The sequence below is a fragment of the Hyla sarda genome, chromosome 4 (assembly GCF_029499605.1).
Source record: "Hyla sarda isolate aHylSar1 chromosome 4, aHylSar1.hap1, whole genome shotgun sequence".
Taxonomy (NCBI): domain Eukaryota; kingdom Metazoa; phylum Chordata; class Amphibia; order Anura; family Hylidae; genus Hyla; species Hyla sarda.
In genome coordinates, this window is record NC_079192.1 from 44564950 (window position 1) to 44709128 (window position 144179).

At 46.3% G+C, this 144179-nt stretch overlaps 2 protein-coding genes across 4 annotated transcripts in view; one reads left to right on the forward strand and one right to left on the reverse strand.

Moving 5' to 3' along the window:
* LOC130367833 (protein CASC3-like) overlaps positions 1–16085 on the forward strand; it is a 26682-nt gene extending 10597 nt beyond the window's left edge. The window contains exons 2-8 of the mRNA XM_056570684.1: positions 1397–1519; positions 6156–6190; positions 9161–9313; positions 11424–11561; positions 11802–11941; positions 14046–14225; positions 15692–16085. Coding sequence (XP_056426659.1) covers positions 1456–1519; positions 6156–6190; positions 9161–9313; positions 11424–11561; positions 11802–11941; positions 14046–14225; positions 15692–15881 — 900 coding nt within the window. The 5' untranslated portion in view covers positions 1397–1455 and the 3' untranslated portion in view covers positions 15882–16085. The remainder of the gene's footprint in view (positions 1–1396; positions 1520–6155; positions 6191–9160; positions 9314–11423; positions 11562–11801; positions 11942–14045; positions 14226–15691) is intronic.
* Positions 16086–47257: 31172 nt separating this feature from the next.
* On the reverse strand, positions 47258–115890 carry LPAR2 (lysophosphatidic acid receptor 2). Of its 3 annotated transcripts, none has more exons than XM_056570692.1 (3): positions 115546–115890; positions 79767–80519; positions 47258–47556 (listed from the first exon to the last, which is right to left on the reverse strand). In XM_056570692.1, the coding sequence occupies exons 1-3, from the start codon at positions 115559–115561 to the stop codon at positions 47258–47260; spliced, it is 1068 nt and encodes a 355-aa protein (XP_056426667.1). In that variant the 5' UTR covers positions 115562–115890. The 3 variants fall into 3 exon arrangements, with proteins under 3 accessions (XP_056426667.1, XP_056426666.1, XP_056426668.1); XM_056570691.1 differs by lacking the exon at positions 115546–115890 and adding an exon at positions 87747–87877; XM_056570693.1 differs by lacking the exon at positions 115546–115890 and adding an exon at positions 80900–80921.
* Between the last annotated feature and the right edge of the window lie 28289 nt (positions 115891–144179).

Below are 144179 nucleotides of genomic sequence, written 5' to 3' on the forward strand. Positions count from 1 at the left end.
ATGAATTTTTTTTTTTCTCATATCAACTGGCTCCAGAAAGTTAAACACTTAAGAAGTAAAACACTTTAGAAGTAAATTACTTCCAGTACTTATCAGCTGCTGAAGTTGAGTTGTTCTTTTCTGTCTGACAACAGTGCTCTCTGCTGACATCTCTGCTTGTCCCAGGAACTGTCCAGAGTAGAAGAGGTTTGCTATGGGGATTTGCTGCTACTCTGGACAGTTCCTGAGACAGACAGAGGTGTCAGCAGAGAGCACTGTTGTCAGACAGAAAAGAGCAACTCAACTTCAGCAGCTGATAAGTACTGGTAGGATTAAGATTTTTTTTAATAGAAGTAATTTACAAATCTGTATAACTTTCTGGAGCCAGTTGATGTGAAAAAAAATTGTTTTTCACCGGAGTACCCCTTTAAATCACAATTTATACTGAAATCCACTAATAAACAAGGGTGAGTATATAACAGGGGGGCTGTATTCTGCACAGCTTAGAGCACTGACATGCTTACTCACACCTATGCTGGATCCTTCTGGATGAGGGATGTGAACAATAAAGGGGAACCCCTTGTACAACTAAAGGGATTCTCCAACTAATGTATCCCTTTTCTACACGATCACTGGAGACCGCATTCACTACAATAGAGGTTGCAAAACACGATCAAAGTAAGGGAATGGTGATGGAGCTAGTGTTGCCCCCTGGCGGGTATTTTGGCCACCCTGTCAGTTCTTTAATATTAATGATACTGGCAATGCAATGGCCGATATTTATCCAACCAATCTTCCAACTCCTGTAATGTTGCACCAAAACCTATACCAGTGTTTCCCAACCAGACAAAGGCTGTCCGGGCATGCTGGGAATGGTAGTTTTGCAACAGCTGGAGGCACCCCTGGTTGGGAAACACTTACCTATACTATATACTACTATATAGTCCAACATGCTGGGAGTTGTAGTTTTGAACAAGCAGTCATCAGCTGCCCCAAATGAAAACTACAACTCCCAGCATGTTGGACTCTATAGTAGCGTATAGTATAGGTCAGTGTTTTCCGACCAGGGGTGCCTCCAGCTGTTGCAAAACTACAACTCCCAGCATGTAGGACTATATAGTAGTATATAGTATAGGTCCGTGTTTTCCAACCAGGGGTGCCTCCAGCTGTTGCAAAACTACAACTCCCAGTATGTAGGACTATATAGTAGTATATAGTATAGGTCAGTGTTTTCCAACCAGGGGTGCCAACCGTTGGCTGTCCGGGCATGCTGGGAGTTGTAGTTCTGCAACATCTGGAGGTTCGCAGGTTGAAGACCACTGTTATATACTGTTTTAGCATCAGTCACAAATAATATGTCAGCCTCAGGATCTTCGGCACTTTGTGGACTGTCTGTTACACTGTGTTTTATCCACAGCATGAAGCCATCCATGGCCATCCTTTGTCTATAACTGAAGAGCCCCGCTCCTTTTGGAAATGGTTAATAAGTGGTTGATAGCTCGTCCGAGGAACATGCGGCCGGCGGCACCCAGGAAGCACGGTATGACCACACAGAGGGATAGTAATGCACAGTACTCGCCACCATACCCGTCACCACTTTGTAATTGTGCTGCCAACCATGAACCCGGTCTAGACCAAGTCCGTCAAGACGCTTCTACTGTGCAAACACTATTTATGGGCCGTTTAGTAGTAAGGCTGGGCTCACATCACGTTTTTGCCATACTGTTTTCAATCCGTTTTTCTAAAGAAAACCGTATGGCAAAAAAACGGATGGAACAGTATGGGAAAAAGTAAACAGTATGTGTTTTTAAACTGTATACTGTTTTTAAAAGTGTATACAGTTCCGTCCGTTTTTATAGAAAAAAAACCATACGTTTTTGAAAATTTTGTCCATTTTTAATGGGAGGGGTGTTTGGTGATTACTTTAGGATGCAAATGCGCATGTGCAAAGTAAAAACCGTATACGTTTTCCCGTATGGAACCGTATACATGTGCGTTTCCCATTGACGTCCATGTTAAAAAAAAACGTATGGGGTTGCAGTACGGTTTATAAACCGGAGTCAAAACCGCGGTTGACCACGATTTTGTCTCAGGTTTAAAAACCGTACTGCAACCGCATACTTTTTTTTAACATGGACGTCAATGGAAAACGCACATGTATACGGTTCACATCACGTTTTTGCCATACTGTTTTCAATACGTTTTTCTAAAGAAAACCGTATGGCAAAACAAACGGATGGAACAGTATGGAAAAAAGTAAACCGTATGCGTTTTTAAAAAGTATACTGTTTTTAAAAGTGCATACAGTTCCATCCGTTTTTTATAGAAAAAAAAAAACATACGTTTTTGAAAATTTTGTACATTTTTAATGGGAGGGGTCTTGGGTGGGGACTTTAGGATGCAAATGCGCATGTGCAAAGTAAAAATGTATACGTTTTTCCCATATGGAACCGTATACATGTGCGTTTCCATTGTTTCCATTGACGTCCATGTTAAAATAACGCATACGTTTTTTTTAATACATTGTATACGGTTCCATACGGAACAAACTTATACGTTTTTACTTTGCACATGCGCATTTGAATCCTAAAGTCCCCACCCAAGACCCCTCCCATTAAAAATGTACAACATTTTCAAAAACGTATGTTTTTTTTTCTCCATAAAAACGGACGGAACTGTATGCACTTTTAAAAACAGTATACTGTTTAAAAACGCATACGGTTTACTTTTTCCCATACTGTTCCATCCGTTTTTTTGCCATACGATTTTCTTTAGAAAAACGGATTGAAAACAGTATGGCAAAAACGTGATGCAAGTCTATGAGCCGACCGGAGTGAACCGCAGCCTCCGGTCGGCTTAGTTTTCGGCCGTATGCGGTTTCCCGACCGCAGGCAAAAACTTGGTCGACCACGTTTTTGCCTGCGGTCGGGAAACCGCATACGGCCGAAAATGAAGCCGACCGGAGGCTGCGGTTCACTCCGGTCGGCTCATAGACTTGCATTAAATACGGTTCCCGAATACGGCTGAGTGCGGGCGCCGCGATTAAGCCCCGCCCCCCTCCTCCCAACCGTATACGGGAACCGTATTTAAGAAAACGTGGTGTGAACCCAGCCTAATGCAGAATATAACAAATTACATTATATCATAAAGATATAGGAGAAGATTTATCAGAACCTGTGCAAAGGAAAAGTTGCCCAGTTGCCCATAGCAACCAATCAGATCGCTTCTTTCATTTTGCAGAGGCTTTGTTAAAAATGAAAGAAGCGATCTGATTGGTTGCTATGGGTAACTGGGCAATGTTTGCACTGCACAGGTTTTGATAAATCTCCCCCATACTCTCTAGGTTTTAGCATAACTTCTAAGTGACCGGTGTTGCAGCCTTTGGCCCATATACAGTGTCACCACATGCCGCACATAAGGTCCTGTCACATACCCCCATAACAGAGAGTACCACAATATACTAAATGGTCCTTGGAGAGTCGACCAAGCCCTTAAAAGGGGTATTTCAGTGAAAAACATTTTTTTAAATATATTTATACATATCAACTGGTGCCAGAACGTTTAACAGATTTGTAAATTGCTTCTATTAGAAAATCTTAATCCTTCCAGTACTTATTAGCTGCTGAATGCTACAGTGGAAATTGTTTTCTTTTTGGAACACAGAGCTCTCTGCTGAATCATGAGCACAGTGCTCTCTGCTGACATCTCTGTCCATTTTAAGAACTGTCCAGAATAGGAGAAAATCCCCATTGCAAACATATGCTGCTCTGGTCAGTTCCTAAAATGAACAGATATGTCAACAGAGAAGTTCTTTTCTGTCTGACCACAGTACTCTCTGCTGACACCTCTGTCCATGTCAGGAACTGTCCAGAGCAGGATAGGTTTGCTATGGGGATTTTCTCCTGCTCTGGACAGTTCCTGACATGGGCAGAGGTGTCAGCAGAGAGCACTGTGGTCAGACAGAAAATAAATTTAAAAAGAAAAGAACTTCCTCTGGAGCATACAGCAGCTGATAAGTACTGGAAGGATTAAGATTTTTTTTAATAGAAGTAATTTACAAATCTGTTTAACGTTCTAGTACCAGTTGATTAAAAAAAATAATAATAATAATTTCACCAGAGTACCCCTTTAACCCCTTAAGGACGCAGGACGTAAATGTACGTCCTGGTGAGGTGGTACTTAACGCACCAGGACGTACATTTACGTCCTAAGCATAACCGCGGGCATCGGAGCAATGCCCGTGTCATGCGCGGCTGATCCCGGCTGCTAATCGCAGCCAGGGACCCGCCGGCAATGGCCGACGCCCGCGATCTCGCGGGCGTCCGCCATTAACCCCTCAGGTGCCGGGATCAATACAGATCCCGGCATCTGCGTCGGTTCGCGATTTAAATGAACGATCGGATTGCCCGCAGCGCTGCTGCGGGGATCCGATCATTCAGAACGCCGCACGGAGGTTCCCTCTCCTTCCTCCGTGCGGCTCCCGGCGTCTCCTGCTCTGGTCTGTGATCGAGCAGACCAGAGCAGAAGATGACCGATAATACTGATCTGTTCTATGTCCTATACATAGAACAGATCAGTATTAGCAATCATGGTATTGCTATGAATAGTCCCCTATGGGGACTATTCAAGTGTAAAAAAAAATGTAAAAAAATTTAAAAGTAAAAGTAAAAAAAAAGTGAAAAATCCCCTCCCCCAATAAAAAAGTAAAACGTCCGTTTTTTCCTATTTTACCCCCAAAAAGCGTAAAAAACATTTTTTATAGACATATTTGGTATCGCCGCGTGCGTAAATGTCCGAACTATTAAAATAAAATGTTAATGATCCCGTACGGTGAACGGCGTGAACGAAAAAAAATAAAAAAAGTCCAAAATTCCTACTTTTTTAATACATTTTATATGCAAAGTTTTTTATATGCAAATGTGGTATAAAAAAAAAGTACAGATCATGGCGCAAAAAATGAGCCCCCATACCGCCACTTATACGGAAAAATAAAAAAGTTAGAGGTCATCAAAATAAAGGGATTATAAACGTACTAATTTGGTTAAAAAGTTTGTGATTTTTTTTAAGCGCAACAATAATATAAAAGTATATAATAATGGGTATCATTTTAATTGTATTGATCCTCAGAATAAAGAACACATGTCATTTTTACCATAAATTGTACGGCGTGAAAACAAAACCTTCCAAAATTAGCAAAATTGCGTTTTTCGTTTTAATTTCCCCACAAAAATAGTGTTTTTTGGTTGCGCCATACATTTTATGATATAATGAGTTATGTCATTACAAAGGACAACTGGTCGCGCAAAAAACAAGCCCTCATACTAGTCTGTGGATGAAAATATAAAAGAGTTATGATTTTTAGAAGGCGAGGAGGAAAAAATAAAAACGTAAAAATTAAATTGTCTGAGTCCTTAAGGCCAAAATGGGCTGAGTCCTTAAGGGGTTAAAGGGGTACTTCCGTGGAAAACTTTTTTTTTTTTTTTTTTTTTTAAATCAACTGATGCCAGAAAGTTAAACATATTTGTAAATAACTTCTATTAAAAAATCTTAATCCTTCCAGTACTTATTAGCTGCTAAATACTACAGAGGAAATGGTTTTCTTTTTGGAACACAGATCTGTCTGCTGACATCATGACCACAGTGCTCTCTGCTGACATCTCTGTCCATTTTAGGAACTGTCCAGAGTAGGAGAAAATCCCCATAGCAAACATATTCTGCTCTGGACAGTTCCTAAAATGGACAGAGATGTCAGATGAGAGCACTGTGGTCATGATGTCAGCAGAGAGCACTGTGTTCCAAAAAGAAAACCATTTCCTCTGTAGTATTGAGCAGCTAATAAGTACTGGAAAGATTAAGATTTTTTTATAGAAGTCATTTACAAATCTGTTTACCTTTCTGGCACCAGTTGATTTACAAAAAAAAAAAAAAAAAAGTTTTCCACGGAGTACCCCTTTAAGTCCCATCCCTTTTTCTATTTGATGGCATGTACCTGACTGTCTGGACAAACCACATTGTTAGCAAATAAGAAAATGCAGAATGGGTGAAAAGTGGGAAAACAAAACACTGGGCCTTTCAGTCTTGGCTGGTCAGCACTATAAGGGGGTCCAGTATAATCTTGGCTTCTTTGTCTTTGTTACCGCACTTCTTATACTTTTTGTCTGTTTGGCTTTTGACAGTTGTGATTTACTCCACGCCCAAAGAGGAATCTGAGGTAAGTAGTTCTGTAGGATTGGGTGCGTGACTGTACCGGAAAGAAGCCAAATGTCACCCATCGAAGTCTTGTAAGGTCTTCAAGAAGACACTGCATAGTTTTTTAAAGCAAAATTGGCGCTGCCTGGGAATCATAAGCCGTGTGGACATGCCCTTAGATGTAGTGGTCAAGTGTTTTGTTACAGAGGGGGGAACTCCCTTTGGTACCTCCTTGGCGCCTCTGTAATGGAATTACAAAGTGCGGATGGGTTCCCTGAAGGGTGGGCTGTGCTCATTAGAGGGTTCAAATCAATGAACATTGATGATATTTACCGTATTTTTCGCCGTATAAGACGCACTTTTTCTTCCCCAAAACTGGGGGGAAAAAGTCGGTGCGTCTTATACGGCGAATGCACCCCTATCGCGGCGGTCCCTGCGGCCATCAACGGCCGGGACCCACGGCTAATACAGGACATCACCGATCGCGGTGATGCCCTGTATTAACCCTTCAGACGCGGTGATCAAAGCTGACCTCCGCGTCTGAAGGGAAAGTGACACTAACCCGGCTGTTCAGTCGGGCTGTTCGGGACCGCCACGATTTAGCCGAGTTAGTGCTTACAGGACACCGGGAGGGACCTTACCTGCCTCCTCGGTGTCTTCTCCGTTCAGGGATCCCCTGTATGGCCGGCGCACTCCTTCCTCGTCATCACGTGCGTCGGCGTGCGTAACAACGTGATGGCGGCGATGGAGAGCAAGGATACCTGGCCGGCAGCAGAGACGTTCCAGAGTGTTGGGGACACGGCGACAGCGATGGAGCGACATCCAGGGCAGCAGTGACGGGTCCGGAGCGGCGGGGACACGTGAGTATTACCTCCTATGCAGTGGTCTTCAATCTGCGGACCATCAGATGTTGCAAAACTACAACTCCCAGCATGCCCGGACAGCCAACGGCTGTCCGGGCATGCTGGGAGTTGTAGTTTTGCAACATCTGGAGGTCCGCAGGTTGAAGACCACTATTGGGTTCAAAATCTTTATTTTTTTTAGATTTTGCACCTATAAATTGGGTGCGTCTTATACGCCGGTGCGTCCTATAGGGCAAAAAATACTGTATATTTTTAATTTAGTCATCTTATGAGCAAGTTAAAGCATCAGATGATGGCTTCAGTGGACTTCGGTTGCGGAATCCTATTGAAGTCAGTGGGGCTTGAATTTCTGGCAAAATGCGGAATTGGTACAGAAATCGTGTGTAATGCGCGTGGAATACATGCAAAATTTGTTCAGGATTAAAAATTTACTTTAAAAGAAGGCCACCTTTTTAAGGCCGGGTTCACACGGCAGTATTTGTGCACCGAATACTGCACCAAATTCCACATGAAAATTCTGCATGAATTTATAGCCAATACACTTCAATGAAATTCCTGCCGCAGAAATTCTGAAGTGTGAATGGGACAGCGGAATCCCATTGAAGTGTATTGGCTATAAATTCATGCAGAATTCAGTGCAGAAAATCCAGGACCATGGTGGGGGGAGAGTGGGGACATTTGTTGCCCCAAGTTGGATGAATGTAGGGGGAAGCTTCTGTGGTAGAGGGTGTGTGATGTACGGCAGAAGGAATTACCCTAGGGGCAGATGGCATCAACCCCTTATATTCGTGATGCCAGGGCGTGGTTTATCCTCAATACCACCCGAAGGTATACCACTGGATCCTGGGCTAGGCAAGGGGGCAATAATGACTCCGACGCCAAGTTACGGACAACGGTAGCTTTACTGAGTGACAGATGAGACAATCTATACAGTTCAGCCAGGGCCCACGGAGGTGACCGGTGACTTCAGAGACCTTAAGGGCTTGCTGGGACTGGGACAATTTAGTGCAAGCCATGCTGACTTGACAAATGACTTTGACTTGACTGACTTATGACTGACAATGCTGTGACTTTAGCTTACAGTGGTCCCTCAAGTTACAATATTATTGGTTCCAGGACTACCAATGTTTGTTGAAACCATAACTCTATGGAAACCTGGTTAATTGGTTCTGAAGCCACAAAATGTCATCCAAAAATAGGAAAAGGTGAGGAGAAAAAGTGAGGATTAAAGAAAAATAAGTAGATAACTAATAGAGATAAAGTATATAAACGTAAGAAAGATCTGCTGGAAGCTGGAAATCACTGTCAATGTCAGTGTTTCCCAACCAGGGTGCCTCCAGCTGTTGCAAAACTACAACTCCCAGCATGCCCGGACAGCCGTTGGCTGTCCGGGCATGCTGGGAGTTGTAGTTTTGCAACAGCTGGAGGCACCCTGGTTGGGAAACAATGGTTTATGTAGAGGACAGGAGCTTCTTCAGGGTCCTATACAGTACACAGTGTCCCAAATGGAGCCGCTCTTACTTGGTGTCCAAAAAAGCAGCTAACCCTGGCACAGGTAAGGATTAGTACAGAACTTGTAGTTCCTCCCTGTACTGTAGGGGGCGCTACCAGACAGCCAGTCAGTGCATGCACTTCAGTAATACAGGTGATTTACCAGTAAAATGCCCATTCTGATTGGTCAGTTGTGACATGTTTCACAGATCTGGACTGTCCGTACATTGTATGTTGAGTCTGGTTTCAAGTTACAATGGTCCAGAAAAAAACATTGTATGTTGAAACTATTGTATGTTGAGGCCATTGTAAGTTGAGGGATCACTGTACTTGTAGATTTGTAGCTTATGGCTGCAGACTTGACTTGAGGCCTCCTATGACTCCAGACACACTCCTAGACTCAACTGCACTGGACCTCAGATTAGCAGAAAGAGAGAGAAGAGACTCCTCCCAGGACTTTTATTGGGGAGACTCTGGTGGGACCCCATTGGTCACCCTTAAGTCACCTGGTCACTGATACCTCCTGGGTAACAATGACATGATAACTTACATGACAACTGAAGATCACATGGGAACATTTCTTAAAGGTATAGCACTTCTTTACACACTTTATTCTTTATTTGTCTTATTCCGCGCAGGAGGACTGTTATTCTTGTTGCACAAAGAATGAATGCACAGGACTTATTATCCAATTTCAATACAATTCTACTCACATCCCATCTACAGAAGAGGAAATACCTGAAACAGCCCCGAAAGCAGTAAAAGTGGAGCAACAAAGTGGGAAAAGCGAGGTAAAATAAAAATGACACTCATCTATATCGATCAAGAAATACATGGGCCAAACCAAAACTGCCTAAAGTCCACAAGCACTATACAAAACATATAACCTACAGAAAAATGGTGCTGGATACAATATACAGTGGTCCCTCAACATACGATGATAATTGGTTCCAGGCGGCCCATCGTATGTTGAAACAATCTTATGTTGAGGGACCACTTTTAAAACTATACATGGAGGCACGTATGATGCTCAATGATACTCACATATCCCTGCCGCTCCGGCCCACCGCTTAGTCCACCGCTTCAGCCGGTCAGTTTGCCGCTCCGGCCCGTCAGTTCGCCGCTCCTCTGCTGCCGTATCACTACGTTGCTGCTGCCCTGCGCCGTCACTCTCCGTCGCCATCATCACATCGCTGCTCACGCTGCCCCTATTGGACGGTGGGGTGAGCGGCAACATGATGAAGACAACGGAGAGCGATGGGGTAGGGCAGCGGAGACGAAGTGATGCGGCAGCAGAGGAGCGGCAAACTGACGGGCCAGAGCGGCGGGGACATGTGAGTATCATTGAGCGGGGCACATGAGGCACATTAAACGGCTATCCGGCGGCAGGTGAAGCAGTCAGCGCTGCCAGATAGCTGTTTTTGCAATGGCCCCAACACACAGAAGCATCGTATGTTGATGCTGCATTCAACATACGATGTCCTCTGAGATGCCATCGTATGTTGAAACGATAATATGTCGGGGCCATCATATGTCGGGGGACCATTGTATAGCTTAAAGGGGTACTCCACTCCTAGACATCTTATCCCCTATCCTTTGGTGGGGTTTCTGAATGCGGGGGTCCTGCGGCTGGGGACCCCCGCAATCTGTCCTGCAGCACCAACTTGTCATTAGCTGCACAGAGCAAAGATCGCTCTGTGTCTGATGATCGTGATGTCACGGCTCCGCCCCCTTGTGATGTCATGCCCTGGCCCCCTCAATGCAAGTCTATGGGAAGGAGCGTGGTGCGATCTAAAACTTATCCCCTATCCTGCGGAGTATTTTCTGTCCACAATACTTCTTCTTTAATGTTTTTTCCCCGAGTTTTCATGAGTCATTTAGTAGTCTCTTTTTCTTTGTGACATGGTCTCCATCATGCTGTAAAAAACATTGTTCATCCCTCCCTGGATCATTGGGAGAAGTTTCTCTCGGTAGATGTTTCGATACCATTCTTTGTTCATGGGAGTGTTCTTGGGCAAAAGTGTGAGTAAGCCCATTCTCTTAGATGAAAAGCCACCCCACACAGTCTCAGGATACTTTATTGTTGGCATGAATCAATATTGATCAACAATACATGGGTCCGTTTTACAGGTGATGGGACAAAGGTCAGAAAGTGCTGGCAACTCTTATCCCCATGAATATAATGGTTCCGATTGGGGGTAGACTAATTTCGACTTTTATATGGTAGTTTGGCAAAGAGATCCTTGAGATGTTCCATGAAATTCATCAATATTTAGGTCGTGTCCCTCACAGGTTACCATCCTTTACATAACTTTAAAGGGGTACTCCGGTGGAAAACTTTTTTTTTCTAAATCAACTGGTGCCAGAAAGATAAACAGATTTGTAAATTACTTCTATAAAAAAATCTTAATCCTTCCAGTACTTATTAGCTGCGGAATACTACAGAGGAAATGGTTTTCTTTTTGGAACACAGAGCTCTCTGCTGACATCACGAGAACAGTGCTCTCTGCTGACATCTCTGTCCATTTTAGGAACTGTCCAGAGCAGCATATGTTTGCTATGGGGATTTTCTCCTACTCTGGACAGTTCTTAAAATGGACAGAGATGTCAGCAGAGAGCACTGTGCTCGTGATTCAGCAGAGAGCTCTGTGTTCCAAAAAGAAAACAATTCCCACTGTAGTATTCAGCAGCTAATAAGTACTGGAAGGATTAAGATTTTTTAATAGAAGTAATTTACAAATCTGTTTAACTTTCTGGCACCAGTTGATTAAAAAAAAAAAGTTTTCCACCGGAGTAGCCCTTTAGATAATATTGGTGCAGTCCATATTCTTTTCATAGTGGATGAATGTGGGAAATGCTTCTATGCTGTCATCTATTCATTATTCATCTTGTTCCATCCAGGACTGTCAAGCTTGTTGCACAGAGGATGAGTGCACAGAATTTATTATCAACTCACCTGACTCCCCATTATCAGAAGAGAAAAAGCCAGGGACAGCCCCGGAAGCAGTAATATGGGAGCAGCAAAGTAGGGGTAGAAAGGTAAAATATAAATTATACAAATCTACAGTGATCAACAATACATGGGCCATGGAGTCTTATTCCATATATGATAGGACAATGATCAGAAAGTGCTGCCCACGCTCGTCACATACACGATGGATCCTACTGGGGTGGACTCATTTAGACTTTTTATATGGTAGTTTGACAGAGATCCTTGAGATGTTTCATGAAATTACATGACTTTAAATGATATTGGTGAGGTCCATATTCCATTTATAGTGGAGTTCAGAGCCTGAAAAGAAAAAAGCAGAAAAGAAGACATCTCGAAAGCATGTGATTAAGGAAGAGCCACCAACCATCCTTCAGCAGAGTTACTACTTCGAACATGACCTACGATGCACAAATTATGAGGTGCCCAGGTGAGATAGTGAGGGTAAAACAACATGGTATTTGTTTTCAGTCCTCCTCCACCGTAAGCGAGGGCAGAAAAACTAAAGTTTAGGCCCTGCCTCTAGCTCTGTATCTTGGGTTGTTGGTTTTGTTCCCCATACTGGATTATTAACATGTATCTATCGATAGGAGATAAGTTGTCTTTCACTGGAAACCCCTTACTGGGTACTGCTGCTATAATTAACTTATCCCCTATCCACAGGATTAGGGATAAGTAGCTGATTGCGGGGAAAGGGGGGCGGCTAGGGGGGTTCTCCTAAACGGGACCCAGTCCCGCTCAGTCAGGAACAGATGTTGTCTACCTCTAGACGGCACGTGCTTCATTAATTTAAATGGAGCGTGTGCCATCTAGAGGTAGACAACACAAGCTCCTGACTGAGCAGGATTGGGTCTTGTGCAGAAAATTGCGCAGGGGGGGGGGGGGGCAGGGTCAGCGGTCGAACCCCCCACCATCAGCTACTTATTCCTTAACCCGTGGATAGGGGATACGTTAATTCCCCTTTAAATCTTATGAGCAGTAATATGAGCTCCCCCCTTCACATTACTTGTTATTAGCCAGTTATTTGTATTTTGAATTTTCTGCTTTGGGTCCTGTTCAGACATTGTTTGTGTCTGAACAGTTTCTGTCTTAATTCCCCCTGGGATGGGTAGAGTTAACCTTCATGATTTCAGCACTGGGAGAATATAAAAGGCCTCAAGGTGTTGTTCTGTGCTGGTTATTATACCTGTACTCTTACTATGTTGGCATTATGTTTACTATGTCTGTCTGTGCACAAATCCTGAATTTCAACCAAGGTTATTTGTTCTGTCTGATATATAGATTTTAGCCTGCTTTATTTTAGTACATTTGTCGGGTTTTAGTATTTTGTATGTTCATTCTGCATTTGCCTTTTGATGCCTTATTCTGTATTCACACTGTGCGTTTGGTCAGTCTTGTTTATACCTTGTTTGATCCTACATCTCTTAGGATAGAATTCTGTTCTGAGCCTTGGACTAATCCATCTATCTAGGAGTAAGTGAGTCTTGTATCTGTACCCGTGTTTGCTTGTATTTAGGATTTTTATTTCCCCCAAGGCTAGTAATCTGATTACTCTGTGGAGAGTGCCCACTAGCTAGGAGCCTATTTGGCTTTGGTATTGATGTCCCTCCATGCAGTGGGGTGTTTAGTGTGTTCCTTGTTCTGAGTCCAGTGTGAACAGTGCTCTTGATTTCCTGGTTTAGTGTTCTGACATTCAGTTAACCTGTTTATCCCTGCATCTCCTGGTTTTGTCTTCTGTAAACTTATCCTCATATCAAGTCTTCTATTATCATGTCTGCCGTTAATCTTGTTCCCGGTTTCTGAACTGTATGTTAGTATGCTATTTCCTGCCTTGTTTGTATTTATATAACTGTTTGTTGGTTATTGTATTCCTGTTATGTTCCTGATTTGTTTCCCGACATGTACAGTTGGTTTGTTTTGTTTGACTCGTATGCCCATGCTTTTTAGCGCAAGGAAGGGAACGGCTCCAAGTTGTCAATCTGTGGTATAGGGCAGATGGGCAAGTAGGTAGGGAGGGTGGTTTTTAGGGATAGATTTTGGGCTCACTTCTCCCTGCCCCCCTGTTCATGACATTACTGGCCTCTCCCTGAGTAGACGGAAGGGAAGGTGGAGACAGGGATGGAGCTCTGAATGTGACATCACAGCTACAGGGAATGAGCACAGCTGATATGGAGAGATCTGTGCTGAATGGCTAATAACATTATATTAGTAATTATACTAATACTAATTTATTATACTTTTTGACACCACACACATGTTGTTTCTTTCGTTTGACAACCCTTTTAATTGCTTTGTATATTATACTGCAATACTTCTTTTACACTGACCTGCCAGGTGGGGCATATTATAATCACTTACATGGTAGACTTGTTTGCCTTTTTAATAAGCTCTTTCTTGGCTGCCATAACAACCTATTGTCACCCCATGAATGGGTACCAGTGTTGCCGACATGGCATTTGTTACCAGTCCTCCACCATAGACGAGGGCAAAAAATCTACAGTTCAGGCCATGTCTAACTCTGTATCTTGTAACAGGAAAAATAAAGTTTGGACTAAAAAAAATAGTGGCTGCGAGGGGATCTGGAAACATGATAGATTTCGGGAGGATGAACAAGCCCCCAAGTCCCGAGAAGAGCTGATAGCCACATACGGATTTGACATCCGGGCCTGCGAATATCCAGCCAAGATTTTTTCATGTAAACCAACAGAAAAAAGGTATTTTGATCATGTATAAGAAAAACAAATTTTAGGTGCTCTGAGTCCTCCTAATAGCCAGAAACGTATGACACAAGTTATCTTCAGAGGATAAAATATAAGCGCATAGAAAACCTGCAACCACAGACATCTGGGAACAGCCCTGCATCCTCCATACACATTAAAATATTCCTGTCATTTAGAAAAACATTTGATGTGTGACAGAGACATGTCATAATTATTGATCGGACGAGGCCTCAGCACTGAGACCTCCATCGATCATGAGAACAAGCAGAGAGAAGCATGCTGTGGCCCCATTATGAGTCTATTGCTTCAAGCCAGGGAGTGAAGTGTGCAACAACGTGCTTCTCCCTACTCGTTTTCTTGATCAGTGGGGTCTCAGCACTGTGACCCTGTCAGTTGAAAACTTTTGACATGTCTCTGTGAGATTGTGTCACAGTGGTGCCGATGGGGTGGCAAAGGGGGTCCCTTCCTCTTTTTAATCACTCAAGGGGGCAAAACACCATCAAAAGCTATCAGCTGTGTACTGACACCTATCCCTCAAACACATGTACACCCGGTTCGAAGGAGCATACTTGTGTATGTCATGCAGTTAAGACTGCCTACACATGAGGATGCCCCCTCTGTCCAGGCCCAGCAGTCACACCACTTGTAGCAAATTATTTTAATATACAGTGCGTTCAGAAATTCTTCAGACCCTTTCACTTTTTCCACATTTTGTTATGTCCATTAAAAATTAAAGTTTTTAGTTTTTTAGCATTTGAAAAAAAAAAAAAAACAAGTTGTGAAAAGATGAAAGGGTCTAAATATTTTCTAAATGCATTGTACGTAAATGTTTGGGGGGGGGGGGCATATTTTAATGGGCACTGTCATTAAAAATATTTTTTGCTGTTGCACCCCTTCTGGTAAACAAAAAAAAATCTTTCTAATGTACTTTGTTTAAAAAATGGAGATTTCTATGTTTTATTTGTGTTTAAAAAAGTTGCCACTAGGTGTCTCCCCCCATCTCTTGCCCAGACTTTGGACTCCTGCTGGCCTGGCAGAATTCCAAAATCAGGAAATGCAGTCTGGAGTGCTGGGGGTAGGGGGGGGGGGTGCTGCTGCCTTATCCAATCATGGCTCATCTCACACTGAACTCCTCTGGGCTGTGTGTAGTGGAGTGGGGGAGGAAGTTCTCCCCTGTATGGCTTCAGATGATGTCACACTTCCTGGGTAACGCCCCTTCCCAGTCTGTGAATCTGACTAAGACTGAGCAGAAAATTCAGAGCAATATCAAGGTAGAAAACTAAAAAATAATTAAAAAAAGTTATAGGAGGATTATAAAATGTAATGAGATCATGAGAGGTACTCTTTAATGCCCTTCAGTTTGTCTACAGAATCCTCCATTATCTAATGTCAAGTCTGGACATTGATGTGAATTGCTGTTTTTAGCAAAGGTATAAAGTTCCTTCCTCTATTATACACAGAAGCTGTCCTAAGAGAGAAAGACCCCATAGAGACCCCAGAAAAAGACAAGAGAGACCATCTGGTTTACCTTCTCTAAATAGAGCCTACAGGGATCTCCTAGATCTTCACAGCAGACAGTGTCCTTCTAAGTGTACATATTCTGAAGCACATATATACAAAGAAGAGCGGTCATCAAATTCCCCAAAATGAGACATCAGATACTTGGCAATTGGATAAAGGAACAAGCAGACGATCAAAGATAGCCTACTCCAAAATGAGCTGTGGTGGAGATTTCCTATAACAGTGCTCAAAGAAGTCATAAAAGAAATGATAGAACTGCAAATGGATATGAAAACTTCATCGCCACCATATGTCCATTTGTTCTGCTGTTGGGAATTAAAAGTGGTAAACAGACCAATGTCAAGGAGTATTCGTTCATGGTAACTTCTTTAACTAATACACGTACAAAAGATGTAGGAGGCACTCACCAGTGGGGTAACGTGAAAATAATTCTTGACTTTATTTAAGACATACAGGAGCAGGAATGGACAAATATGGACGCAGTCCACCAAGTGCAGGTAATAGCTATTTCACGCTGGCTAACCGCGCTACATCTACCCTGAGGTGCAGGGTAGATGTAGCTGCAGGGCAGATGTTATGGCCCAAGGGGCAGATGGTAATAACCCCTTCTTACCATGACACCATGGTGTGGTTTAGCCTGGGTTAGGCAGGGGCAATGGAGACACCAACGCCAGATTAAGGATAACGGCAGCTTTACTGAGGCAAGACAGGTGATATAGTCTTTGTAGTACAGCCAAATATCCCAGGGAGGTGACCAGTGACACAGGGGGACCTCACAGGCTTGCGGGGACTTGCAGTAGTTAGACTGACTTTAATGCAGGCCACAGTGACTACAGATGGACTTGACAGAGATGATGACTGACAATAAGATGACTTGACTTACTGATGACCGACTTGTGGCTGCAGGACTTTAGGCTTGAGGCCTCCAATGCTCTGGACACAGACACTGGAACAACTTGACTGCACTGGACCTCAGCAGGAAAGAGAGAGGGATTTCAGCCCTTCTCCTGGTTATATAGGGGGGCTGTGCAAGGAGCCCATAGGTCACTTGGGGGGTCACCTGGTCACTGGAGCCTCCTGGGTAACAATCATGTGATCAAAACATTAAAGCAACAGTACATTATATATACAAAACCTATGTACAGCATGGTGAACTGTAAGGGGGGGCCTGGGGACATGCAGGGACTCTGCCTGTCAAGGCCAGAGGACAGTATGGGCCACATCACCCCGTACTGGGACACCGCAAACTCCCCCACTTTAATGAAGTCACCCTCGACGCCCAGTCCTTGAGGGCGGAGGAGCGAAATGACCACAGTGGCCACATGCAGTCCTGGGGCATTTTTAATTAACGTCCATTTCCAGGCTGAACTGACGATAAAGAGTCCTTGTATATATTGCCCATACATGTTCTGAAGACTTACGTAGAAACTTATTAACTGTATGACTACTGAAGAATATGACTATGACATTATACACATAACTACGACATTATATATAACTTTAGACACAATTCTGATGGATTGGGTTGCTGGAGGCTTTTTTGCACAATGCCTTGGCTCCTAGGGTCCCTTGGTATAACACACTTCTCCCCAGAACACTTTGTGGTGTCCCGGTACTGTATTGCATACAGTACCTAGTGTAGAGGTCCCCAAAGTCAGAGTAACTACGTTCAGGTAGGGTTCCTCAGGTGGGACAGCCCCTAGTCACCTCTCCTCAAGTCTATCTCTAATGATAATATATGTATATATTTAATAATTATATATATTTTATAGTAGTGTATAGTACTTACCTTGTTCAGCGTCGCAGGACCTTCGGTCATATGACCATGCTAATAACCTCTATGGTATGTTGGAGGACCTTGGGAGGTCCTTGGGTCACGTGTTACCCACAAATCTTTGTAATGGTGATTGACATCAGTATGGACCAATTAGCATTAGTCCAGCCCCTGCCCACAAAAGGGAGCTGTGTCCAATTATCGCTCTCTTGGGTTGCTGCTCTCGTGGATGCCGGACTAACAGAACGGTTCTGCGCAACTTTCAAAGACACGCTAGGCCTCAAAAACCTGCCGACCTTAGCTGAATCAAAACCGTGAGTTCAAATCTAAATCCCCGATAATGCTAGCGTGACTACTGGACTGCAACTAAATACCCTACCTAAATCCAGTGGAACAACGCACATTACCAAAAGACTCTAAATGCTAAAGTCCCAACCTTTGTCAATCTCCAAGGAAAGCCGTTGTTATGCATAGAGACTGTTACGTTATTGAAGCTTGCAGAAAACCTTCAGTAAAAGTTAATACTGTTTCAGAAAACTATTCTTCTCTACCTCCCTATCGCTCTTGGGAAGGGCGGCGGTAGGACAAGCGTTACTGAGGAGCCCTCACCCTTGCGTCATGAATAGCAAGGGTTAACAAGCACCCTTTAATTCCTGCACAGCTACACTCCCCATACCCTATATCCCCCAGGTTATCACAACTAGATACATAGATTAGACTAGACATTTCTAGAGAAGATTGGATACTTGTTACCTTTGACTTTTTAGATACGTGCATAGCAAGGACAGGAATACCTTCTGGCCAGGAAAGCATCCCTAGCACGTAGACACAAGAGAATATTATACATTAGACTTATGACAATTTATGAAAGACATTTGTGTGGACTGCTATATGGTCAATGCTACAGCCCTAGTGGAGGGATGAATATATGTACTGGACTACAGATGTACTGAGTAACTCTATTTGTAGTACTAGACTTTACTTGATACTTTAATCTTGATATCTTGCTGGCAGTTGGCCCTGTGTAGACCTCTGGGACCTACGCAACACCACTTCTTGTCAGGAATGGCTACCTCTTCAGGAGCTCTTGTCATCACAGGAGTTGCGAGGGATGCGCTCTTGTCAAACTCCAGAATTGGAACTGGTTCTGGATTCTTAGGACTCGGGCTGGTTGGCCAGACACTGGAGAGCTGGAAACCGGGGTGTAGACTGGTGTCAATGGTGACAAAACTGGAGCTGGTGAGGCGACTAGGGTTAGTTGCACCGGCCCCTGGGATGGCTCGACACAGAAGGCTAGCTGGGAGAGAACATGGGGACATCCATGGATGGGTGGATCCCCTCTCCTGGCACGTACTCCCTTGCAGGTCTGGCAGCTGGTGGAGGAGGTACAGGAGGCTCAGGCAGGTCTTCCTTGTGGCATAACTTTATCCGGTTACGGTGGACGACTTGCGGCTCGTCCCCAGGTTTCAGGATCTCGTACACATCAGAGTCTGGGTAGGGTATAGCTGTTACTGTGTATGGCTCCATTTCCCAGATGGAATCCAGCTTGTGGGACCTCGATAATTTCCGCATCCAGACCCTGTCATCTAACTGAAGGGGTTTAGCAGAGGTATGACGGTTATGGTCCTGCTGTTGCCTCTGCTGAGCCTCGCCCATCTTTTTGCTGACAATCTCTTTTGCTTCATGAATTCTTCTTTGATGGTCAGAGACCCACTCCATGGAAGCTTGCGGAGAATTATTGAAGGGAACTTGAAGTCCAAACGTTCGGTCCTTCGGCAGCTGCCCATGCCGCCCCATCATCAGGTAAATATGGGTGTATCCTGTGGAACAATGGACCGTATTGTTATAAATTTCCAGCAATTCGGGCAACAATCGAGGCCACTCTTCGTGTCTTAACACAGACGCTGCTCGCAGCATGTGGATAAAAGCTTGATTGATGTGCTCACAGAGCCCGTTTCCTTGAGGGAGGTAAGCAGTAGTCCGTGCAACTGACACAGCTCCTGGAAGTTGTGCCTTGAATGCCATTCGTTGGTCCATCAGGACAGACTCCGGGCAGCCAAGGGTTTGCACCCAATTGGAATAGAACATCTGAGCCGCTGTTTTGGCTGTAAGGTCTTTGACAGGCACTACAACAACCCACTTAGAGTAGTGATCCACCATGGTAAGAGCATAAGTGTACCTGGACCAGGTAGGAGACAACTTGTCATGGTCTAGCATGACCAACTGGTTAGTCCTTCCACTCTGGATGGAATGGAAGGGTTCTCTTGTGTCCTTGCGCATGTTCTTAGTGACGTTGCACCATTTCTCGATGTTGCTCCGCATCACAATCCAGTAGAACCTTCGTCTGACAGTAGCCTCGGTCTTGTGGATTCCAAAGTGTCCTGACTGATCATGGTATGTGTTGAGGACCATCGCCGCGACTCTTCGGGAAACCAGAAGTCAATCACCAGAGACCGTATCCAAAGAATTTCGGTACAACAGTATCTTTTGCATGAACAGTCGCTTCCTCTGTTGCCATTGACGCTTCAACTCGTAGTCGCACTGGGCCCGGCGTAGACGGGTTGGTACCTTTTTCATCAGAATGTTGTCCAACAGATCCCCCATGACTCGACTTGTAGAGTCCTCCAGGTATATAGGTCTTCTTGGACCTTCTGGGACCTGGTTGCACCGTTCCCAAGGGTGGTCGCAACATTCTGACTCACGAACTTCTGGTAAAATGGAGGCACCTCCACGTCTTCCCACTCATCTTCGATAAGTGGTTCTTCGCAGGGGGTCATCCGAGACAGTACATCAGCGTTGACATTTGACTTGCTGCTTCTGAACTTGATGGTGAAGTTGTAGTTGGCCAATCTGGAGGCCCAACGCTGCTCGATGACACCCAGTTTGGCAGCATTCAGATAGGCCAACAGGTTATTATCCATGTAGACAGTGAATGGCATAGCAGCCAAATAGTCCTTAATTTTTTCAGTCACGGCCCATACAATGGCGAGGAGTTCCAGCTTAAAGGAGCTGTAGTTTGCATCATTCTTCTCTGCTCCTCGCAGGTTATGACTGGCATAGGCTATTACTTGCTCTTGCCCTTCTTGGACTTGGGACAGGACAACTCCCAGACCTTCAAAGCTGGCATCAGTATACAACCGGAATGGCTGACGGTAGTGTGGCTACGCCAGGATGGGTGGTTTTGTCAACAAGTGTTTAAGAGCTCGGAACGCTGTCTCTTGCTCTTTGGCCCATTCAACAGGTACTCTGTCACTGTAGTTCTCCTTCGTCGTATCCCTGAGGAGAGCTGTGAGGGGTTCTGCAATCTGAGCGAAGTGGGGAATGAAGTGGCGGTAGTAGCCGGCAAATCCCAGGAAGCTTCTGACATCACCGTGCATGGGGTAGGCCAGTTTTTTACCATCTCTACCTTCTCAGGATTAAGCTGGACTCCCTCAGCGCTGACAACATGACCTAGGTTGTGTACCTGAAGTTTAACCTCTTAAGGACCATGGACGTACGCGTACATCTAAGCATCCTGGTAGTTAAGGACCAAGGACGTACGCGTACGTCCGTGGGAATTTCGGTCTCTGCCGTGCACCGGGCAGGGACCTAACGGGGGTGACTGCTGATATCAATCAAATGCCCAATGCGCAAATGCCCATGTCGGCGATCGCAGAAAATCGCAAGTGAATTCACACTTGCGATTTACTGCGATTCCGGTGATGCGGGTCACGGGTGACCCGCTGACCTGGAGATACACCCCCAATCCCCTCCTGTATCTATGGGGAGGTGGCTATTTAGTCACCCCCCCCCCCCCCCCCAGGATCGCTGCTATTGGCTGGACGATCTTCCAGCCAATAGCAGCCGGCAGGGGAGGGGTTAACAGCATCCTCCTACAGCTCTCGCGGCTGTCTGAGTTCAGTCAGCGGTCAGAGCTGCAGGAGGAAGCCAGGGACCCCCCCCCGGGACCCCCCCCCCCCCCTCGGCCGAGATCGGAGCCCCCTCAGGAGATCAGAAGCCCCCATAGAACAGGGAAAGAATCCAGCCCAGGGAAAGGTAGGGAAAATAAAGTGAAAGTAAAAAAAAAAAAAAGTCCCCCCCCCCTGACCCCCTAATAGGTCCCCAAAGGTCCTCTGCAGTTTTTTCAGTGTGACCCGGGCCCTATTAGGGGTTCAGGGCGCTGCGATTTGCCCCCCCCCCCCCCTTTTTCTTGGGCCGCAGCAGCTTTTTTTTTTACCCCATATAACTGTGTGTGATTTGTAATCACACACCGTTATATAATACAGTCACACCAAACACACACTACATACTCCCCTGCCCCCCCCCCCCCCACACACACCTCTTACCCCCCCCCCCCCATCCGTAGAAAAAAGGTGATGGCTCGCCAGGCATTTTCGGCAGCGGAGGCATACGCTTTTCTTGCCTCCAACTCCGTGAGGACGATGAAGATCCAACATTCCTGTGTTCTTCATCGTCCTCCTCATCATCTAGTACTGATGATGAGTCACCTGTATGGCGGCGGAGACGCCGCCAGGCGAGGCCATACCAGCCCCATGAAAGTGGCCCAGTGGCCGGCACTAGTGCGAGAGGGGATGCCGCTCGTACTTATAAGTCCGACCCCCCAGACAAGTTTACCGGAGCCCCCTTCCGGTGAACCTGTCTGGAGACCCCCAGAGGCTTATTAGCCACGGATTGCGGAGTTTGTTGGCGACTACGGAATCCGGATTGACAATTCTGGATTCACTGAAATTGACTATTTCAGTTATTTTTTCAATGACAGTTTTGTCAATCACATGGTGGAGCAGATGAATCTGTACGCCAGGCAGTTCATCGCCCACCACCCTGATTCTGTTTTGGCCAGGCCCAGTGAATGGTACGCCATTGATGCAGCAGAAATGAGGACATTTTGGAGCCTCTTGCTGCACATGGGCCTGGTCAAAAAGCCAAGTGTCAGGCAGTACTGGAGCGGGGACATCTTCTACCAGACCGGAAATGCGGAAATGCCTCCATAATGCAGATAATGAGGCATGTCCACCCTGAAGTGATCCCACCTATTACCGGCTTTACAAAGTGAGGCCGGTCAAAGATCATTTTGGTGCCAAATTTTTGGAGGCCTACGTAGCCCTCAGGGAGCTCTCGGTCGATGAGTCTCTTATCAGTTTTAAGGGGAGACTCATCTTCCGCCAGTATATTCCCTCAAAGCGGACGCGGTATGGCGTGAAGCTCTATTAACTTTGTGAGAGTACCTCCGGGTACACTTACAAATTTAGAGTGTATGAGGGACGAGATTCCCGTATTGAACCCCCAGATTGTTCCCCCACTCTGGGTGTTAGCGGGAAAATCGTTTGGGAGCTTGCGCACCCATTGCTGGATAAGGGTTACCACGTGTACGTGGACAACTTTTATACCAGCATCCCTCTGTTCACATCCCTTGCTGCCAGATCCACATCCTCTTGTGGGACCGTGCGGAAAAACCAGAAAGGCCTCCCTTCTAAATTTTCTGCAGACACTTATGCCCAAGGGTGAGTCCCGTGCCCTTACCCATGAAAACCTGTTGCTGGTCAGGTATAAGGATAACAGGGATGTCCTTATGCTGACCACTATTCATGGTAACGGCAGCTCACCTGTCCCTGTGCGAGGTACCACAACAACGGTCCTCAAGCCCGATTGTATTCTGGACTACAATCGGTATATGGGGGAGTTGATCTTTCTGATCAAGTCCTCAAGCCATACAACGCCATGCGGAAAACTCGTGTATGGTACAAAAAAGTTGCGGTCTACTTGGTACAGGTTGCCATTTACAACTTTTTTGTACTGTACCGGAACGCTGGCAACACAGGGACATACTGTTACGCCGAGCGCTCCGGGTCCCCGCTCCTCCCCGGAGCGCTCGCAACATCCTCGCAATCGCAGCGCCCCGGTCAGACCTGCTGACCGGGTGCGCTGCGATACCTCTCCCAGCCGGGATGCGATTCGCGATGCGGGTGGCGCCCGCTCGCGATGCGCACCCCGGCTCCCCTACCTGACTCGCTCTCCGTCGGTCCTGTCCCGGCGCGCGCGGCCCCGCTCCTTAGGGCGCGCGCGCGCCGGGTCTCTACGATTTAAAGGGCCACTGCGCCGCTGATTGGCGCAGTTGGCTTAATCAGACAATTCACCTGTGCACTTCCCTATTTAACCTCACTTCCCCTTCCCTTCCTTGCCGGATCTTGTTGCCATCAAAGCGTTTCCCAGTGTGTTCCTAGCCTGTGTTCTAGACCTCCTGCCGTTGCCCCTGACTACGATCCTTGCTGCCTGCCCCGACCTTCTGCTACGTCCGACCTTGCTCTTGTCTACTCCCTTGTACCGCGCCTATCTTCAGCAGTCAGAGAGGTTGAGCCGTTGCTAGTGGATACGACCTGGTTGCTACCGCCGCTGCAAGACCATCCCGCTTTGCGGCGGGCTCTGGTGAAAACCAGTAGCAGCTTAGAACCGGTCCACTAGCACGGTCCACGCCAATCCCTCTCTGGCACAGAGGATCCACCTCCTGCCAGCCGAATCGTGACAGTAGATCCGGCCATGGATCCCGCTGAAGTTCCACTGCCAGTTGTCGCCGACCTCACCACGGTGGTCGCCCAGCAGTCGCAACAGATAGCGCAACAAGGCCACCAGCTGTCTCAACTGACCGTGATGCTACAGCAGCTACTACCACAGCTTCAGCAATCATCTCCTCCGCCAGCTCCTGCACCTCCTCCGCAGCGAGTGGCCGCTTCCGGCCTACGACTTTCCTTGCCGGATAAATTTGATGGGGACTCTAAGTTTTGCCGTGGCTTTCTTTCACAATGTTCCCTGCACTTGGAGATGATGTCGGACCAGTTTCCTACTGAAAGGTCTAAGGTGGCTTTCGTAGTCAGCCTTCTGTCTGGGAAAGCTCTGTCATGGGCCACACCGCTCTGGGACCGCAATGACCCCGTCACTGCCTCTGTACACTCCTTCTTCTCGGAAATTCGAAGTGTCTTTGAGGAACCTGCCCGAGCCTCTTCTGCTGAGACTGCCCTGCTGAACCTGGTCCAGGGTAATTCTTCCGTTGGCGAGTACGCCATCCAATTCCGTACTCTTGCTTCCGAATTATCCTGGAATAATGAGGCCCTCTGCGCGACCTTTAAAAAAGGCCTATCCAGCAACATTAAAGATGTTCTGGCCGCACGAGAAATTCCTGCTAACCTGCATGAACTCATTCATCTTGCCACTCGCATTGACATGCGTTTTTCCGAAAGGCGTCAGGAGCTCCGCCAGGATATGAACTTTGTTCGCACGAGGCGTTTTTTCTCCCCGGCTCCTCTCTCCTCTGGTCCTCTGCAATCCGTTCCTGTGCCTCCCGCCGTGGAGGCTATGCAAGTTGACCGGTCTCGCTTGACACCTCAAGAGAGGACACGACGCCGCATGGAGAATCTTTGCCTGTACTGTGCCGGTACCGAACACTTCCTGAAGGATTGTCCTATCCGTCCTCCCCGCCTGGAAAGACGTACGCTGACTCCGCACAAAGGTGAGACAGTTCTTGATGTCAACTCTGCTTCTCCACGCCTTACTGTGCCTGTGCGGATATCTGCCTCTACCTTCTCCTTCTCTACTAAGGCCTTCTTGGATTCCGGATCTGCAGGAAATTTTATTTTGGCCTCTCTCATCAACATGTTCAACATCCCAGTGACCAGTCTCGCCAGACCTCTCTACATCAATTGTGTTAACAATGAAAGATTGGACTGTGCCGTGCGTTACCGCACGGAACCCCTCCTAATGTGCATCGGACCTCATCACGAAAAAATTGAGTTTTTGGTCCTCTCCAATTGCACTTCCGAAATTCTCCTTGGACTACCGTGGCTTCAACGCCATTCCCCAACCCTTGATTGGTCCACAGGAGAGATCAAGAGCTGGGGTACTTCTTGTTTCAAGGACTGTCTTAAACCGGTTCCCAGTACTCCCTGCCGTGACCCTGTGGTTCCCCCTGTAACCGGTCTCCCTAAGGCTTATATGGACTATGCTGACGTATTTTGCAAAAAGCAAGCTGAGACTTTACCCCCTCACAGGCCTTTTGACTGTCCTATTGACCTCCTCCCGGGCACTACTCCACCCCGGGGCAGAATTTATCCTCTGTCCGCCCCAGAGACTCTTGCTATGTCTGAATACATCCAGGAAAATTTAAAAAAGGGGTTTATCCGCAAATCCTCCTCTCCTGCCGGAGCTGGATTTTTCTTTGTGTCCAAAAAAGATGGCTCCCTACGTCCTTGCATTGATTACCGCGGACTTAATAAAATCACGGTAAAGAACCGCTACCCCCTACCTCTTATCTCTGAACTCTTTGATCGCCTTCAAGGTGCCCACATCTTTACCAAACTGGACTTAAGAGGTGCATATAATCTCATCCACATCAGGGAGGGGGACGAATGGAAAACTGCATTTAACACCAGAGATGGACACTTTGAGTATCTGGTCATGCCCTTTGGCCTGTGCAACGCCCCTGCCGTCTTCCAAGACTTTGTTAATGAAATTTTTCGTGATCTCTTATATTCCTGTGTTGTTGTGTATCTGGACGATATTCTGATTTTTTCTGCCAACTTAGAAGAACATCGCCAGCATGTCCGCATGGTTCTTCAGAGACTTCGAGACAATCAACTTTATGCCAAAATGGAGAAATGTCTGTTTGAATGTCAATCTCTTCCTTTCCTAGGATACTTGGTCTCTGGCCAGGGACTACAAATGGACCCAGATAAACTCTCTGCCGTCTTAGATTGGCCACGCCCCTCCGGACTCCGTGCTATCCAACGTTTTTTGGGGTTCGCCAATTATTACAGACAATTCATTCCACATTTTTCCACTATTGTGGCTCCTATCGTGGCTTTAACCAAGAAGAATGCCAATCCTAAGTCCTGGTCTCCCCAAGCGGAAGACGCATTTAAACGGCTCAAGTCTGCCTTTTCTTCTGCTCCCGTGCTCTCCAGACCTGACCCATCTAAACCCTTCCTATTGGAGGTTGATGCCTCCTCAGTGGGAGCTGGAGCGGTCCTTCTACAAAAAAATTCTTCCGGGCATGCTGTTACTTGTGGGTTTTTTTCTAGGACCTTCTCTCCGGCGGAGAGGAACTACTCCATCGGGGATCGAGAACTACTGGCCATTAAATTGGCACTTGAGGAATGGAGGCATCTGCTGGAGGGATCAAAATTTCCAGTTATCATTTTCACCGATCACAAGAATCTCTCCTATCTCCAGTCTGCCCAACGGCTGAATCCTCGCCAGGCCAGGTGGTCGTTGTTCTTTGCCCGTTTTAACTTTGAAATTCATTTTCGCCCTGCCGACAAGAACATTAGGGCCGATGCTCTCTCTCGTTCCTCGGATGCCTCGGAAGTAGAGGTCTCTCCGCAACACATCATTCCTCCTGACTGTCTGATCTCCTCTTCTCCAGCCTCCATCAGGCAAACTCCTCCAGGGAAGACCTTCGTTTCTCCACGCCAGCGTCTCGGGATTCTCAAATGGGGTCACTCCTCCCACCTCGCAGGCCATGCGGGCATCAAAAAGTCCTTGCAACTCATCTCTCGTTTCTATTGGTGGCCGACTCTGGAAACAGATGTTGTTGATTTTGTGCGGGCCTGTACTGTCTGTGCCCGGGATAAGACTCCTCGCCAGAAGCCTGCTGGTCTCCTTCACCCTCTGCCTGTCCCCGAACAGCCTTGGTCTCTGATTGGTATGGACTTTATTACAGACCTACCCCCATCCCGTGGCAACACTGTTGTTTGGGTGGTCGTTGATCGATTTTCCAAGATGGCACATTTTATTCCTCTTCCTGGTCTTCCTTCAGCGCCTCAGTTGGCAAAACAATTTTTTGTACACATTTTTCGTCTTCACGGTTTGCCCACGCAGATTGTCTCGGATAGAGGTGTCCAATTCGTGTCAAAATTCTGGAGGGCTCTCTGTAAACAACTCAAGATTAAATTAAACTTCTCTTCTGCTTATCATCCTCAATCCAATGGGCAAGTAGAAAGAATTAACCAGGTCCTGGGTGACTATTTACGGCATTTTGTTTCCTCCCGCCAGGATGACTGGGCAGATCTTCTACCTTGGGCCGAATTCTCGTACAACTTTAGAGTCTCTGAATCTTCTGCTAAATCCCCATTTTTCGTGGTGTACGGCCGTCACCCTCTTCCCCCCCTCCCTATTCCCTTGTCCTCTGGTTTGCCCGCTGTAGATGAAGTGACTCGTGATCTTTCCACCATATGGAAAGAGACCCAAAATTCTCTTTTACAGGCTTCATCTCGCATGAAAAAGTTTGCCGATAAGAAAAGAAGAGCTCCCCCCATCTTTGCTCCCGGAGACAAGGTATGGCTCTCCGCTAAATATGTCCGCTTTCGTGTCCCCAGTTACAAACTGGGACCACGCTATCTTGGTCCTTTCAAAGTCTTGTGCCAGATTAATCCTGTCTCTTACAAACTCCTTCTTCCCCCTTCTCTTCGTATTCCCAATGCCTTCCATGTCTCTCTCCTTAAACCACTCATCATCAACCGTTTCTCTCCCAAACTTGTTTCTCCCACTCCTGTTTCCGGTTCTTCTGACATCTTCTCCGTAAAGGAGATACTGGCCTCCAAGACGGTCAGAGGAAAAAGATTTTTTCTGGTAGATTGGGAGGGCTGTGGTCCTGAAGAGAGATCCTGGGAACCTGAGGACAACATCCTAGACAAAAGTCTGGTCCTCAGGTTCTCAGGCTCCAAGAAGAGGGGGAGACCCAAGGGGGGGGGTACTGTTACGCCGAGCGCTCCGGGTCCCCGCTCCTCCCCGGAGCGCTCGCAACATCCTCGCAATCGCAGCGCCCCGGTCAGACCTGCTGACCGGGTGCGCTGCGATACCTCTCCCAGCCGGGATGCGATTCGCGATGCGGGTGGCGCCCGCTCGCGATGCGCACCCCGGCTCCCGTACCTGACTCGCTCTCCGTCGGTCCTGTCCTGGCGCGCGCGGCCCCGCTCCTTAGGGCGCGCGCGCGCGCCGGGTCTCTACGATTTAAAGGGCCACTGCGCCGCTGATTGGCGCAGTTGGCTTAATCAGACAATTCTCCTGTGCACTTCCCTATTTAACCTCACTTCCCCTTCCCTTCCTTGCCGGATCTTGTTGCCATCGTGCCAGTGAAAGCGTTTCCCAGTGTGTTCCTAGCCTGTGTTCTAGACCTCCTGCCGTTGCCCCTGACTACGATCCTTGCTGCCTGCCCCGACCTTCTGCTACGTCCGACCTTGCTCTTGTCTACTCCCTTGTACCGCGCCTATCTTCAGCAGTCAGAGAGGTTGAGCCGTTGCTAGTGGATACGACCTGGTTGCTACCGCCGCTGCAAGACCATCCCGCTTTGCGGCGGGCTCTGGTGAAAACCAGTAGCAGCTTAGAACCGGTCCACTAGCACGGTCCACGCCAATCCCTCTCTGGCACAGAGGATCCACCTCCTGCCAGCCGAATCGTGACACATACCTTCAGTTCCAAGAAGAAGTCCTAAAGGTCCTGATCTTTGGGGACCGGGAAAGAGCAGGCCGGACTTACCAAGGAACTGAAGTTATAGGTGCCAGGATCGTCCCAGGCCAACACTTTCCAGGTGAAGTCCCCCACACTGGAAAGAAGGGACGAACCCAGAAAAGATGCAGAGTGTGTAACAGGAGGGGGATATGGAAGGACACCACCACTCAATGTGACACTTGCCCCGATCATCCGGGCCTCTGCATTAAAAACTGCTTCAGGGAGTATCACACTTCCATGCAGTACTAAATTTTCCCTTTTCATTTTAATTTTCCATATTTTGACCCCAATGTACCAAGTCCAGAGTACATTGCAAATTTCAACCCCATAAAACCACTAAATTGTCCCAAAAACTCTTTTATAAAAAAAAAAAATAACCTGATAAGACCTCTGGGAGTATTTTTTCCAAAAATGGGTCATGGGTCACTGAGTTACTATCATCGGGGACTTTTTTATGTTGCCTCAAATGCGCAGCGCTCTCTCTCCACCTGAGTGGGGTGCTCATTTGAGGCAACAGGTTAGGGACGGCCACACACATCACATTTCCAGAATGATGATTCAGAGAACAGGGTTTGGGGTGGGCATATTTTTTAGTTTTGGCTATGCTCTGGGTCATCATTCTGTGAACATAATCTGTTTTATAATTTTATGTCCCACTGTACCCTATTTTAGTTTTTAGTGTACCCCAGTTATTTACCCTGTTCTGGCTCCATAGGCAGCAATGCAAAAGCTCAAGGACCCTGAATGCCCTCCTGCTCCTCCAAAACCTGGCGTGCACCCTCAGAGCTGCTTACATCAAGATATGAGGTATGTCCTTACTCCAAATAAATGCATCTACAAATTTACGATGTCATTTTCTTCAAATTTTTCCTTTTCACATCCCACTCAGACTCACTGTACCCCTTGTTATGTTCCTTGAGGGGTGAAGTGTCCAAAATAGTATGCCATGTGTTTTTTTTTTTTGCTGTTCTGGCACCATAGGGGCTTCCTAAATGCGACATGCCCCCCCCCCCCCCCCATTTCAGCAAAATTTGCAAATGTGACTCTTTCTCTTCTGAGCACTGTAGTGCGCCCGCAGTGCACTTGACGTCCACACATGGGGTATTTCCATACTCAGAAGAGATGGGGTTACAAATTTTGGGGGGCATTTTCTCCTATTACCCCTTGTAGTAAAGAAAAATTTGGGGGAAAACCAGCATTTTAGTGAAAAAAAAAATTCATTTACACATCCAACTTTAACGAAAAGTTGTCAAACACCTGTGGAGCGTTAAAGCTCACTGTACCCCTTGTTAGGTTCCTTAAAGGGGTATTCCAGGCAAAAACTTTTTTATATATATCAACTGGCTCCAGAAAGTTAAACAGATTTGTAAATTACTTCTATTAAAAAATATTTATCCTTTCATTACTTATGAGCTTCTGAAGTTAAGGTTGTTCTTTTCTGTCTAAGTCCTCTCTGATGACACCTGTCTCGGGAAACGCCCAGTTTAGAAGCAAATCCCCATAGCAAACCTCTTCTAAACTGGGTGTTTCCCGAGACAGGTGTCATTAGAGAGCACTTAGACAGAAAAGAACAACCTTAACTTCAGAAGCTCATAAGTACTGAAAGGATTAACATTTTCTAATAGAAGTAATTTACAAATCTGTTTAACTTTCTGGAGCCAGTTGATATATATAAAAAAGTTTTTGCCTGGAATACCCCTTTAAGGGGTGTAGTTTCCAAAATAGTATGCCATGTGGGGGGGGGGGGGGGGTTGCTGTCCTGGCACCATAGGGGCTTTCTAAATGTGACAGGCCCCCCAAAAACAATTTCAGAAAAATTTGCTTTCCAAAATCCAAATGTGATTCCTTCTCTTCTGGGCCCTGTAGTGCGCCCGCAGTCTACAAATGACGTCCACACATGGGGTATTTCCATACTAAGAAGAGATGGGGTTACAAATTTTGGGGGGCATTTTCTCCTATTGTAAAAAAGTAAAATTTGTGGGAAAACCAGCATTTTGGTGAAAAAAAAAATAAATTAATTTACACATCCAACTTTAACGAAAAGTCGTCAAACTCCTGTGGGGCGTTAAAGCTCACTGTACCCCTTGTTACATTCCTTAAGGGGTGTAGTTTCCAAAATAGTATGCCATGTTGTTTTTTTTTGCTGTCCTGGCACCAAAAACCATTTCAGAAAAACTCACTCTCCAAAATCCCATTGTTGCTCCTTCCCTTCCCTTTAGTGCACCCACTGAACACTTGACATACACATATGAGGTATTTCCTTACTCAAGAGAAATTGGGTTACAAATTTTGAGACAATTTTTTTCCTTTTACCCCTTGTAAAAATTCAAAAACTGGGTCTACAAGAACATGCGAGTGTAAAAAATGAAGATTTTGAATTTTCTCCTTCACCTTGCATCTATTCCTGTGAAACACCTAAAGGGTTAACACACTTACTGAATGTAATTTTGAATACTTTTAGGGGTGCAGTTTTTATAATGGGGTCATTTGTGGGGTATTTCAAATATGAAGACCTCTCAAATCCACTTCAAACCTGAACTGGTCCCTGAAAAATTCGGATTTTGAAAATTTTGTGAAAAATTGGAAAATTGCTGCTATACTTTGAAGCCCTCTGATGTCTTCCAAAAGTAAAAACATGTCAACTTTATGATGTAAACATAAAGTAGACATATTGTGTTTGTGAATCAAAATATAATTTATTTGGAATATCTATTTTCCTTACAAGCAGAGAGCTTCAAAGTTAGAAAAATGCAAAATTTACAATTTTTTCATCAAATTTTGGAGTTTTTCACCAAGAAATTATGCAAGTATCGACAAAATTTTACCACTAACATAAAGTAGAATATATCACGAAAAAACAATCTCGGAGTCAGAATGAAAGGTAAAAGCATCCCAGAGTTATTACTGCTTAAAGTGAAAGTGGTCAGATGTGCAAAAAAACACTCTGCTCCTACAGTGAAAAATGGCCTGGTCCTTAAGGGGTTAAGCAGACGACACTTTGACAGTTTGATCGTCAGCCCATGCGTGATCAGGATTTGGAAGACGTCTGACAGATGATTGAGGTGCTCCTGGTAGGACTTGGAATACACAATGACATCGTCCAGGTACGACAGGACACTTTGAAAATTCAAATGGCCCAGGCACCGCTCCCTCAAATGCTGGAATGCAGCAGGGGCATTACATAACACAAACGGCAAACTCTTAAACTCAAACAGTCCCATGGGTGTTAAAAAGGGGGTCTTCTCTCGGTCCTCCACGACCATAAGCACTTGCCAACATCCGCTGGTTAAGTCCAGAGTGGAGAAGTAAGCAGCCGACCCGAGGGCTGTGAGTGAATCTTCAATTTTGGGTAGAGGATAAGCGCCTTTATGTGTGACTTTGTTTGACTTTCTGTAGTCAACACAAAAGCGAATAGTTTCATCTTTTTTCTGGACCAACACGAGGGGCGGCGCCTAGGGACTCTGACTCTCTTGAATGACATCCGCCTCTTTAAGATACAGCTGGGCAACTGGTGTGTATTTAAGTAACACAGTAGCAGCATCAGACAGGTTTACTAACCGGATGGGGACTCTCCCGTTGGTAACTGTGACAAGGCTTCTCGCAGCTCGAACAAGGGGATGATCTTTCAACTGGATAGGCTCCAGCAGGGTTTGATAGTCCTTGTTCCTTACTCCAGGACATGCACAGCACCAGATGATGGTCTCTGTGTTGAGCTGTAGGGTCACCGACCTGATATCTTGGACTCGTACTCTGCAGATTTCACCCTGCTTGTTGGCAAACTTCTGCTCCGCCTGTAGAACTTTCAAGTGGTGCTGCGCAACCCGCTGGCCGGAAGGAGACATGTAGGGGAGAGAGGCATGCAAGGAATCTACTTATTCAGCTAAACAGTTTCTCATAATGTTCATCCCCAATATAAACTCAGCAGATCCTTTATCTGACACATTAGTTACAATCACTCCCTGCCCTCTAAGTACATGCTCTCCCAACTGAATGGTTGGTACCCAACATCCATGTCTGGGTATTCGTTTCCTGTTACCCACCACTACTCTGAAGTCAACATCATCAGGCTCACACAATAAACTGGCATCCCAATACTTATAGAAAACATTTTTAGGTATAGCAGATACTTGTGACCCTGTATCTATCAACGCCTCCAACTGTACACCATCTACAACAATTTTTTACATAGGGGCAGGAGGCAACATAAAGTGCGAGTCCTGACTTGTTCGGGTTTGGACCCAGTGACTGTTTTCCTGAGGTCCGGTCCACGACCTCAGGGGAAATCCGTTTAAATCCCAACACTGCATCTTCCAATGTCCTGACTTTTTGCAGACAGTACAAAAGGGCCTTTGAGTCCCCGAGGGCCTATTGGGCAGAGGATTGCTGGGGTTAAAATTGCGGGGAGCAGGAACAGGGACAGGTTTTCTATCTGGTGGCTGTTCACAGTCAGGTGGAGCGGCCTGGGTGGCAAGCTCCTTCACAGCCTCAGTCAACCGGTCCTGCTTAACACTTTGTAGGTCAGAGGCTGTGGTGACTGGCAAAGCAGATAATACTGGGGTGGGGGCCGGTGATGGTGGTGGTATGGGCCTAACTACCGCCCCTAGTGGCTCCTGGACAGGGGTACAAACTTCCTCTAACTCAGTCCTGGACTCAATCACTTGAATAGCCAGTCTCTTAAAAGCGGGGAAGGACAAATTAGGGTTTTGGACTGCTAACATTCTCAACTGGGCTTTGTCCCACTTATTATGAGCCCCATCGATAAATCTGTCCATTAACACCTTGTTGCCCTGCTCAAGACTTGTACCATCTAGTTTTTGGACATTCTCTAGGGCATTCTGTAGGGCTACAGCATAAGCTCTTAAAGTCTCACCTGGCTTCTGTTGCCTTTCATACATGATTCAAATACCTGGTTCACGCCTTCAAAGATTTGCTCTTCAGTTGCCTTCTCGGAAGCTGGCCAGGTGCGGACTTCCTCTAGTGCTGACCCCTGCAGTTGTCCTGTGAGCAATGGCACCTGTAGATTAGGAGGGAAAGAGTAAAAGACAAACACACTCTGGATCCTTTTCTTGAAATCCCTCAGGGTGAAGGGGTCTTCACTGTAGGTAGGGCGAAAACGGTTCCCCATGAATACTGATGCTGACACTGGAACACCCAGGTTGTTGATGGTGACAGCAGGCAGGACTGGCAGTATTCCGGCCGCTGGGACAGCAGCTGATCCAGCTGCTGGAGTTGAAGGGGCACTGTCGCTTGGTTGATCTGGAGAGCTGGGTGCTGACATCTTGTAGACCTTTTGAGTATGCCGTCACTCCAAGAAGAATTGAGCGTGTTGTCACTTTAAGATGAATTGAGTGGGCTGTCGCTTTAAGATGAATTGAGTGTGCTGTCGCTTTAAGATGACTTGAGTGCGCTGTCCCTTGCTTGGTGAGGGGCTGCAGCGGCTTAGTCTTGGCTGATGAGAACACTCTGGATGATTTCCCCACTATGTGGCAGGTACCCAGTAACGCTGCTGGGCACTAGGGGTTAACGCAACTCGCCCCCGATACCGGAGACTTGCTAATGATGATCGTTAGTATATGCTGAGCGGGTGCTTGACTGGGGACAGTGGAGCCAGACGCAGCCACCACCAATATAGCTGCACCCAAGGAACTTCCTGTTGTGGTCCGGTTGGTAAAGTCTTCCCCCGTGCAACACGGGGCAGTGCTGCGACCGCTCACGGGAAACACCAGACTACGTTAACCCTTTCAGGTGCTAACTTCTTACACTCCACAGTGACAATTAACAGTCTTTACTTCACCTCCCCCTCTATTTCACAAGCACTGCTAGTAACACTTTGCAGTCACAACAGTCCCTGTTACGCCGAGCGCTCCGGGTCCCCGCTCCTCCCCGGAGCGCTCGCTTCACTCCCTCCGCTGCAGCGCTCCGGTCACGTCCTCTGACCCGGGGCGCTGCGATCCCGCTGCCAGCCGGGATGCGATTCGCGATGCGGGTAGCGCCCGCTCGCGATGCGCACCCCGGCTCCCCTACCTGACTCGCTCCCCGTCTGTTCTGTCCCGGCGCGCGCGGCCCCGCTCCCTAGGGCGCGCGCGCGCCGGGTCTCTGCGATTTAAAGGGCCACTGCGCCGCTGATTGGCGCAGTGGTTCCAATTAGGGTTTTCACCTGTGCACTTCCCTATATTACCTCACTTCCCTTGCACTCCCTTGCCGGATCTTGTTGCCTTAGTGCCAGTGAAAGCGTTCCTTGTGTGTTCCTTGCCTGTGTTTCCAGACCTTCTGCCGTTGCCCCTGACTACGATCCTTGCTGCCTGCCCCGACCTTCTGCTACGTCCGACCTTGCTTCTGCCTACTCCCTTGTACCGCGCCTATCTTCAGCAGCCAGAGAGGTGAGCCGTTGCTAGTGGATACGACCTGGTCACTACCGCCGCAGCAAGACCATCCCGCTTTGCGGCGGGCTCTGGTGAAAACCAGTAGTGGCTTAGAACCGGTCCACTAGCACGGTCCACGCCAATCCCTCTCTGGCACAGAGGGTCCACTACCTGCCAGCCGGCATCGTGACAGTAGATCCGGCCATGGATCCCGCTGAAGTTCCTCTGCCAGTTGTCGCTGACCTCACCACGGTGGTCGCCCAGCAGTCACAACAGATAGCGCAACAAGGCCAACAGCTGTCTCAACTGACCGTTATGCTACAACAGTTGCTACCACAGCTTCAGCAGTCATCTCCTCCGCCAGCTCCTGCACCTCCTCCGCAGCGAGTGGCCGCTCCTGGGATACGCTTATCCTTGCCGGATAAATTTGATGGGGACTCTAAGTTTTGCCGTGGCTTTCTTTCCCAATGTTCCCTGCATCTGGAGATGATGTCGGACCTGTTTCCCACTGAAAAGTCTAAGGTGGCTTTCGTAGTCAGTCTTCTGTCCGGAAAAGCCCTGTCATGGGCCACACCGCTCTGGGACCGCAATGACCCCGTCACTGCCTCTGTACACTCCTTCTTCTCGGAAATCCGAAGTGTCTTTGAGGAACCTGCCCGAGCCTCTTCTGCTGAGACTGCCCTGTTGAACCTGGTCCAGGGTAATTCTTCCGTTGGCGAGTATGCCGTACAATTCCGTACACTTGCTTCAGAATTGTCCTGGAATAATGAGGCCCTCTGCGCGACCTTCAAAAAAGGCCTATCCAGCAACATTAAAGATGTTCTGGACGCACGAGAAATTCCTGCTAATCTACATGAACTTATTCACCTAGCCACTCGCATTGACATGCGTTTTTCTGAAAGGCGTCAGGAACTCCGCCAAGATATGGACTCTGTTCGCACGAGGCGTTTCGTCTCCTCGGCTCCTCTCTCCTCTGGTCCCCTGCAATCTGTTCCTGTGCCTCCCGCCGTGGAGGCTATGCAGGTCGACCGGTCTCGCCTGACACCTCAAGAGAGGACACGACGCCGTATGGAGAACCTCTGCCTGTACTGTGCTAGTACCGAACACTTCCTGAGGGATTGTCCTATCCGTCCTCCCCGCCTGGAAAGACGTACGCTGACTCCGCACAAAGGTGAGACAGTCCTTGATGTCTACTCTGCTTCTCCACGTCTTACTGTGCCTGTGCGGATGTCTGCCTCTGCCTTCTCCTTCTCTACAGTGGCCTTCTTGGACTCTGGATCTGCAGGAAATTTTATTTTGGCCTCTCTCGTCAACAGGTTCAACATCCCGGTGACCAGTCTCGCCAGACCCCTCTACATCAATTGTGTAAATAATGAAAGATTGGACTGTACCATACGTTTCCGCACGGAGCCCCTTCTTATGAGCATCGGATCTCATCATGAGAGGATTGAACTTTTGGTCCTCCCCAATTGCACCTCGGAGATTCTCCTTGGACTTCCCTGGCTTCAACTTCATTCCCCAACCCTGGATTGGTCCACTGGGGAGATCAAGAGTTGGGGGTCCTCTTGTTCCAAGAACTGTCTAAAACCGGTTCCCAGTAACCCTTGCCGTAACTCTGTGGTTCCTCCAGTAACCGGTCTCCCTAAGGCCTATATGGACTTCGCGGATGTTTTCTGCAAAAAACAAGCTGAGACTCTACCTCCTCACAGGCCTTATGATTGCCCTATCGACCTCCTCCCGGGTACTACTCCACCCCGGGGCAGAATTTATCCTCTCTCTGCCCCAGAGACTCTTGCCATGTCCGAATACGTCCAGGAGAATCTAAAAAAGGGCTTTATCCGTAAATCCTCCTCTCCTGCCGGAGCCGGATTTTTCTTTGTGTCCAAGAAAGATGGCACCCTACGTCCTTGCATTGACTACCGCGGTCTTAATAAAATCACGGTTAAGAACCGCTACCCCTTACCCCTCATCTCTGAACTCTTTGATCGCCTCCAAGGTGCCCACATCTTCACTAAATTGGACTTAAGAGGCGCCTATAACCTCATCCGCATCAGAGAGGGGGACGAGTGGAAAACGGCATTTAACACCAGAGATGGACACTTTGAGTATCTGGTCATGCCCTTTGGACTGTGCAATGCCCCTGCCGTCTTCCAAGACTTTGTCAATGAAATTTTTCGTGATCTGTTATACTCCTGTGTTGTTGTATATCTGGACGATATCCTAATTTTTTCTGCCAATCTAGAAGAACACCGCCAGCATGTCCGTATGGTTCTTCAGAGACTTCGTGACAACCAACTCTATGCCAAAATTGAGAAATGTCTGTTTGAATGCCAATCTCTTCCTTTTCTAGGATATTTGGTCTCTGGCCAGGGACTACAGATGGATCCAGACAAACTCTCTGCCGTCTTAGATTGGCCACGCCCCTCCGGACTCCGTGCTATCCAACGCTTTTTGGGGTTCGCCAATTATTACAGACAATTTATTCCACATTTTTCTACCATTGTGGCTCCTATCGTGGCTTTAACCAAAAAAAATGCTGATCCCAAGTCCTGGCCTCCTCAAGCAGAAGACTCCTTTAAACGACTCAAGTCTGCCTTTTCTTCGGCTCCCGTGCTCTCCAGACCTGACCCTTCCAAACCCTTCCTATTGGAGGTTGATGCCTCCTCAGTGGGAGCTGGAGCTGTTCTTCTACAAAAAAATTCTTCCGGGCATGCTGTCACTTGTGGTTTTTTCTCTAGGACCTTCTCTCCAGCGGAGAGGAACTACTCCATCGGGGATCGAGAGCTTCTAGCCATTAAATTAGCACTTGAGGAATGGAGGCATCTGCTGGAGGGATCAAGATTTCCTGTTATTATCTACACCGACCACAAGAACCTCTCCTACCTCCAGTCTGCCCAACGGCTGAATCCTCACCAGGCCCGGTGGTCTCTGTTCTTTGCCCGATTTAATTTTGAGATTCACTTTCGTCCTGCCGATAAGAACATTAGGGCCGATGCTCTCTCTCGTTCCTCGGATGCCTCAGAAGTTGATCTCCCTCCGCAACACATCATTCCACCTGACTGCCTGATCTCCACTTCTCCTGCCTCCATCAGGCAGACTCCTCCAGGAAAGACCTTTGTTTCTCCACGCCAACGCCTCGGAATCCTCAAATGGGGTCACTCCTCCCATCTCGCAGGTCATGCGGGCATCAAGAAATCTGTGCAACTCATCTCCCGCTTCTATTGGTGGCCGACTCTGGAGACGGATGTTGGGGACTTTGTGCGAGCCTGCACTATCTGTGCCCGGGATAAGACTCCTCGCCAGAAGCCCGCTGGTTTTCTTCATCCTCTGCCTGTCCCCGAACAGCCTTGGTCTCTGATTGGTATGGATTTTATTACTGATTTACCCCCTTCCCGTGGCAACACCGTTATTTGGGTGGTCGTTGATCGATTCTCCAAAATGGCACATTTCATCCCTCTTCCTGGTCTTCCTTCTGCGCCTCAGTTGGCTAAACAATTTTTTGTACACATTTTTCGTCTTCACGGGTTGCCTACGCAGATTGTCTCGGATAGAGGGGTCCAATTCGTGTCTAAATTCTGGAGGGCTCTCTGTAAACAACTCAAGATTAAATTAAATTTTTCCTCTGCATATCATCCCCAGTCCAATGGACAAGTAGAAAGAATTAACCAGATCCTGGGTGATTATTTGTGACATTTTGTTTCCTCCCGCCAGGATGACTGGGCAGATCTCCTTCCATGGGCCGAATTCTCGTATAACTTCAGGGTCTCTGAATCTTCCTCCAAATCCCCATTTTTCGTGGTGTACGGCCGTCACCCTCTTCCCCCCCTCCCTACCCCCTTGCCCTCTGGTCTGCCCGCTGTGGATGAAATTTCTCGTGACCTTTCCATTATATGGAGAGAGACCCAAAATTCTCTCTTACAGGCTTCTTCACGCATGAAGAGGTTCGCGGATAAGAAAAGAAGAGCTCCCCCCGTTTTTTCCCCTGGAGACAAGGTATGGCTCTCCGCTAAATATGTCCGCTTCCGTGTCCCTAGCTACAAGTTGGGACCACGCTATCTTGGTCCTTTCAAAATTTTGTGTCAAATTAATCCTGTCTCTTATAAACTTCTTCTTCCTCCTTCTCTTCGTATCCCTAATGCCTTTCACGTCTCTCTTCTCAAACCACTCATCCTCAACCGTTTTTCTCCCAAATCTGTTCCTCCCACTCCTGTTTCCGGCTCCTCGGACGTCTTCTCGGTCAAGGAAATTTTGGCTGCCAAAAAGGTCAGAGGGAAAAATTTTTTTTTAGTAGACTGGGAGGGTTGTGGTCCTGAAGAGAGATCCTGGGAACCTGAGGACAACATCCTTGACAAAAGTCTGCTCCTCAGGTTCTCAGGCTCCAAGAAGAGGGGGAGACCCAAGGGGGGGGGTACTGTTACGCCGAGCGCTCCGGGTCCCCGCTCCTCCCCGGAGCGCTCGCTTCACTCCCTCCGCTGCAGCGCTCCGGTCACGTCCTCTGACCCGGGGCGCTGCGATCCCGCTGCCAGCCGGGATGCGATTCGCGATGCGGGTAGCGCCCGCTCGCGATGCGCACCCCGGCTCCCCTACCTGACTCGCTCCCCGTCTGTTCTGTCCCGGCGCGCGCGGCCCCGCTCCCTAGGGCGCGCGCGCGCCGGGTCTCTGCGATTTAAAGGGCCACTGCGCCGCTGATTGGCGCAGTGGTTCCAATTAGGGTTTTCACCTGTGCACTTCCCTATATTACCTCACTTCCCTTGCACTCCCTTGCCGGATCTTGTTGCCTTAGTGCCAGTGAAAGCGTTCCTTGTGTGTTCCTTGCCTGTGTTTCCAGACCTTCTGCCGTTGCCCCTGACTACGATCCTTGCTGCCTGCCCCGACCTTCTGCTACGTCCGACCTTGCTTCTGCCTACTCCCTTGTACCGCGCCTATCTTCAGCAGCCAGAGAGGTGAGCCGTTGCTAGTGGATACGACCTGGTCACTACCGCCGCAGCAAGACCATCCCGCTTTGCGGCGGGCTCTGGTGAAAACCAGTAGTGGCTTAGAACCGGTCCACTAGCACGGTCCACGCCAATCCCTCTCTGGCACAGAGGGTCCACTACCTGCCAGCCGGCATCGTGACAGTCCCGTACACTTTTTCTGGCGCAAATTCTGTTGCATCGGGATACGACTTTTACAGACAGTTTCGGACACAGTTCAGACTAGGGGGGAGGACCTGTGGCTTGTGGTAAATGGCACACACCCGAATCCTGTTCGTGATGCCAAAAAGTTGTGGTGTCGGGCTCTAAGGTGCAGGGTAGATGTAGCTGCAGGGCAGATGTTATGGCCCAAGGGGGAGATGGTAATAACCCCTTCTTACCATGACACCAGGGTGTGGTTTAGCCTGGGTTAGGCAGGGGCAATGGAGACACCAACGCCAGATTAAGGATAACAGCAGCTTTACTGAGGCAAGACAGGTGATATAGTCTTTGTAGTACAGCCAAATATCCCAGAGAGGTGACCAGTGACACAGGGGGACCTCACAGGCTTGCGGGGACTTGAAGTAGTTAGACTGACTTTAATGAAGGCCAGAGTGACTACAGATGGACTTGACAGAGATGGTGACTGACAATAAGATGACTTGACTGCTGACCGACTTATGGCTGTAGGACTTTAGGCTTGAGGCCTCCAATGCTCTGGACACATATGCTGGAACAACTTTACTGCACTTGACCTCAGGAACTAAGAGAGAGATTGTAGCCCCTCCCCTGGTTATATTGGGGTGCTGTGCAAGGAGCCCATAGATCACTTGGGGGGGGGGGGGGTCACCTGGTCACTGGAGCCTCCTGGGTAACAATCTTGTGATCAAAACATTAAAGCAACAGAACATTATATATACAAAACCTATGTACAACTTGGTGTCTGAAAGTATTCCTCTGTGCTCTCTCCTGTCTGATAGCACTCCTCTGTGCTCTCTCCTATCCGATACCACTCCTCTGTGCTCTCGCCTGTCTGATAGTACTCCTCTGTGCTCTCTCCTGTCTGATAGGACTCCTCTTTACTCTCTGCTGCCTGATAATACTCCTCTGTGTTCTCACCTGTCTGATAGTACTCCTCTGTGCTCTCTCCTGTCTGATAGCACTCCTCTGTGCTCTCTTCTGTCTGATAGGACTTCTCTGTGCTCTTTCTGTCTGATAGGACTTCTCTGTGCTCTCTCCTATCTGATAACACTCCTCTGTGTTCTCCCCTATCTGATAAAACTTCTCTGTGCTCTCTACTGTCTGACAGGACTCCTCTGTGCTCTCTCCTGTCTGGTAGCACTCCCCTGTGCTCTCTCCTATCTGATTGGACTTCTATGTGCTCACTTCTGTCTGATAGGACTCTTCTGTGCTCTATCCTGTCTGATAGGACTCCTCTGTGCTCTCTCCTGTCTGATAGTACTCCTCTGTGCTATCTCCTGTCTGATAGTACTCCTCTGTGCTCTCTCCTGTCTGGTAGCACACCTCTGTGCTCTCCCCTGTCTGATAGGACTCCTCTGTACTCTCTCATGTCTGATAGTGCTCTGCATAGTATGTGTGAGTAGGTAAGTGTGTTAGGGGGAAAGGTGGATAGCTAGTTCCTCCCTTTAGGTAAAAGCCCCCAGTAGGTAGGAAATGTTACCACTATTAGGTAGAAGCCCAATAAATAGGTAGATAATCCCCCTTCCTCTATTAGGTAGAAGCCCCCCAGTAGGAAGCTAGGGAATCCCTCCCATTGGGTTGATACCTTAGCAAGTAGGTAGGTAATTCTTCCCTCAACCCAGCCCCCCCTTAGGTATCCTCCTAAAAAAAAAAAAAAAACACTCCCACACTAAGGCTGGGTTCTTTTCATCTTCTGCTCTTTCACGTGTAAATGACATCATTGTGCAGCCTGCAGCATAAGGTTACTTCGCTGTACAGCACAGGAGACCCTATATGTAGGAAGCTAAACTATTGGCATAATGTATGTACAGGAGTAGGGGCTACTATTTACAGACAGACTCCTTGCCCCTGGGCAGCGACAAGGGGAAGACTGGCTTATTGGGCATTGCCTCTTTATCTTGGCAGGCAAATTCAGCCCTGGCAGCTGCGCCCCCTGTGCCTGGCAGCTGCGCCCTCTGTGCCTGGCAGCTGCACCCCCTGTGCCTCATGGAAGCTACAGCCCTGGTGGTGCAAATGGTCAAGATCTTATCATCTGTGCCAGACTGTCTCCTGATATAACTAGAGCTAAACAGCCAGGGACTGAAAATCTCATTTGCATTAGGTTGTATACTATTCAAATGTTTATTTCCTGGAGTACACACAGATTGTTCCTCATTTGTGTTTTATGTAAAGGCAACTTAATATTTGAGATTTATATGGTTGTAGCAAATATTGCTTATAATCTGTGCATAGATCTCAACTTGTTTACATCCTGAAACTGATCCCTTACCCTTTTTCTTCCTGGCATTGATCACAGAGTATAGTGCAGGATCAGGAAATTACATGTGATTACCAAATGGTGGTTCACTTATATCTTCTTCTCATCAGGAGTAGATACTTTAGCATGTATGTTATGCACCTCATGGGAGGGGCTCTGTGGAGGGAGTTATGGCGTGAACTTTTATGGGTGCTCAGTGAAGATCAGATTTTTTTTTAGGTGCTCAGTGAAGATTGTTGTAGATGTTTTACATTTGTATGCTTTGTGTCAGTCTTTAAAGGGACTGATACATTTCGTATGTGTAGTATAGGCCCTGAGGGGTGTTGTTTGACACAGAGATACTGGGGGGGGGGGGGGGGGGGGGTTATGGAAACCTTTCCAGGGGAAAAGTTGCTGAGTTGCCAATAGCAACCAATCAGATTGCTTCTTTCATTTTTCAAAGGTTCAGAGGCCTTTTCAAAAATGAAAGAAGAAATCTGATTGGTTGCTATGGACAACTCGGCAACATTTCCTCTAGACAACTTTTTATAAAGCTCCAGCACTATCTTTAGTGTTCTCTTGTGTCACTTCCTGCCACCACAGACCCTGCAGTAGTAATAACAGTGTATAAGAGAATGTAAAGTCCTTTTTCATTCATCATGCATCCAATCTGTAACCAATGTTAAAGAGGACCTGTCATCAAACCATATTTTATAATCTAACTCAGATTATATTCCCTAAATACTCCTAACACCCCTCCTGCCTTTAAAAAGTTTTCAGAGTTTTAAAAAGCTGTGTACATACCTTTCCCCTTGCTCACATTGTGTGAGCTCCCGGCAGGAGAAAGTGGGCGCTCCCCAGCAGGCACAAAGTCACTGAAGTCTAAGAAAGCTGTGCCTCTCCTTGCCCCCCATGCACCTCCTGAGTTTAGCCTCCTGCCAGGCCGGGAGGAGACCAAACTAACTGTTAGACTTGAAGCAAGGAACAGAACAGAGCCACCTAGTGGCCGTTTTATCAATCATATTAAAAACATATAAAGGTTAAGAATTTTAACAGCAAGTAAATAACAAAGTGTCTTATAATTACATAAGGAACAATATATTAAAAGTTTAGTTTGGTGACAGGTACTCTGTCGGGGAGTTGTAGTTTTTCAACAGCTGGAGGCGCATTGGTTGGGAAGCACTGAGCTAGAGGGTTTGATGGACTATGTGCAACCATGACAATCCACTGCAAAGAGCAAAAAGGCAAATTTATAATACTCAAACTAATGTAAAAATAAAAGCGGTTTTATTAAAGCAGATGTGATGGCATTTAAGATACAAGCCAACTAGGCACATGCCTTAGGCAGCATTGCTCTGGAGACAAGCTGTTATCTGATTGGATGACGGGTTCCATTGACACTTTTTCTTGGCCTTGGTTTCTATGAGTGAAACCTTTATATATTTTTTTAAACCTATATCTAGGACTCCATGGCATATTATTGTCATATGTTGCAGTAAAATAACCTGTGCAACTTCAAACTGTTTAAAATGTATTTATTTTGTGCACTCATTTTCATCCATAATTGGCAAAAAAATTGACAGATTTTATGTTTATTTTTTGGTGATTACGGAAGAAAATAAGGGCGTGAAATAAAATACAATAAAGGGGTACTCCACTGCCCCAGCGTTCGGAACGTATTGTTCCAAACGCTGGTTGCGGGCTGCGGGGGTCGTGACGTCATAGCAACACCCCTCGTGGCATCACGCCAACCCCCCCTCAATGCAAGTCTATGGGAGGAGGCCACGCCCCCTCCCATAGACTTGCATTGAGGGTGTGTGACGTCATGGCCATGATGTTACAACCCTCGCAGTCCGCACCCGTGCAGAACAAAATGTTCTGAACGTTGGGGCAGTGGAGTACCCCTTTAATACACGTTACGCATGTGAATTTAGGATCAATGTTTCTATCTAGATTATGGACTAAACAGTGATAAGGAGACCAAGAATAGAATTTTATATGTATTTTTTTTTTTTACTGTGTAAAAAAATAGAGGACATTAAATAACAAAACGATACAAGGAGATTTAACAATAAAAAAAATATATAAAGTTCAGTGACAAAATATATGTTTATATATATATATATATATATATACATTTATGTATATAATTTTTTTTTACATATAATAGAAGGTGCTTGAAGGGAAAATGGATAAAAGGGATTTTTTTCCCCCCCAGAAACAGCAACACTCTTATTCACTTTAAAGGGGTTGTCTAGGAATAGAAAAACACAGGTAATTTCTTTCAAAACCGATCCCTGTCTGTCTCCAGGTTGGGTGTTGTTTTGCAGCTCAGTTCTATTGAAGTGAATGGAGCCAAGTTGTTATACCACACACAATCTGGAGACAGACGGGGAGCTGTTTTGGAAAGAAATGACGTGTTTTTCAATTCCTGGATAACCCCTTTAAAGGTGCTCAGCTGACACCAATAGAAAAGAATCTCAGCACTCACCATTTCTTGAATTAGATTTTCGTGTTTATTCACGATAAGTTGTTCGCAGAAGCGACTCGCAGGATGCATTTCGGCAATAGCCTGTGTCAACTGTAATTGACAATGGCTATTGCCAAAATGTGTCATGTGAGTCGTTTGTGTATACAATTTATGGTGAATAGAAATTAGTTTTCTATTGTGTTTGGGTTTTCTATCTGCAGGCACCAAGTATATACGAAGTGCCGACCCTACTTCAGCAACAGCTGTAACCCCAGACCCAGCCCATGGACAAGAGTGGTGCCATTTCTCATACAACTCCTTAAAGGGGTACTCCGCTGCCCCAGTGTTCGGAACATTTTGTTTTGAATGCTTGGAGCGGGCGGCGGGGGTTGTGACAACGTTACGTCACCTCCAATAGACTTTCATTGAGGGGGCGTGGAGTAATGTAACAAGGGGTGTGGCAGTGACATCACCACCCCACTAAAAGAACGCCAGGTGCTGCACAGAGATTGTGGCGGGACCCCCGTGATCAGACATCTTATCTCCTATCCTTTGGATAAGGTATAAGATGTCTAGGGGCGGAGTACCCCTTTAACGTAGATATGCCGCTTCATATCTTCAGTCACCTAAACATATATTGTCCTCTTCTGACCACTTTTCTTTAAAGGGGTTATCCAGTGTCTAGTTTTAGGGGGTCCCCCCTTGATCTCAAGAACAGGGTCCAACTCCTCCCAGAGTACTCTGCCCCCCACCTTCCAAAGTGTACTAGTCTCTACAGTGAAGGGCCACTCGTCCTGCTTCAGTCGGTGATTGGCTAAGCAACACATCACTGCAGTGACTAGTACACCTTGGAAGGCGGGGGCCATATTGCACGGCAAGGACCCATTCAGGAGACTGCAGGGACCCCCCCACGATCTCCAGACCATTACATGGATAGCCCCTTTAACATGTCAATTTACAGCACATTTTTCTCAGATTTACATAGGTTCTCTGTCTGAAAGTCTGACCTCTGAGACCCCAACAATGATGGGACACTGCTCGGGTGTATGGATGGCTGTATACGCTACTGCTGCTCATCCCACAACGATGGCCTATCCTAGCGTCATCAGTGTTTAAGACCCAGAAAACCCCTTTATGTAGACAGTGTACTTCTTGCTCATAGTCCAGCTTGTACCCTAAACAACTGGAATATTATATAAAAACAAAATCTACATAAAAAAAAATGTCTATAGCAACCAATCTTTTTTGGGTTATTATTTTAGATTCGATTGGTTGCCGGGGGCAACAACAGTGCTTTGAGTTGTTTTGCACTTGTATTTCCAGAAGCTGGATTTGGGGCACCATGACAAAAAGTGTATAGACCACCTGGATCAGTTCCATTAGGGTGTAGCAACCTTTATAAAGAGTCTTGCTACCATGTGTTCTGCAACAATCTGACTCCACAACCATCACCAACATTTTGCCTTGTATGATCTTTGCATGTAGGGTTCATACTCTTTATAAAGCGTCTTCTGCCATGATTCCACCATGGAGGATCAAGGAACTATAAGCCACGTCAACCTTCAGTGGATCATATATTCTACTGAAAAAAGATTCATATCTTTCCAGTTTATTCCCCAAAAATGATATCGCTCACTTTCATTATATTATCTAAAATCTTCTTCTTTCTCCTCTCTTTAAAATAACTTATGTACATGTCCTTAATAGGCATCCTAAGGCCTCACCTAATTCAGAAGACATCAGTGCGCTTTATTGTTCTAGATTCACTGAGCTCAGATGCTGAGGTAAGATGACTTCTCCTTGGATCAGTGACAATAATTCATCCCATCATAAAGGAATTTATGGGGAAAGCCAAGGAAAATTGTTCTGTCCCAGTTATTATCATCTACTCAGTCTAATAGTGATTTCTCCCCATGGGTTATCAATGGTGCCCATTGTACCACAGTAGCACCTTCTCCATGGGATGCAGTCCTGGTGACCAAGGAGTTAATTCAGAGTCGGCACCAAAGTGGTTTTATAGTGTGGAATCCCGAACCATATGTCCATTGTCAGCCAATATTCTCCTCTCCGTATTCGTTGACTTGACGGAAGGTGAGTACTTGGACCCTCGATTGCAGCAGAAGCAAAGGATCTGCTTAAAGGTAGCCCTCATCTCATTGTCTCTGTAGGAGTACACGATGGGATTGATGACGGAGTTGATCTCAGCGAGGAGCAGGAAGTATTTCTCAACAGCCAGGACATTGCAGCTTTTGCACCCCAAGCCGTCCAGAAGGAGAACAATTTGGCCTGGAGTCCAGCAGATCACAAAGGCACCTAGAAGAGATAGTGAAGACAGGTGTAAGAATTGGAGATAATAACAGCAATATAATCAATGTACACACAATATAAACAATGTATGATGTAAGTGTAAAGGTGCCCATACACATTCAATAGTTGTCAACCTAATTCTTGTTAGAATCCTTTGTAAAAAGGAGGCATGAACCAACTACTACCTGCCGGGGTAGGAGTAGGATATTCAGTATACGTGTAAACTAGCAGTTGATGGGGGACTGATTGGAGGTACCCCGCTGTTAGGGGCAGCGCTCCGGATATTCATTCTGGCCGTGAGCGCCCCCTCTCCCGTCATGCTTGGTCCCAGGACTTGCTGTGTGGGACGTTCCCACCAGCGTGTCCCAGGCATTGCTAGGGACAACGCTCTGGCCATTCTATCCAACTGTGAGCGCCCCCCGATCTAGTGCCTGCGGTGGCTCCGGGACTCGCTATGCGGAACACGCCTGCATACGAGTCCTGGATGTCTCCTCACCTCCTGCTGTCCCCGGTCCTTCTGCTTCACCGGCGCACACCGGTGTTGCTAGATTTAAAGGGCCAGTACGCCCATAATTGGTCACCTGCTGGGCGGACTCTATATAAGTCCCGCACCTCCCCATCATGGTGCCGGATCTTCGTGTCTTGTGCCTTAGAGAAATCGTTATGTATAGTGTGCCATATTTGTGTTCCTGACCTCTAGCCTGTGACTTGACCTTGCTCCTTTGCTGCCTGCCTTCTGACCTGTGCTTCTTCCTGACTACGCTAACCATCTGTGCCAAGTTCCATCTGGGCAACCTGTGTGGACGGATCTTACCAGGGGTAGGGATCTGGATGTCAACTGCTGCTGCAAGTCCATCCTGCTTTGCGGCGGGCTCTGGTGAAAACCAGCAGCACCTTATACTCTGCTCCCTCGTGCGGTTCAGCCATTGTTCACACAGGTCAGCGGATCCACTACTCAGCCGTCACAGTAAGATCGTAACATCTGCTTAATAGTAAGTATTGTAGAACCAAGACCACTTCATAAATACTGTAAATAAAATATTAGAAAGCGGCACTCACCAGGGAGGAGAGATAAAATCTTCAACGCTTTATTACAATCATTAAAACATCATGCGGTTTCGGCACTTCAGCAGAGGAAGGAGACAAGATATGGTTAAAGCCTCACAAAGCACATTATGACATGAAGTAGCTACCGCTATCCTTAACCATATCTTCTCTCCTCCCTCTGCTGAAGTGCCAAAGCCGCATGATGTTTTAATGATTGTAATAAAGCATTGAAGATTTTATCTCTCCTACCTGATGAGTGCCACTTTCTAATATCTACTAATTCTTGTTAGGTTGATGGCTCTTTCACCCGTCCTCCCCATATAAATGCACACTCCGTTTGGCTGAGGAGGTATGTGTTTTCAGTGGGAAGGGGGAAATAAACCAAAGCCACCTCTAGTGGTAACTTATCTACCTCTTAAAATTCAACATGTCTTTTGACATCATCTGTCGGGGAAGAGTCAACAAACCCCAATATACATAGTCTGCTGGTCCCACCAAAATCGACAGCTTTGGACAATTTTGCTTTTATGTGTCTGAAAATCTTAATATAGTACAGATGGCAACACCATGAAGGACCCTTCATCCGCAATATGAAGAATACAATCACCTACTTTTGAGCATAGTCAAAGCACATAGTACATTTTTGGGTAATAACTTTGCCATACATTGTCAAAACTCTATGCGCCAATAGGTCTGGATGTGGCTCTGTTTGTTTGTGGGCCCAAAGTGGCACAATTCGGATGTAAATGAAGAAGGTGTGTTCCATACATCACTTTAGGACAGTCAGGCACCATGAGTGCCATTTCATAAGAGGTTGATCCTGTTCTATATTATACGACGACTCAAGGTTATAGCCTATGAAAAGTATTGTTAGCTCCCACCTTTTCCAACCACTACATAGCCCAGTTCTTAGCTCTTTAAGGGGTATTCCGGCCAAATACATCTTATTCCCTATCCAAAGAATAGGGGATAAGATGTCTAATCGCGGGAGGTCCGCCGCTGGGACCCCCGCGATCTCCGTGCAGCACCCGCATTCTATGCGGGGCTGCGTCTCCAGTCTCGGAAACCTCCTTGTTTCCGGGATTGGAGAAGTGACGTCATGAATGGAGGGCGTGTGGCGTGAAGTCCCAGCGGCGAGCCCCCCGCGATCAGACATCTCATCCCCTATCCTTTGGATAGGGGATAACATATATTTGGCCGGAACACCCCTTTAAACAGATATAGAGGTAGACATTTTCTTCTGGATGCCAGGTATTTATGGGAGATCTTGTCTGCTCACTGGATCTGACTGGCTCCAAGGTCCACCCAAGGGTTTATGAAAAAAAGATCCTATTGTACTTGGCACGCTTACATGATCCATAAAAACAAGTCTCTACCCACAATACTTCTCAATATCAGGAAACTTATCGAAAACATCATGATCCCACATCTGCTCCCATAAAAGTCCATGATGACTAGAGCGCTATTCTTATTTAAAGCAGTGCTCCCATGTGGGTGACGCCAAGAGCGTTCCTAATGGTGTTACACCATGTACCGAAAGTTTTTTGCACCACTTAATAATTCTCTATTTTTCCATTGCATAACTCATATGGAAAATATTCAGAATGTGGGTAAGAATGTCTCCAATAAGCCTGAATACATCAAGAGATGAAGAGACTGGGAAGTAATTGGTCACAGAGCCTTTTTCTCCTCTATGGCCTTTGACCTTCATTTCTCCGGCATCTAAACCTGTTTATTGGTCACACCCCAATGACTTGTTCTCGGAAAGTTAACTAGAGTCAACTCTGTCCTATAAAATGGGTGTGTGCCAGAGTCCAGCAAAACCGGAGTTAAATGTAATTAATCCACCCTTGATGCTGAATGTCCTATATATGCTCCAGATTGAGGGCTCCTACACGTCTAGCTGTTGGGCCCTATATGTTGTGTAATGTAGCATTTAATGAGCTTCTTATGACTAACTAAAGCTGGTCATTCACAAAGGAGCACACTGTCAGCAGAAATATTTCTGCTAAACCCTGATGTGCAAGCACACTTTGCTTGGCTGAGCATGCATGTGTACTAAATGGGGAGAAAGCTATTGTCAGACTCCTCCGGCAGCAGCTTAAAAAAAATCTCAATCCTTCTTTGCCATTGTGTTAAAGGGGTATTCCGGGATTTTTTTTTTTATTTGACTATGCTACACGGGCTTTAAAGTTAGTGTAGTTCATAATATAGTGTCTAGAGTTGAGCGAATTTACAGTAAATTGGCTCATAGCGAACCTCGCAGCTCGGCTGTTGATTACTTTAGTCTGCATAAATTAATTCAGCTTTCCAAGGGCTCCAGTTGCCTGAAAAAGGTGGATACAGACCTAGGAGACCTAAGACTGTCATCTCAGACTTTTCCAGGCAACCAGAGTCCTTGGAAAACTGAACTAATTTACGCAGACTAAAGTAATCGACAGCCGAGCTGCGAGGTTCGCTATGAGCCAATTTACTGTAAATTCGCTCAACTCTAATAATGTCTGTACCTGGGGTTTATGGTGGTCTCGCAATTCTTCTGTGATTTTTGCCCCAATGTTTATTTTTAACATAATACAAAATAAGTGACATCTCAAGTTTTGTCAGGTTGGGGTGCGCCCCGAGACACAACATCACTAGTCAGGCGTCCAAAGGGAACCTGTCTGCTTCAATGCGTAGAGCGACCACTGGGTGGGAGGGAGATCATTCTGCAGTGAATTGTAGTTTTGCAACAGCTGGAGGCACCCTGGTTAGAAAACACTAGTCTATTACATGGAAGGGATCATAGGTGTATTTCAATGGGTGGGGTGGCTGATGTGTGGGAGGAGAAATAAAGACCTCAAACCTACAAACAAGATGTCATGGGACTTGTAGTTTGAGGGAACAAACTCCAACAGGAAATAGCCAGTTTACAAAAAGTGCCCTAAGTAAAAACACAGTAAGAAGCAAAAGTAGCAAAATTGCATTTTTTTCCCAATTTCTCCTGATTATTATTATTTTATATTATTATTATTATTATTTTTTTTTGCGGTACATGTTATGGTAAAATGAAAAGCGTCCTTGTAAAGTAGAATTGTACAAAAAGATAAATAAATAAAAAACAAGCCCTACTATGGATCTGTGGATGGAAAAGTAAAAAGAGTAATGTCTCTTAGAAGGCGAGGAGGGGAAAAAAACAAAAAGGGGAAAAAGAAAAAGGAAAATTGGCCCTTGTCCTCAAGGTCAAAATGGGCTGTGTCCTTATTAAGTACGGCCATTGTTCACAGCAAACAAGTGATACATTGTATTCGTTCCCTTTGGATGGCTATGAGAGATACCATGTGAATACAAATTTGCATCTGTTCCAGTGTTTCGCAAGCGGGGTGCCTCCAGCTGTTGCAAAACTACAACTCCCAGCATGCTGGGAGTTGTAGTTTTGCAACAGCTGGAGACACCCTGGTTGGGATACAAAGTACCGGGTGTATGTAGGTGCCCTTGCACCCTCTTAGTGGTTCACGTATATGACGTCAATCTGCCGGGTCATTATTTTGCTGAATATTCCTTTTCTTTCAGTGGATGTACAATTGTTTTTGTTTTTCTAGATTTTGCCTTCGTGTCAGTATCCAGGCCTGGCGTGCCAAGGTTTGTCCGTATGTGTCACCGCGCGGTGACGCTGAGTCACTCCTATATGAAAGCAACATGGGGCGCTGCTTGTCTCCAGCTGTGCAAACATTTCGGTCACTTATTCCCTGTGATGCAGAACCCTGCTCTTAAAATCCAGATGTTTCAACTTATTCTGCCTGGCATCGTCTCATAGCAGGCGCCACATGGTCACGCTGACCAGTGGAGCCATATATACTGTTCCCTATACACAATAGACCAGTGTTTCCCAACCAGGGTGCCTCCAGCTGTTGCAAAACTACAACTCCCAGCATGCCCGGACAGCCAACGGCTGTCCGGGCATGCTGGGAGTGGTAGTTTTGCAACAGCTGGAGGCACCATAGTTGAGAAATACTGCAATAGACATGGTAGGAGAACATGTATGGGGACAGGGGAGATTTATCAAAACCTGTGCAAAGGAAAAGTTGCCCAGTTGCCCATAGCAACCAATCAGATCGCTTCTTTCACTTTGCAGAGGCCTTGTTAAAAATGAAAGAAGCGATCTGATTGGTTGCTATGGGCAACTGGACAACTTTTCCTCTGGATAGGTTTTGATAAATCTCTATTATGGGGGAGATTTATCAAAACTTGTTCAGAGGAAAAGTTGCCCAGTTGCCCATAGCAACCAATCAGATTTCTTCTTTCATTTTGCAGAGGCCTTGTTAAAAATGAAAGAAGAGAGCTGATTGGTTGCTATGGGCAACTGGGCAACTTTTCCTTTGCACAGGTTTTGATAAATCTCCCTATATGTCTACTTGAGGGATAGTGTGGCTGGGTATGCAGCTATGGACTCCAAAGAACACTACACAGAGAAATTTCACCCCCCAAAAAATCCTTTAATGGTCTATTCACACGTACAGTATTCTGCGCAGATTTGATGCGCAGGATTTTCTGCTGCAGTTTTCAATGTAAACTGAATGACGGAACACAGCATGAAATCCTGCGCATCAAATCTGTGCATCAAATCTGCGCAAAATACTGTATGTGTAAATAGACCCTAAAGGGGTGTAAAAAAAAAAACTTTTTTATTTCTATTTAAAAATCTGAATCCTTACAGTACTTATCAGCTGCTGCATGCTCCACAGGAAGTTGTGTAGTACTTTTCTGTCTGACCACAATGCTTGCACAATGCTCTCTGCTGACACCTCTGTCCATGTTAGGAACTGTCCAGAGCAGGAGAGGTTTGCTATGGGAATTTTTTGCTCCTGCCCCAGACCAAGGGAACTGGTACCGTATTTATCGGCGTATAACACGCACTTTTTAGGCTAAAATTTTTAGCCTAAAGTCTGTGTGCGTGTTATACGCCGATACACCCCCAGGAAAGGCAGGGGGAGAGAGGCCGTCGCTGCCCGCTTCTCTCCCCCTGCCTTTCCTGGGGTCTAGAGCGCTGCTGTCGGCCCTTTTCACCCCCTGGTTATCGGTGGCCCGGTGGCATAATTACCTGAGTCCGGTCCGCGCTGCTCCACTGCTCCAGGCCTCCGTCGTGCTTCCCCGGCGTCATTGCTATGCGCTGAACGGCGCGGCGCATGACGTCAGAGCGCCGCGCCGTGCATAGCAACGACGCTGGGGACGCACGACGGAGGCCTGGAGCAGCGCGGACCGGACTCAGGTAATTATGCCACCGGGGATAGGGGGAGGCAACGGGGCAGCAGCGCCGGAAATGGGTGCCGCTGCCCCTTCTCTCCCCCTGGCTGTCGGCGCCGCTTCTCTCCCCCTGGCTATCGGCGCCGGCGCCGATAGTCAGGGGGACAGAACGGGCAGCGGCGCCGATAACCAGGGGGTGAGAAGGGCCGACAGCAGCGCTCTAGACCCCAGGAAAGGCAGGGGGAGAGAAGCGGGCAGCGACGGCCTCTCTCCCCCTGCCTTTCCTGGGGGTATATCGGGGTATACACGTGCACACACGCACCCTCATTTTTTCATGGATATTTGGGTAAAAAACTTTTTTTACCCAAATATCCGTGGTAAAATGAGGGTGCGTGTTATAGGCCGGTGCGTGGTATACCCCGATAAATACGGTAATTATAAAACCCTGAACGGGGGAGGCAATGGGGCAGCGGCGACGGTCTCTGGCCAGGACGGTTCGGTGGGGGTGCCAGAGACCGCCGCCAGCTTCTCTCCACCTGCCTGTCCTGAGTCCTATCACCGCCGCCGCTGCCCCGTTGCCTCCACCATTCCCGGTTTTATAATTACCTGTTCCCGGGGTCCGCTCTACTTCTGTCTCCGCCGCCGTCGTCCTGAGCTGTCACTGTGCCCAATGACGGTGACGTCGCGTTGAGGATGTCACTCGTCATTGCGCTGCGCAGCGCACAGTGTAACACAGGACGGCGCAGGAGCCAGAAATAGCGCGGACCCCGGGCCACGGGAAAAGGTAATTATAAAACCAGGGATGGGGGAGGCAATGGGGCAGCGGCGGCGGTGGTCTCTGGCCGGGGCGGTGTGGTGGGGGGTGCGGCGCAGTGCGGTGGTGAGGGGTGCTGTGCAGCGTGGTGGTGTGGGGTGCGGCGCGGTGCATTATCGGATTATCGGCAAGGTAATTGCCGATAACGTCCCAAATCGTGAATTTCAGCCGATAATATCGGCCAAACCGATAATCGGTCGATCCCTACTACCAACCAAAGTCATGTATAGGCTGGGTTCACACCACATTTTTGTAATACAGTTCCCGTATCAGGTTTTTGATTAAAAAAAACGGATTCCTCAAAACCGGACTAAACTGTATCCAAACGTGTGTACAAATTTTTATCCGCATACAGTTTTTATAAAGTTTTTAACTTTTCATTCCATTATGAATAAAATTTTTGATTGATTGAAATTACAAGAAAAAAACTGTGCAAAGTCAAAAATCGTGTGGTGAAAACCGGATGGAACCGCACATACGCTCTGTATGGTTCCCATTGACTCCCATGTAAAAAAAAAATATATATATACGTTAGTTACGTTTCAATACGGTTTTTCACCCGGACCAAAAACCATGGTAGGCTACGGTTTTGGGTACGGGAAAAAAAACGTACAGGATGCAAAACTGACACAACCGGATGCATCTTTTGGCATACGGTTTTCAATACAGTTCCGTACGGTTTTCAAAGTGAAAACGTATATGAGAACTGTATTGCAAAAACGTGGTGTGAACCCAGCATTACAAAGCAAAAAGCAGCTTTGGTCATTTTGAGGGAGGGCAAAACAAAATTGATAGGGTAAGTACAGTCATGGCCGTAAATGTTTCAAAATGAAATTTTTCAAGAAAATGAAGTATTTCTCACAGAAAAGGATTGCAGTAACACATGTTTTGCTATACACATGTTTATTCCCTTTGTGTGTATTGGAACTAAACCAAAAAAGGGAGGAAAAAAAGGCAAATTGGACACAATGGCCCAGATTTATCAAGCTGTGTGAGAGAAAAAATTGAGTGATTTTCCCACAGCGACCAATCACAGCTCAGGTAACTAGCTGAGGTAAAGTGAAAGCTGAGCTGTGATTGACTGCTGTGAGAAAATCACTCCACTTTTTCTCTCACACAGTTTGATAAATCTGGGTCAATGTCCCAACAAACTCCAAAAATGGGCGGGATAAAATTATTGGCACCCTTAACTTAATATTTGGTCGCACACCCTGTGGAAAAAATAACTGAAATCAGTGGCTTCCTATAACTATCAATAAGCTTCTTACACCTCTCAGTCGGAATGTTGGACCACTCTTCCTTTGCAAACTGCTCCAGGTCTCTCTTATTGGAAGGCGCCTTTTCCCAACAGCAATTTTAAGATCTCTCCACATGTGATCAATGGGATTTAGATCTGGACTCATTGCAGCCACTTCAGAACTCTCCAGCGCTTTGTTGCCATCCATTTCTGGGGGCTTTTTGACGTATGTTTGGGGTCATTGTCCTGCTGGAAGACCCAAGATCTCGGACCCAAACCCAGTTTTATGACACTGGGCTGTACAGTGCGACCCAAAATCCATTGGTAATCCTCAGATTTCATGATGCCTTGTTCACATTCAAGGCACCAAGTGCCAGAGGCAGCAAAACATCTCCAAAATATCATTGACCCTCCACCATATTTCACTGTAGGTACTGTGTTCTTTTCTTTGTAGGCCTCATTCCGTTTTCGGTAAACAGTAGAATGATGTACTTTACCAAAAAGCTCTATCTTGGTCTCATCTGTCCACAAGACGTTTTCCCAGAAGGATTTTGGCTTACTCAAGTTACTCAAGTTCAAACTAAGTGAACTTCTCTCCTTTTTATCTGCTTTTCAGGTGTGATTTATATATTGTCCACACCTGTTACTTGCCCCAGGTGAGTTTAAAGGAACATCACATGCTTGAAACAATCTTATTTTTCCACAATTTTGAAAGGGTGCCAATAATTTTGTGCAGCCCATTTTTGGAGTTTGGTGACATTATGTCCAATTTGCTTTTTTTCCTCCCTTTTTTTGGTTTAGTTCCAATACACAGAAAGGGAATAAACATGTGTATAACAAAACATGTGTTACTGCAATCCTTTTCTGTGAGAAATACTTCATTTTCTTAAAAAATGTCAGGGGTGCCAACATTTACGGCCATGACTGTATATTACAGATTACTGTTGTGCCCCGTCGGAAAAGATCCGCTAGGGCTTTTTTTTTTTCTTTGCCTTTAATGTACGTTATCCGGATGGGGCACAACGGGCAACAACAGGTCCCATTTAATATCATGGGGTCTGTCGGGCGCTGTAGTTTTTTGATGGGAGAGAAAAAGACATTGCATGATGTATTTTTCCCCCGCTATTCTCTCCGCGTTCCTGACGTCAGTGTGAAAGGAGCCTTAGGCTAAGTTAACACTGTGGAGTTTCTGAGCAGAATTTCTGCTGGAGATCGAGCCGGCGGCACTAGGACCGCGCGGACTGCATTGCCATCCCCATTTCTGGGTGGATCTTTTGGGAGATCTGCTCAGAAATGCATTGACATCTATGGGGACGGCAATGCGGTCCTAGTGCCTAGTACAGTGTGAACTCAGCCTTAGGGTCTATTCACACAATCTATTCACGCTAGCAGAATTCTGCCTCAAATTAAAGCCCATAGACTTCTATGGGATTCTGCACTCCCATTCAACCTTCTGAAATTCCGCAAGCGGAATTTCAGAAGGTTGAATGGGAGTGCGGAATCCCATAGAAGTCTATGGGCTTTAATTTAAAGGGGTTATCCAGGAAAAAAACTTTTTATATATATATCAACTGGCTCCAGAAAGTTAAACAGATTTGTAAATTACTTCTATTAAAAAAATCTTAATCCTTTCAGTACTTATGAGCTTCTGAAGTTGAGTTGTTCTTTTCTTTCTAAGTGCTCTCTGATGACACGTGTCTCGGGAACCGCCCAGTTTAGAAGAGGTTTGCTATGGGGATTTGCTTCTAAACTGGGCGGTTCCCAAGACACGCGTGATCAGAGAGCACTTAGAAAGAAAAGAACAACTCACTTTCAGAAGCTCATAAGTACTGAAAGGAGAAGTAATTTACGAATCTGTTTAACTTTCTGGAGCCAGTTTATAATTGAAAAAAAGTTTTTTTCCGGATAAACCCTTTAAGGCGGAATTCTTACTTTGCGATGCTGAGCAAAAATTTTAAAACTTCACAACGCCGGGAAATTTGATGACTTTGGTGACTTTGTTTAGCTATCCCTGCGTTCCCCATAGAAAATGCATACTGGCTGGAATGTACTTGTGTCTATAGGAAGCGGAGCATCTGGGACACGTCTCCAGTGGGACTTATCTCCCAAGGAATCTGATCCCACACGCCCAATCCAAGAGCCGTCCTATCCCCACACACCGGCCCATCTGGTCTTATGCTGTGGAATCTTTTTGACAAACTGAACCCAGGTGACACAAATGAGCGGGAAAACTGCAGGCAGGACCTTGTCTGGCGGGGTCACGGAGGATACCCCAAATGAGAACGTCTGGATGAAAGGAAACAGGAGGGGGACAGACATGAATAGAACATGACGGAAGACATCTGGAGAAATAAATCCCACAAACACAGCTGCTGCGTCTCCTCACACCACTGCCTGCTCCCCAGTGACTCTAGAAAGGAGGATCTCTCCACAATCTCCTCAGATAAGGCAAGAATGCGGCTTGAGGGAAAAGTTCAGGCTTTGTCCATTCAGCAGTATATGAGCTCCAGGCTCCCGAGTCAGCAGAACATGTTACAATCTAGGAAGATCGTATAGGTGCCAATACACCTTAAAGGGGTACTCTGGTGGGAAACTATTTTATTTTATTTTATTTTTTATTTTTTTTAAATAAACTGGTGCCAGAAATTTAAACAGATTTGTTAATTACTTCTATATAAAAATCTTAATCCTTCCAGTACTTATCAGCTGCTGTATGATTCACAGGAAGTTGTCTAGTTCTTTTCTGTCTGACCACAGTGCTCTCTGCTGACACCTCTGTCCATGTCGGGAACTGTCCAGAGCAGGAGAGGTTTGCTATGGAGATTTGCTCCTGCTCTGGACAGTTCCTGACATTGATAGAGAGCACTGTGGTCAGACAGAAAAGAAATTCAAAAAGAAAAGAACTTCCTGTGGAGCATACAGCAGCTGATAAGTACTGGAAGGGTTATGATTTTTAAATAGAAGTCATTTACAAAACTGTTTAACTTTCTGGCACCAGTTGATTTAAAAAAAAAATAATGTTTTTCACCAGAGTACCCCTTTAAACTACCATATACATGCTTGGCTGACCGTGAATGTGTTGTCATTGGGAAGAGGAGAGAAAGGCACTGCCAGACACCACTGCCTGATTTAGGGTGCGTTCACACGCTTTTTGTTTTTGCAGGTTTTCCGCTGCGTATTTGAAAGGGGCTTCTCGGCTGGCCGCAGCAGATTTTTCACGGAGGAATTTCCGTTGCGGAAAATCCGCCGCAAGCCCACGTTGAAGTCAGTAGGGACTGCGGCGGATTTTCCGCAGCGTAAATTCCGCTGCGGAAAATCTGCTTCGGACAGCCGAGAAGAGCCCGCCCCCTTTCAAATACGCAGCGGAAAACCCGCAAAAACTAAAAGCGTGCGAACGCACCCTTAAAGGAGATCTCCGTCAGTGAGGAGCACGTGCTACAGCCGGCACGTGCTCCATTCATTCCTGTCGGAGTGCCGAAAAGACCCGAGTACAGCTCTCGGGCATGACCACCGCTCCCATAGGAATGGAGTGACTGCCGTCTACCGGTAGATGACGCGCGCTCCTCAGTGAGAGCGCCGGGGTCCCGTCCCAGTGATCGGCTACTGATTCACTATACTGTGTATAGGGGATAAGTTAGTTTTCTCTGGAGTACTCCTTTAACAAGCCTGATCGCTCCTAGGCTCCATGTTCACAATGCGGAATTTCTGCAATTCCGATATTCCGCCGTGTAAGCATAGCTTAAGAGAAATTGGGCTTGTTGAATCAGACAGTGCTGTCTGGCCGGAAATTGGGGCGGATATAATAATGGCGGCCTACAGGACTGTTAGGTCATATGGACATTATAGAGGAGTCCAAAATGGAGAGTTCTTATTTATTACAATGGCCAACAGAGACTATGTTTCCCAACCAGGGTGCCTCCAGCTGTTGCAAAAACTACAACTCCCAGCATGCCCGGACAGCCGAAGGCTGTCCGGGCATGCTGGGAGTTGTAGTTTTGCAACAAGACAGTCCCACTTGCCCACTTTTGGGTGGAATTTGTATAAACTCTGCCCTTTTGTAGTCCGGTTTACAGGACTATACCGTCATATAGGGATTTTTGTCAAGTATTATTTATCAGTGGTGTCCCGAGAAATAGTGGGGGGCATATCCAATGGAGACCTGCTGTAAATTAAAGAGGCTTTTTGAAAAGTATTCTAAAAAAAAAAATGAGGCAATACCAGACATGACCTATAGAAAAGAGAGGCGCTGTTTAGCAAAACAGGATTAACCCCTGTACAGTTCTATAACTCTATAAGTACTGAGACTACTGAGGCGCGGCCATGGACGATCCTACGGTAAACAGCAGTATACTGCGCAAATACACCGTACAGAGTTACACATCATAAGACAAGCTGCCCATGGTAGTCATAGTTAACCTAGACAGCGGAACAATTATCACTTCAGATCCCCCATACACATGAATGCTCATCTTGGCTGAGCGTTCATGTGACTGAATGGAAGGGGAGGGGGGTGGGGATAAGACACTTCTTCCTACACCTGGACCGGCTGTCTTCTCAGTCACTTGTGTGCAAAGAAAATAACAGCAAATGTATTGAAGTGGAGGCGGACAATAGATGCCGCCCCGTGCCTGGTGGGGCTGATCGTGTCACCCGTCCCCTCTTTATACTCTATCAGTTTCCTCATACAGAGGTTACAGCTGCCGGCGGCTGCTCACATTTCTCCAAATCAGACGCCTCAAGGCTAAATAACCTGTTCTTCCCTCCAAAAGTCTTCTCTGATCAGAACGGTGACAGGTTATTAATAGGAAATATTTAATGCTGCCATATACTTCTTATATGAATGACACTGTTCCTCCTGATCCCATCCATGCACATGAACGCTCAGCCCATCACTATTCTTCTGAAACCCCTTAATATATATACATGCACGCTCAGCCCATCACTATTCTTTCCGACCCCTCCATATACATGCACACTGAGAGAATAAATATTTTTTTTCGACCGTCTCCGTATATATGTACACTCATCCAGAACTATTCTTCCTGGCCCCCTCCATATACAATCTATTCTTCCTGACCCCCTCCATATACAATCTATTCTTCCTGACCCCCTCCATATACAATCTATTATTCCTGACCCCCTCCATATACAATCTATTCCTCCTGACCCCCTCCATATATAATCTATTCTTCCTGACCCCCTCCATATACAATCTATTCTTCCTGACCCCCTCCATATACAATCTATTATTCCTGACCCCCTCCATATACAATCTATTCCTCCTGACCCCCTCCATATATAATCTATTCTTCCTGACCCCCTCCATATACAATCTATTCTTCCTGACCCCCTCCATATACAATCTATTCTTCCTGACCCCCTCCATATACAATCTATTCCTCCTGACCCCCTCCATATACAATCTATTCCTCCTGACCCCCTCCATATACAATCTATTATTCCTGACCCCCTCCATATATAATCTATTCTTCCTGACCCCCTCCATATATAATCTATTCTTCCTGACCCCCTCCATATATAATCTATTCCTCCTGACCCCTCCATATACAATCTATTCCTCCCGACCCCCTCCATATACAATCTATTCCTCCTGACCCCTCCATATACAATCTATTCCTCCTGACCCCTCCATATACAATCTATTCCTCCTGACCCCCTCCATATACAATCTATTCCTCCTGACCCCCTCCATATATAATCTATTCTTCCTGACCCCTCCATATACAATCTATTCTTCCTGACCCCCTCCATATACAATCTATTCCTCCTGACCCCCTCCATATACAATCTATTCCTCCTGACCCCCTCCATATATAATCTATTCTTCCTGACCCCCTCCATATACAATCTATTCCTCCTGACCCCCTCCATATACAATCTATTCCTCCTGACCCCCTCCATATACAATCTATTCTTCCTGACCCCCTCCATATACAATCTATTCCTCCTGACCCCTCCATATACAATCTATTCCTCCTGGCCCCCTCCATATACAATCTATTCTTCCTGACCCCCTCCATATACAATCTATTCCTCCTGGCCCCCTCCATATACAATCTATTCCTCCTGACCCCCTCCATATACAATCTATTCCTCCTGAGCCCCTCCATATACAATCTATTCCTCCTGACCCCCTCTATATACAATCTATTCTTCCTGACCCCCTCCATATACAATCTATTCCTCCTGACCCCCTCCATATACAATCTATTCCTCCTGACCCCCTCCATATACAATCTATTCCTCCTGACCCCCTCCATATACAATCTATTCCTCCTGACCCCCTCCATATACAATCTATTCTTCCTGACCCCCTCCATATACAATCTATTCTTCCTGACCCCCTCCATATACAATCTATTCTTCCTGACCCCTCCATATATAATCTATTCTTCCTGACCCCCTCCATATACAATCTATTCTTCCTGACCCCCTCCATATACAATCTATTCTTCCAGACCCCCTCCATATACAATCTATTCTTCCTGACCCCCTCCATATACAATCTATTATTCCTGACCCCTCCATATATAATCTATTCTTCCTGACCCCCTCCATATACAACCTATTCCTCCTGACCCCCTCCATGTGTAATCTATTCTTCCTGACCCCCTCCATATATAATCTATTCCTCCTGACCCCCTCCATATACAATCTATTCCTCCTGACCCCTCCATATACAATCTATTATTCCTGACCCCCTCCATATACAATCTATTCCTCCTGACCCCCTCCATATACAATCTATTCCTCCTGACCCCCTCCATATACAATCTATTCTTCCTGACCCCCTTCATATACAATCTATTCCTCCTGACCCCCTCCATGTATAATCTATTCTTCCTGGCCCCCTCCATATACAATCTATTCCTCCTGACCCCTCCATATACAATCTATTCCTCCTGACCCCCTCCATATACAATCTATTCTTCCTGACCCCCTCCATATACAATCTATTCCTCCTGACCCCCTCCATATACAATCTATTCCTCCTGACCCCCTCCATATACAATCTATTCCTCCTGACCCCCTACATATACAATCTATTCTTCCTGAGCCCCTCCATATACAATCTATTATTCCTGACCCCCTCCATATACAATCTATTCCTCCTGACCCCCTCCATATACAATCTATTCTTCCTGACCCCCTCCATATACAAACTATTCTTCCTGACCCCCCATATATAATCTATTCTTCTTGACCCCGTCCATATACAATGTATTCTTCCTGACCCCCTCCATATACAATCTATTCTTCCTGAGCCCCTCCATATACAATCTATTATTCCTGACCCCCTCCATATACAATCTATTCCTCCTGACCCCCTCCATATACAATCTATTCTTCCTGACCCCCTCCATATACAAACTATTCTTCCTGACCCCCCATATATAATCTATTCTTCTTGACCCCGTCCATATACAATGTATTCTTCCTGACCCCCTCCATATACAATCTATTCTTCCTGACCCCCTCCATATACAATCTATTCATCCTGGCACCCACTACTTCTCCCTGCCCCCCCCCCCCATACACATGCACAGTAGGCCACCAACTCTTCTTCCTGAACTTCCCCCCCCCTCTATACATGTGCAGATCAGCTCGGCCAACAACTATTCATCCAACTCCAGCTATTCCTTCTGCACCCTCCCCCCACCCCCCCATATACATGCATGCTCGGCCACAACTATTCTTCCAGACCCTTACCATATATATATATATATATATATATATATATATATATATATACTCACTCAGCCACAACTATTCTTCCAGACCCTTACCATATATATATACTCACTCAGCCACATCTATTCTTACTGACCCCCTCCATATACATGCACGCTCCACCCATAACTATTCCTCTGGACCCCTCAGTATACATGCACGCTCAGCCCATAACTATTCTTTCTGACCCCATCATATACATGCACACTCGGACAATAATTATTCCTTCCGACCCCCTCCATATATACATGCTTCCTGACCCCCATCATGTACAAGCACACCGGCCAATAACTATTCTTCCTGACCTCTTCCATACATGTGCAAACTCAGCCAACAACTATTCTTTCCTAACTGTTCCATATACATGTACACTCAGACAATTACTATTCTTCCTGACTCCCTCTATAGACATGCACACTCATTTTGGCCAATAGCTATTCCTCTGAACTCCTCCATATACATGTACACTTAGCCAACGACTATTGTTCCTGAAATCCCCCCAATACATGTGCATGATCATCTCGGCCAACAACTATTCCTCACGACTACCCTATACACCACATACATGCTTTGCCAACAGCTATTTCTTTTGACTACCCTCCCTCCCATATACATGCACGCTCGTTTGAGTCAACAAATATTTCTTATGACCTACCTTCCCTTACACATACATGCTTGGTTCTAATAAAAGCTATTTCCCCCAATACACACGAATGCTCACCCAACAGCCATTCCTTCTGACCCCAAATACACACACACGTTCACCCAACAGCTATTCCTTCTGACCCCCAATACACACACATGCTCACCCAACAGCTATTCCTTCTGAACCCCAATACAAACGCATGCTCACCCAACAGCTATTCCTTCTGACCCCCAATACACACGCATGCTCACCCAACAGCTATTCCTTCTGACCCCCAATACACACGCATGCTCACCCAACAGCTATTCCTTCTGACCCCCAATACACACGCATGCTCCCCCAACAGCAATTCCTTCTGACCCCCAATACACACGCATGCTCACCCAACAGCTATTCCTTCTGACCCCCAATACACACGCATGCTCCCCCAACAGCAATTCCTTCTGAACCCTAATACACACGCATTCTCACCCAACAGCAATTCCTTCTGACTCCCAATACACACGCATGCTCACCCAACAGCTATTCCTTCTGACCCCTAATACATACGCATGCTCACCCAACAGCAATTCCTTCTGACTCCCAATACACACGCATGCTCACCCAACAGCTATTCCTTCTGACCCCCAATACACACGCATGCCCACCATCTTCGAAACCTCCCATAATAGGTACATAGTCCCATATAAATCGGTGGCTGCCATTTTTCTAATCTGTATGGCCATCTTTAGTATGAAGAAAGAATTTCCGGTGATACAGTAAATGTATAATTTAGGGCTTTGCTATAATAGAATATTATTATTTAGGTCAATCCGGAGTATTTGCACTGACTGCTACAGCCCTGACCCCTATATAAAATGAATCAGTGCCGAATTATTATTATTAAAAGCGTCTCCGACCCAAATCCTTACTTATAGGTATGACTGAGCACCGCCGCGTACAGTAAAGGGTTAAATAATGTGTCATGATGACAGTGATCAGGGCATGCTAAGACTTATAGTTCTATAAAAGGCTCGCTAGAAGTGTTAAAAGTGTGTAATAAAGGAGATGAGACATAGGGTGACACAAGAATGTACCGGGGATTTACATACCACAAGCGCTGGCGCCTGGTTAGTGGAGAAGCATTCAGTTTCCTGTACATTTTGCACCACATTTAAAGGGGACATGTCCTAGCTACAGCTACAGTGGTGTATTATATGAGATTAGTGTGTGGTTTATAAAGTTCTGTCCCAATGAAATGATTGCTGCAATATCGCTAACCCTTGTACCCACTAAAAAGACCATAAACCTCTGGAATAACATGACATTTGGGCAGTGTTTTCAACCAGGGTGCCTCCAGCTGTTGCAAAACTACAACTCCCAGCATGCCCGGACAGCCTTCGGCTGTCCGGGCATGCTGGGAGTTGTAGTTTTGCAACAGCTGGAGGCACCGTGGTTGGGAAACACTGCATTAGGGAATTATTTTCCATGCAAAGTCCTAACCTAACATTTGGCGCATTACAAACTAGTGTAAGATTAGAAGCAGATGACAAGCGCGCTCTTTCTTCTCCCCACAATCTTTTCTGAAATCTGACACCATAATAAAAAGTCAAGCCTGCAGGTACCATGACAAGTCCTGCCATGCAGGAGAAGTGCATGTTTTATTAGTTACTTACCTGGCATAGTACATGGAGCATATATCTTAAGGTCACCATCTTAGTCTATGGTGGCATCCCAACTTTTGGGAGGGGGTAGAGAAGGATTGCACTTTTGGATTTCAACATGCCGGAACCAGAGGAGTCAGAGTCAGCAACCTAAATATAAGTTGGATAAGCTGCCCTGTGTGTGTACATGAGGAGCAGCATTATTTATGTCCATTATATAACTTGTATGGTATTTTTTTTTTTTAGCAGATTACTGCTCTGCAGGCTTTATCTGTAATTTGCAGTTCTCCCAGGGCTGGTGGGTTGAGCTCCCCCTTACATTAAGTTGTATCGCTTGTCTTCAGCTCCCTCCTCCCTAGACTTGTATCGCTTGTCTTCAGCTCCCTCCTCCCTAGACTTGTATCGCTTGTCTTCAGCTCCCTCCTCCCTAGACTTGTATCGCTTGTCTTCAGCTCCCTCCTCCCTAGACTTGTATCGCTTGTCTTCAGCTCCCTCCTCCCTAGACTTGTATCGCTTGTCTTCAGCTCCCTCCTCCCTAGACTTGTATCGCTTGTCTTCAGCTCCCTCCTCCCTAGACTTGTATTGCTTGTCTTCAGCTCCCTCCTCCCTAGACTTGTATTGCTTGTCTTCAGCTCCCTCCTCCCTAGACTTGTATTGCTTGTCTTCAGCTCCCTCCTCCCTAGACTTGTATTGCTTGTCTTCAGCTCCCTCCTCCCTAGACTTGTATAGCTTGTCTTCAGCTCCCTCCTCCCTAGACTTGTATCGCTTGTCTTCAGCTCCCTCCTCCCTAGACTTGTATCGCTTGTCTTCAGCTCCCTCCTCCCTAGACTTGTATTGCTTGTCTTCAGCTCCCTCCTCCCTAGACTTGTATCGCTTGTCTTCAGCTCCCTCCTCCCTAGACTTGTATTGCTTGTCGTCAGCTCTCTCCCCCCCTCCATAGACTTGTATTGCTTGTCTTCAGCTCTCTCCTCCCCCTCCATAGACTTGTATTGCTTGTCTTTAGCTCCCCCCTCCCTAGACTTGTATTGCTTGTCTTCAGCTCTTTCCTCCCCCTCCATAGACTTGTATTGCTTGTCTGCAGCTCCCTCCTCCCCCCTCCATAGACTTGTATTGCTTGTCTTCAGCTCTCTCCTCCCCCTCCATTGACTTGTATTGCTTGTCTTCAGCTCTCTCCTCCCCCCTCCATAGACTTGTATTGCTTGTCTTCAGCTCCCTCCTCCCCCTCCATAGACTTGTATTGCTTGTCTTCAGCTCTCTCCTCCCCCTCCATAGACTTGTATTGCTTGTCTTGCAACCACATGAGAAAGCTGATTTTCAGAGAATGGGCACTGTCCTTTCAGGTGACTTTTCAGGATATGCTGCCCTGTGTGAAGCATTATTTATGTTCATTATATAACTTGTGTATGATATTTTTTAGCAGATTACTGCTCTGCAGGCTTTATCTGTAATTCAGCTCCCTCCTCCCTAGACTCGTATTGCTTGTCTGCAGCTCCCTCCTCCCTAGACTTGTATTGCTTGCCTTTAGCTCCCTCCTCCCCCTCAATAGACTTGTATCGCTTGTCTTCAGCTCTCTCCTCCCCTCTCCATAGACTTGTATTGCTTGTCTTCAGCTCTCTCTTCACCTCTCCTAGACTTGTATTGCTAGTCTTTAGCTCCCTCCTCCCCTCTACATAGACTTGTATTGCTTGTCTTCAGCTCTCTCCTCCCCTCTCCATAGACTTGTATTGCTTGTCTTCAGCTCTCTCCTCCCCCTCCATAGACTTGTATTGCTTGTCTTGCAACCACATGACAAAGCTGATTTCCAGAGAATGGGCACTGACTTTTCAAGATATGCTGCCCTGTGTGTACATGAGGAGCAGCACTATTTCTGGCCATTATATACCATGTATATGACATTTTTCACCAGATTTCTGCTCTGCAGACCTTATCTATTTATGGTCATTATAAAACTTGTATATGGTGTTTTATTTAATTTTTTTGGCAGATTTCTGCTCTGCATGCTTCATCTATAATTTGCAGTTCTCCAAGGGTTAGTGGGCAGAACTACCTCCTCCCCCCCTTCATAGACTTGTATTAATTGTCTTGCAGACACAGGACAAAGTTGAGCTGATCCTCAGGGAATGGGCACTGTCATATAAAAAATTTAGACCCTGACTGATTAGGATAACGAGCTGAGAGAAGTGCGTGCTTAGCACATTCTCTCTTGGCTCTGTCACCTGACCAGGACGGACTCATAATGTAAGTCTATGGGGCCGTCCTGGTCACAGGTCTCATTGTGCGTCTCTCCCCTTTAGTTCTCGTCCTCGGCCAGGGCCTGGCACCACATAACATGATACTATTTCCAGGATTACAGTTATACGGAATTTAAGAGAAACTAAAATATACCGTAAAATATAACATCATATTCAGTCACAGGTACATAGCAGTGCACCACAGAAGAGTACTATGGTCCATCATGACAATCCTCTTGCTAAAGCACCTCCCTGCACACGGAGGGGTTCGCTGCTAGAAATTTGGTATTCCATGACATCCAGTGAAATTATTAGGAGGCCATATCATTTATGGTTGTGCTTATCCTTTTAGAGAGTCCTCATCCGGCTACCAAATCTACATGCCCTAGCAGAATATATTAACAAGGGTTAAGCTAATAGGATAACCTTTTAAAGGGGTACTCCACTGGCCAGCGTTCGGAACTAAATGTTCTGAATGTTTTTTTTTCGCGCTGCGTGGGTCGGCACGTGTCCCTCATGACATCATGACCATGCCCCCTCAATCCAAGTCAATGGGAGGGGGCGTGACTGCCGTCACACCCCCTCCCATTGACTTGCATTGAGGGGGTGTGGCCATGACTTTACAAAAGGGAGTGACCGACCCCCGCAACGTAAAAACAGCGTTCGGAACATTTAGTACCCCTTTAATGACTCTAGAGATGTCATAGTAATATTGACTGTGTTGTCACTGACCTTGGACCCCCATAATCTCTAAAATGAAATGGTCTTCAGGACCCTCCCAGGCCTTGTGTCCATTTGATGATATTCGGAGCTTGGTCATCTTCTGCTGAAATCAGTGAGCCTCTTCACCCCAGAGATCAGCGGAGGCCCGTTTATGAACCACCGGGTCAAACAATGTGGTAAGTGAACCTTCACGCTAATGTGCCTTACCACCTAATGTGCCTTACCACCCGGAATAGGTTTGTAGACCTCTGATACTTCGAGGACGATGACAAAAGCCGTGACCGGCACCCTTCTCATACCTATAGGCTGACAAGTATACGTCCTTCCTTCAAGAAGGGGAAGTCTGAGGTGATATATGGTATATACAATGTTTGTCAAGGAAGAACATAAGGGCCCTCATTTACTATTGCAAACCCAACAGGTTTTGTCGGGTTGTGCGCCAGATTCTGGCACATTGCCCCAGAAATTCTGTCTGTGCCAGAATTTGCACCAGAATTTGTACCAGAATTGAAAAAAATCTAACTAACTGTTACGCCGAGCGCTCCGGGTCCCCGCTCCTCCCCGGAGCGCTCGCTACACTCTCCTCACTGCAGCGCTCCGGTCAGATCCATTGACCCGGGGCGCTGCGATACCGCCTCCAGCCGGGATGCGATTCGCGATGCGGGTAGCGCCCGCTCACGATGCGCACCCCGGCTCCCGTACCTGACTCGCTCCCCGTCGGTCCTGTCCCGGCGCGCGCGGCCCCGCTCCTTAGGGCGCGCGCGCGCCGGGTCTTTGCGATTTAAAGGGCCACTGCGCCGCTGATTGGCGCAGTGGTTCCAATTAGTCTGATCACCTGTGCACTTCCCTATTATACCTCACTTCCCCTTCACTCCCTCGCCGGATCTTGTTGCCATCGTGCCAGTGAAAGCGTTTCCTTGTATGTTCCTAGCCTGTGTTCCAGACCTCCTGCCGTTGCCCCTGACTACGATCCTTGCTGCCTGCCCCGACCTTCTGCTACGTCCGACCTTGCTTCTGTCTACTCCCTTGTACCGCGCCTATCTTCAGCAGCCAGAGAGGTGAGCCGTTGCTAGTGGATACGACCTGGTCACTACCGCCGCAGCAAGACCATCCCGCTTTGCGGCGGGCTCTGGTGAAAACCAGTAGTGACTTAGAACCGGTCCACTAGCACGGTCCTCGCCATCCCTCTCTGGCACAGAGGATCCACCTCCTGCCAGCCGGCATCGTGACAGTAGATCCGGCCATGGATCCCGCTGAAGTTCCTCTGCCAGTTGTCGCTGACCTCACCACGGTGGTCACCCAGCAGTCACAACAGATAGCGCAACAAGGCCAACAGCTGTCTCAACTGACCGTTATGCTACAGCAGTTACTACCACAGCTTCAGCAATCATCTCCTCCGCCAGCTCCTGCACCTCCTCCGCAGCGAGTGGCCGCTTCTGGTTTACGTCTATCCTTGCCGGATAAATTTGATGGGGACTCTAAGTTTTGCCGTGGCTTTCTTTCCCAATGCTCCCTGCACTTGGAGATGATGTCGGACCAGTTTCCCACTGAAAGGTCTAAGGTGGCTTTCGTAGTCAGCCTTCTGTCTGGAAAAGCCCTGTCTTGGGCCACACCGCTCTGGGACCGCAATGACCCCGTCACTGCCTCTGTACACTCCTTCTTCTCGGAAATCCGAAGTGTCTTTGAGGAACCTGCCCGAGCCTCTTCTGCTGAGACTGCCCTGCTGAACCTGGTCCAGGGTAATTCTTCCGTTGGCGAGTACGCCGTACAATTCCGTACTCTTGCTTCAGAATTATCCTGGAATAATGAGGCCCTCTGCGCGACCTTTAAAAAAGGCCTATCCAGCAACATTAAAGATGTTCTGGCCGCACGAGAAATCCCTGCTAATCTACATGAACTCATTCACCTAGCCACTCGCATTGACATGCGTTTTTCCGAAAGGCGTCAGGAGCTCCGCCAGGATATGGACTCTGTTCGCACGAGGCGTTTCTTCTCCTCGGCTCCTCTCTCCTCTGGTCCCCTGCAAGCTGTTCCTGTGCCTCCCGCCGTGGAGGCTATGCAGGTCGACCGGTCTCGCCTGACACCTCAAGAGAGGACACGACGCCGCATGGAGAACCTCTGCCTGTACTGTGCTAGTACCGAACACTTCCTGAAGGATTGTCCTATCCGTCCTCCCCGCCTGGAAAGACGCACGCTGACTCCGCACAAAGGTGAGACAGTCCTTGATGTCTACTCTGCTTCTCCACGTCTTACTGTGCCTGTGCGGATGTCTGCCTCTGCCTTCTCCTTCTCTACTATGGCCTTCTTGGACTCCGGATCTGCAGGAAATTTTATTTTGGCCTCTCTCGTCAACAGGTTCAACATCCCAGTGACCAGTCTCGCCAGACCCCTCTACATCAATTGTGTAAACAATGAAAGATTGGACTGTACCATACGTTTCCGCACGGAGCCCCTTCTAATGTGCATCGGATCTCACCACGAGAGGATTGAACTTTTGGTCCTCCCCAATTGCACTTCTGAAATTCTCCTTGGACTTCCCTGGCTTCAACTTCATTCCCCAACCCTGGATTGGTCCACTGGGGAGATCAAGAGTTGGGGGCCCTCTTGTTCCAAGGACTGCCTAAAACCGGTTCCCAGTAACCCTTGCCGTGACTCTGTGGTTCCTCCTGTGACCGGTCTCCCTAAGGCCTATATGGACTTTGCGGATGTTTTTTGCAAAAAACAAGCTGAGACTCTACCTCCTCACAGGCCTTATGATTGTCCTATCGACCTCCTCCCGGGCACTACTCCACCCCGGGGCAGAATTTATCCTCTATCCGCCCCAGAGACTCTTGCCATGTCTGAATACGTCCAGGAAAATTTAAAAAAGGGCTTTATCCGTAAATCCTCCTCTCCTGCCGGAGCCGGATTTTTCTTTGTGTCCAAAAAAGATGGCTCCCTACGTCCTTGCATTGACTACCGCGGTCTTAATAAAATCACGGTTAAGAACCGCTACCCCCTACCCCTCATCTCTGAACTCTTTGATCGCCTCCAAGGTGCCCACATCTTTACCAAACTGGACTTAAGAGGTGCTTATAATCTCATCCGCATCAGAGAGGGGGATGAGTGGAAAACGGCATTTAACACCAGAGATGGACACTTTGAGTATCTGGTCATGCCCTTTGGCCTGTGCAACGCCCCTGCCGTCTTCCAAGACTTTGTTAATGAAATTTTTCGTGATCTTTTATACTCCTGTGTTGTTGTATATCTGGACGATATCCTGATTTTTTCTGCCAATCTAGAAGAACACCGCCAGCATGTCCGTATGGTTCTTCAGAGACTTCGTGACAATCAACTCTATGCCAAAATAGAGAAATGTCTGTTTGAATGCCAATCTCTTCCTTTCCTAGGATACTTGGTCTCTGGCCAGGGACTACAAATGGATCCAGACAAACTCTCTGCCGTCTTAGATTGGCCACGCCCCTCCGGACTCCGTGCTATTCAACGCTTTTTGGGGTTCGCCAATTATTACAGGCAATTTATTCCACATTTTTCTACCGTTGTGGCTCCTATCGTGGCTTTAACCAAAAAAAATGCCGATCCCAAGTCTTGGCCTCCTCAAGCGGAAGACGCCTTTAAACGGCTCAAGTCTGCCTTTTCTTCGGCTCCCGTGCTCTCCAGACCTGACCCTTCCAAACCCTTCCTATTGGAGGTTGATGCCTCCTCAGTGGGAGCTGGAGCTGTCCTTCTACAAAAAAATTCTTCCGGGCATGCTGTTACTTGTGGTTTTTTTTTCTAGGACCTTCTCTCCGGCGGAGAGGAACTACTCCATCGGGGATCGAGAGCTTCTAGCCATTAAATTAGCACTTGAGGAATGGAGGCATCTGCTGGAGGGATCAAGATTTCCAGTTATTATCTACACCGATCACAAGAACCTCTCCTACCTCCAGTCTGCCCAACGGCTGAATCCTCGCCAGGCCAGGTGGTCTCTGTTCTTTGCCCGATTTAATTTTGAAATTCACTTTCGGCCTGCCGATAAGAACATTAGGGCCGATGCTCTCTCTCGTTCCTCGGATGCTTCTGAAGTTGAACTCTCTCCGCAACACATCATTCCTCCTGACTGCCTGATTTCCACTTCTCCAGCCTCCATCAGGCAAACTCCTCCAGGAAAGACCTTTGTTTCTCCACGCCAACGCCTCGGAATCCTCAAATGGGGTCACTCCTCCCATCTCGCAGGTCATGCAGGCATCAAGAAATCTGTGCAACTCATCTCTCGCTTCTATTGGTGGCCGACTATGGAGACGGATGTTGTGGACTTTGTGCGAGCCTGCACTATCTGTGCCCGGGATAAGACTCCTCGCCAGAAGCCCGCTGGTTTTCTTCATCCTCTGCCTGTCCCCGAACAGCCTTGGTCTCTGATTGGTATGGATTTTATTACTGATTTACCCCCTTCCCGTGGCAACACTGTTATTTGGGTGGTCGTTGATCGATTCTCCAAAATGGCACATTTCATCCCTCTTCCTGGTCTTCCTTCAGCGCCTCAGTTGGCTAAACAATTTTTTGTACACATTTTTCGTCTTCACGGGTTGCCTACGCAGATCGTCTCGGATAGAGGCGTCCAATTCGTGTCTAAATTCTGGAGGGCTCTCTGTAAACAACTCAAGATTAAATTAAATTTTTCTTCTGCATATCATCCTCAATCCAATGGACAAGTAGAAAGAGTTAACCAGGTCTTGGGTGATTATTTACGACATTTTGTTTCCTCCCGCCAGGATGACTGGGCAGATCTTCTTCCATGGGCCGAATTCTCGTATAACTTCAGAGTCTCTGAATCTTCCTCCAAATCCCCATTTTTCGTGGTGTACGGCCGTCACCCTCTTCCCCCCCTCCCTACCCCGTTGCCCTCTGGTCTGCCCGCTGTGGATGAAATTTCTCGTGACCTTTCCATCATATGGAGAGAGACCCAAAATTCCCTCTTACAGGCTTCATCACGCATGAAGAAGTTCGCGGATAAGAAAAGAAGAGCTCCTCCCATTTTTTCCCCTGCAGACAAGGTATGGCTCTCCGCTAAATATGTCCGCTTCCGTGTCCCTAGCTACAAGTTGGGACCACGCTATCTTGGTCCTTTCAAAATTTTGTGCCAGATTAATCCTGTCTCTTACAAACTTCTTCTTCCTCCTTCTCTTCGTATTCCTAATGCCTTTCACGTTTCTCTTCTTAAACCACTTATCATCAACCGTTTCTCTCCCAAATCTGTTCCTCCCACTCCTGTTTCCGGTTACTCGGACATCTTCTCCGTCAAAGAAATTCTGGCATCCAAAAAGGTCAGAGGGAAAACCTTTTTTTTAGTGGATTGGGAGGGTTGTGGTCCAGAAGAGAGATCCTGGGAACCTGAGGACAATATCCTAGACAAAAGTCTGCTCCTCAGGTTCTCAGGCTCTAAGAAGAGGGGGAGACCCAAGGGGGGGGGGTACTGTTACGCCGAGCGCTCCGGGTCCCCGCTCCTCCCCGGAGCGCTCGCTACACTCTCCTCACTGCAGCGCTCCGGTCAGATCCACTGACCCGGGGCGCTGCGATACCGCCTCCAGCCGGGATGCGATTCGCGATGCGGGTAGCGCCCGCTCGCGATGCGCACCCCGGCTCCCGTACCTGACTCGCTCCCCGTCGGTCCTGTCCCGGCGCGCGCGGCCCCGCTCCATAGGGCGCGCGCGCGCCGGGTCTTTGCGATTTAAAGGGCCACTGCGCCGCTGATTGGCGCAGTGGTTCCAATTAGTCTGATCACCTGTGCACTTCCCTATTATACCTCACTTCCCCTTCACTCCCTCGCCGGATCTTGTTGCCATCGTGCCAGTGAAAGCGTTTCCTTGTATGTTCCTAGCCTGTGTTCCAGACCTCCTGCCGTTGCCCCTGACTACGATCCTTGCTGCCTGCCCCGACCTTCTGCTACGTCCGACCTTGCTTCTGTCTACTCCCTTGTACCGCGCCTATCTTCAGCAGCCAGAGAGGTGAGCCGTTGCTAGTGGATACGACCTGGTCACTACCGCCGCAGCAAGACCATCCCGCTTTGCGGCGGGCTCTGGTGAAAACCAGTAGTGACTTAGAACCGGTCCACTAGCACGGTCCTCGCCATCCCTCTCTGGCACAGAGGATCCACCTCCTGCCAGCCGGCATCGTGACACTAACTCTCCATTTTACTAAGAAAACCCAGAAAAGGGGGAGTGACCGTCTGGAAAGGGGGTGTGGTCACCGAAAAGGGGCGTGTCCCCGACATTTTCACAAAAAAACTACATATTTACTAAGGTTTCCACAGTAAATGTGGTGGATTTGAGCTGAGGAAAACCCTACATATCAGAGCATGTGAAAAAAAAGCAAAATGTAGGGAAAAGTGCAAAATATAGGGAAAGCTTAGTAAATACTGTGAAAAAAAAATTGTAGGGAATTAAAACCCACAAAGAAACCTAAACAACACTCTTAGTAAATCAGGGCCAAGGTGCTCTACTATGAGTTCATGTTTACTGATGGTAGATGAAAGAACCCACCTCACCGGTCTTGGATGACAACATCCCGGGGCAACCACCGCACCTTCCATGACTTGTAATGAATCATGACAGCTCTACATATCTGTCATGTGACCACCTATGTTACATCAGTCCAGCAGTTCTTTATGCCCCACTGACATCATGTTTTAGGGGGACGTTTCCAGTATATGTCAAGACTTACAGAACTTTTCTGATGGACTCAATGGAATGGTAGACAGAGCTTTTGAGTCCCTCGAAAAAAATATATACATTCGGGAAACGGACCCAATATAGTCACTAGAAAACTATGATTGATCTATCAAAGGGATTCTCTGGGCAAATCTATTATTGCTGGATGTGCCCCCTGTTACGCCGAGCGCTCCGGGTCCCCGTTCCTCCCCGGAGCGCTCGCCTCATCCTCGTTGCTGCAGCGCCCCGGTCAGATCCACTGACCGGGTGCGCTGCGGTACCGCCTCTAGTCGGGATGCGATTCGCGATGCGGGTGGCGCCCGCTCGCGATGCGCATCCCGGCTCCCGTACCTGACTCGCTCTCCGTCGGTCCTGTCCCGGCGCGCGCGGCCCCGCTCCCTAGGGCGCGCGCGCGCCGGGTCTCTGCGATTTAAAGGGCCACTGCGCCGCTGATTGGCGCAGTGGTTCTAATTAGTGTGTTCACCTGTGCACTCCTTATATATACCTCACTTCCCCTGCACTCCCTTGCCGGATCTTGTTGCCCTTGTGCCTTGTGAAAGCGTTCCCTTGTTTGTTCCTAGCCTGTGTTCCAGACCTCCTGCCGTTGCCCTTGACTACGATCCTTGCTGCCTGCCCCGACCTTCTGCTACGTCCGACCTTGCCTTTGTCTACTCCCTTGTACCGCGCCTATCTTCAGCAGTCAGAGAGGTGGAGCCGTTGCTAGTGGATACGACCTGGTCACTACCGCCGCAGCAAGACCATCCCGCTTTGCGGCGGGCTCTGGTGAACACCAGTAGTGACTTAGAACCGGTCCACTAGCACGGTTCACGCCAATCCCTCTCTGGCACAGAGGATCCACCTCCTGCCAGCCGGCATCGTGACAGTAGATCCGGCCATGGATCCCGCTGAAGTTCCTCTGCCAGTTGTCGCCGACCTCCCCACACTGGTCGCCCAGCAAGCCCTAAAGATCACCCAACGAAATCACCAGCTGGCATACTTGACCACCGTGACACTGCAACTTCAGTCACAGATACAGCAGCTGCTGCCGCAGATACAGCAACTTCAGTCACAGACACAGCAGCTGCAACAACCATCTCCTCCGCCGGCTCCTGCAACTCCTCCGCAGAAACCGGCCGCACCTAACCCCTGCTTGTCCCTGCCGGACAAATTTGATGAGGACTCTAGACTCTGCCGTGGTCTCCTTTCTGGAAAGGCCTTGTCTGGGGCCACACCGCTCTGGGACCGCAATGATCCTGCCACAGCCACAGTCCAGTCCTTCTTCGCTGAGGTCCGTGGTGTCTTCGAGGAGCCTGCCCGAGCTTCTTCTGCCGAGACTGCCCTGCTGAACCTGGCCCAGGGTGTTTCTTCCGTTGGCGAGTACGCCATTCAGTTCCGTGCTCTTGCTTCCGAGTTGTCCTGGAATAGTGAGGCTCTCTGCGCGACCTTTAAAAAAGGCCTATCCAGCAACATTAAAGATGTTCTGGCCGCACGAGAAACTCCTGCTAACCTACATGAACTCATTCATCTTGCCACTCGCATTGACATGCGTTTTTCTGGATGGCGTCTGGAGCTCCGCCTGGATATGGACTTTGTTCGCACGAGGCGTTTTTTCTCCCCGGCTCCTCTCTCCTCTGGTCCTCTGCAATCCGTTCCTGTGCCTCCCGCCGTGGAGGCTATGCAAGTTGACCGGTCTCGCTTGACACCTCAAGAGAGGACACGACGCCGCATGGAGGATCTTTGCCTGTACTATGCCGGTACCGAACACTTCCTGAAGGATTGTCCTATCCGTCCTCCCCGCCTGGAAAGACGTACGCTGACTCCGCACAAAGGTGACACAGTTCTTGATGTCAACTCTGCTTCTCCACGCCTTACTGTGCCTGTGCGGATATCTGCCTCTACCTTCTCCTTCTCTACTATGGCCTTCTTGGATTCCGGATCTGCAGGAAATTTTTTTTTTGGCCTCTCTTATCAACAGGTTCAACATCCCTGTGACCAGTCTCGCCAGACCCCTCTACATCAATTGTGTTAACAATGAAAGATTGGACTGTGCCGTGCGTTACCGCACGGAACCCCTCCTAATGTGCATCGGACCTCATCACGAAAGAATTGAGTTTTTGATCCTCAGGTTCTTTGGACCCAAGAAGAGGGGGAGACCCAAGGGGGGGGTACTGTTACGCCGAGCGCTCCGGGTCCCCGTTCCTCCCCGGAGCGCTCGCCTCATCCTCGTTGCTGCAGCGCCCCGGTCAGATCCACTGACCGGGTGCGCTGCGGTACCGCCTCTAGCCGGGATGCGATTCGCGATGCGGGTGGCGCCCGCTCGCGATGCGCATCCCGGCTCCCGTACCTGACTCGCTCTCCGTCGGTCCTGTCCCGGCGCGCGCGGCCCCGCTCCCTAGGGCGCGCGCGCGCCGGGTCTCTGCGATTTAAAGGGCCACTGCGCCGCTGATTGGCGCAGTGGTTCTAATTAGTGTGTTCACCTGTGCACTCCTTATATATACCTCACTTCCCCTGCACTCCCTTGCCGGATCTTGTTGCCCTTGTGCCTTGTGAAAGCGTTCCCTTGTTTGTTCCTAGCCTGTGTTCCAGACCTCCTGCCGTTGCCCCTGACTACGATCCTTGCTGCCTGCCCCGACCTTCTGCTACGTCCGACCTTGCCTTTGTCTACTCCCTTGTACCGCGCCTATCTTCAGCAGTCAGAGAGGTTGAGCCGTTGCTAGTGGATACGACCTGGTCACTACCGCCGCAGCAAGACCATCCCGCTTTGCGGCGGGCTCTGGTGAACACCAGTAGTGACTTAGAACCGGTCCACTAGCACGGTTCACGCCAATCCCTCTCTGGCACAGAGGATCCACCTCCTGCCAGCCGGCATCGTGACACCCCCCCCCCCCCCTAAGCAGTTAAACAATAAAAGTTGGCATACTTACCTCTCCTGCTGCCCCAATGCTGCCACTGTTAGATATTCGGTCCCTGCTGTTTTTCTCCTTGTGGTGATATTTTGCTCCCTCTTAAAGGGGTATTCCAGGATTTTTAATTTATTTTGACTATTCTGCAGAGGCTGTAAAGTTAGTGTAGTTCATAATATAGTGTCTGTACCTGTGTGTGACATTAGTCTCACAATTCTTCTGTGATTATCGCCCCAATACTTATTTTTAACAGCATACAAAATTACTCATGTCTCGGGATTTCCCAGGTTGCAGTTCGTCAAGACCTGACATCACTAGTCAGGTGATCAGAGGGAGCCTGTCCTGCTTCAATTTTTCAACAGCTGTAGGCCCCCTGGTTAGAAAACACTGTGTTTCAATGGGTGGGGTGGCTGATGTGTGGGAGGAAGGAAAGTGATCTCAAACTTTCAAGCATGGAACTGTGGGATGTGTAGTTTAGAGAACAAAATCCAACAGGAAATACCCAGTTCTGGCAAGCAAGTACTACAGTCAGTCACCTTATGGTGGATAACCCCTTTAACCAGTCACAAAGCTGAGCAGGATGAAGCAGGAAGTACAAGACCACATAAGGAAGCAGAAAGAAGATCTGACAGCAGCAGCAGCGGTGGGGAAGGTGAGTATGCAGGTTCTTACTTATTTGAGAATGGGGCCCAACTCCTGCCTGACAGGTAGCATTTATATCAATCACTTAAAGGAAGTTCTCAATTTTGACCAACCCATACGCCTTAGAATTTTTTTTTTTTTTACAATAAGCACAAACTTTGGGGGGAGATTTATCAAAACCTGTCCAGAGGAAAAGTTGCTGAGTTGCCCATAGCGACCAAACAGATCGCTTCTTTCAGTTTTGAAAAGGCCTGTGAAAAATGAAAGAAGCGATCTGATTGGTTGCTATGGGCAACTCAGCAACTTTTCCACTGGACAGGTTTTGATAAATCTCCCCCAAAGTGTCCTTCTACTGGGACCCCCAGCAATCAGCTATAATCTACAGGGAAACCTGGCAGTAAGTGCTCAGTTTACCTACAGCACCACCACAGGTGAAATTAAGTATTACACAAAACACATTCAAATTAATGGTTTGTCTGCCTAATGCAGGACAGGAAAGGTCCTCCAGAAAAAGAGACTCTCTTTGTAGCAGCTCTCTACTCTGGTGAAGAGATAAGGATCCAAAATAGTGGACACCCTCTCGAATTCCCTAATAGGATATATGAACATTTTCTAAACTGGGAACTCATAGCCAAATTATCTATAGCATAAAACAAATCACATATCACTCACTTAATATGATAAACACGGTCTTCATCAAGTTGATCATGGTCTCCCGGTACTTGGGGTGGAAAGACGTGTGTCTGGACATCCTGGCCATCTTTCTCTTGACGTAGACAAAGATATGCATGTATACCACCATCATGATGAGAAATGCTACCAAGTTGGATACTGCCCAGAAGATAAGATAACTCCGGCTGTAGAGTGGGGCCATGTGCGAACATGTCTCAATGTTACAAATACAATGCCACCCAAAAGATGGGATGAGGCCCAGCAACAAGGCCGCAAGCCAGATGCAGGCAATGAGGATGCAGACGCGTTGGTTGGACATCTTGCTGTGGAGCTGCATGGCAAAGACCGTCTGGTGCCGCTCTACAGCTATGGCCAGTAGGTTGGCCACCGAGGCTGTGAGGCTGGTATCTAGTAGACTCTGTCGGAGGAGCCAGGTTTTCACAGTTAGGCTTTTAGTCCTTGGACCGGTATGGAACATGAGATACATGTAGGCTACTCCAGCAAATAGATCTGCAGCCGCCAGGTTCCCCAAAAGATAGTAGATGGGATAGTGGAATCTCTTGTTTATTACGATGGCCGTGATGACCATGATGTTGGTCAGGAGCACGAAGACGCACACGGTAAGTCCCAGGGCAACCACCAGAATGTCCTTCGGCCTCCATTCCGACGTAAGGTCTTTCCCGCTGTTGTTGTAGAAGAAGCCGATACTTTCATTGAAGTAACAATGCTTCATTTTAAGAGGGTCTGTAAAACCTGGAACAAAAAAAATAAATAAGAATTTAAAATTGTAAAAAAAAAAAAAAAAATTCCATAAATGGACCTGGAGACTTTCCAGGAGAAAACTCTTCCGCAGTCCATATTGTTTATGATGAGGTTTCTGGTGGCCATGGTCTTCACTACAAGTCCCAACAATAACTTACTATATTTTTGGGGCCTGTTAAAAATATTATACCTGGGCCACTAAAAAAAAAAGTCAAAAACAGTCTGACTGGAGCCCAAAGTCCATCAAATGGAACCGTTAATAGTTCAGAAGCAAAGTGATCCAATGATGGCCTTTCCTTCACATAATAACAAACATAGGATAGAAATAAAATCACAAAGTGCCTCCTCTCCCCCTCTTTCTTACTTTATACCTTTCTGAGGAGAACAATAGCACAATTGGGTTTTGCAAGTGAATTAAGTTAAAGACTAAGAGATGCAAATGTGTGAAAACCACAGGACAGAAACAATATGCACACACAGCTAAAAATATCAAACACAGAGAGATAAGACAGATAAAGAAAGATAGTTTTATCAGATGACAGCCTTCGGCTGGACGTTGTAGTTTCGCAACAGCTCGAGGCACATTGCTTGGAAAACACTGGACTAGACAGTCATGAATAGAGCAATAAATACATCCGCCATTATCTTCTTATACTACTATTAAAGGGGTACTCCGGTGGAAAACATTTGTTTTTTTAAATCAACTGGTGCAGAGCCCACCCCCTTTCAAATACGCAGCGGAAAACCTGCAAAAATAAAAAGCGCGTGAACGCACCCTAAATCAGGCAGTGGTGTCTGGCAGTGCCTTTCTCTCCTCTTCCCAATAACAACACATTCACGGTCAGCCAAGCATGTATATGGTAGTTTAAAGGGGTACTCTGGTGAAAAACATTATTTTTTTTTTAAATCAACTGGTGCCAGAAAGTTAAACAGTTTTGTAAATGACTTCTATTTAAAAATCTTAACCCTTCCAGTACTTATTAGCTGCTGTATGCTCCACAGGAAGTTTCAGAATTTTTTTTCAGTCTGACCACACCAGTCCAGTCTGCTGACACCTCTGTCCATGTCAGGAACTGTCCAGAGCAGGAGAGGTTTACTATGGGGATTTGCTTCTACTCTGGACAGTTCCTGAGATGGACAGAGGTGTCAGCAGAAAGCACTGTGGTCAGGCAGAAAGGAAATTCAAAAAGAATAGAACTCCCTCTGTAATATACAGCAGCTGATTAGTGCTGGAAGGATTAAGATTTTTAGATAGAAGTAATTTATAAATCTGTTCTTAAATCCAATGTGCTCCACTGGAGTACCCCTTTAAGTAACTGCATTCTCAGCAATTGGCTGATATCAGATTATTACCATAATCCACAAGCAATAGTGAATCTGAGAAAAGTGTTTAGGCCATGGTTACACGGTGGAAAATTTGAGAACATTTGGAAAATTCCGCAAATTTGAATGTTCCACCGGCACAAGGACCGCTCCCCATAAAAGGCAATGCATTCCCAAGTGGATTCTTCCGAAATAATGGACATTTTCAGTACATTTCCAATTGTGTGAACATGGCCAAGCAGACAGAACTTACGTTGTTTTTTTTTTGTTTGGCCTGAAAAAAACACCACAAAAAATGCCTTGTTATTTTGCCCTCCCAGAATGCAGTTTTTATGGCCTTTTGTTTATTTTGGCTTTTAGTTTTGCCATTTATTTTCCTTGTGTTTCTTACCATGACAAGTCATGTGATTCCTGTCTCATCCTGTGACTCAAGGATTTCTTTTGAATGTGGGGGGGGGGGGGGGGGGCACCAGAAAAAACCCACATGGCATTTTTTTCTTTTCTTTTTTTTTTGCTCCCATAGACTTCTATGTTAGGAATTGTAGTTTTGCAACATCAGGAGGGCCGCTGTTTGGAGACCACTGATATAGGGGTTCTGCAATGGGGAACCCCCTTTATTTAATAACCTGACTGTACAACATGAAATAACTGAGAGTTCTGCTGTTTGTTAGATGGCAGGGACTATTAAGGGACTATTCCAATAACTTATTGACCCCCAAAAGACTGCACAACAGTGAGGGGCTTGCTATACATTGATGGGGGGCTCCCTTGTTGGGAAGTAGCTAAGGGCTGCAAGGAGCCCATATACTGTTTTTGCACAGAAGCCCTGTGTAGGCCATGTCGGGGACACCTATCAGTGTGACAATACCCCCCGCCCTGTGATTGTCTCAGGAGAACTGGCCCCAGATACCCAGGTGCCACCCACACTGTCTATTGTCCTCTAAAGTAGCTTGATGCTTATATTTATTAGGCTACAAAGACAATATAATCCGGACAGGTAACGATGAGTAATGAGAGGACGCTGAACCGATCAGTACACACGAGAGATAAGATAAGTAGTTGTATTGTGTCTCCGCACATTTATCAGCTCCACAGAATTTCCAACAAGATCTGAGAAGACTCTCACAAAGGCCGAGGCACCGTACGCAATTCCCAACTTCTGTCTACGCTAGTGGTTTCCAATCTATGTACCTTTACGCCCATGTTCTTGCAACAAATTCAGTGGAAAAATTCCACTCCGTTCCATCCGTCCAATCGTTTTTAATGGGATTCTGCTGCACACTAAACATGCAAAATTTCCACGGTGGAAACACGAAATTTCTAATTCCGAAAACCACACAAAGAATTGACTTGTTTGCTCGGAAATGTATTGCCGTCTATGGAGAAGGCCCATTTCAGTGCGGTCCTAGCGCCGGCATGTTCTTCCGCCACCTGCAGTCACTCTTTCCAAAATCACTTGAGATACAAAGGTGTTTAAAACGTGCAAAATGTTTGTAAAAAACAACACATGCGAACAAAATAAGCGAAAAATGAAGACAAAATCTAATAAGTTTTCTCCCTAGATCCCATATACAAAAGAGCCAGATTCAAAAATTTGGGGGGACCCGTCAGCCATCTTATACCTATGAGATTTTGACTCTTCACGACAAATTACGTGGGGGGGGGGGGTAAAAAAGGATTCAGCATGTTGAATTTAACTACCCGACCCCTTATTTTCAATGAAGATAAGTCGTTGCCAGTTGTCTACCAGCAACTTTAAGACTATCCTGAATAAAAGCATGTGCACACTCAGCCAAACTAAGCATGCAAGTGTCTGGGGGAGGAAAAGCCGTCAGTCAAATGAGCATTAGGCCGTCAGCTATTGACAGTGTATGAACAGCATTGAGATCTGTTCACATCTGCATCTGAGGTTTATGTTGCGTAGTTTTGCAACAGCTGGAGGCACTGGTTTGGACACACTGGTCTTTAATGCTCCTTTCTTTTTCCCCAGTTATTTAACAGAGCTAATTTCTTTCAAAAACAGCACCACCCCTGTCCTCAGTTTGTGTGTGGTATTGCAGCTCAGTTCCCTAAAAAGTGGTCTTCAAACCAGTGTGTCTCCAGCTGTTGCAAAACTACAACTTTTTGTAGTTTTGCAACAGCTGGAATCACGCTGGTTTGAAAGAACTGCACTAGACAAGCAGACATTATTGTGGGTCAGATACTTATTTCTTCCAAAAACAGCACCACCCCTGTCCTCTGTTTGTGTGTGGTATTGCAGCTCAGTTCCATTAAAGTGAATGGAGCCAAGTTGTTATACCACACACAACCTGAGGACATGGGTGGTGCTGTTTTTGGAAGAAATTAGCTCTGTTAAATAACTGGGCCAAAAAAAGGAACATCGAAGACCAGTGTGTGCAAGCCAGGGTGTCTCCAGCTGTTGCAAAACTACAACTCCCAGCATGCCCGGACAGCCGAAGGCTGTCCGGCCATGCTGGGAGTTGTAGTTTGGCAACAGCTGGAAGCATGCTGGTTTGAAAGAACACTAGACAAGCAGACATGACTACGGGTCAGATATTTATTGAGATGGCTGCTATGCTACATGATATGACATGAAATACAGTACGCAAATTAGCAGCCAGGGCGGCGACATTTAAAGAGTGGGTTGTCTATCCACTACAAGTCTCAGCATGCTTTGCCAAAGAAGGTATATACCTGCCTATATGTAGCTAAATGTGGCTCAGAATTGGCCCTGACGGCCATCTTGAAAGCCATTTTCGGACCTTCAGCTGAACCAAGCATGGATCACCACAGGGTTCTAGGTTCTGCTGAACTACAGGAGGTCCGGGAACTGGACACCAAAATACAAGACCAGAATACAAGTCCAAGACTGATAGAAAAGGGAAGGATTGGGCCACCACATATAGGTGTTGCCATGGGCGATGTATGGGCGGTATATGATCCGCTTGAATGGACCCATACTTCTAGGCCAAACTAAAACAATAACGCGGGTCCTGAGGGAGGAACAGGACAAAAGGGTTCAAAAATCTCGAAAGATATAATGCCGATCATGTTCCGGCCCTAAGGGCCCTGCACTATGTATAACGTGGTGTCTAAAGTTTATTAGAGGTAGACAGTGTAAACTGGAACTAGGCAGTATGAGGCAAATATATCACAGCTGTTTGGTGTTCGGAATGTCCGGAGACCATTTTTCTTAATGACTACGAGTACCGATACTTTGTTTTACTGGAGGTGGTTCTAGACTTAGTGAAGCCTTAGGCAAAACATGAGGACCTCACTGACAGTCAGTTAGGTAGGGAATTCCCCTATAAGGTAGAAGCCCCCAGTAATTAGGTTGGGAATTCCCCTGTTAGGTAGAAGCCCCCAGTAGTTGGGTAGGGAATACTCCTATTAAGTAGAAGCCCCCAGTAGTTAGGTTGGGAATTCCCCTGTTAGGTAGAAACCCCCAGTAGTTAGGTAGGGAATACTCCTATTAGGTAGAAGACCCCAGTAGTTAGATTGGGAATTCCCCTGTTAGGTAGAAGCCCCCAGTAGGTAGGTAAGTAATCCCCCCTATTAAGTAGAAGCCCCCAGAAGTTAGGTAGGGAATCTCCACCATTAGGTAGAAACCTCAAGTTGTTAGGTAGGAAGCCCCAAGTTTTTAGATAGGCAATCCCCCTATTAAGAAGAAGCCCACAAAGGTAGGTAGGTAAGAAGATAGGGAACCTCCTATTAGGTAGAAGTCCCCAGAAGATAGGCAAGTAGGGATTCCCCTTATTAGGTTGAAGCCCCCAGCAGGTAGGTAGGTAGGGAATCATCTGCTTTTAGGTAGAAGCCTCCAGTAGGTAGCTAGGAAATCTTCTCTATTAGGTAGAAGCCCCCAGTGGGTAGGGAATGCTCCTCTTTTAGGTAGAAGCCCCCCAGCAGGTGGGTAGGTAGGGAATCTCCTTTCAGGTAGAAACCTCCAGAGGATTTGTAAATACGGATTTTCCTTTATTAGGTTAAAACCCCAAGTAGGTGGGTAGGAAACCCTCTACTTTTAGATAGAAGCCCCCAGTAAGATAAGTAGTAAGATAGGCAGGGTACCTCCTATTAAGTAGTTGTCTCCAATAAGTCCCCTCGAAAAGAAATGAATTAAAAATAAACATTAACCTTCCCTTTGCTCTCGCAGTAAGACCCCTGCATCCTCCACTCTCTTAGCGGTATAGGACCTTCTTCTGCACCCCACACATTGCGAGGATGGTCCTGCACCACTCCAGATAACAGAGCGAATGATGAAGTGGCCACAGCGTGGGAACGGAGGGAAGGTGAGAGGGATTTTTTATGGTCAGCAGATATCGGGATCGGTATCCAGAACATTTGCATGAGTAAAAGTACTAGTGCAAATGTCCGGTAATGGTAACGGACATCTCTATTCCATATGTTTAGCGCAGCCTTAGAGCATGTTCACACAGGCAAAAAAAAATGGCAAAAATACCGTAACTGCTAAAAACTGTGGTTTTACCTAAAAAAAATATCTCCCACTGATTTCAATCCAAAATGTTAAAAGAAAGAAAAATATGATGACAATAAAAGCAATTGGCAAGTCACCTTTTAGAGCAGTTTAACATGGAAGATCTCATTGAACTCAATGGGAGCTTTAAAAAAAACTCATGAAACCCCAGTTTATCCCGAAAAACCACGTCTAAATCAGCAACTAATTCCACACAGCAGATTCCTCGCTAAGGCAGTCTAGTCTCAAGCGTAGACCTGTCTAATTTTTATTCCATATATAAAAACCATAATGGGTTGTATGAAGGGCGCTAGCTCGTGTTGCTACAACAGGGGCAATAAAAATGACTGCCAAAAATAAACCAATAAAAATAAACCTCACAACTTCTTATTTATTAACGTTTATTCCAACTTGCGGATGTTTGGAGAAAAAAAATCGGTGGCTCGTCTTGTCATGTCCCCTTAACCGCAAAGTCACGGAAGCCCCGCCCTCTCATAAATTGATGCGCAAAATGTCTAAAACACGTGTATTAAATGAAGATCCATCACACAGCCTCAGGAGGTGCTATACTATTCTTCCATGCACAGCCCATAGCGATCCACGCAGTGCCCTCCAAACTGTGGCCCTCCAGATGTTGTAAAACTACAACTCCCAGCATGCCCGGACAGCCGTTGGCTGTCCGGGCATGCTGGGAGTTGTAGTTTTGCAACATCTGGAGGGCCACAGTTTGGAAGCCAATGACTACAGCACAGTTCCATTCAAGTCAATCGGGCCGTGCACATTCCTGTACATCCATAAAGCCCTAGATCCATGCTGCGGGCCCCTTCGTCCTTAGGATCAATGGGAAACCCAGAGGCCGGGCGCCACTGTCATCTTATCTCTTTCTAGAAAAGATGGGTAACGACATGGCTGCATGTTCAGGAATCTAGGAAAGCTGAGTAGGAACCTGTGTGGTGGCCATATTAGTTGTCCTTCAACGTTCCGTGAATGGAGGTGACTGAGGAATGGTTAGAAGGTTATTATCTCCATTAGCCCGACAGAAGACCTAATAGTTATGACCATGAAAAGCACCTTCGTACTTTCCTTCACACGGTCTACAAATATATATATATACAGCTATATATACACCTATAGCCACCCCCATGCAGTTTCGTGTTGTGTTCCTGTCTTGTAAATGCTGTAGGACACCTCCACTCCCACACGTATCCTTGTCTCCAGAACATCCCTAAACCCCTCACGACAACCGTGGCCCAAAAAGACCTCAGTGTAGACCCTCTGAAGTTGGGTTCCCCTCCACCTCTTGTCTCGGTGCCTCTCCCAGTCTACTCCATGTCATACACTGTATAGTATACCTTCCCCCCATGTACTGTCCTCCTTCCCTGTCCACACCAAGGTCTTCTCTGAGCGTCCATTGCTCCTCTTACCACTGCTCATGGTTGGAGTAGTCATCCTGTCGTTGCCCTCAGCTCCTTCAGTCGTTCCATTAGGTCGTGAAAAGCTGCCTTTCCTCCGCCTCTGGGGCGCACAGCATAACTCCCGACATACAAGCCACTGCCTGCCGGTCACAGCCCTGACTATTTCCAAATACCAGCTACCAGCAAGGTGTGACTGAAGGGAGGACCTCACCTTTCTAGAGGAGCACACCTCTCCGCTCCGTGCTCAGGTTACAGTTAACACCCTCCTGCCAGGAGAGGACGACAGCCTGGAGAATACTGTAACCACATTGATAGGATAAGCAACGCTCCGGACAAGCCACAATGGCAACAATCAATAGGGGCAGTGGGGGTTTGAGTAATCTTTGGTTATCTGTGGGTTACAAGACTCACCATCCATGGTCCCTAAGCTCACTGTATGGAAAAAACACAAACGTGTATGGTGCCTAAGCCCACTGCCTGGCAAAAGCCATAATGTAACATAGCACTGGGCTCCAAGACTGCACCATCGATGGTCCCTGCGCTCACAGCATGGCAAAAACCAACATAAAAAATAATACTGGACTATGACACTGCTCCATGTATGGTCCCTAAGCCTACAGCATGGCAAAAGCTACCATGTATAGTTTCTAAACCTACAGCATGGCAAAAGCCACCATGTATGGTCCCTAAGCCCACAGCATGTCAAAAGTCACCTTCTATGGTCCCTAAGCCCTCAGCATGGTAATAGCCACTATTGATGGTACCTAAGACCACAGCATAGAAAAAAACACCATGTATGGTCCTTAAGCCCACTGCATGGCAAAAGCCATAATGTAACATAGCACTGGGCTACACGACTGCACAATCGATGGTCCCTGCTGTTTGGTCCTTACACCCACAGCATGGCAAAAGCCAACATGAAAAATAATACTGGACTATGACACTGCTCCATGTATGGTCTCTAAGCCCACAGCATGGCAAAAGCTACCATGTATAGTCTCTAAACCTACTGTATGGCAAAAGCAACAATGTATGACTAAGCCCACGGTGTGGTAAAAGCAACCATGTATGGTCCCTAAGCCCACAGTGTGGTAAAAGCAACCATGTATGGTCCCTAAGCCCACAGTGTGGTAAAAGCAACCATGTATGGTCCCTAAGCCCACAGTGTGGTAAAAGCAACCATGTATGGTCCCTAAGCCCACAGTGTGGTAAAAGCAACCATGTATGATCCCTAAGCCCACGGTGTGGTAAAAGCAACCATGTATGGTCCCTAAGCCCACAGTGTGGTAAAAGCAACCATGTATGGTCCCTAAGCCCACAGTGTGGTAAAAGCCACCATATAACATAGTACTGGGCTATGAGACTGGACCATGTATGGTCCCTAAGCACACTGCACACTGCAAAAACCACTATGTATGGTTTCTGAGCCCAAAGCATGACAAAATGTACCATTTATGGTCCCTAAACCCACAGCATGGAAAAGCCACCAAGTAATATAGTAGTGCCCTATGAGACTGCACCATGAATGGTCCTTCTGCCCACTGTATGGCAAAAGCATTAAAACCACTGATCATAATGAAACATAAATGATCAATTTCTTTGACATGAAGCCATGAAGAAAGCCGAGAACCTAAGAGACGTTCATTATACTCCAGCCTGCTGGGATCCTAAGATTTCACCAATCTGAGTTCAGGCAGCGATTCCTATCTGCCGCACAAGAGCCTTGGCACCTACCAGTCTCGTCCTGCAGTGGGGCACCTCGGCGTCATTCAGAATTCGTAATTTCCCCATCACTTTGTTCTCGGTCTCTCGTGTTGTGATTCATGTGCAGAGTAATATAGTAAAAATGTCACTTCCCCTATGAACAGGCAGAAAGCGTGCCAATGACACAGTCTCTCCACATTGTGTGGCACTATACATTTCCTCCACAAAGGTTTCCTATCTTAATATCAAGTCCTTAAAGGGGTACTCCACTGGAAAACTTTTTCTTTTAAATCAACTGGTGCCAGAAAGTTAAACAGATTTGCAAATTACTTCTATAAAAAAAAAAAATAAAAAAAAAATCCTTCCAGTACATATCAGCTGCTGTATAATACACAGGAAGTTATTTTCTTTTTTAATTTCCTTTCTGCCTGACCACAAGTGCTCTCTGCTGACACCTCTGTCCACGTCGGGAACTGTCCAGAGCAAAAGAGGTTTGCTATGAAGTAATTTACAAATCTGTTTAACTTTCTGGCAGCAGTTGATTTAAAAGAAAATGTTTTCCAGTGGAGTACCCCTTTAAGGGTGAAGACATCAACATAAGGCTGGGGGCCTGAGTGCTGTGAACCCCAGGGACAGCTAGAAAGAAGGTGCAGGGTCCTCATCTTTTACATTACACTGAACTGTGATCCTGGGTTTTTATAGACATTACATTAAAGGGTTACTATAGTGGAAAACTTTTCTTTTTTTGTTTTTAAATCAACTGGTGCCAGAAAGTTAAACAGATTTATAAATTACTAATATAAAAAAAAAATCTTAATCCGTCCAGTACTTATTAGCTGCTGAATACTACAGATGAAATGGTTTTCTTTTTGGAACACAGAGCTCTCTGCTGACATCACAAGCACAGTGCTCTCTGCTGACATCTCTGTCCATTTTAAGAACTGTCCAGAGTAGGAGAAAATCTCCATAGAAAACATATGCTGTTCTGGACAGTCCCTAAAATGGACAGAGATGTCAGCAGAGAGCACTGTGGTCATGATGTCAGCAGAGAGCTCTGTGTTCCAAAAAGAAAATAATTTCCTCTGTAGTATTCAGCAGCTAATAAGTACTGGAAGGATTAAGATTTTTTAAAGATTTAAATAAGATTTAAAAAAAAAAAGTTTTCCACTGGAGTACCCCTTTAATGTCCTACACTTAGGACAGATCATCGACCAAGTCCCCACCACTGTGACCTCCTTTCCCAGTTCTTGGAGGTCAGTGAGGCCACATATCAAATCCAACCTGGTTCAGTGACTAGACCCAAGGTTGAACTTTTATTTCAAGGTGGAGTAATAATATAATAACAGAGGGAGCGAGATTCCGTCATATAATGAAATATTATCTGCACCTTGATCTCAGTACAAAAGCATTCACATATATAAAGGTAAAAGATGTATAAGGCAGGGCAAAGATCCACACAGGTTATGGGCACACTGTTCTGCCACATGCATGAAGCCTTAAAGGGGTACTCCACTGGGAGAAAAAAAATTGTAAATCAACTGATGACAGAAAGTTAAACAGATTTGTAAATTACTTCTATTAAAAAATCTTAATCCTTCCAGTATTTATCATCTGCTGTATGCTCCACAGGAAGTTCCTTTCTTTTATAATTTCCTTTCTGTCTGACCACGTCAGGAACTGTCCAGAGCAGGATAGGTTTGCTCCTAATCTGGACAGTTCCTAAAATGGACAGAGGTGTCAGCAGAGAGCACTGTGGTCAGACAGAAAGGAAATAATAAAAGAAAAGAACTTCCTGTGGAGCATACAGAAGCTTATAAGTACTGGAAGGATTGAGATTTTTTTTATAGAAGTAATTTACAAATCTGTTCAACATTCTGGCACCAGTTGATTTAAAAAAAAAATGTTTTCCAGAGGAGTACCCCTTTAAAGGGGTATTCCGCTGCCCCAGCGTTCGGAACATTTTGCTCCGAACGATTGGAGCAGGCGGTGGGGGTTGTGACATCACTGCCACTCCCCTCGTGACATCACGTCATGCCCCCTTAATGCAAGTCTATGGGAGGGGGTATGGCAGCTGCCACACCCCCTCCAATAGATTTGCATTGAGGGGGCGTGATGTGATGTCACGAGGGGCGTGGCAGTGATGTCACAACCCCCGCCGCCTGCTCCAAGCGTTCTAAACAAATGATGGGTACTGCACAGAGATCGCTGGGGTCCCAGCAGCGGGGCCCCCTCGATCAGACATCTTATCCCCTATTCTTTAGATAGGGGATAAGATGTCTGTCACGATTCGGCTTGCGGGTTGTGGATCCGCTGTGTCAGCGAGGGATTGGCGTGGACCGTGCTAGTGGACCGGTTCTAAGAGGCTACTGGTTTTCACCAGAGCCCGCCGCAAAGCGGGATGGTCTTGCTGCGGCAGTAGCAACCAGGTCGTATCCACTAGCAACGGCTCAACCTCGCTGACTGCTGAGAAGGCGTGGGACAGAAGGACTAGGCAGAGGCAAGGTCAGACGTAGCAGAAGGTCGGGGGCAGGCGGCAAGGTTCGTAGTCAGGATGGATAGCAGAAGTTCAGGTAACACAGGCTTTGGACACACTAAACGCTTTCACTGGCACAAGGCAACAAGATCCGGCAAGGGAGTGCAAGGGAGGAGATCAGATATAGCCAGGGAACAGGTGGAAGCCAATTAAGCTAATTGGGCCAGGCACCAATCATTGGTGCACTGGCCCTTTAAGTCTCAGAGAGCTGGCGCGCGCTCGCCCTAGAGAGTGGAGCCGCGCGCGCCAGCACATGACAGCAGGGGACCGGGACGGGTAAGTGACCTGGGATGCGATTCGCGAGCGGGCGCGTCCCGCTGTGCGAATCGCATCCCCGACGGCCATGACAGTGCAGCGCTCCCGGTCAGCGGGACTGACCGGGGCGCTGCAGGGAGAGAGACGCCGTGAGCGCTCCGGGGAGGAGCGGGGACCCGGAGCGCTAGGCGTAACAATGTCTAGGGATGGAGTACCGCTTTAAACCCCATATACATGCCAACGTCCTCCGTATATAAGGTATACGATCTAGCAGGACACTACTTTTTTTTGCCATGGTATGAGATCAGCGCCCATGGAATGCGATCAGAGCCCAAGGTATGAGATCAGAGCCCATGGTATGCGATCAGAGCCCATGGTATGATATCAGAGCCCATGGTATGAGATCAGAGCCCATGGTATGAGATGAGAGCCCATGGTATGCGATCAGAGCCCATGGTATGAGATAAGAGCCCATGGTATGCCATCAGAGCCCATGGTATGAGATCAGAGCCCATGGTATGAGATCAGAGCCCATGGTATGAGATCAGAGCCCATGGTATGAGATCAGATCCCATGGTATGAGATCAGAGCCCATGGTATGAGATCAGAGCCCATGGTATGAGATCAGAGCCCATGGTATGAGATCAGAGCCCATGGTATGAGATCAGAGCCCATGGTATGAGATCAGAGCCCATGGTATGAGATCAGAGCCCATGGTATGAGATCAGAGCCCATGGTATGAGATCAGAGCCCATGGTATGAGATCAGAGCCCATGGTATGAGATCAGAGCCCAAGGTATGAGATCAGAGCCCATGGTATGAGATCCGAGCCCATGGTATGAGATCAGAGCCCATGGTATGAGATCAGAGCCCATGGTATGAGATCAGAGGCCATGGTATGAGATCAGAGGCCATGGTATGAGATCAGAGGCCATGGTATGAGATCAGAGGCCATGGTATGAGATCAGAGCCCATGGTATGATATGAGAGCCCATGGTATGAGATCAGAGCCCATGGTATGCGATCAGAGCCCATGGTATGCGATCAGAGCCCATGGTATGAGATAAGAGCCCATGGTATGCCATCAGAGCCCATGGTATTAGATCAGAGCCCATGGTATGAGATCAGAGCCCATGGTATGAGATCAGAGCCCATGGTATGAGATCAGAGCCCATGGTATGAGATCAGAGCCCATGGTATGAGATCCGAGCCCATGGTATGAGATACAAGCCCATGGTATGAGATCAGAGCCCATGGTATGAGATCAGAGCCCATGGTATGAGATCAGAGCCCATGGTATGAGATCAGAGCCCATGGTATGAGATCAGAGCCCATGGTATGAGATCAGAGCCCATGGTATGAGATCAGAGCCCATGGTATGAGATCAGAGCCCAAGGTATGAGATCCGAGCCCATGGTATGAGATCAGAGCCCATGGTATGAGATCAGAGCCCATGGTATGAGATCAGAGCCCATGGCATGAGATCAGAGCCCATGGTATGAGATCAGAGCCCATGGTATGAGATCAGAGCCCATGGTATGAGATCAGAGCCCATGGTATGAGATCAGAGCCCATGGTATGAGATCAGAGCCCATGGTATGAGATCAGAGCCCATGGTATGAGATCAGAGCCCATGGTATGCCATCAGAGCCCATGGTATGAGATCAGAGCCCATGGTATGAGATCAGAGCCCATGGTATGAGATCAGAGCCCATGGTATGAGATCAGAGCCCATGGTATGAGATCAGAGCCCATGGTATGAGATCAGAGCCCATGGTATGCCATCAGAGCCCATGGTATGAGATCAGAGCCCATGGTATGCCATCAGAGCCCATGGTATGAGATCAGAGCCCATGGTATGAGATCAGAGCCCATTGTTACGCCGAGCGCTCCGGGTCCCCGCTCCTCCCCGGAGCGCTCGCTACACTTCCCTCACTGCAGCGCCCCGGTCGGTTCCACGGACCCGGGGCGCTGCGTTACCACCTCCGGCCGGGATGCGATTCGCGATGCGGGTAGCGCCCGCTCGCGATGCGCACCCCGGCTCCCGTACCTTACTCGCTCCCCGTCAGTTCTGTCCCGGCGCGCGCGGCCCCGCTCCCTAGGGCGCGCGCGCGCCGGGTCTTTGCGATTTAAAGGGCCACTGCACCGCTGATTGGTGCAGTGGTTCCAATTAGTGTTTACACCTGTGCACTTCCCTATATCACCTCACTTCCCCTTCACTCCCTCGCCGGATCTTGTTGCCCTAGTGCCAGTGAAAGCGTTCCTTGTGTGTTCCTTGCCTGTGATTCCAGACCTTCTGCCGTTGCCCCTGACTACGATCCTTGCTGCCTGCCCCGACCTTCTGCTACGTCCGACCTTGCTTCTGTCTACTCCCTTGTACCGCGCCTATCTTCAGCAGCCAGAGAGGTTGAGCCGTTGCTAGGGGATACGACCTGGTCACTACCGCCGCAGCAAGACCATCCCGCTTTGCGGCGGGCTCTGGTGAAAACCAGTAGTGACTTAGAACCGATCCTCTAGCACGGTCCACGCCAATCCCTCTCTGGCACAGAGGATCCACTACCTGCCAGCCGGCATCGTGACAGTAGATCCGGCCATGGATCCCGCTGAAGTTCCTCTGCCAGTTGTCGCTGACCTCACCACGGTGGTCGCCCAGCAGTCACAACAGATTGCGCAACAAGGCCAACAGCTGTCTCAACTGACTGTTATGCTACAACAGTTACTACCACAGCTCCAGCAATCATCTCCTCCGCCAGCTCCTGTACCTCCTCCGCAGCGAGTGGCCGCTTCTGGAATACGACTATCCTTGCCGGATAAATTTGATGGGGACTCTAAGTTTTGCCGTGGCTTTCTTTCCCAATGTTCATTACACTTGGAGATGATGTCGGACCAGTTCCCCACTGAAAGGTCTAAGGTGGCTTTCGTAGTCAGCCTGCTGTCTGGAAAAGCCCTGGCTTGGGCCACACCGCTCTGGGACCGCAATGACCCCGTCACTGCCTCTGTACACTCCTTCTTCTCGGAAATTCGAAGTGTCTTTGAGGAACCTGCCCGAGCCTCTTCTGCTGAGACTGCCCTGTTGAACCTGGTCCAGGGTAATTCTTCCGTTGGCGAGTATGCCGTACAGTTCCGTACCCTTGCTTCAGAATTATCCTGGAATAATGAGGCACTCTGCGCGACCTTTAAAAAAGGCCTATCCAGCAACATTAAAGATGTTCTGGCCGCACGAGAAATCCCTGCTAACCTACATGAACTCATCCATCTTGCCACTCGCATTGACATGCGTTTTTCCGAACGGCGTCAGGAGCTCCGCCAGGATATGGACTCTGTTCGCACGAGGCGTTTCTTCTCCCCGGCTCCTCTCTCCTCTGGTCCCCTGCAATCTGTTCCTGTGCCTCCCGCCGTGGAGGCTATGCAGGTCGACCGGTCTCGCCTGACACCCCAAGAGAGGACACGACGCCGCCTGGAGAATCTCTGCCTGTACTGTGCTAGTACCGAACACTTCCTGAAGGATTGTCCTATCCGTCCTCCCCGCCTGGAAAGACGTCCGCTGACTCCGCACAAAGGTGAGACAGTCCTTGATGTCTACTCTGCTTCTCCACGTCTTACTGTGCCTGTGCGGATGTCTGCCTCTGCCTTCTCCTTCTCTGCTGTGGCCTTCTTGGACTCTGGATCTGCAGGAAATTTCATCTTAGCCTCTCTCGTCAACAGGTTCAACATCCCGGTGACCAGTCTCGCCAGACCCCTCTACATCAATTGTGTAAACAATGAAAGATTGGACTGTACTATACGTTTCCGCACGGAGCCCCTTCTAATGTGCATCGGATCTCATCACGAGAGGATTGAACTGTTGGTCCTCCCCAATTGCACTTCTGAAATCCTTCTTGGACTTCCCTGGCTTCAACTCCATTCCCCAATCCTGGATTGGTCCACTGGGGAGATCAAGAGTTGGGGGCCCTCTTGTTCCAAGGACTGCTTAAAACCGGTTCCCAGTAAACCTTGCCGTGTCCCTGTGCTTCCTCATGTAACCGGTCTCCCTAAGGCCTATATGGACTTTGCGGACGTTTTTTGCAAAAAACAAGCTGAGACTCTACCTCCTCACAGGCCTTATGATTGTCCCATTGACCTCCTCCCGGGCACTACTCCACCCCGGGGCAGAATCTATCCTCTGTCCGTCCCAGAGACTCTTGCCATGTCTGAATACGTCCAAGAAAATTTAAAAAAGGGCTTTATCCGTAAATCCTCCTCTCCTGCCGGAGCCGGATTTTTCTTTGTGTCCAAAAAAGATGGCTCTCTACGTCCTTGCATTGACTACCGCGGTCTTAATAAAATCACGGTTAAGAACCGCTACCCCCTACCCCTCATCTCTGAACTCTTTGATCGTCTCCAAGGTGCCCATATTTTTACCAAACTGGACTTAAGAGGTGCTTATAATCTCATCCGCATCAGAGAGGGGGATGAATGGAAAACGGCATTTAACACCAGAGATGGACACTTTGAGTATCTGGTCATGCCCTTTGGTCTATGCAACGCCCCTGCCGTCTTCCAAGACTTTGTTAATGAAATTTTTCGTGATCTACTATACTCCTGTGTTGTTGTATATCTGGACGATATCCTGATTTTTTCTGCCAATCTTGAAGAACACCGCCAGCATGTCCGTATGGTTCTTCAGAGACTTCGTGATAATCAACTCTATGCCAAAATAGAGAAATGTCTGTTTGAATGCCAATCTCTTCCTTTTCTAGGATACTTGGTCTCTGGCCAGGGACTACAAATGGACCCAGATAAACTCTCTGCCGTCTTAGATTGGCCACGCCCCTCCGGACTCCGTGCCATCCAACGTTTTTTGGGGTTCGCCAATTATTACAGGCAATTTATTCCACATTTTTCTACCATTGTGGCTCCTATTGTGGCTTTAACAAAAAAAAATGCCGATCCCAAGTCTTGGCCTCCTCAAGCGGAAGACGCCTTTAAACGACTCAAGTCTGCCTTTTCTTCGGCTCCCGTGCTCTCCAGACCTGACCCATCTAAACCCTTCCTATTGGAGGTTGATGCCTCCTCAGTGGGAGCTGGAGCTGTCCTTCTACAAAAAAACTCTTCCGGGCATGCTGTTACTTGTGGTTTTTTTTCCAGGACCTTCTCTCCGGCGGAGAGGAACTACTCCATCGGGGATCGAGAGCTTCTAGCCATTAAATTAGCACTTGAGGAATGGAGGCATCTGCTGGAGGGATCAAGATTTCCAGTTATTATTTACACCGATCACAAGAACCTCTCCTACCTCCAGTCTGCCCAACGGCTGAATCCTCGTCAGGCCAGGTGGTCTCTGTTCTTTGCCCGATTTAATTTTGAAATTCACTTTCGGCCTGCTGATAAAAACATTAGGGCCGATGCTCTCTCTCGTTCCTCAGATGCCTCTGAAATTGAACTCTCTCCTCAACACATCATTCCTCCTGACTGCCTGATTTCCACTTCTCCAGCCTCCATCAGGCAAACTCCTCCAGGAAAGACCTTTGTTTCTCCACGCCAACGCCTTGGGATCCTCAAATGGGGTCACTCCTCCCATCTCGCAGGTCATGCAGGCATCAAGAAATCTGTGCAACTCATCTCTCGCTTCTATTGGTGGCCGACTCTAGAGACTGATGTGGTGGACTTTGTGCGAGCCTGCACTATCTGTGCCCGGGATAAGACTCCTCGCCAGAAGCCCGCTGGTTTTCTTCATCCTCTACCTGTCCCCGAACAACCTTGGTCTCTGATTGGTATGGATTTTATTACTGACTTACCCCCATCCCATGGCAACACTGTTATTTGGGTGGTCGTTGATCGATTCTCCAAAATGGCACATTTCATCCCTCTTCCTGGTCTTCCTTCAGCGCCTCAGTTGGCTAAACAATTTTTTGTACACATTTTTCGTCTTCACGGGTTGCCTACACAGATCGTCTCGGATAGAGGCGTCCAATTTGTGTCTAAATTCTGGAGGGCTCTCTGTAAACAACTCAAGATTAAATTAAATTTTTCTTCTGCATACCATCCTCAATCCAATGGACAAGTAGAGAGAATTAACCAGATCTTGGGTGACTATTTACGACATTTTGTTTCCTCCCGCCAGGATGACTGGGCAGATCTTCTACCTTGGGCCGAATTCTCGTATAATTTCAGAATCTCTGAATCTTCCTCCAAATCTCCGTTTTTCGTGGTGTACGGCCGTCACCCTCTTCCCCCCCTCCCTACCCCCTTGCCCTCTGGTCTGCCCGCTGTGGATGAAATTTCTCGTGATCTTTCCACCATATGGAAAGAGACCCAAAATTCTCTCTTACAGGCTTCTTCTCGCATGAAGAGATTCGCAGATAAGAAAAGAAGAGCTCCTCCCATTTTTTCCCCTGGAGACAAGGTATGGCTCTCCGCTAAATATGTCCGTTTCCGTGTCCCGAGCTATAAGTTGGGACCACGCTATCTTGGTCCTTTTAAAGTTTTGTGTCAAATTAATCCTGTCTCTTACAAACTTCTTCTTCCTCCTTCTCTTCGTATCCCTAATGCCTTTCACGTCTCTCTTCTTAAACCTCTCATCCTCAACCGTTTTTCTCCTAAATCTGTTCCTCCCACTCCTGTTTCCGGCTCCTCGGACATCTTCTCTGTTAAAGAGATTTTGGCCTCTAAAAAGGTCAGGGGAAGAACTTTTTTTTTAGTGGATTGGGAGGGTTGTGGTCCAGAAGAGAGGTCCTGGGAACCTGAGGACAATATCCTGGACAAAAGTCTGATCCTCAGGTTCTCAGGCCCCAAGAAGAGGGGGAGACCCAAGGGGGGGGGTACTGTTACGCCGAGCGCTCCGGGTCCCCGCTCCTCCCCGGAGCGCTCGCTACACTTCCCTCACTGCAGCGCCCCGGTCGGTTCCACGGACCCGGGGCGCTGCGTTACCACCTCCGGCCGGGATGCGATTCGCGATGCGGGTAGCGCCCGCTCGCGATGCGCACCCCGGCTCCCGTACCTTACTCGCTCCCCGTCAGTTCTGTCCCGGCGCGCGCGGCCCCGCTCCCTAGGGCGCGCGCGCGCCGGGTCTTTGCGATTTAAAGGGCCACTGCACCGCTGATTGGTGCAGTGGTTCCAATTAGTGTTTACACCTGTGCACTTCCCTATATCACCTCACTTCCCCTTCACTCCCTCGCCGGATCTTGTTGCCCTAGTGCCAGTGAAAGCGTTCCTTGTGTGTTCCTTGCCTGTGATTCCAGACCTTCTGCCGTTGCCCCTGACTACGATCCTTGCTGCCTGCCCCGACCTTCTGCTACGTCCGACCTTGCTTCTGTCTACTCCCTTGTACCGCGCCTATCTTCAGCAGCCAGAGAGGTTGAGCCGTTGCTAGGGGATACGACCTGGTCACTACCGCCGCAGCAAGACCATCCCGCTTTGCGGCGGGCTCTGGTGAAAACCAGTAGTGACTTAGAACCGATCCTCTAGCACGGTCCACGCCAATCCCTCTCTGGCACAGAGGATCCACTACCTGCCAGCCGGCATCGTGACACCCATGGTATGAGATCAGAGCCCATGGTATGAGATCAGAGCCCATGGTATGAGATCAGAGCCCATAGTATGAGATCAGAGCCCACATGGTATGAGATCCGAGCCCATGGTATGAGATCCGAGCCCATGGTATGAGATCCGAGCCCATGGTATGAGATCAGAGCCCATGGTATGAGATCAGAGCCCATGGTATGAGATCAGAGCCCATGGTATGAGATAAGAGCCCATGGTATGAGATCAGAGCCCATGGTATGAGATCAGAGCCCATGGTATGAGATCAGAGCCCATGGTATGAGATCAGAGCCCATGGTATGAGATCAGAGCCCATGGTATGAGATCAGAGCCCATGGTATGAGATCAGAGCCCATGGTATGAGATCAGAGCCCATGGTATGAGATCAGAGCCCATGGTATGAGATCAGAGCCCATGGTATGAGATCAGAGCCCATGGTATGAGATCAGAGCCCATGGTATGCCATCAGAGCCCATGGTATGCCATCAGAGCCCATGGTATGAGATCAGAGCCCATGGTATGAGATCAGAGCCCATGGTATGAGATCAGAGCCCATGGTATGAGATCCGAGCCCATGCTATGAGATCCGAGCCCATGCTATGAGATCCGAGCCCATGCTATGAGATCAGAGCCCATGGTATCAGATTAGTCGGCCTACCATAGTCTGTAATGAGCACCAATCTCATGGATCAATGCTCGTTTACTACGTCTATTACAAGGCTCGACTATGGGGCTGGAAGGGCATCACCAATCATAGCTGGGTCATTCCTGCCGCACTAATGAGGAGATGTGCGACAGACAACCAATGATTTGTTTTAGCAAGGCAATACAACGTTCTCTATTAGCTGCTCATTCATCAGCTGATCGCTGGCCCTGCTGTAGTAAGGGCTTGTACCCTCGGTCTGCGCGGATCCAGCCTAGTTTTGGCTTCCCAACATGTAAACAGGAAAAGGGGATCCGACCTCTGTGACCTTCCCGACTTCCATGATCTCAATAACAGAGCCCCATCACTACCGATACATTGAGCAGTGTGTCGGCAAGAGCTCTATGGACTGTCTATGAGAGTCCTGGATATACCCAAGCACTGTATCTTCGGCGCTCCCATTGCCAACACACCGCTCCATGCACAGGGAGGGACGGGGCCCCTGGGGGATGTTTTAAAATAGTGAATTACACCTTTATGGGCCCTAAAAATCATGGTTGATGAGCCACACATCTCCCCATGTACACAGGGCGGTGACAATGATGTAAGTGAAGGGCTTTTATAATGTGACTTACCAGGGGGAATTATGGGTGGGGTTTGACCATGGTTGGCAAGGCAAACAGTTTACACACTTATCTATGATGTGCGACTTTGGCAATAGTCGCACAGTTTTGCACAACGGCCACTCCAATCAGGACCAGGTGCAGATAGCCGCCCCACGCTGACTTACAAGTGCGCGTCACATTAGCGCACCCTTAGTCGCAGGCTTCATGATAATCTCCAACCAGCTGCACTGGGCGCACACTAGTGATCCGCCCAATGGAAAAAGAAAAAAGTGTGAATAAATTACCCCCTATTGTTTAAATCAAGTTATTTCAAGTTTTTATTTTAACCATATTTTTTAAATAATTTTTTGTTATTTTTTTTTTTCATTTTCCATTTTATATTTATATATTAAATCCTGAAATCTTGCAGTTTCTATTCTGGCCACTAGGCTTATAAGGCTGGGTTCACATATGTCTGGGATCCGGCTAGGAGAAGCCAGCCTAAAACTCAACGCAACTGATGACAACGTGGTTGTTTAGCATCCGGCGTCCATTATTTCTGAACAACACAGAGGGGAACGCAGCAAGATGCGTTCCAACCATCCCGCGTGTCCAACCATCCCGCGTGTCCAACCAAACATCCCGCGTCCAAATTGAGATGTCAGATAATTGTCAACTGTCCCATTCAAATGAATAGGATCAGTTTTATCATCAGTTTCTCTACAATGCTTTTTCTATAGCGCCAGAAGGAAACGCCACCTGACGACGGACATATGTGAAGGGGACTTAACTAAGGCTGAGGCTTACTATTCAATACAGATCATTTTCCATCAGTCTCCTCTTTATCATCACAGACAGGATTAGAGTAGAAGCAGACACCAGTATATATAAGAGGTATACACAACAGCTGTTGCTTACAGATCAGCCCCCCCCCCCACTCCTTGTAGACTGACCACTGAAAAAGGTCACCGAGCATGAAAAAGGTCAAAGACAGTTCCTGACACAGACAGAGGTGGCAGCAGAGAGCACTTTGGTCAGACTGGAAAGAACTACACAACTTCCTCTGGAGCATACAGCAGCTGATAAGTACTGGAAGGATTAAGATTGTTACATAGAAGTAATTTATAAATCTGTATATCTTTCTGCCACCAGTTGATCTGAAAACATTTTTTTTTCATCTGGAGTACCCCTTTAAGTTGTAAGTTGGGAGTTGTAGTTATGCCACAGCTGGAGGCACCCTGGTTGGGAAACACTGGTCTAGAAAGTAAATGTTGGACATGGAGCATTTCAGAGTTCCCGTGACTAATCCATGACTCTGACCATTTCCTAATAAAAACAAGGATCTCGTTACTGTAACCAGAGCTCGGACTGGACGGCCCCCGGTGTTTATCTAAGTGACCACCGCTGATCTCCAGAATAACAAAGGCCCCACCGCTGATCTCCAGAATAACCAAGGCCCGGGCTATGACAACAGACTTATCTGATGCTCCTCACACTCACAAAGCCCTTCTCCAAATAATGGGGAGGGCGCAGGCCGGACCCTTTGTATACAGAGGAACTGTCGTGTGGATCAGGGATTGTTGTAAATCTCATCAGTGCGAGGGGGGGAGGGGGCAGACAATGACCCCCACCCAATGTTTACTGCCAATTGGAGAGATATAGATCAGCACAGATTATAGGGACCATCATTATAGGACAAAGCTCTAAGAATAGGAGCAAATAGTAAAGGCCGTATTACACGGGCGGATTATTTGGCCAATCAGCGTTCCAAAGAATAATGGCTTCCAACGCTCATTTATCGTCTGATCGCGTCTTTTGTACGGCCAATATAATCCTGGCTATCAGCCACATATTGCTCGGTGTAAACAGGGGATATGCGAACGATAACGGTTCATTTAAAGGGCCGCACCATTGATCGCCTCTTGTGAAGACATAACAAATTAGCGCCAAATTCTGAGATCGGCGCTCGTCTTCTGCAATCCGACCCATCTAAGACTCAGTTCCTCCCACATGAGAAATCCGAAGCTCACAAATATGAGTCAGGGTTTAATCCATCGAATGAACGTAACCTAAACTCGGTAATATATATTAGATTAATGGTAACCAAATCAGCCGTTTTCCGACAAGACGAACCAACCATCTAAAGTGTATGGGGGTCACCTGACTCCCCCCCTGCAGCAGATGTTCATCCTCAACTGCCCGACTAATCCACCTCTCCCCTCGCTCCTCTGCCTCTCCCCTTTGCCAACCCCTTCGATGGTTACCTGTTGCCCAACAAATTCAGTGTAAACTCTTCACCATGATGTACAAAGCCATCCACAACCTGTCCCTCTGACCTGATCTCCTGATACTGCCTCTCACAGGGACCAGGAACTAGGACTAACCTGGGGATCGGGGACTAGGCCTAAGGTAAGAATCAAGGACTAGGAGACTAAAGTGGGGATTGGGGAATAGGACCAAGATGGGGATTAGGGACTAGGACTAAAGTGGGTTTTGGGAACGAGGACTAAGGTGGGGATTAGGGACTAGGACTAAAGTGGGGATCAGGGACTAGGACTAACATGAGGATCGGGGACTAGGCCTAAGGTAAGGGATCAAGGACTAGGAAACTAAAGTGGGGATTGGGGACTAGGACCAAGATGGGGATTAGGGACTAGGACTAAAGTGGGTTTTGGGAACAAGGACTAAAGTGGGGATTAGGGACTAGGACTAAAGTGGGGATCAGGGACTAGGACTAAAGTGGGTTTTGGGAACGAGGACTAAGGTGGGGATTAGGGACTAGGACTAAAGTGGGGATCAGGGACTAGGACTAACATGAGGATCGGGGACTAGGCCTAAGGTAAGGGATCAAGGACTAGGAAACTAAAGTGGGGATTGGGGACTAGGACCAAGATGGGGATTAGGGACTAGGACTAAAGTGGGTTTTGGGAACAAGAACTAAAGTGGGTGTTAGGGACTAGGACTAAAGTGGGGATCAGGGACTAGGACTAACCTGAGGATCGGGGACTAGGCCTAAGGTAAGGGATCAAGGACGAGGAAACTAAAGTGGGGATTGGGGACTAGGACCAAGATGGGGATTAGGGACTAGGACTAAAGTGGCTTTTGGGAACAAGGACTAAAGTGGGGATTAGGGACTAGGACTAAAGTGGGGATCAGGGACTAGGACTAACCTGGACCTCGGAGACTAGGCCTAAAATAAGAATCAAGGACTAGGACTAAATTGGGGATCAGGGACTAGGACCAAGATGGGGATTAGGGACCAGGACTAAGGTGGGGATTAGGGACTAGGACTAAAGTGGGGATCAGGGATTAGGAATAAATTGGGGATCAGGGACTAGGAATAAAGTGGGGATCAGGATCTAGGAGTAAGGTGAGGATCAGGGACTAGGACTAAAGTGGGGATCAGGGTCTAGGAGTAAGGTGGGGATCAGGGACTAGGACTAAGGTGGGACCCCAAACCCATATTTTCCGCCTGTGTACATTATAATACATCCTATTGTATGAAAATAGATCTTAGTTGTCCAGCTTGTGGCCATCCAGTTGTTTCAAAACTACAACTCTCAGCATGCACGGACAGCCGTTTGCTGTCCGGGCATGCTGAGAGTTGTAGTTTTGCAACATCTGGAGGTCAACAGCTTGGACACCACTGAAATATAGCGGCAAACAGACTGTGGCTCTGTAGTCTGTAGTTGCAGGGATTCAATGTACCGCCATATAAGCTACAATACAGATACTATGTGATCCAAGTCCGCTTCAGCAGAACCCCAGATTGCGGATTCTCCCACCCTAACCCTGCCGTGCCCATATAACCACCATCTAAACCACCCTAACCCTGCCGTGCCCATATAACCACCATCCAAACCACCCTAACCCTGCCGTGCCCATATAACCACCATCTAAACCACCCTAACCCTGTCGTACCCATATAACCACCATCTAAACCACCCTAACCCTGTCGTGCCCATATAACCACCATCTAAACCACCCTAACTCTGCCGTGCCCATATAACCACCATCTAAACCACCCTAACCCTGACGTGCCCATATAACCACCATCTAAACCACCCTAACCCTGCCGTGCCCATATAACCACCATCTAATCCACCCTAACCCTGTCGTGCCCATATAACCACCATCTAAACCACCCTAACCCTGCCGTGCCCATATAACCACCATCTAAACCACCCTAACCCTGCCGTGCCCATATAACCACCATCTAAACCACCCTAACCCTGCCGTGCCCATATAACCACCATCTAAACCACCCTAACCCTGCCGTGCCCATATAACCACCATCCAAACCACCCTAACCCTGCCGTGCCCATATAACCACCATCTAAACCACCCTAACCCTGTCGTACCCATATAACCACCATCTAAACCACCCTAACCCTGTCGTGCCCATATAACCACCATCTAAACCACCCTAACTCTGCCGTGCCCATATAACCACCATCTAAACCACCCTAACCCTGACGTGCCCATATAACCACCATCTAAACCACCCTAACCCTGCCGTGCCCATATAACCACCATCTAAACCACCCTAACCCTGTCGTGCCCATATAACCACCATCTAAACCACCCTAACCCTGCCGTGCCCATATAACCACCATCTAAACCACCCTAACCCTGCCGTGCCCATATAACCACCATCTAAACCACCCTAACCCTGCCGTGCCCATATAACCACCATCTAAACCACCCTAACCCTGCCGTGCCCATATAACAACCATCCAAACCACCCTAACCCTGCCGTGCCCATATAACCACCATCTAAACCACCCTAACCCTGTCGTACCCATATAACCACCATCTAAACCACCCTAACCCTGTCGTGCCCATATAACCACCATCTAAACCACCCTAACTCTGCCGTGCCCATATAACCACCATCTAAACCACCCTAACCCTGCCGTGCCCATATAACCACCATCTAAACTGCCCTGAAGGGGTATTTTTTCTACGCTTCTTAGTAAATGTAAAGTACTTTTCCGATCCACAATAACACAGCAGGAGCGGAGTCCTAGGAAGCTTTGAAGTCCTGACCCCTCACTGTAGCTGCAGACCTTCCCCCAGTGCATCCTGGGATATGGTCAACTAGTAATGAGCCCCCAGGCGCTGATCTGCGGTGGGTAGGGAAATGCGTGAGTGTTCTGTATATCTGCAGATGCTTTACATTCAATCCCTGTTTACATTTTTACACTGATCCAGAGCAGATGTTCCCTCCCAGACAATGGAGCGACACCAACACCTACAGCTGCCTATATGATGTGTCACCCTATACAGCTGGGTCCTGTACAGAACCCCGGGGACCGCTTCACTCCAACTTGGGACTCTGAGTGTACTACAATTCCCAGCATGGCCCAAGAGCCTGCTGCTCTCATGTTATGCTGGGAGTTGTAGTTTTACAACATCTGGAGGTTGCAAGATCTACTGTCATATGGTAGGGTGAAAAGGATGGAAAGACTGGTTCCAACAATCTCCACCTCAGTCCTAGTCCCTACCGACCTTAGTCCCAGTCCCCAATTCCCACCTCAGTCCTAGTCCCCAATCCCCACCTTAGTCCTATTCCTCAATCCCCACCTTAGTCCTATTCCTCAATCCCCACCTTAGTCCTATTCCTCAATCCCCACCTTAGTCCTATCCTTGGTCCCCACTTTAGTGCTAATTCCCAATCCTAAAGTAGGAATCAGGGACTAGGACTAAGGTAGCAATCAAAGACTACGACTAAGGTGGCGATCAGGGACTAGGACTGAGATGGGGATCAGGGACTAGGACTGAGATGGGGATCAGGGACTAGGACTGAGATGGCGATCAGGGACTAGGACTGAGATGGGGATCAGGGACTAGGACTAAGGTGGGGATCAGGGACTAAGACTAAGGTGGCAATCAAAGACTAGGACTAAGGTAGGGATTATGTAGAAGGGCTAAGGTGGGGATCAGGAACTATGACTAAGGTAGTATTAGTCCCCATGACCCACCTTAGTTCTAGTCCCCAATCGCCACCTAAGACCTAGTCCCTTTTTAACACCTAAATCCTTGTCCGTGATCACTCCCTTAGTCCTAGTTCCAGATCACCACCTTAGTCCTAGTTCATGATCCCAACCTTAGTCCAGGTTCATAAAACTGGGAGTTGTAGTTTTGCAACATCTGGAGGGCCAAAGTTTGTAAACCACTGATATAGCAGCAAACTCTGTAGTCTATAGTTGCATTCAATGAACTGCCATACAAGCTATAATACAGATGCTATGTAAGTCCGCTTAGCTCTAGTCCCTGATCACCACTTTAGTCATAATCCCTGATCGCCACCTTAGCCATGGTCCATGATCGTCACCTCAGTCCCAGTCCCTGATCCCTACCTTAGTCCTATCTCACCCCACTGTCCTCTATGACTCCCTATAAACAGTCCACTCAGCACTTTCCTTGCAGTATTTAGGATGTAATAAAGGAATGTGAGGATCTTATCAGTTCTGGATGTGGCGGGCTGCCACCCGGGTGATATCATGCGCCCCCGCTGAAAGCATTTTGGGATTGTGGCGACAGAATATGTTCTTGGCTGCTTCCCGGCTGATGTCATTGGGTTTTGGTCTAGGCGTTCTGAGAGAGCAGATATACAGCGTGTTCTCTGGTTATTGAGCAATGTCACGAACTCCGCAGCCAAGACCCCGTGTACATACACTGAGACAAGACGAGGACCGCGGAGCCGCATCTCCAACATATACAACCGCAATACATGTGACTCACTGCACCACCACAATGGAGACTACACGCCAGGCATTCTGGGATACTCTATACAGTCATGGCCGTAAATGTTGGTGCCCCTGAAATGTTTCTAGAAAATGAAGTATTTCTCACAGAAAAGGATTGCAGTAACACATGTTTTGTTATACACATGTTTATTCCTTTGTGTATATTGGAACTAAACCAAAAAGGGAGGAAATATAAGCAAATTGGACATAATGTCACCAAACTCCAAAAATGGTCTGGACAAAATTATTGGCACCCTTAACTTAATATTTGGTTGCACACCCTTTGGAAAAAAATAACTGAAATCAGTGGCTTCCATAACCATCAATAAGCTTCTTACACCTCTCAGCCGGAATGTTGGACCACTCTTCCTTTGCAAGCTCCTCCAGATCTCTTATTGGAAGTCGCCTTTTCCCAACAGCAATTTTAAGATCTCTCCACAGGTGATCAATGGGATTTAGATCTGGACTCATTGTTGCCACTTCAGAACTCTCCAGCGCTTTGTTGCCATCCATTTCTGGGGGCTTTTTGATGTATGTTTGGGGTCATTGTCCTGCTGGAAGATCCAAGATCTCAGATGCAAACCCAGCTTTCTGACACTGGGCTGTACAGTGCGACCCAAAATCCGTTGGTAATCCTCAGATTTCATGATGCCTGTCACGATGCCGGCTGGCAGGTAGTGGATCCTCTGTGCCAGAGAGGGATTGGCGTGGACCGTGCTAGTGGATCGGTTCTAAGTCACTACTGGTTTTCACCAGAGCCCGCCGCAAAGCGGGATGGTCTTGCTGCGGCGGTAGTGACCAGGTCGTATCCACTAGCAACGGCTCAACCTCTCTGGCTGCTGAAGATAGGCGCGGTACAAGGGAGTAGACAGAAGCAAGGTCGGACGTAGCAGAAGGTCGGGGCAGGCAGCAAGGATCGTAGTCAGGGGCAACGGCAGGAGGTCTGGAACACAGGCTAGGAACACACAAGGAAACGCTTTCACTGGCACAATGGCAACAAGATCCGGCAAGGGAGTGCAGGGGAAGTGAGGTATACATAGGGAGTGCACAGGTGAACACACTGATTGGAACCACTGCGCCAATCAGCGGCGCAGTGGCCCTTTAAATCGCAAAGACCCGGCGCGCGCGCCCTAGGGAGCGGGGCCGCGCGCGCCGGGACAGGACCGACGGAGAGCGAGTCAGGTACGGGAGCCGGGGTGCGCATCGCGAGCGGGCGCTACCCGCATCGCGAATCGCATCCCGGCTGGAAGCGGAATCGCAGCGCCCCGGGTCAGTGGATCTGACCGGAGCGCTGCAGTGAGGAGAGTGTAGCGAGCGCTCCGGGGAGGAGCGGGGACCCGGAGCGCTCGGCGTAACAATGCCTTGTACACATTCAAGGCCCCCAGTGCCAGAGGCAGCAAAACAACCCCAAAATATTATTGAACCTCCACCATATTTCGCTGTAGGTACTGTGTCCTTTTCTTTGTAGGCCTCATTCCGTTTTCGGTAAACAGTAGAATGATGTACTTTACCAAAAAGCTCTATCTTGGTCTCATCTGTCCACAAAACGTTTTCCCAGAAGGATTTTGGCTTACTCAAGTTCATTTTGGCAAAATGTAGTGTTGCTTTTTATGTCTGTGTCAGCAGTTGGGTCCTCCTGGGTCTCCTGCCATAGCATTTCATTTCATTTAAATGTTGACGGATAGTTTGCGCTGACACTGATGCTCCCTGAGTCTGCAGGACAGCTTGAATATCTTTGGAACTTGTTTGGGGCTGCTTATCCACCATCCAGACTATCCTGCGTTAACGCCTTTCAAAAAATTTTCTCTTCCGTCCACGCCCAGGGAGATTAGCTACAGTGCCATGAACTGTAAACTTCTTGATAATGTTGCGCACTGTGGACAAAGGCAAATCTAGATCTCTGGAGTTGGACTTGTAACCTTGAGATTGTTGATATTTTTCCACAATTTTGGTTCTCAAGTCCTCAGACAGTTCTCTTCTCCTCTTTATGTTGTCCGTGCTTAGTATGGCACACACAGACACACAATGCAAAGACTAAGTGAACTTCTCTCCTTTTTATCTGCTTTCAGGTGTGATTTTTATATTGCCCACACCTGTTACTTGCCCCAGGTGAGTTTAAAGGAGCATTACATGCTTGAAACAATCTTATTTTTCCACAATTGTGAAAGGGTGCCAATCATTTTGTTCAGCCCATTTTTGGAGTTTGGTGACATTATGTCCAATTTGCTTTTTCCCTCCCTTTTTTGGTATAGTTCCAATACACACAAAGGGAATAAACATGTGTATAGTAAAACATGTGTTACTGCAATCCTTTTCTGTGAGAAATACTTTCAGGGGTGCCAACATTTACAGCCATAACTTTACATACAAAGATACAAATATACACACACAAACAATATATAGTAAATACATAGTTAATCAGCCAATCACATGACAGCAACTCAATGTATTTAGGCATGTAGACATGGTCAAGACAACTTGATAAAGTTAAAACCAAACATCAGAATGGGGAAGAAACTAAATTTAAAGGGGTACTTTGGGGAAAAGTAACTTAACTGGGGAATAGTAGCTGATCGTGCGGGTCTGACCGGTGAGGCCACCCCGGGATCATCGGGACAGGACCCTGACACTCTCAGTGAGGAGCACGTGTTGTTAACCGGTAGGCGGCACACACTCTATTCATTCCTACGGGAGCGCCAATGATGCCCGAGGGCTGTACTCGGGTCTTATGGGCAATCCAATAGGAATGAATGGAGCACATTCCGGCTGTATCACGCTCTCCCCTAGCTATCCCCTATCCGAAGGATAAGTTAATTTTCAACGGAGATCTCCTTTAAGTGACTGTGAACGTGCCATGGTTGTTGGTGCCAGATGGGCTGGTCTGAGTATTTCAAAAACTGCTGATCTACTGGGATGATCACGCACAACCATCTCTAGGGTTTACAAAGAAAGGTCCAAAACAGAGAGAATATCCAGTAAGCGGCAGTACTGGGACAAAAATGCCTTGTTGGTGTCAGAAGAGAATGGGCAGACTGGTTCGAGATGACAGGAAGTCAATAGTAACTTAAAGGAGATATCCAGTGGTTAAAAACGTATCCCCTATCATAAGGATAGGGGATAAGTTTCAGATCGCGGGGGGGGGGGGGGGTCCGACCGTAGGGGCCCCCCGCGATCTACTGTACGGGGCCCCGACAGCCCGTGGGAAGGGGGCATGTTGAGCACCGCACGAAGCGTCGGCGGCTTACACGCCCCCCAATACAACTCTATGGCAGAACTGGAGCACTGCCTTCGGCAATCTTCGGCCCTGCCATAGAGTTGTATTGAGGGGGCGTGTACAGAGAGATCGCCAGGGGGCCTGAGCTGTCGGAAGCCCCCCCGCAATCTGAAAGTTATCCTTAGAATAGGGGATACGTTTTTCACCACTGGACTACCCCTTTAATAACCACTTGTCACAAACAAGGTATTCAGAATACCATCTCTGATTGCACAACACATCCAACCTTAAAGCAGCTGGGCTACAGTAGCAAAGGACCACGCCTGTTAGCTTAGAAACCTAGGCTACAACTCACAAAGGTCAAGGACTGGAAGAACGTTGTCTGGTCTGATGAGTCTCGATTCCAGCTGCGACATTCAGATGGTAGGGTCAGAATTTGGCGTAAACATGTTGTCCATCCTGCCTTGTATCAGCGGTTCAGGCTGGTGGTGGTATAATGGGGTGGGGGACATTAGAGGGGTGCTCCCCTGGAAAACATTTTCTTTTAAATCAACTGGTGCCAGAAAGTTAAACAGATTTGTAAATCACTTCTATTAAAAATAGATAAAATCTTTATCCTTCCAGTACTTATCAGCTGCTGTATGATCCACAGGAAGTTCTTTTCATTTTGAATTTCTTTTCAGTCTGACCACAGTGAAATGTGAAAAGAACTTCCTGTGGATCATAACAGCAGCTGATAAGTACTGGAAGGATTAAGATTTTTTTAATAGAAGTAATTTACAAATCTGCTTAACTTTCTGGTACCGGTTGATTTAAAAAAAAATTTCCAGTGGAGTACCCCTTTAATTTGGCACACTTTGGGCCCCTTAGTACCAATTGATGCCATTCATGTGGTTCACCTGCCAAAAACTCTATGGCACTGCTTCCCAACCAGGGAGCCTCCACCTGTTGCACAACTACAACTCCCAGCATGCCCGGACAGCCAACAATGATTCACGATGCCGAAATTTTGTTGTGGATGTCGCCAATTGGAATCAATGGTGACAACAAAATCTGCAACAAATCTACCAAAACATCTAGTGTGTGTTTATGCTTCTGGACCACCGATGGGCCAAACCATCTGCATAGGGGTAAAAGTGGTCTCGAACTGTGGCCCTCCAGATGTTGCAAAACTTCAACTCCCAGCATGCCCGGACAGCCGTTGGCTGTCCGGGCATGCTGGGAGTTGAAGTTTTGCAACATCTGGAGGGCCCCGGTTTGAGACCACTGATCTAATGCTTCCCTTTACGTGGCACAAGGTCACCAGTACCCAGCCCTGACCCCGTGTGTCCTCGGGAGGGTCGGACCATTCTTAAGATGTGGGTGGCTGCAATGAAAGAAAATGGATCCAGAGCCAAAGACCACAAACTTCTCTTCCAAGACTGAGGAGGAAAACAAGAATTCCAGAGCGCAGCACAAATCCTAGCAAGACACCTTGGGCTCCCGACGAGGGAAAACACACCGTGTTGTTCTTGGATATTGTATAAGAAATGTAGGGAGTGCGGCTTCCTGCCACAGCGGGAGGGGGTCACCGGCGCACCTCAACGTGACTCTGCACAAGTATGAAGGGGTTAACTACGCCCAAAGGTGGAGGCATGATCGATGGTGGCCGAGCGAATCACCGGGACCATGAGATACAGAGAGAACACCTGACCAGGTAGATATGAGATAGATAGATAGATAGATATGAGATAGATAGATAGATATGAGATAGATATGAGGTAGATAGATAGATATGAGATAGATAGATAGATATGAGATAGATAGATAGATAGATATGAGATAGATAGATATGAGAAAGATAGATAGATAGATTGATAGATAGATATGAGATAGATAGATATGAGATAGATATGAGATAGATAAAAAGATATGAGGTAGATAGATAGATATGAGATAGATAGATATGAGATAGATAGATAGATAGATATGAGATAGATAGATAGATAGATATGAGATAGATAGATAGATAGATATGAGATAGATATGAGATAGATAAAAAGATATGAGGTAGATAGATAGATAGATATGAGATAGATAGATATGAGATAGATAGATAGATAGATATGAGATAGATAGATAGATATGAGATAGATAGATAGATAGATATGAGATAGATAGATAGATAGATAGATATGAGATAGATAGATATGAGATAGATAGATATGAGATAGATATGATATCGATAGATATGAGATAGATAGATAAGAGATAGATAGATAGATATGAGATAGATCGATATAAGATAGATAGATATGAGATAGATAGATATACATGAGATAGACAGATAGATATGAGATAGATAGATAGATAGATAGATAGATATGAGATAGATAGATATGAGATAGATAGATATGAGACAGATAGATAGATATGAGCTAGATAGATAGATAGATAGATAGATATGGGATAGATAGATAGATATGAGATAGATAGATATGAGATAGATAGATATATAGATATGAGAAAGATAGATAGATAGATAGATATGAGATAGATAGATAGATAGATATATATGAGATAAATCGATAGATATGAGATAGATAGATATGAGATAGATAGATAGATAGATAGATAGATAGATATGAGATAGATAGATATGAGATAGATATGAGATAGATAGATATGAGATAGATAGATATGAGATAGATTGATAGATAGATATGAGATAGATAGATAGATATGAGAAAGATAGATAGATAGATAGATTGATAGATAGATATGAGATAGATAGATAGATATGAGATAGATATGAGATAGATAGATATGAGGTAGATAGATATATAGATAGATAGATAGGAGATAGATAGATAGATATGAGAAAGATAGATTGATTGATAGATAGATATGAGATAGATAGATAGATATGAGATAGGTAGATAGATAGATAGATAGATATGAGATAGATAGATAGATATGAGATAGATAGATAGATAGATATGAGATAGGTATGAGATAGATAGATATGAGATAGATATGAGATAGATAGATATGAGATAGATAGATAGATATGAGATAGATCGATGTAAGATAGATAGATATGAGATAGATAGATATGAGCTAGATAGATAGATAGATATGGGATAGATAGATAGATAGATATGAGATAGATAGATAGATATGAGATAGATAGATAGATATGAGATAGATAGATATGAGATAGATAGATATATATGAGATAGATAGATATGAGATAGACAGATAGATATGAGATAGACAGATAGATATGAGATAGATAGATAGATATGAGATAGATAGATATGAGATAGATAGATATGAGATAGATAGATATGAGACAGATAGATAGATATGAGATAGATAGATAGATATGAGATAGATAGATAGATAGATATGAGATAAATAGATAGATATGAGATAGATAGAGATTAGATAGATAGATATGAGATAGATAGATAGATAGATATGAGATAGATATGAGATAGATAGATATGAGATAGATAGATATGAGATAGATAGATATGAGATAGATTGATAGATAGATATGAGATAGATAGATATGAGAAAGATAGATAGATAGTTAGATAGATTGATAGATAGATAGATATGAGATAGATAGATAGATAGATAGATATGAGATAGATAGATAGATATGAGGTAGATAGATAGATAGATAGATAGATAGATAGGAGATAGATAGATAGATAGATATGAGAAAGATAGATAGATAGATTGATAGATAGATATGAGATAGATAGATATGAGATAGATAGATAGATATGAGATAGATAGATATGAGATAGATAGATAGATAGATATGAGATAGATAGATAGATATGAGATAGATATGAGATAGATATGAGATAGATAGATATGAGATAGATAGATATGAGATAGATAGATATGAGATAGATAGATAGATAGATAGATATGAGATAGATAGATAGATATGAGAGATAAATAGATAGATATGAGATAGATAGATAGATATGAGATAGATAGATAGATATGAGATAGATAGATAGATAGATATGAGATAGATAGATATGAGAGATAAATAGATAGATATGAGATAGATAGATATGAGATAGATAGATATGAGATAGATAGATAGATAGATATGAGATAGATAGATATGAGATAGATAGATATGAGATAGATAGATAGATAGATAGATAGATATGAGATAGATAGATAGATAGATAGATAGATATGAGATAGATATGATATAGATAGATAGATATGAGATAGATATGAGATAGATAGATATGAGATAGATAGATATGAGATAGATAGATAGATAGATAGATATGAGATAGATAGATATGAGATAGATAGATATGAGATAGATAGATAGATAGATATGAGATAGATAGATAGATAGATAGATAGATAGATAGATAGCCACATAAAGTAAACTGTAGTACTCCGGGGTAACGAAAAAATACATGTTACATTTATTCCATCAAAGATACAAAGTTTCGGTTCCCTCCTAATTTCTCCCGTCCATCCTGTGATCATTCTCTGCAGTATTGGATCCTTCTGCCTCCACCTGGACTATGTATAGAGGATACACCGGGTACTCACCGAACATTGTGATCATCGTGTGATGGATCCTGGTAGATGGTACAATCCCGGGAGCAGATCGGGGGTGATCAGATCGGGAGGGCTGTATGTAGGTGATCAGATCGGGAGGGCTGTATGTAGGTGATCAGATCGGGAGGGCTGTATGTAGGTGATCAGATCCTGGTTTCTGTACAATCTCGGCGCCGATCAGGTCCCAGTCTCCGCAAGTTCTGTCCGGTATACCTGGGATCTGTCCGCTCTGTCTGTCCGGTATACCTGGGATCTGTCCGCTCTGTCTGTCCGGTATACCTGGGATCTGTCCGCTCTGTCTGTCCGGTATACCTGGGATCTGTCCGCTCTGTCTGTCCGGTATACCTGGGATCTGTCCGCTCTGTCTGTCCGGTATACCTGGGATCTGTCCGCTCTGTCTGTCCGGTATACCTGGGATCTGTCCGCTCTGTCTGTCCGGTATACTTGGGATCTGTCCGCTCTGTCTGTCCGGTATACCTGGGATCTGTCCGCTCTGTCTGTCCGGTATACTTGGGATCTGTCCGCTCTGTCTGTCCGGTATACCTGGGATCTGTCCGCTCTGTCTGTCCGGTATACTTGGGATCTGTCCGCTCTGTCTGTCCGGTATACCTGGGATCTGTCCGCTCTGTCTGTCCGGTATACCGGGGATCTGTCCGCTCTGTCTGTCCGGTATACCTGGGATCTGTCCGCTCTGTCTGTCCGGTATACCTGGGATCTGTCCGCACGTTCTGTCCGGTATACCTGGGATCTGTCCGCTCTGTCTGTCCGGTATACCTGGGATCTGTCCGCTCTGTCTGTCCGGTATACTTGGGATCTGTCCGCTCTGTCTGTCCGGTATACCTGGGATCTGTCCGCTCTGTCTGTCCGGTATACTTGGGATCTGTCCGCTCTGTCTGTCCGGTATACCTGGGATCTGTCCGCACGTTCTGTCCGGTATACCTGGGATCTGTCCGCTCTGTCTGTCCGGTATACCTGGGATCTGTCCGCACGTTCTGTCCGGTATACCTGGGATCTGTCCGCTCTGTCTGTCCGGTATACCTGGGATCTGTCCGCTCTGTCTGTCCGGTATACCTGGGATCTGTCCGCTCTGTCTGTCCGGTATACTTGGGATCTGTCCGCTCTGTCTGTCCGGTATACCTGGGATCTGTCCGCACGTTCTGTCCGGTATACTTGGGATCTGTCCGCTCTGTCTGTCCGGTATACCTGGGATCTGTCCGCACGTTCTGTCCGGTATACTTGGGATCTGTCCGCTCTGTCTGTCCGGTATACCTGGGATCTGTCCGCACGTTCTGTCCGGTATACTTGGGATCTGTCCGCTCTGTCTGTCCGGTATACCTGGGATCTGTCCGCACGTTCTGTCCGGTATACCGGCCGCCGCCTTCCTCCTTTCTGTATCTTGTCCGCCTGTTGCACATAGAGGAGGGGGCGGGGATCACACTCTACAATGGGGGCTGCGGGGAATCCTCTGATCACAGGATCACCTCCCCCGATCCGCCGTACAGTAGGGGGCGCATTCCTTCCCTACATGGCGCTCCCGTGTATCACTCTGTTACCCATAGCAACCAATCAGGGTGGTCGTTATGGGCAACAACCTGCTCTGTGTTCTATTATGAGACATGAAGACCACAGTTATAAGTTTACAGTCTATAGATCTTGTAATATTCTTTTTAGTTTCTTAGTTTTGTCTGGTTCTGGGAAAGCTGGGTGGGCACTTATAAGCAGATATAACCTGTACTGTGATGCACTGCAGTGGCCCCATTCATGTCAAGGGCCTGAAGGGAATGGCCTAGTGACTCCATGCAGCCTTCCTCTAGTATATACTACTTTTACGGGGCACAATATGGTGGGGTCACTTTTTGGGGTGTCTGTATGTTGGGCTTCTCATCTTGTCACAGACTCCAGGAAAAACAGAGCAGCACAACAGACACCAATGGATCCCGGCAGAGGCCTGTGACATTAATGGGGTGTGAATGGTCATTTGGGGTTTGTTCACCTCTCTGTTGGAGCTCTGTCTGCAGATTATGTCCAGAGGAGAGATGAGCGGAGAAGAAAAGGTCATTTATTTTCTCCACTCATCTCCTAAAAAACAATGGACACCAGGCGGAAACCCAACAGACCCCATTTAAAGTCTATGGGACCCTTCAGGACCTGCTGGTGTCTATTTAAAGTCTATGGGGGAGATTTATCAAAATCTGTCCAGAGGAAAAGTTGCCCCGTTGCCCATAGCAACCAATGAGATCGCTACTTTCATTTTTGACAAGGCCTCTGCAAAATGAAAGTAGCGATCTGATTGGTTGCCATGGGCAACTGCACCACTCTTCCTCTGCACAGGTTTTGATAAAACTCCCCCTATGAGACCCTTCAGGACCTGCTGGTGTCCATGAATAGTCTATCTGACCTGTCAGGATTTGTTGGTGTCCATTTAAAGTTCATGGGACCCATTGGGACCTGTTGGTGGCCATTCAAAGTCCATGGGACCTGTTGGTGTCTGTTCAAAGTATATGGGACCCTTCAGGACCTTTTGGTGTCCATTTATAGTTTAAGAGACCCTCCAGGACCTTATGGTATACATTCATAGTCTATGGGACCCTTCACAACCTGCTGGTGTCAATTGATAATCTATGGGACCCGTAGGGACCTGTTGATGTCCATTCAAAGTTTATGGGACCCTTCAGGACCTGCTGGTGTCCATTCAAAGTCTATGGAACCCTTCAGGACCTGCTGGTGTCCATTCGTAGTCTATGGGACCTGTCAGGATTTGTTGGTGTCCATTCAAAGTTCATGGGAACCATTGGGACCTGTTGGTGTCCATTCAAAGTCTATGGGGCCCTTCAGGACCTTCTGGTGTCCATTTATAGTCTATGGGACCCTTCAGGACCTGCTGGTGTCCATTCATAATCTATGGGACCCGTAGGGACCTGTTGGTGTCCATTCATAGTCTATGGGACCCGTAGGGACCTGTTGGTGTCCATTCATAGTCTATGGGACCCGTAGGGACCTGCTGGTGTTCATTCATAATCTATGGGACCCGTAGGGACCTGTTGATGTCCATTCAAAGTCTATGAGACCCTTCAGGACCTTCTGGTGTCCATTCATAGTCTATGGGACCCGTAGGGACCTTTTGGTGTCCATTCATAGTCTATGGGACCCTTAGGGACCTGTTGGTGTCCATTGTATAACAGACTGTCCAGCTTCATTGCTTGTGTCTGGATCTGACTTCCGCGCAGATGTGAACTTGGTTTAATGCTGTCCCTATATGGGGACCTGGTTGTGCAGTGCAGCAGGTAAGTAATACAAGATGTTACAAGCTCAGTATCGTCTGTAAAGACACCATTCATTGTGGTTACCTGACATCATCACATTACAGCATGGCTCATCCTCGCACTAGGTGGGACTCGTGTTGGTACAGCCTGGGGGCATGGGGGATGCCATCACATGTAGGTACTGGACAATGTAGGTGCGCATGAGATTTTATATACATTGGCTTCTTGTGAAATGTCCCTTTTATACACCTGAAATAGGGAACTAACATTCTGAGCCCCAGCGGGGCCGGTGCCATAGGAGGGGACAATCTCTGCACAATGCTGTAAAATCTAGATGATAGATGGATAGATAGATAGATATGAGATAGATAGATAGATATGAGATAGATAGATAGATAGATATGAGATATAGAGATAGATATGAGATAGATAGATAGATAGAGATATAGAGATAGAAATGAGATAGATAGATAGATAGATAGATAGATAGATAGGAGATAGATAGGAGATAGATAGATATGAGATAGATATGAGATATAGAGATAGATATGAGATAGATAGATAGATAGATAGATAGGAGATAGATAGATAGGAGATAGATATGAGATATAGAGATAGATATGAGATAGATAGATAGATAGATAGATAGATAGATATTAGATAGATAGATATGAGATAGATAGATAGATAGATAGGAGAGAGATAGATAGATAGATAGATATGAGATATAGAGATAGATAGATAGATAGATAGATAGATAGATAGATAGATAGATATGAGATAAATAAGTAGAATATCTGAGGAGGAAATCCAAGGCAGAAAGAAAAGAGGACCCTTCACCATCACTACCCGCAGCCACCATCTGACTCACGGATTATCGGATGGTGACATCACAATAATAAAGATATTTTTGGCACTAGGACGAGGGAGATATTGCAGATATGTACAGGACTTCTGATTTATGAGGTTACATACTTGCCCATATGTTTCCTGCCTTGTAGAAATTCCAAGGAAAATCCCTTTTTTGTAAGCAGCCCCCCTCCCCCTCTCCTCTCTGGGCTGTATACCCTTAGTCTAGATGAATAGTATACAGCGATGGCCTATTGTGTAAACAGCCATTATTATCAGGCTCCACTAGTCTGGGCCTCCTGCCCCCGGCATACCATGATGTGAACTTGTCATCCATGAGATATATCTAGATATACTGTATATCCTTGTGACAATGCACAGATAAGGCCCATTACACTGTATGGAGTACATGGATATAGCTGTCCTGCAGGGCAGACTGTGCATGAAAAGTATCCAACCCCCTTCTTATCATCCTACAAGGATGGGCTCAGTATCTAAACCAGTTGCCTTCAAATTGTGGATCCCCAGTTATTGCAAAACTACAACGCCCAGCATGCCCAGGTGGCAGCCAATGGAGCCCATCTAGTGCAACTGGACAGATATCAGGGAGTGAAGCGCACAAAGGCGCACTGCTCCGTGCTCGTTCCAATGATCGGTGGGGGTCTGCACATTCAGCCCCCGACGGATCAAAACTTTTGACATGCCAAAAAAAAAAAAAAAACACATGGACATTTTAAGGTGCACTTACACATAAGAGCAAAAAGTGCAGGTTTTTTATTTTTCTTTATGAGTTCTATTTTTGTTCCCGACAGTTGTTTTTTTTAACGGTAATTTGGCGCTTTTTCATTACCTTTTGCTTTTTTATTCTTTTTTTTACACCTGTTCTGATCTGATCAGCTCAAATCCACCACATTTTATGTGGAAACATTGGTACATTTTTGGGGGGATTTTTCAAAACTGTCGGACACATGCCCCTCTTTTAGGGAGAGAGGGAGAGAGTCGGTCAGATTTTGTTTTTTCGTTTTGTTTTTTTGTTGCAAAATTTGGCCTACGAAATGTGTGACGCAATTTGGGTGCAAAACCTGTAAAAAAAAATAAAAAAAATAGGGGAGTCGTGATCATGTTAGTAAATGACCCGCACCCCCATTATGTACACGGAGGTGCGCAAAACCTTCACTGAAAAGTAGGATGAGGCTCAACGTGATCCAACTTTGTTTATCTTGAGATATGCTGCAGATAAGTGTGCAAATGACTTGTCTGTTAAAAACACATGCACAGGGGAGTTAAAGGGGTACTCCGGTGAAAACCTTTTTTCTTTTAAATCAACTGGTGGCAGAAAGTTAAACACATTTGTAAATTACTTCTATTGAATAATCTTAATCCTTCCTGTACTTATTAGCTGCTGAATACTACAGAGGAAAATTATTTTCTTTCTGGAATGCTCTCTGATGACATCACGAGCACAGTTCTCTCTGCTGACATTATTATATTAATAATAACACTTTATTTATTGTTGTCCTTAGTGGGATTTGAACCCAAGGCCCCAGCATTGCAAGGGAGCAGTGCTAACCACTAAGCCACCATGCTGCCCTTTGCATACATCTGCTATGCATGGTTGCTAAAATGGACAGAGATGTCAGCAGAGAGCACTGTGCTCGTGATGTCATCAATGTTCCAAAAATAAAGGAATTTCCTCTGTGGCATTCAGCAGCTAATAAGTACTGGAAGGATTAAGATTTTTTAATAGAAGTAATTTACAAATATGTTTAACTTTCTGCCACCAGTTGATTTAAAAGAAAAAAGGTTTTCACCGGCGTACCCCTTTAAAGGGGTATTCCAGGCAAAAACTTTTTTTATATATCAACTGGCTCCGGAAAGTTAAACAGATTTATTATTTACTTCTATTAAAACATCTTAATCCTTCCAATAGTTATTAGCTTCTGAAGTTGAGTTGCTGTTTTCTGTCTAACTGCTCTCTGATGACTCACGTCCCGGGAGCTGTGCAGTTCCTATGGGGATATTCTCCCATCATGCACAGCTCCCGGGACATGACATCATCATTGAGCAGTTAGACAGAAAACTTCAGAAGCTAATAACTTTTGGAAGGATTAAGATTTTTTAATAGAAGTAATTTACAAATCTGTTTAACTTTCCAGAGCCAGTTGATATATATAAAAAAGTTTTTGCCTGGAATACTCCTTTAAGTGGAGTAGCTGTTGGCTAACGGAAAGTGTTAGGATGCAGCAACATTCCAACCAGTGTTCCTCCAGCTGTGGCGAAACTACAACTCCCAGCATGCCCGGACAGCCGAAGGCTGTCCGGGCATGCTGGGAGTTGTAGTTTTGCCACAGCTGGAGGCACACTGGTTGGGAAACACTGCCCTAGCTTATCGATTAGACAATGGTCACTGTATTATTTGGGCATCAATAGAAGGAAATATACAAGGTACCAACTAGAGATGAGCGAACTTACAGTAAATTCGATTCGTCACGAACTTCTCGGCTCGGCGTTTGCTGACTTTTCCTGCATGAATTAGTTCAGCTTTCCGGTGCTCCGGTGGGCTGGAAAAGGTGGATACAGTCCTAGGAAAGAGTCTCCTAGGACTGTATCCACCTTTTCCAGCCCACGGGAGCACCTGAAAGCTGAACTAATTTATGCAGGAAAAGTCATCAACTGCCGAGCCGAGAAGTTCGTGACGAATCGAATTTACTGTAAGTTCGCTCATCTCTAGTACCAACCAACCAAATGCCAGTCTAGGCTATGCCCCTTGCCCAAGTGTGTATTTTGTTAGAGCCCACAGCAAGGCCCCATATTCCCAGATATTATACGTATTACAATGTCCCGTGAGAGGAGGAATATACACACATACTGCCCTCACATGTATATTTCATGCACTAGGAGATGAGTGTGAGAGTATATTGCTGTCTCCCGCTTACATTACCACACTCGGGGGTCTCACCTATGCTTCCTGTCCATGCATTTACCATAACAAAGCCAAGAGCCGACACTTGTATATATTACCATACTACAGTGTCTGTCCTCCAGAATACTATATAGACAACATGTGCATATATTATAGACCTCTATACACACAATACACACATACTGGGGGACATGTATCATTTCCAGTGTATAATAGAAGTTTTTTACCCCTCTGACTGTTGTGTAAATTTGGCGCAGCTGCGTTACATTTATCATTCTTGTGCAGCTACTTTCTTGAATTGCGTTTAAATTTAGAATTCTCCTCAGAGCATAAATTTACACCGCAGCTCTATTTAGTAGGAGCTTTGTCTGCAGCGTTTCTGCACCTAAACAGTAAGTGTGTCCTCGTTATTAGTTTTAAAAATTTTTTTCTTCATTATGTAGAGTTTTAATCTCACAATAATACCACTTTTTGCACCCAATTATAACACATCAATTATACCAATGTCCTTATTCTTCATTTAGCATCTGTGACCCCCCTGTGCAAATCACCTCAAATGTACATGGTGCACTCTACCTTATGGGCCTTGTTGTGCGCCCGCAGAGCACTTTGCGCCCACATATGTGGTATCTCCGTACTCCGGCTAAATTGTGTCCCAAAAAATGGGGATCTTTTTTCCCATTTACCTCTTGTGAAAATGTAAAGTATGCGGCAACACCAGCATGTCAGTGTAAATAATTTTATTGTTATACACTAACATACTGGTGTAGACTCCAACTGTTCCTTTTCATAAGGGGTAAAAGGAGAAAAAGCACCCCAAAATCTGTAAGGCAATTTCTCTCGAGTACGGCGATACCCCATATGTGACCCTAAAATGTTGCCTTGAAATACGAGAGGGCTCCAAAGTGAGAGCGCCATGCGCATTTGAGGCTTAAATTAGGGTTTTGCAAAGGGGTGGACATAGGGGTATTCTATGCCAGTGTTTCCAAAACAGGGTGCCTCCAGCTGTTGCAAAACTCCCAACATGCCTGGACAGTCAACGGCTGTCCGGCAATACTGGGAGTTGTTGTTTTGCAACAGCTGGAGGCTCCATTTTGGAAACAGTGCCGTACCAGACGTTGTTCATATTTATTGGGGAGGGGGGCTGTGTAGCGGTATGTGTATATATAGTGTTTTTTACTTATTTTATTTAAGTGTAGTGTAGTGTAGTGTTTTTAGGGTACAGTCACAAGGTCGGGGGTTGAAAGCGAGTTTGCTGCATCTCAATCTTGCAGCACTCCCTGTAAACCTCCGCCTATGTGAGTGTACCCTGTCCATTCACATATGGGGGGGAGGGGGGGGGGGAAACATCCAGCTGTTGCAAAACTACAACTTCGAGCATGCCCTTTGGCTGTCCATGCATGCTGGGAGTTGTAGTTTTGCAACAGCTGGAGCCACACTGGTTGCGAAACACGGAAACAGACTCAGTGTTTCGCAACCAGTCTGCTTCAGCTGTTGCAAAAACTTCAAATTTCAGTATGCAGTGACAGCAGAAGGACACTTGTAGTTATGCAACAGCTGGAGGCATACTGCTACAACTCCCAGCATGCCCTTTGGCAGTCCGTGCATGCTGAGGGATGTAGTTATGCAACAGCTGAAGGCACACTGGTTGCAAAACACTTGAACGTTTTTTACTTAACTTAGTGTTTCCAAACCAGTGTGCCTCCAGCTGTTGCACAACTTCAATTCCCAGCATGCATGGTCTGTCAGTGCATGCTGGGCGTTATAGTTTGGAGGCACAGCTGGAGGCACACGGGTTGGGAAAAAGAGTTAGGAAACGAACAATGTTTCCCAACTAGTGTGCCTCCAGCTGTTGCAAAACTATAATTCCCTGCTTGGCCAGACATGCTGGAAGTTGTATTTCGGCAACATCTGAAGGGTCAGATGTTGACAAACTACAACTCCCAGCATGCTTGGGCAGTATGGGCATGCTGGGAGTGGTAGTTTTGCAACAACTGGAGGTCCACAGTTTGTAGACCACTGTATAATGGTCTGCAATCTGTGGTCTTCCAGATGTTACAGAACTACAACTCCCAGCATGCCTCGACAGAGTGGGCATGCTGAGATTTGTAATTTTGGAACATCTGGAAGAGCACAGATTGGAGACCATTATACAGTGGTCTCCAAACTATGGCTCTCCAGATGTTGCAAAACTACAACTCCCAGCATGCCCAGAAAGCCAAAGGCTGTCTGGGTATGCTGGGAGTTGCAGTTTTGAAACTCCCAGAGGCAGCAGTGAGATCACTTTACGGCGATCTCACTGCTGCCAATGAAGATGCCGCCCTGCTGCTGCTGCAAACTCAACGCGGGGACGCACCACCCCCGGGACCGCCTGGAGGACGCCGCTCGCACCGGGACCGCTCGAGACACCGCATGGCCGGGTAAGTGACGCCGGGGGACGGGTAAGGGACACTTAGCAGAGCGATGTGTGTCCCGCTCCCCGTGATCCGGACTCACACACCGCGCTGCTAAGTATTCTGATTTGACTAGCTGATAGCAGCGATCGCTGGGGGGGGGATGAAACCCCCCGTGGTCACATGGTAAGATGGCTGGCTATCAGTGATAGCCACCATCTTACCGGGCGCTGGGGAAAAGTATAACGGAAAGCAGTAAATTTTAAAAAGGAAAATGATCTACAGTGTTAAGTGGATTACAAAGCTATTTTAATGTGACGGATCTTGTTCAATGATAAGTTATCAAACATTTCCTATGTAAATGTATTAAATTGTTGGATCATAAAATAACAATATACAAGTGATCTAATGAATAACTGAACTGTAAACAAATATTCTATATGCAAATTATTTTAAAAGTGCTTTGGAATAACCAAGGAGTAAAAAGCAATATAAAGCAAACCAAAGGAGGAATTGAGATAGGAAAGTAAAAACATTCCGGTGGTTCCTTAGTAGAACTTTCCTTCAGAAATAGAAAGGATTTCGCTACGTGCAGTTAAAGTTGGCTTATATTTATGGGGAAAAAGACGCACTTGCGTCAAAATTTTTGGTGCAAAGGAAAAGAACGCAGGTAATAAATCCATGTGTACTATATATGCAGCTCCAAGGTACCCTGTTTCGGCCACATCTGGAGGACATGCTCTACCAAAACGTGCGCAAAAAAATGCGCAAAAAAAAGGGCTTGCGCAAAATTTTGCGCAAAAAAATACACACAAAACAGGGGTAAAATCTTTGATACGTGTCCCCCACTGTGTATATATATATATATATATATATATATATATATATATATATATCAACCTATAGTTTTTTTCCTGGATAACCCCTTTAAGGGTTCCTCCATGGTAATAAGCTTGGGAATCACTGATCTATAGTATTTTGGGATCTTTCAGCTTTCTAAAATATCTTTTCCTTTTGCTGCCAGGCCGTCGGAATATTTAGCTTTATTGTATACTGGATAAAAGGAATCTGGATATATATATATATATATATATGCTCTTCACTTATCGGACCAATATATGGAGGGTTAAATTTATTTATCAACCTATAGATCCCTATTAATAGGAATCCAAAAATCCCTAATTTCCCATATATATTATCTTTATGGTGAACCCACAAGCTTTATTAAAGTAATTGTGCATAAACATATAATGAAGACTCACATGAATTAAAAATTAGCAGAGCGGCAGCTCAGTGTTTGAACTAGTATATATCTACTGTACATCACGGCCAGTGTACTCCAGCCTATTCTGATTGGCTATACTAAAGTGGAGATGCCCGGCGTGTCTGCAGTACACGCTGAGCAATTTCTGAGCTACTGCTTTGCTTTATATTAAAAATGAGTCCCTACTCTGCCCCCCTCAACATGTTTCGCTGCCTCTGCAGCTTTATCAAGAGGTAGCGGGCATATGAGCGCGGGCGTTCTCTGAGTTGTATTTATAGACTACCTTGATGTTCATTTGATATCCTGGCAGCCTATCGCAAGGTGCCTCAATTGCTATTCACATCATGATTGGACAAGGCTATGATTGGCACCTCTGATGACCATTCAAAGGTGAGAAGGTATCTGCCAATCGTATACGGGTGTCCGCTTTGCTTCTCGGATTGGTTAGGAGACAAGTCCATCATATGCGCATTCTCATCTGCGCGGTGGAAGAGATCTCGAGATTACGGACCTGCCCGATCTCGTCTGCGCTGGTACTTCGTTCCGATTGCCGGTATTAGGTCTCAATGCGCCTGCGTATATCGGTATCTACGTCATCTGCGCGAATTTAATATGCGCAAGAACTTAGTTTTTGGGGGCATTTTACCTATTAGATGTTCTTCCTTACAGGTATTGGTGATTAGTAGGAATCCAGATTCTTATGTGATGTCAATTAAGATTTCTAAGATGTAATCTGTTTGGTTCATCATATATATACAAAGGACTTCTCTTGATATATTGTGTAATACATCAAGTCTGTATTTTGAAGTGCTTTTTGGTGATCTTATTAAATCTTGAATATATTTATTCAGTACATTCTATATTGACTTATAAGAGTAGTAATTTTATGAGAAAGTCCTTGTGAAAAAAGGGTATTGTAATTTTTGCCTATATGGTACTACATGGTTGTCCCTCTGATATTAAATTATAGGAGGTTCCTACTGCTTATTCTTTCATATTATCCACCCTACTGAATATTAATTAATATAAATTAATATAATATTGGTAATGCCGATTCTTAGTGTCTTAAACTTTTCGTCTTTTAGCCCGTTGTCATCGTGACCCCCCACCACCGAGGGCCATCCCCCAACCAGCGAACACACCGCACTCATGTCCACCACATCTTGTTCCAGTAACCATGGTAAGTATTTACAATGTGTAATTTTTATTTTAATTATTTTTATTATTTTGATTCCTCATTTATTTATAATTGTGAATAGAGACTGATTTCAGGCTTGCCTTACTGATGATTATTGTTGGTAATCATTTCATAGGTTTTAAGGTAAGTCTCATTATCTGAACATATTGGTTATAATTAGTATATTTTTTAAAGAATAAAGAACTTTTTACAATTGATGGCTGGTCATAGAAAGGCTGTAAAGGTAAAACCCTCGTTAATACCCTGAGGGCTCAATGCTTTCAGTCTGTGTATCCACATTGCTTCCATTTTTAGTAGCAATTTGTCAATATTGCCCCCTCTTGGGCCCAACTTGGGTTTTTGGATGCCACAGAATTTTAATTCTGTCACATCTCTTTGGTGTATATCCCTAGGGTTACATCTTAGAAATCTTAATTGACATCACATAAGAATCTGGATTCCTACTAATCACCAATACCTGTAAGGAAGAACATCTAATAGGTAAAATGCCCCCAAAAACTAAGTTCTTGCGCATATTAAATTCGCGCAGATGACGTAGATACCGATATACGCAGGCGCATTAAGACCTAATACCGGCAATCGGAACGAAGTACCAGCGCAGACGAGATCGCGCAGGTCCGTAATCTCGAGATCTCTTCCACCGCAAAGATGAGAATGCGCATATGATGGACTTGTCTCCTAACCAATCCGAGAAGCAAAGCGGACACCCGTATACGATTGGCAGATACCTTCTCACCTTTGAATGGTCATCAGAGGTGCCAATCATAGCCTTGTCCAATCATGATGTGAATAGCAATTGAGGCACCTTGCGATAGGCTGCCAGGATATCAAATGAACATCAAGGTAGTCTATAAATACAACTCAGAGAACGCCCGCGCTCATATGCCCGCTACCTCTTGATAAAGCTGCAGAGGCAGCGAAACATGTCGAGGGGGGCAGAGTAGGGACTCATTTTTAATATAAAGCAAAGCAGTAGCTCAGAAATTGCTCAGCGTGTACTGCAGACACGCCGGGCATCTCCACTTTAGTATAGCCAATCAGAATAGGCTGGAGTACACTGGCCGTGATGTACAGTAGATATATACTAGTTCAAACACTGAGCTGCCGCTCTGCTAATTTTTAATTCATGTGAGTCTTCATTATATGTTTATGCACAATTACTTTAATAAAGCTTGTGGGTTCACCATAAAGATAATATATATGGGAAATTAGGGATTTTTGGATTCCTATTAATAGGGATCTATAGGTTGATAAATAAATTTAACCCTCCATATATTGGTCCGATAAGTGAAGAGCATATATATATATATATATATCCAGATTCCTTTTATCCAGTATACAATAAAGCTAAATATTCCGACGGCCTGGCAGCAAAAGGAAAAGATATTTTAGAAAGCTGAAAGATCCCAAAATACTATAGATCAGTGATTCCCAAGCTTATTACCATGGAGGAACCCTTAAAGGGGTTATCCAGGAAAAAAACTTTTTTTTATATATCAACTGGCTACGGAAAGTTAAACAGATTTGTAAATTACTTCTATTAAAAAATCTTAATCCTTTCAGTACTTATGAGCTTCTGAAGTTAAAGTTGTTCTTTTCTGTTTAAGTGCTCTCTGATGACATGTGTCTTGGGAAACGCCCAGTTTAGAAGCAAATCCCCATAGCAAACCTCTTCTAAACTGGGCGTTTCCCGAGACAGGTGTCATCAGAGAGCACTTAGACAGAAAAGAACAACCTTAACTTCAGAAGCTCATAAGTACTGAAAGGATTAAGATTTTTTTAATAGAAGTAATTTACAAATTTGTTTAACTTTCCAGGGCCAGTTGATACATAAAAAAAAGTTTTTGCCTGGAATATCCCTTTAAAAGCAATTTGCGTTATATCATCTGATATGTGTGCAGGAATGTTAGTGTAGCATGTGGTATGAAGTATAGCGTAGGGAACCTGTGCTGTATAATGTGCTGTTGTGCTATGTATGGCAAATTTATTATTTATTGTATATATGATTGCCTATTGCTAATAAAGTTATTTATAATCATAAAGTTATATCATCTGATACGTGTGCAGCACTGTTAGTGTAGCATATGGTATGATGTATAGCGTAGGAAACCTGTGCTGTGTATTGTGCTGTTGTGCTATGTATGATTAATGTATTTTTTATTGTATATGTGATTAACGATTGATTGGTAATAAAGTTATTTTTAATCATAAAGTTATATCATCTGATATTTGTGCAGGAATGTTAGTGTAGCATGGGGTATGATGTATAGCGTAGAGAACCTGTGCTGTGTATTGTGTTGTCGTGCTATGTATGGTGAATGTATTATTTATTGTATATTTGATTGACGATTGATTGCTAATAAAGTTATTTTCAATCAAAAAGTTATATCATCTGATATGTGTGCAGGAATGTTAGTGTAACATGTGGTATGATGTATTGCGTAGGTAACCTATGCTGTATATTGTGCTGTCACAATGTGACAATGTGATTGCTACAAGGACTATTGTGACAAACAAGGACCATGCCTAACCCCTTGAGGACGTAACAAGTTTTCATTTTTGCCTTTTCAGCCATAACTCTTTTATTTTTCCATCCACAGACCTATAGGAGGACTTGTTTTTTGCCCAACCAATTGTACTTTTTAAGGACACCTTTTATTTTACCGTAAAATGTACAGCGAAATGGGAAAAAAAAGCAGCGGAACCCCCGCAATCTAGCATTCTATCCCTTAGATAGTGGATAAGATGCCTGTGGCGGAGTACCCCTTAAGTCCCAGACATCAAGGGCATAAATTTACACAAAATGGGGGAGATTTATCAAAACCAGTCCAGAGGAAAAATTGTTTAGTTGCCCATAGCAACCAATCAGATCGCTACTTTCATTTCTCAGTGGCCTTTTTAAAAATGAAAGGAGCGATGGGCAACTCAGCAACTTCTCTGCTCTGTGCAGGTTTTAATAAATCTCCCCCAATTTCTTTAACAGGCTAAGGCTGGAATTCCACTGAGGATTTTTTTTGCAAAAATGCTGTAAAAAACGCCACTTTTCCTGGACGCTCCCCTGCATCACGTCTTATCCACCAGTCCTTGAAACCCGCACGCAGTAGCGTAACCCATAGGCCCCCCTGCCATTCTCCTACTTGTTACTGCAGCAGGCTGGGTACTCGGATGCTGCCCAAGGTTCCGGGGGCAGGGGCAGTTGTCATTGGGGTTGTGTGAGTCTTGAGACAATCAAGCAGTGGGGGTGGGGGGGGGATCGAAATGTGGGGAGGGGGTTTGTGATGTGGGGGGGGTTGTGGTTAATCACGAGAGGTGGGGGGGATTGGGGGGTGATGATGAGAGGTGGGGGGGTTGGGGGTGATGAGGAGAGGTGGGGGGGTTTGGGGGTGATGAGGAGAGGTGGGGAGGTTTTCTTTTGCAAAAACCCTCCCCACCTCTCCGCATGGAGTTTTTTCAGCGAAAAAACGCCGTGTCCAGATGTTAGCTGCAAATCAATAGTAAACTGCAAAATGCCAAATCCACTTGGCATTTTTCAGATTTACGTTTTTTTAATCCTTTTGGCGTTTTTCAGAAATTTTGGGCTCAGAGGCTGGTTTTTCAAACCGCCCAACAAAACCTAGTTTAGCGTTTTTTGCACAGAAATCGTGGCGTTTTCCTCCCATAGAAGTCTATGGGAGAGCAAAAACGCCAAGAAAAACACCATGTTGGTTTTAACTTTGGCTTTTTTTGCACTTTTTGGACTTTAGCGATCCAAAAAAGTGATGGAGATACCTTTTTTTTATAAAAATTTTGTAGGGTACAATTAAAAAAATTATAAAAAAAGATACAGTAGTGATGGGAAAATTTGTATTTAACGAAATGTATCTTTTTTATAACAAAATTTTTATTAATTTTTAAACCGGGATCAATTTATGTGGGTGGGTAGGGCAATAAAAATGTAGCCGACAATAATAAAAAATGTAGTGTCTGTGTGTGTTTTTCACTTTTTTTTCAAAATTTTTTAGGTGGTACTACTACTCCCAGCTTGGAACACACTGTTCCATGATGGGAGTAGTAGTACCTGTACTAATTGACAGATTGTCACGGGTCCATTGCAATCCTCCTGTTTAATGTGTAGATGCGGCGAGCCGCTTTTCTATGGTCCCCTGCACTGCCATATATGTACACCTATTCATATTTCCCGCAGAGAGCTGTGATTGGCCAGATGGTTCCAGCCAATCACAACTCTCTGTGGGAAATATGAATAGGTATATATATACGGCAGTGCAGAGGACCATAGAAGAGCGTCCGGCCGCATCTATACATTATACAGGACGATCACAGAGGGTGTCAGGAGTGACACCTGCTGTGATCTGTCCTTAACTTCAAGTACTACTACTCCCAACATGGAGCACACTCTGCTCCATGCTGGGAGTTGTAGTACCTGCATTAATAGACAGATCGTAACAGGTGTCAGAAGTTACCCTCGAAGCGATCTGTCTATTAATGCAGGTACTACAGCTCCCAGCAGGGAGCAGAGTGTACTTGCAGTTAAGGACAGATCACAGCAGATGTCACTACTGACACCCGCTGCGATCATCCTATCTATTGCAGAGATGCGGAGCGGCTTTCTCCTGCGTTAAACCAACATGGCATTTTTCTTGGCGTTTTTGTTCTCCCATAAACCTCTATGGGAGGAAAACGCAACGATTTCTGTGCAAAAAACGCCAGACTAGGTTTTTTAGGGCGTTTTGAAAAACCAGCCTCTGAGCCCAAAATTGCTGAAAAATGCCAAAAGGATTAAAAAAAAAAGCCAAACTGAAAAACGCCAAATTGGTGTTTTCTATGGCGTTTTTGCAAAAAATCCTTCCCCACCTCTCCTCTGGACAAGTTTTGATGAATCTCCCCCTATATTATTCACTCCATCTCCTTATCTGTAATAGCTCCCTTACCCAAAGAGGTATTTCTTACTTATCTATTGTTTTTTTTGTCCAACTAACTGGATATTAGAACAATGCATGGTTTTAGGCATATATATTATATCATGTTTCTTTCCCCAGTACTACTTATTGTTTCTGTCGTTTTGTGCATCTTTTTACATAAACTTTTAAATATTTTTTATTTATTTTTATAATATATGTATCAATAAAGATTTACACTTTGAAGCTAGAATTTCTCTGGTGAATTGTGTTGTGTGTTTATATATTTGGTTCTATATGCTCACCAGAGGTATAAAAGGAGTACTCCGCCCCTAGACATGTTATCCCCTTTCCAAAAGAAAGCGGATAATATGTCTGATTGCAGGGGACCCGGCCGATGGGACTCCCGCGATCTCCATGCCAGAGCTGCGGCGTTATGATCACGGAAGCCTGGGGCTTCTGTGATCGTGATGTCACGCCACCTCCATTCATGTCTATGGGAGGAGGCATGATGGCTAGTACACAGACATCACGCCTCCTCTCATAGACATGAATAAATGGCGCGTGGCGGCTGTGATTGTCAGTCATACAGCACAGAGCGGAGTTTGCAGGGACACTGCGCTCACGGCCGGTGCTTGCGGCCGGAGCGCAGTGTATAACAGTAACCCCCCTTTTGTCTCCCTCTCCTTTTATGGCTCAAGAATCTTTTGAGAAGATCCTTATCTAGGATGTTATCCTGTGGTTCTCAAGACCTCTCCTCTGGTCCGAATCCCTCCCAATCTACAAGAAAGAAACATTTTCCTCTGCTGAGTTTGGAGGTACCCGAGATGGAAGTAGGAAGAATGTCCTTTTTAAAGAAGCGGTTATGGATGGTGGGTTTCAAGAGGGAGACGTGAAAATAATTTGGGATCCGAAAGGAGGAAGGCAGATGAAGAGAATAAGCCACTGGATTTAGGGGTTTCTTGACCTTGAAGGGACCCAAATAGCGTGGACCCAGTTTGTAACAGGGTACTTTGAAGAGGATATATTTAGATGACAACCACACTTTGTCCCCGGGTGAGTATTAAGGAGGAGGGCCTTTTCTTGTCCGCTTGAGATTTCATACATGGCACGAAAAAGGGAGAGAGGAGTCTTCTTCCAGATGGAGGTGAAGTTCCGTACAAGTTCATCTGCAATAGGGACACCGGAGGGAGAAGACAAGGGCAAAGGTGGACGAAGATGAAGTCCATAGAGCACAAAGAAGGGTGAAGTTCCTGTGGATTCGGTATCCCTATGGTTGTAAGAAAACTCAGCCCAGGGTAGTAGATCGGCCCAGTTGTCTTGGCGGGCAGAAACAAAGTGGCGAAGGTAATCTCCCAAGATCTGGTTCACCCTCTCAACTTGACCATTAGATTGGGGATGATAGGCAGAGGAGAAATACAACTTAACTTGAAGATGTGAGCAGAGTGCACTCCAGAATTTGGAGACGAACTGGACTCCCCGGTCGGAGACAATATGTGTCGGTAATCCATGAAGACAGAGGATATGGGAAAGGACCAATTTAGCTAGTTGAGGTGCAGATGATAAACCATCATGGTAAGCCATTTTAGAAAATCCATCCACAACAATCCAGATGACAGGTCAGTAATGAAGTCCATTGCAGTGTTAGTCCAGGGCAGGGCAGGAACAGGCAAAGGATGTAGAAGACCGGCAGGCTTGGCACGTGCTGTTTTGTCCCGGGCACAGACTGAACAGGAACGAACAAAGTCAATGACATCCCATTTCAGAGCGGGCCACCAATACTGTTGGGAAATTAGTTGCGAGGATTTACGGACACTGGCATGACCAGCCAACAGAGAGGAATGACCCCATCTCATGATTCGTTTTCTCAGACGAGGAGATACATAAGTCTTCCCAGGGGGCAGATGCTGAAGACTTGCTGGTGCTGCGGAAATAAGTCGATCAGCAGGAACAATATGTTGAAGATGTAATTCCAGGTCTGGTACCTCAGAAGATCTAGATAGAGCGTCAGCCCAAAAATTCTTCTATGCTGGACAGAAATGAATAAAAAAGTTAAACCTGGAGAAGAACAGGGACCAGCAAGCCTGTCGAGGGTTGAGACGATGGGCAGACTGAAGATAGAGCAAGTTCTTGTGATTCATATAGATGGTTATTGGATGCACTGAGCACTCTAAGAGATGTTGCCACTCTTCCAAGGCCAACTTAATAGCCAGGAGCTCATGGTCTCCTATAGTATAATTTCTCTCCGCTGAAGAGAAGGTTTTAGAGAAAAATATGCAAGTCACAGTCCTTCATTTTTGAAGATCTTTGTGTCAAGACTGCTCCTGCACCAACTGAAGATGCATCCACCTCTAAAGTAAATGGCTTGTCCGGATCTGGTCTTGACAACACCAGAGCAGAAGCGAAGGTAAACTTTAAGTGTTTGAACGCTTCTTCGGCCTCTGGAGTCCAGACTTTCGGATAGCAGTTTTTTTTCGGTAAGAGAAATGATGGGGGCAACCAAGGTGGAATAGTGAGGAATAAACTGCTGATAATAATTGGCAAAGCCAAGGAAGCGCTGAATCGCTTTCAGACTGGATACACGGTCTGGATACACGGTTATGGCAAACAGGCAATAGTGTTGAGCGGTATAGGCCATATTCGAATTTGCGATATTTTGTGAATATATGAATGAATATTCGTCATATATTCGCTAAATTCGCAGATTCATAATATTCACGTTTTATTTTTGCATATGCCAAAATTTGCATGTGCGAAAATTAGCACATACAAAAATTTGCATATGCGAAAATTTGCACGCCAGTCTCACACAGTAGTATTAGAGCCTTCTTTACACCACACAAGCTGGAGGCAGAGAGGGATGATCACTGTGATGTGTACTGTGAAAAAAAAAAAATATATATATATATATATATTCGTAATTGCGAATATATAGTGCTATATTCGCGAATATTTGCGAGTTCGCGAATATGCGAATAAGATTTGCATTGCGAATATTCGCGAGCAACACTAACAGGCAATAGGAACGCTTTTTCTCAGGCGATATTCACTGTAGATCCGGCGGGGAAGTGTGGGAGGTGCAAACAACTTATAATGTGGTGTCAGGTGTATTCACCAATTATGGGCGTACTGGCCCTTTATATTTCAGAGCTCCAGCGCGGCCGGAGACGTGCGCGGCCGGAGCTGAGAGACAGAAGGAGCTTCAGGAGCAGAGTGTGGTGAGAGACTTGCTGGGATTCGCATGCGGGCGCGTCCCGAGATGCGAATCACAGCCCCGCCGGCGGTCGGGGACACAGTGACACTGCGCTCACGGCCAGTGCTTGCAGCCAGAGCACAGTGTGTAACATTGTCCAGTGGCAGAGTTTCCCTTTAAAATGGTAAAAGCAGGTAACCGCTCACCCCTCCAAGTTTACACCCCTGTGTTCAGACCCACCCACACCGCCCATGGCTTCAGTTAGGTACAATAGAAAGGAAGGATGTCCAGCACTTTTGGTGTCTAGAAAACAATTCCGGCTTTATTTAAGTTATCATACACAGGAGTTAAGAACACAATAAACATCTCTATCGTGTTTTTATGGTGTTCCGAACTCCTGTATATGCTAACTGCCGGAATTGTTTTCTACACACCGAAAGTGCTGGACATCCTTCCTTTCTATAGACTCCATAGGAGTCTGGTTATAGGGGGTACCAATTGTTGGTGTATAACTGTACTGTAATATGTTGTATGTATATCTGGTTTTGCTATTTGTGCGGTTTGGGGACGTGATGACAAGAAAATTTGGCTATGGACCCCATGTGGCTTTTACTACTCAAGCAAGTAATAAGGATTGGTGGAAGACTAACATGTGACCATTTTGTGGGCGACTCTTCCTGCTCCCATTGAGACGGGTGACTTGACATCACATGTAGTTGTTGTGTTTGGCGCTGAAGTGTGAAGACAAGTTGTGAAGTGACAATGGGGGCTCCTGGCCTGTGAGAGAACCACCACTGCTACAGCGACCTGTGTTAGAGGAGAAGAGAGCTGGACGTACGGAGTTGGGGCACCATTGACGTTAGAAGCTGGGACTGCGGAGGAGTCGTGACCTGTGGGACTGCTGTTTGAGCCAAGAAAGAAAAATCGACAACGTGATTCCTATCAATGACAGAGAGTGAAGAGAGGAAGCCAAAGAGACAGCTGAGGACAGAGGGCTCCTTGTGAAGGACAAGAATGGCATAAAGTACCATCAGTAATATCCAATATCACCTGAGTAAGTGTGCAGCACACGGGGGCGGTTATATTGCAGGCTACCTGGGAGCAGTAGTCCATTGGGAATGCAGATGGTGATGTCACATGGCCAGGTGATGTTGCTAACCTGATCATAAAGCAACTCAGAACTTGTGAAAGCAACTCAGAACTTTGCTGAATGTTCTGTGCAGATCTAATGATAACACAGTCTCTTGAGCACAGAGTAGCATTTAACGTGGTTTAAGCAGATGAGTTAGAAGTTGGTCGCTGTCCCTTTAAGAGTTGCTTTTAATAGCAGATTAACTGACTAGAATGTCTTTGGGGTGATTGTTGCATGTTTAAAGGAGTACTCTGCTTCCCCAGCGTTCAGAACATTTTGTTCCGAACTCTTGGAGCGGTTGTCGGGGGTCGTAACCTCACGGCCACGCCCCTCGTGACGTCCCAACATGCCCCCTCAATGCAAGTCTATGGGAGATAGACTTGCATTGAGGGGGAGTGGCGTGAAATCATGAGGGGCGTGATCTTGACATCACGACCCTCGCCACTGCCACGACCCGGGTGCTGCACAGAGATTGCAGGGTCCCAGCTCCGGGACCCCTGTCATCAGACATCTTATCCCCTATCCATAGGAAGATGTCTAGGGGTGGAGTACCCATTCAAGTGAAATTACTAGTGTAATGCAGCTGCAGACATGATATAGTCCAATTGGTGCTGTCTGCTGGGAAGAGCCTACACAGGTCGGCCTACTGTGGTGAAAATACTTGTACTTTATACTCACAAGCTTGTGGCGCCATACCCTATGTGCAGTTGTAGGTAGGTTCTGAGACATGTTAAGCCATAGAGCAGTAACTCCGACCATAGGTCACTAAAGCAATTAGTGTATGCAGAGGGGTCTTTGTTCAGCTTTCTCCTCTGGCTAAGCAATACTCCTTCTTGGAGTGAGAATCTTTTTTTGAAACATATATATTTTTAAACCTTTTAAAAATTTTACACACAAACATAGAAAAACAATACCTTCTAGGCATAGCTACTAGTACAACAGATATACAGTTGTCTGCCGTGGAGGCTTGTTTCCATGTAATTTACACATTCTCAGGGCTCTCCGGGGAGGTAATGCAGGTGCCGTGATATTCCCTGGTAACCCATTAGTGAATGTCATTACCTATTAAACATGTTTTTATTTATGTGTCACCTACTGATATAAAACATTCATGGCACCTGCTCTTTACTCAGTATGTCGGCATTATACCTGCAATGTCTGCACATATACACTAAGACCAGGTCAGGGTTGACCTTTGGAGTATGTAACCTGCTAAAGAAGGCGTCTCAGATCCGCTTGGTCTTCATATTTCTTTATACAATATCTTTGACTGTTCTTAGATTATATGGTCACTGTATATTACTATTACTGCGCACTGCAAGGTACTATGTATTTATGTTGTGAGGCACAGCTACTGACACATAATACACTGCTCAAAAAAATCAAGGGAACACTAAGGTAACACATCCTAGATCTGAATGAATGAACTAATTGTATGAAATACTTTCGTCTTTACATAGTTGAATGTGCTGACAACAAAATCACACAAAAATTATCAATGGAAATCAAATTTATCAACCCATGGAGGTCTGGATATAGAGTCACACTCAAAATCACAGTGGAAAACCACACTACAGGCTGATCCAACTTTATGTAATGTCCTTAAAACAAGTCACAATGAGGCTCAGTAGTGTGTGTGGCCTCCACATGCCCGTATGACCTCCCTACAACATCTGGGAATGCTCCTGATGAGGTGGCGGATGGTCTCCCAGACCAGGACTAAAGCATCCGCCAACTCCTGGACAGTCTGTGGTGCAACGTGGATGGAGCGAGACATGATGTCCCCGATGTGCTCAAGGGGATTCAGGTCTGGGGAACGGGTGGGCAAGTCCATAGCATCAATGCCTTCCTCTTATAGGAACTTCTGACACACTCCAGCCACATGAGGTCTAGCATTGACTTGCATTAGGAGGAACCCAGGGCCAACCGCACCAGCATTTGGTCTCACAAGGGGTCTGAGGATCTCATCTCGGTACCTAATGGCAGTAAGGCTACCTCCGGCAAGAACATGGAGGGCTGTGCGGCCCCCCAAAGAAATGCCACCGACACCATTACTGACCCACATTCAAACTGGTCATGCTGGAGGATGTTGCAGGTAGCAGAACGTTCTCCACGGCGTCCCCAGACTCTGTCACGTCTGTCACATGTGCTCGGTGTGAACCTGCTTTCATCTGTGAAGAGCACAGGGTGCCAGTGGCGAATTTGCCAATCTTGGTGTTCTCTGGCAAATGCCAAAAGTCCTACACAGTGTTGGGCTGTAAACAGAACCCCAACCTGTGGACGTCGGGCCCTCATACCACCCTCATGGAGTCTGTTTCTGACCGTTTGAGTGGACACATGCACATTTGTGGCCTGCTGGAGGTCATTTTAGAGGGCTCTGGCAGTACTCCTCCGGCTCCTCCTTGCACAAATGCGAGGTAACAGTCCTGCTGCTAGGTTGTTGCCCTCCTATGGCCTCCTCCACGTCTCCTGATATACTGGCCTGTCTCCTGGTAGGGCCTCCATGCTCTGGACACTATGCTGACAGACACAGCAAACCTTCTTGCCACAGCTCGCATTGATGTGCCATCCTGGATGAGCTGCACTACCTGAGCCACTTGTGTGGGTTGTAGACTCCATCTCATGCTACCACTAGAGTGAAAGCACCGCCAGCATTCAAAAGTGACCTAAACATCAGCCAGGAAGCATAGGAACTGAGAAGTGGTCTGTGGTCACCACCTGCAGAACCACTACTTTGTTGGGGGTGTCTTGCCAATTGCCTATAATTTCCACCTGTTGTCTGTTCCATTTCCACAACAGCATGTGAAATTGATTGTCAATCAGTGTTGCTTCCTGAGTGGACAGTATGATTTCACAGAAGTGTCATTGATATCTTTACAGGGGTACTCCACTGCTAGACATCCTATCCCCTATCCAACTGATAGGGGATAAGATGTCTGATCGTGGGGTCCTGCTGCTGGGGCCCATGTGATCTCCCGAAGCACCCGGTGTTCTAAACAAATGCTGGATTCCTGCGGCAATGGTTGTGATGTCATTCCCACACTTATTGTGATGTCACGCCCACGCCCCTCCATTCATGTCTATGGGAGGGGGTGTGTCAACTGACATGCCCCCTCCCATAGACATGAATGGAGAGGGCGTGGCGTGACATCACGAGGGGGCGTGTCCGGGACATCACAATCACGGCCTCCAACCCCTCTAATGAGGCACTATATAGCGGTATACAGTGAGTTGTACGTATCTGTAGTAACTAGAATATTCCCCTCACTTTCTACAAAGCCATCCCCATTGCTAACTTACAGTCACTATGCATCACTTTTTCCACCCAACAGATTGTTTCGTTTTATTACGGCCCGTTACCGAGACAATTTAGTCTGTTTATCTTAGGATGCCGAACAAATATACGTATTCCCATGTAAATTCTAATACCTACCATCTGTCTGTCTCTTCTGTATTCATTCAATGTGTCATTAAAGGAAAAATATTCGGAGGATTCCTATACATTAAATAGCAGCTGGATTGCACGCTCGGTAACTTTACTGCAGTCACAAAGCGTGTCCCTTCATTATCTCCCTGTAATAAACCTGATAACGGAGAAGAGGGCCATTAATATATATTATTATATTTATAAGGTTTTCATCTTAAAGCGGAATTCCATGAAAAAACGTTTTTTTTTTCAATATCAACTAGCTCCAGAAAGTTAAACAGATTTGTAAATAACTTCTATTTAAAAAAAAAAAACTTTAATACCACCAGTACTTATCATCTGCTGAATTTGAGTTGTTCTTTTCTTTCTGACCACAGCGCTCTCTGCTGACACTTCTGTCTGTCTCAGGAACTGTCCAGAGTAGGAGCAAATCCCCATCGCATGCCTATCCTGCTCTGTCAGCAGAGAGCCCTGTGGTCAGACAGAAAAGAACAACTCAACTTCAGCAGCTGATAAGTACTGGTGGGATTAACAGTTATTTACAAATGTTTTTTTTCATGGAATACCCCTTTAAAGGGAACGTGCAATCAGAAAATGTTTAAATCTAGTTTTTTGGTTAAACATTTCCTTTTTTAAGAATTTTTGGTAATTTTAAATTTTTTTTAAATTTTCCACTTTTCAATACTATCTATATTTTGAAATAATCCTGAAATCTTGCAGTTCGCATCCTGGCCACTAGGTCTAAAACTATGTTGAGACTTCCTGGTCTGTACAGATCACTTCCAAGCAGTCTCCCCTTTATCATCACTAATAAATTGATTACAGAGATACACACAATAACTGTTGCACACCGATTAGCCTACCCCCTCCCTAAAATAACCTTTTAACCTTTCCCTTTCCCAGACACCTATTTCATTCACATCTATGGGACAGCTTCAGTCACTTGTCGCCTATGTCTATGAGGCTTGCTGTAAAGCATATCTTTAAATTCTGTTAAGAACAGCAAAAAATTATAATACTTGAATGGAGCTAGACGGCTGTACCTGCAAAATACTCAAATGGGGGGTGGCACTATGCAGGGAACACATTTCAATAGAAACTATAGAGCTCCATAGAGCACTATGACGTTTTCACTCATTCCAGTTGGTCAAGCTCCAACCATGCAGCAAGTGATGGCGTATCCTAGTTTTACTTCATGGTACAATTCTTTGTGGTCCATAGCGACATCACTAAGGTTAAGGTTGTTCTTTTCTGTCTAAATCCTCTCTGATGACACGTGTCTCGGGAAACGCCCAGTTTAGAAGAGGTTTGCAATGGGGATTTGCTTCTAAACTGGGCGTTTCCCGAGACAGGTGTCATCAGAGAGGATTTAGACAGAAAAGAACAACCTTAACTTCAGAAGCTCATAAGTACTGAAAGGATTAAGATTTTTTAATAGAAGTAATTTACAAATCTGTTTAACTTTCTGGAGCCAGTTGATTTTTCCTGGAATACACCTTTAAGGGTATCATAGCCAACAGCCCTATACTTGTTCAACTGACTGCTAACTTCCACTAATTCCCACTTATACGTTTATGGCTGGATCATCCATGTTTGCGCATGTACGAAAACATAAAAATGACCTGCCTCTGCTGATTCATAGCAGAGGAGATATGTCCATAGTCATAAGGCTGGTCCTGGAAGCCTCCATGAGGGGGCAGCATGCTGTATACAGTAGACTAGCTCTGGCCGGTGGCGTCTCTACCAACTGATGATGCCTAGTGCTGCCTCTGATTTGTGATGACACTACCAGGGCTAACAAAAATCTTAAAAAATCCAACATGTTTTGAAGACAAGGGTCTTCATCAGGGATGGTTTCTGGATAGGCGTGGCTTTTTTAGACTCCTCGAGTAGAGAGCTAGTTCAAGATCTAGGGATGGATCACTGAAAAATACATTGCTCACAATGTACTTTAGCCTTCCATTGGAGGTATACGTCTGGAGGATTACCAATGTTTACCTCCAACAGAAGAGTAGAATGTATTCCACCAGGGCTGGTGCAAGGATTTTTGCCACCCTAGGCAAAAGCAAATTTTTCCCCCCCTTGACCCCACCCATTGACATGCCTCACCTTACTAATGAGGTGACACACTGTAACAAACCTCCTCGTCATATAAACTTTTTACTACTGGGGTGACACATTGTAACAAACCTCCTCATCTTGCACTACTACTGGGATGACACACTGTAACAAACCTCTTCTGTATGTAATTACCTTACTACTAGAGTGACACACTGCAACAAACCCCCTCCCCATGTAATCTCCTACTGGGGTGACACACTATAACAACCTCCTCCTTGTGTAATCTTCTTGCTTCTGGGGTGACACACTGTAACAATCCTCCTCCTCATGTAATCATCTTACTAGCGGGGTGACACACTGTAACAAACATACACATTCTGTAAGAATCTGCACACAAGCCCCCATTGACGGTCAGTAGTGCCATCATTGTCCTCTATAGTCTGACCGGTGGCGGAGGGGAGGAGACAGAGTTATGACGTCATGAGGCAGAGGACATCAGCGACCATGCCTGTCTGCCTCTGAGGAGCATGTTGCCGATGAAATCAGTACTCCTCCGAGGGGGACAGACATGATCGCTCAGGAGAGGTAAGGAGGTTGGGAGGCGTGCGTGTGTGCGTGATGGGACAGATGTGATCGCTCAGGAGAGGCGAGAAGGTTGGGAGGCGTGCGTGCGTGATGGGACAGATGTGATCGCTCAGGAGAGGCGAGGAGGTTGGGAGGAGTGCGTGATGGGACAGATGTGATCGCTCAGGAGAGGCGAGGAGGTTGGGAGGCGTACATGCGTGATGGGACAGATGTGATCGCTCAGGAGAGGCGAGAAGGTTGGGAGGCGTGCGTGCATGTGTGCGTGATGGGACAGATGTGATCGCTCAGGAGAGGCGAGAAGGTTGGGAGGCGTGCATGCGTGATGGGACAGATGTGATCTCTCAGGAGAGGCGAGGAGGTTGGAGGCGTGCGCGATGTCAAAATAATGGACGCACCTGACCTGCCTGTCTGCCTCGGAGCTGGCATTTCGCTCCTCCAGAAGGCTGGACTGGGCTGACAATGGTGCTGGCTGGGCTGGTGCTTCGGACAAACAGCAGCTGCTTACTAACTTACTTGCAGCAGGCAGAGTGGCACCCCCATCAAGAGGTTCCTCTAGGCGGCTGCCTATTTTGCCTATAGGCAGAACCAGCCCTGTATTCCACTCTCTATACATTGGGATACATTGCCTGCTCCTACATTGGAAGCCCAGAAGAAGCTCTGATGATGTCACTGTCCATACTGTATATAGATAGTCCCTATGTTGACCGGGTAGATCCTAATGTAAAATGCATGTCTGGTTACTCTGTGCAGTCCGACACTCTGCATGGAGCTAAGGGAGAGAAGATAATGGGGAATCTCCTGAGATAGTGCCCATAAAAGACCAGGGACATTACTGGAGTTTCCAGATACATCATTTAAAAGATGCCTGTGGGGGATGTAGGCTTATTAGATTATGATCTAATAAAGAAGTTTAATTTCATATCTATCGGGACATATTGTTTATGGTATCTTTACCTATTGGACGAGATAGCCCCCTAAAGGTCTGTCAACATATCAGGTCTGCGTGGTTGTCTATCTGGACTGTCTATCTGTTATAATCTCTCTGGACTGTCTATCTGGACTGTCTCTCTGGACTGTTTCTCTGATATTGTCTCTGTGGACTGTCTATCTTATTTTGTCTCTCTGGACTGTCTATCTGATACTGTCTATCTGGACTGTCTATCTAATGCAGGTATAAGGCAGCACACCGAGTAGTGTTCAAATAAAGTGCAGTTTAATGTCCCATATCCAGATACAACGTTTCGGCAGTATCACACTGCCTTTCTCAAGCATACTGTGTTAAGTGTGATACTGCCGAAACGTTGTATCTGGACATTAAACTGCACTTTATTTGAACACTACTCGGTGTGCTGCCTTATACCTGCATTGGATACTTACCTGTACAGTCTGCGACTGGGACTGTTGGAAACTTGGCTTGCACCCACCTGCTGTGTGACTACTCT

Bases quoted from the DNA above. Each gene is read 5' to 3' on its own strand.
- LPAR2 (XM_056570691.1), bottom strand. From the start codon at position 87,771: ATGACTACTCCAACCATGAGCAGTG. The intron at 80,520-87,746 runs GTAAGAGGAGCA...TTTTTGTTCCAG, and splicing joins TACTCCAACCATGAGCAGTG to GTTTTACAGACCCTCTTAAA. The intron at 47,557-79,766 runs GTGAGTGATATG...TATCTCTTCTAG, and splicing joins GACCGTGTTTATCATATTAA to GTGCCTTTGTGATCTGCTGG.